This window comes from Anopheles bellator, chromosome 1 (genome assembly GCF_943735745.2).
Source record: "Anopheles bellator chromosome 1, idAnoBellAS_SP24_06.2, whole genome shotgun sequence".
Classification (NCBI taxonomy): Eukaryota; Metazoa; Arthropoda; class Insecta; order Diptera; family Culicidae; genus Anopheles; species Anopheles bellator.
In genome coordinates this window covers 52,634,861-52,774,646 of record NC_071285.1, presented here as the reverse complement: position 1 = coordinate 52,774,646, position 139,786 = coordinate 52,634,861, and the positions used below count along the sequence as shown (strand labels likewise).

The 139,786-nt window shown below is 50.4% G+C and overlaps 11 protein-coding genes across 16 annotated transcripts; 1 reads left to right on the top strand and 10 right to left on the bottom strand.

The window, feature by feature from the left end:
- Nucleotides 1–21,465: 21,465 nt before the first annotated feature.
- Nucleotides 21,466–25,852, bottom strand: LOC131215830 (uncharacterized). Its single transcript, XM_058210226.1, has 9 exons — nt 25,783–25,852; nt 25,597–25,703; nt 24,461–25,533; nt 24,170–24,185; nt 24,020–24,086; nt 22,925–23,022; nt 22,025–22,834; nt 21,817–21,967; nt 21,466–21,734 (listed from the first exon to the last, which is right to left on the bottom strand). The coding sequence occupies exons 1-9, from the start codon at nt 25,829–25,831 to the stop codon at nt 21,598–21,600; spliced, it is 2,508 nt and encodes an 835-aa protein (XP_058066209.1). The 5' UTR covers nt 25,832–25,852; the 3' UTR covers nt 21,466–21,597.
- Nucleotides 25,853–26,036: 184 nt separating this feature from the next.
- LOC131216451 (serine protease inhibitor 2-like) lies at nt 26,037–30,075 on the bottom strand. The gene is made up of 7 exons (XM_058210946.1): nt 29,827–30,075; nt 28,505–28,611; nt 28,231–28,416; nt 27,924–28,140; nt 27,452–27,849; nt 27,232–27,388; nt 26,037–27,079 (listed from the first exon to the last, which is right to left on the bottom strand). Exons 1-7 carry the CDS (start codon nt 29,882–29,884, stop codon nt 26,928–26,930), a joined length of 1,275 nt encoding a protein of 424 aa, XP_058066929.1. The 5' UTR covers nt 29,885–30,075; the 3' UTR covers nt 26,037–26,927.
- Nucleotides 30,076–36,900: 6,825 nt separating this feature from the next.
- LOC131215829 (uncharacterized) lies at nt 36,901–46,709 on the top strand. The gene is made up of 8 exons (XM_058210225.1): nt 36,901–36,981; nt 38,831–38,861; nt 39,413–39,492; nt 40,516–40,660; nt 41,735–42,045; nt 42,211–42,363; nt 42,744–42,926; nt 46,440–46,709. The coding sequence occupies exons 1-8, from the start codon at nt 36,901–36,903 to the stop codon at nt 46,707–46,709; spliced, it is 1,254 nt and encodes a 417-aa protein (XP_058066208.1).
- A 7,642-nt stretch (nt 46,710–54,351) lies between these two features.
- On the bottom strand, nt 54,352–56,443 carry LOC131216245 (adenosine deaminase AGSA-like). Its single transcript, XM_058210686.1, has 3 exons — nt 55,722–56,443; nt 55,312–55,659; nt 54,352–54,871 (listed from the first exon to the last, which is right to left on the bottom strand). The coding sequence occupies exons 1-3, from the start codon at nt 56,409–56,411 to the stop codon at nt 54,434–54,436; spliced, it is 1,476 nt and encodes a 491-aa protein (XP_058066669.1). The 5' UTR covers nt 56,412–56,443; the 3' UTR covers nt 54,352–54,433.
- Nucleotides 56,444–57,416: 973 nt separating this feature from the next.
- Nucleotides 57,417–59,225, bottom strand: LOC131215828 (adenosine deaminase AGSA-like). The gene is made up of 3 exons (XM_058210223.1): nt 58,515–59,225; nt 57,913–58,263; nt 57,417–57,851 (listed from the first exon to the last, which is right to left on the bottom strand). The coding sequence occupies exons 1-3, from the start codon at nt 59,223–59,225 to the stop codon at nt 57,417–57,419; spliced, it is 1,497 nt and encodes a 498-aa protein (XP_058066206.1).
- Nucleotides 59,226–60,504: 1,279 nt separating this feature from the next.
- Nucleotides 60,505–62,887, bottom strand: LOC131209633 (adenosine deaminase 2-A-like). The gene is made up of 4 exons (XM_058202781.1): nt 62,825–62,887; nt 61,505–62,276; nt 61,068–61,418; nt 60,505–60,991 (listed from the first exon to the last, which is right to left on the bottom strand). The coding sequence occupies exons 2-4, from the start codon at nt 62,246–62,248 to the stop codon at nt 60,551–60,553; spliced, it is 1,536 nt and encodes a 511-aa protein (XP_058058764.1). The 5' UTR covers nt 62,249–62,276; nt 62,825–62,887; the 3' UTR covers nt 60,505–60,550.
- Nucleotides 62,888–63,245: 358 nt separating this feature from the next.
- LOC131206101 (adenosine deaminase AGSA-like) lies at nt 63,246–65,637 on the bottom strand. Its single transcript, XM_058198496.1, has 4 exons — nt 65,409–65,637; nt 64,232–64,991; nt 63,807–64,157; nt 63,246–63,739 (listed from the first exon to the last, which is right to left on the bottom strand). The coding sequence occupies exons 2-4, from the start codon at nt 64,979–64,981 to the stop codon at nt 63,287–63,289; spliced, it is 1,554 nt and encodes a 517-aa protein (XP_058054479.1). The 5' UTR covers nt 64,982–64,991; nt 65,409–65,637; the 3' UTR covers nt 63,246–63,286.
- A 981-nt stretch (nt 65,638–66,618) lies between these two features.
- Nucleotides 66,619–72,431, bottom strand: LOC131216701 (uncharacterized). The gene is made up of 3 exons (XM_058211256.1): nt 71,865–72,431; nt 70,537–70,643; nt 66,619–66,901 (listed from the first exon to the last, which is right to left on the bottom strand). Exons 1-3 carry the CDS (start codon nt 72,034–72,036, stop codon nt 66,731–66,733), a joined length of 450 nt encoding a protein of 149 aa, XP_058067239.1. The 5' UTR covers nt 72,037–72,431; the 3' UTR covers nt 66,619–66,730.
- Nucleotides 72,432–74,191: 1,760 nt separating this feature from the next.
- On the bottom strand, nt 74,192–94,506 carry LOC131205401 (matrix metalloproteinase-14). Of its 6 annotated transcripts, none has more exons than XR_009156742.1 (8): nt 94,313–94,506; nt 89,126–89,381; nt 78,589–79,272; nt 78,269–78,533; nt 77,830–78,206; nt 77,609–77,762; nt 77,068–77,235; nt 74,892–75,749 (listed from the first exon to the last, which is right to left on the bottom strand). XR_009156742.1 is itself a non-coding variant. In XM_058197480.1 (7 exons), exons 2-7 carry the CDS (start codon nt 89,234–89,236, stop codon nt 74,890–74,892), a joined length of 1,713 nt encoding a protein of 570 aa, XP_058053463.1. In that variant the 5' UTR covers nt 89,237–89,381; nt 94,313–94,506; the 3' UTR covers nt 74,192–74,889. The 6 variants fall into 6 exon arrangements, 3 of the variants coding, with proteins under 3 accessions (XP_058053463.1, XP_058053464.1, XP_058053465.1); XR_009156743.1 differs by having other exon boundaries at nt 77,095–77,235; XR_009156744.1 differs by having other exon boundaries at nt 74,951–75,011; nt 77,095–77,235.
- A 2,270-nt stretch (nt 94,507–96,776) lies between these two features.
- Nucleotides 96,777–98,429, bottom strand: LOC131215827 (beta-galactoside alpha-2,6-sialyltransferase 2; the record flags this gene model as incomplete). Its single annotated transcript, XM_058210222.1, has 4 exons — nt 96,777–97,256; nt 97,317–97,414; nt 97,474–97,646; nt 97,708–98,429. Coding segments are annotated over 4 exons (1,140 nt in total), but the record flags the coding sequence as incomplete, so codon positions are not given.
- Nucleotides 98,430–110,172: 11,743 nt separating this feature from the next.
- On the bottom strand, nt 110,173–136,407 carry LOC131205323 (uncharacterized). The gene is made up of 5 exons (XM_058197384.1): nt 136,117–136,407; nt 125,555–126,103; nt 112,927–113,150; nt 111,034–111,182; nt 110,173–110,780 (listed from the first exon to the last, which is right to left on the bottom strand). The coding sequence occupies exons 1-5, from the start codon at nt 136,405–136,407 to the stop codon at nt 110,173–110,175; spliced, it is 1,821 nt and encodes a 606-aa protein (XP_058053367.1).
- Nucleotides 136,408–139,786: the final 3,379 nt, after the last annotated feature.

Here is a 139,786-nt window from a genome sequence, read left to right as displayed (position 1 = left end):
TTTGTGTCGAGTGAGCCAAATATAACACGCGTCCACCGTCTGTAGCGTAACGCACAGGAGGAGTGTGTCGTTGGGTCGTTGTTTTGAATTTTTCATTCCACCTTGCGCTTTGGTGTGCACGGCCGTGCTTTGTAAATTTTTCTGACCCGATCCCGGGTGCAGGGCACACCGTCTCGACCGGCTCTGCCCGGGTGAAAGTCGTCTCCGCACGCGGCAAGGCACGTGGCCTCCGTTGTGGAAGACCGGGCGCCTCCACTATGTGCGCAACCATGCGTCTCCATTGTGTGCGGAACCCTGGAAATGGTACTCCGGGGAGAAATTGGAAGAAATTTTTCTCGACGGTTATCGATACACGGTAGATTTATTGTGTGGCAACATAATCCCACCCCTCCGCACCGGTTGTCAATATCAGCCACCGACCATTCCGCCGGCACGCCCGGACGGGGATATACAATTAATCCTTTACAACGGCGGGCAACTGGATGGCGCGCAGCGTGACGTTTGTTTGTCGTTTATGTCGCTCCTTTCTGTCCTAGGAGCCCTTTTCCGCTTCTTCTGCCCGTACGTGACGGCTACACGGATGTGCTGTGGCCACGTAAAGAAAAGGAACAATGAACGGCCGGCAAAGAGATGGTGGTGGGCTTTTTTTGTTGTTCAGATTGACAAACGATTATACAGGAAAAGTCAACCCATTTCGATATATTATAATTTCGACGAGCAAGCAAACGAGGGTAAGCAGAAAATGCCACAAAAAGACCTAAAGGAGTAAGACCGGCTTGATGGCGGCGGGACGGGCCTTGTTGGAGTATGACTGTTTGAGTTTGAGATTGAACGACGCAACTTGCGCAGTTTTTAATATCGAAAGGATTTTGCTTGTGCACTTCTGGATGTGGGGTCCCCATTCCTTGCCGGACTGGCTGGCTCGTGCCCGGAGCTGGAACACGTGTACGAACAATTTTTAAACACTCACGTAACCGCACAGATAATTGAATAACAATACACGTCCATTGAGCAAACACATTCACCCGCCGCCCAAGTGCGTGCCGGGTGATTAGGTCGGCCCAAAAGTGTCTGCAGCGAGGCGAGGCGGTCGAAGTTATGTCTTTATTTGACTGCTGGCCCCCCCCGGCAGGCAGGTCCAGTGTTCTTCGGGGGGGCATCGATGTGTGAGGCACTCAAACGTGTGTTGCAAAAATCATTTTCGTGTGAATGCTAAACGCACGGCCACGCGTGTGGTGTGCCTTCAACGTCGTCACCGTCACCGCAGCGAGGCTGAGCTGCGTCGCGTAAGTGATTTGGGGTTTATTTTTAGTTAATTTACGAGACCGGAGCGCCGGAGGTACTTTATGGGCCTCCGTCAGGCCAGGCCGAATGTTTACCGAAGTAAGTTATTTGGTACCGTACCGCCGCACCGCCGCATCGGCTGGTCCGTCCCGTCCAGCCGATTGGCGCTTGAGTGAGTGAATGAGGATGAATGTATGGCCGGAAACGGCAGCAAAGAACAATAAAAGAGCCCGACACCGGCCCGGCGGAGTGCGCTCGTAGCTGACTTCCGTTCGACGTAGCAGCGGCACCGAACCTCTGCGGTTTGTCCGGAATAGGCACAAAAAGCTGAAATATGAACATACCGGACTGCGAGCCGGGTCGGGCCAAGGTGGCGTTGTTACAGTTGGCAATGAATGGGTAAGCAGGTTTGGTAAATTTTCATGAGAAAACGGTCACCGTGTGCTCATGTGGAGACGTTTTTAGCTAAAATTCATTCCCCTTGTTGGGCGGAACTCGGAGTTGGGCGGTGCACTCGGTGCGGAGGTGCATTGGGTTCGGGAGCACATTTAAATAACAGAATTTAATTAGCATTTTTTAGCAGAGAACAACAGACGCAGCGGCGAAGAAGGATGCACTCGAAGATAAGGTACCATTCTAGCGGTAAGTTTGTAATAATTTATGAAGCCTGTGATTTCATTCGGATCGGACCGAGTCGTGTGGCGTCATTCTTGTTATTCTTCCGTGGCTTGCTTTAACTGAATGCTTTAAGCGTGTGGCTCTTGAACACCTACTTTACGTCTCTCAGGCGCCTTTGAGTTTCAATCGAGCATAAACAACGTTTACATAAAGTACCCGTTCTGATCGTTACGTTTGGTTTGATCCTTCAATCCTTCTCCTCACAAATCTATCGATATCTTGTTGGCTTAAGTTGGCTCAACAGTCGTTCGAGCATAAGCACCAATCAAACAACAGTTTAAAGTTCAGAGAAGCTACGGGCTCTTCACCGTCCAGCGCTCGGAAGCATCCCTTGACTACAACCCTGGGTGTTCATCGGTACCCCATGCGTTGCTAAGATGAACGCGTGAACACGAACGAGAGAGTGAGAGACCGATTCGGGGCGAAAGGGACAGCGAGTGAGCTTTCCCGAAGCAGGCCTCGTCGTCGTCGTCGTCGTCGTCGGCGGTTAAAAACGAACACTACCACCCGAAAGCCCTTCAGTCACCAGCTGGCAGTGGTTCGTGTTGGTTCGCCGACCCCCGTGACACGAGCGCCGTGTTACTTCGTGTGTTTTCCTTTTTCTCGTCCATTTACCCGCCCGGTTGCCGGTTGCCAATCGGTGTGCGGGCTCAGGAAACGGACTGTTTGCCATTGTCCGACAGGTAATAGTGGTGTGCAGTCGGCCAGCGTCGTCGTCTTCGTGTCAAGGGCCTGTGACTTTGTGACTCGGGGTGAGAGGCACCCGATCGCTGTAGTGTCCCGTAGTGTCAGGTGGTTCACTTGCGGAGATCACCGGCTTCCGGTGATGCACTCCGAGTGCGTTGGCGGCCAACGTTGTGACGTTTGCCCACAGAAAGGATGCGAGCGAATCGTACAAGGAATAGTAATTAGATTGTGAGCCGAGTGTGTGTTGTGTGATTACAATGTATCGCCGGTTCTAGTGGTCCTTCAAGGGAAGGGAACACACTTGAGCGGCGAGCGACTGCGCAAAAAAAAAGAAAACAACCGCCACAATGCAAATGGAGGCGCCTGGTGCTCGGTGCGCGGTCTGCACTAGTGCCGCAGTGCCAGTTAGTGCAAAGTGGCACATAATTGGGTGGAGGTCGTATGCTAATTTTCCGGTGACGCGACGGCAGCGGTGAACATTGGTGGCGTCGCAACCGAGGAATGCTAATTAGGAGTCGGCCGCGTCGGGCTCGACGATAGCCTCGACGACATGTCGCGCTACGCCGGTGTTTTGGGAGCCACAAAAAATGGTAGTGCGGCCTCCCCGAGCAACAAATGGAACACTAAATAAATTTACAAATTAACGTGGCTCTTCGTGGGGCACTTTTCGATGCCAACCAACAACGGACCGCTGTGTACGGTGCCGGCCCGGAAAGGTTTATCAAGATGCTCGTCTTAATGCTGCCTCGCTCCGGCCTTGCAGCACGGCTGCCGTCATTAATCCACATAAATTTTGATTACGTTACCATCGCGCAGCTGGGCCAACATAAGCACCGTGCGGCCGGGTCTACGGAGCGTTAGCCGTGTACCAACGGGAAAAAAGCGCCGCGCATAGAGTATGAGCCCCGAGACTTAATGTGGCCCGTGGTCGGTGCCTCCTCGTGTTTGTGAATCGCGTGCTGGTCTAACGATCCGCACTCGCCCGGTTTTTGATTGGATCTCTCATCTTGGCCACGAGTGCCCGGCGAGCGGGGGACGAACGAATAACGCAAAAATAACGGAAGCCTCGAACATGTTGGGCCAACGGCGAGAACACGGATACGGAAACAATAACCGCTCGATGGTCGCTCCGTCTGTCCGAAAACTGCGCGCGAAAGAAGACGCTGTAATCTCATAAAATTGTAGTAGCAGGAAAATGAAATTTACACGCGCTCCCACGCCCGATAACGGCCCCACAACGGACCTGCCCCTGGCCTCTTTGCACCTCCGCGCGGCAGGATGTTCCCGGGGGCAAACGGAACAGCACGGTCAACAGTGAAGCATCGCCCGTTAACGTCCATCCTGTCGCGCCCCCCGTGCCCGGTGTGATTCATGTGGAATGTGAACCGACGGCAGGAGTCGCAATCGTAAGGATTAACCCCTCGAGGGCACGGACACCGGGGCGGGGGGCACCGAGAGAGCAGATGATTAATGCCCTCACATCCATCGCCGTTACATTCCTCATTCAATTGCGCTCTTCGCGCTCCTAATGTTTATTTATTTTTTTTCTCCCGTGTGACCCGTGTGTCTGTTTCTATTGTTACGCCAGACCGCCCGGTGAACCGTTCCCCTGTGAGTGTATGTGTGTACAGTGGGTGGATGCTGGAGCATTTGCATGCGAATGTGAATGGAGTGTGATTTTTTAAACCCGGCCCCTGCGGGTTGGATGATGCTCTCGTGGGCCCACCTTGTCCTCGGCCTGGCACGTGCATAAAGCGGTGCGGCGGTACACAGGATACTCCCAGGGCCGGTTCCACCGGGTATGTGCCGTTCCGTTTGAGTGTTTTTGAGTGTATTGCGTGAGCGTGCGCGCGCGCGCGCCAGACCGCCGTGTTGTGGTATGGTGTGAAAAGGAGAGTGTCCGGAAGCACTATTATCGCGACGAAGACACCGGAAGTGCTACCTACGGTTCCAACCCGACTGCTTCTTCAACCCGCGAACCCAACCCGTTGGCCCCGGAACGGTCAACCTTCTCCAAGTAAGTGGCACAAAATTTGAAACAAAAACGGAAACCACCGGGAGTTTCCGATGATGAGACCAACGGGAATGATTCGAGGGCTCGGGTGGTGGTGTGGTCCAAACATTTGTACCCAACAGTGTCGTCGGTTCCGGTGTATCCTTTTGTGTGTGCTTGTGCCGAGCCTGGCAAAGATAAATGGGACCCGATTTACCTTTTCCTTCTTATCGTCGACGGCGTATCAAAAACAAGCAACGACAGCATCCATTCATTCTGGCACCCGGAGGCCACGGATAGGCGCACCGGAAATCATCCACCGAACGCCAGAAAGCGTTAGCATAAACAATGGGCGCACGGTAAAAACAACGTCAACCACATTGGAAAATATTCAAACTTTTCCACTGGCCTCCGGAAAGGGTGGATTTTATGACAGTTTCGTGCAGTTTCGGCTCCGGTGGAACTCTCTATCCGCCTGTTCGCCGATTGTAAAGGATTGGCTTCCGGAGCCAACCGTTCGAGGCGTATCTTACGGCCGTTCTATGCTGGCATTCTGTAGCCTCCTAGCGGAAGCAAAAGTTTCTCGCACGCCGACCAACGTGCCACGCTGACAGGTTACAGGAATTATCTTTACGTCCTTGGCCAGTGTCCTGCGGCTCCGCGGCCACGATTATGATCCGAGCATTAAAGCTTGTTCTCGGTACCACGCCAACGTTGTCGTCGTCGGCGGCTCTTTAAACATTTCGGGCACACACTTTGGTGCACTCTTTATGACCCTCTCGCCGTGCTGTTGGGTTGGACTTTTAATGACTTCAAAGGGTTAACCCTACCCTCTCCAGGGGTGTGAATGGAATTTTTGTTTGAATCGTAAAAGGTGGCCCCCGGAGCATGGACCGCAAGGGGGTGCTCAAGGACGCAGGATGCGGTGCTGTAAATGTGATGAATTTCATTAAGGGTTGCTCCCTTCAAAAGGAAGGCAGGCGTAACCATTGCCGTGGCGTGTACCGTCGTGATCGTGTAATTGGCTACAAAAAATAATAATAAAAACAGGACAGCGGACAGCGCAGCAACAGCTTTGTGCTTTGCGGTGTTGGACCTGTTCCAAGGCGATCGTGCCGTTCGTGCTGCGGTGAACTGATTGGTGAAACGATAATTGTGTTACTCTCATTCGAACGAGACCCGCGTTGGGCAATCGATTTTTGAAGTAAATTTATGATTTGATCGAAAAGCGAACCACGGCGGTGTGGTGGAATGATAATTGGTCACGAAATGTTTCACCCAATCGGTGTCCAATTATCGCTGCACGATAATTTAATGTTGCCACTTTTGATGGAAACGTTGATTTTTGTTGCGTGAAATTTTGGTTTCAAGAAACGCGGAAAATATTTTTCCATCAGCAGTAGAGTTTGGGGTTAATTTGATTCGATCGTTTTATTATATTGATCGACAAACGAATTATTATGAACAAGTTAATATAGCAAACCAAAAATAAATACAAACCACGGAATCCAACAAAAATGTTTATCACAATTAACTGTGTTTTAAAACAAAGTTAATCTTGTGTTTGCCTTAGACATTTGCCATTATAACTGAGACTTGTGAGCTTTGTTTAAAAATGTTGGTTTACTGCTGGTACAAAATGTTACAAGCACAAGCAATGTTAAATCAAACATTTGTTGACTGTCAGCAAAACACAAAGTTACTTTCAGCTTTAGAGTTTGTAATTTGCCCTTCGTTCGAGTGATTCAATCTGCACTTTTAATTGGCTGCCATTGTTCTGTCTAAACTTTGGTTCAATTATTTGATAAGTGACAGATCATTCATATCACGATTAATACCGATTCCGAGTCTGTCAGCTACAGTTAAAACGCGATGGAATCGGTTAAATTAATTGTACGCCCAACGGACCATCGGCTGAAACGATAGTGGAAGTCCATTGGCAGTCCCTGGCGCTGATAGACCACCGGAAGTGTGTCAACGATGACGAAGGTTTTAATCATGTTTTGTCGTTCTTTCGGAGCATAAATTAAAAACCATAAACCCTTTCCATAGAACATCGACCAGTTCGGCGTGTTTTGAAAAGCTTAAAAGGGCCCCGCATGCAAGATCAGCCAAGGGGTTTGGTTAAATAGTTCCAAGAAATTAATTATTCGCCTTCCGATCGGTGAGGCGATCCCACAGGTCAGGAAATGGAAACAGCACTTCCGTGTGAAGCCGACGCCGCTTTTTAGGGGGTGGGTTCTCATTTCTTAGCCCGGGCGCGGGAAGATTTAAGAAGCGAACCCCTATCGGCACGGATTGAATCCCGGAAGGAATGGCCGACACCACGGTTGCGGTGGGCCCACATTTCTACCATCAATAATTAATTGGGCCACGGGGCCAAGAGGTCGCCGTCTTTAAGCCACAGCTGGCGGCCTCATCCTGCGTGCGTTCACGCAGCTCTCCCAGTGTCTCCGCTCATTAAGGGGCCGGATGTTCGTCAAATATTTACAACCATCCCGAGGCGGGGCGCGTGGCGCGGACTCTCGGCGATTGAGTTAGCGATGAAATGGTACGGCTAAAACGGAAACTGGTTCCAGATTGTTTACACTCTCGGTGTGTAATCCTTGACGAAAATGATGGCCAGCAGCTGTCTGTCGTCTGCTGGGAGTTGATAGAATCTCCTGCTGCTCCTGGTACCGATGTAGACCCGTAATTGAACCAGGGCCACCCGGGCTGACCGCTGAGCGAGACGCGATCCATAAATCATGCTGGTGGTGGCTGCCAAGCCGATGAAATTGTTTCCCCGCGATGCCAATACCCAGGCGGCATAAATCTTGCTAAATCTTGTCCGAAATTGGATTGGTTTGTTTCGGGTTAGTTGTTCCAGGATTTTTCTCGCTCCTTTTCCCAAAGGCACTTCGAGCGGGACGTTTTTCTGTTGGGAAAAGTTTTCGAAGTTACACCGACCAAAAAAGCGATTTGCACAAAACCTAGGGACACGCTCTCTAGTCTATCATTAGGTGGTGGTTGTAATCGGGTCACAAACATCGTTTAGAATACGTTGACTCGATGGTCAGCAGCGCGTCAGATGTATAGACTCACCATCACGATGAGCAGAAATAGAGAAGCAGAACGTCGAAGATGCTGAAAGGACGTTTCGTACGTGACCAAAATCGGAGCACGCAACTAGCGAGCCCCGAGGGACCGGCGAATCACTCACTTGACGCTACACAAAATCTGCCCAACGCCAGCCCGGCGAACGAAAGGCCACAGGGAAACGTATAGAATAGCCTCCAATAATCCGCCGGTAAAGACCCCGGCGTATCGTTTTGCTCGGGAGGTCCTTCCTTAAAAAAAGTAGCATCCGCCATTTTAGCAGCGCAATAGCCAAACCGCAGACAAGCTTCGTCGGAAGTGAAGGTTTTGAGAGAGAGAGAGAGAGAGAGAGAGAAAATAAACGACCCAATCTACCAAGCGTCTATGGCTGGCGGTAAATTTAATGCTCTTTTGAGCTTTAAGCATCACCGACCGTTGCCGATCCGGTTCCCGGTGGAGCTACAACGATTACCGTAAAAATCATAACCGTAACGGGGCGCGCCTACCTGGCCCAATCGGAGGCGGCCGAAACAATGTTGAAAACGAAATATGGTCCTCTGAGAGAGACTCGGGCGAGGACATCCGGCTCTATCGACCACTTCCAGGCGAGCGAGTTTCGTCCATCTTTGGCATCATCATCGGCGTCGTGTCTTGGGCCGGCCGCGAACGTCCCCCAGAGTCCCAGGGAGCGCTTTATATCGCCTTCTGACACCGTGCCACAATTGGGTGGCTTTTAAGTGGCGTTCCGTACGCCCGCTGCCCACTGGTATTTATTATTCACTGCATAAAGCTTCTCATGACCTGTAGGAGTAAAAAACTCGAACCTCGGCCCAATTAGATTCGCCCATTTGTTTAACGGTTATTAATGCACTTTGTCGAAAACTTTGGAGCCGTCGGAGCCGAGTTTTTTTCAGTTTCAGATAACGGATGCAGAGTACGCTGTCTGTTGGGCTTGATGGATGCCTCGGCGCAATGGTCCATTAGAGCTGGAAAATTGGAATTATTCTTATTACACGTATTGTTGTGTAAGCTGCTTAACGGTCGCTTGTGATTTATCTGACACATCACGATCATTGATAGCCAAGAAAAGATATTTGATTAACAAATCGAATTAAACTACCCACTTTCTTCGACATTATAAATTACACAAAATCCATTTTCTACTTAACTTATTACTTTAAACAAACACGTATTAAAGCCCCATCTTAATGACACCTCGTTTAGGATTTTCTGTATACATTTAATAATATTATCAATTCAGCCAACTGACGTTGAGTGGAGAAAGTAAAATTGGACCTTCCCACACTGAACTGAAGCCAAGCAAAAGCAGGCGAACCGTCTTGATAACATCACCGATAAGAGGTTATCGACGAAAAGGGTCGTGTTTTTATGTTTGCTGCCTAAGCCCCGGATCCAATTCATTTTGCGCTACGCAACGCCAAGCCAGGTAATGACATGAAGGACCCGGCACGGTTCCGTGCGTTGTTTCCCATTTCCGGCGAAAAAAGCAAACATTAACGAACCACATTCTGGCTATGTGTGTGCGTGCGTGAGCCTCCGAAATCAACCGACAAACCCGGCTCCGGCCTCCGAGATCCGAGTTTGCCAATAATTCCGAACGATTGCAAAGCCCGATCACCGATCGCACGATGGAGACGATTCTGTAACGAGGACCTTTTTGCCCGGCACACGACTTTCACCTCTCGCAGGCTGCGCGTACGAAGCAGGAATCGGAATCGAATCGAGTCGGAGGAAATTATGAAATTGAATTTTCTTTGTTCGTGATTATCTGTAGAGAGATGAGGGTTACGTCGTTACGCTCAGCGTCGTTTCCTGTTGTCATCTTCCACGGCGTTAAGGTTTCCTTGTTTTATCGATGGCTCGGATGGACCGGACGCCGGCGTGCTATCCGAGGCGAGGACAGACACTGTTTACTCGACTACCACGGCTACGAGTTTGTCGTAACCTGCCGTTAGAATTGTAACTACAGTCAAATAAAATAAACTGCTTCACCGCTACACGGCACAATAACAGCAATGGTGCGGCTTGAGGCTACAAGAGGTCCCAGTTCCAGTGGTTCTGTGTTTTCTGGACCCATTCTTGGGTTCTTTGTTGACTTGCCATTCGTTGGTGCTGCCTGGCTCTTTATTCTCGACTGCCGACTGGAGCTAAAGTTAACACCATCACCGAGGCTTTCGGTGCTCCGGAGACCAATTTAATCTCACCAGCGCGAGCATCGTGTTCGCTGGCGGTGAAGTGCAGTGTAATTAAGGGATTTTTTTTGATGCTGAATTTATAAATCAGAACCACCGTAACGTGACGACATGACAAAGAGCGTCCCGGAACTGGAGTGCAAAATGAACAGAGCAAGAAACGCCAGAGCCGTGCCAAGTTTTTCGCTTTGAAAATGGAAGCCTAGAGGGCGGTGTTAAAAGATTTCCGGAGCGATTGGAGCGCGTAGCGAGAACAAAGCGAACCGTTTCATGCTGCACCGCTGTAACGCTGACCTCTGTCATTGGATTCGAGCCCGCTTCGGCACTTTGGGATTAATGGCGGAAAATTGGTGTTACTTGAGAATTTTCCGGCCGACTTGTGACGTTTTGAAAAGTCTTTTTTTGCCCCAAAGCTCAAGATGACAATACAACAAAAGGGAAGTAAAAACGGTGGCTGCCTTCTGGTCACCTTACGGGAAAACAGGAGCACCGCATATGTACCTTCCTTACGGGCCGGGCTTTCACCGGATTTAAAGCACGTTTTTGGATGGTGATTCAATCTGGGGTTTTTAAAGCCACCGTAAGCTTCGCATCATGATTTTCCCAGTTTTATTTGATTTTCTCCAATAACATTATACCGAACGATTTTGTTTGAGTTGGTAAGTGAGTTCCACGGAGACGGAGATGCGTCGTGTCGGGAAGAACCAACATGAAAGAGATCGCATATCGACTTACGTTTAATTTCAAGTGCACCACATGCTGGGTTCTCGGTAAAAGTTTCACTGCTTCGCAAGCATGCTGCTCGTCCATTCCTGTTTCTTTCATGTGCTCTACAAAGCGACTTTTTTGCGTTACGCTGAATTTACTGTCCGTGTCTTTCCAAAAGTTGGTTCGATCAAGCGGTTTGTTTGATGATTTCGCGCTCCTTGGTGTTTCACATTTTTCACAGTCTCATCGACGGTATGTTTTAGGTTTGATTAAACGTATTATGTGGGGCCGTTGTGTACATAATACGAGATAACAAACCAAATTATGCTCGCGTTACGGTCGTACGCTGGGGCTCGGCATCGCTCGCTTGATGATGAACAACCTGGACATCGATTTGGTGTATGTATCCTTTAAAATTTGATGGAATGGTGTCATCAATTTCCGGCGTCAAGAAGCGTCACCCTGTTTCGGTGTTGCTGACAGAGCGTAAGTAAATACGGTGGAGGCGCATGGTTGTTCACGGTAGAAAAATGAAGGATATAAATCCGTTTCCAAAAGTTATGCTTGTTTTAAGATTGTTTTCATATTACGATGTACACAATTTTACGGTATATTTCATTGTAACGTTGTATCACAGTTCAGCGAATAGTTAATCAAAGGAAAAGGAAGAGAAAGGTGATTATTATAGTTATGTTTCTAGATTAAAAAAAATGAATGGCTACAGTAAACGTATTATTGTGTAAATTACAATAAATCAAAACTTGATCACCATTATCGGCCAGCTAAGTGAGTGTTTTGCCACGAGGATTAATTCGAAAAAGGACGCGTGACGGAATTCACAGATAATGGCGGAACACAACAAACCACCTATATCCCAAATTGCATTCACAGTTGCATTCCCCGTTCACCAATTGTAATCCAATTTCGATTACGATTCATAATCAGTCTCGGAGAGCCTACCGCCTGCGGGCTTACCGACGGTGATTAAAATGCAGATGAGCGAAAAGCAACGGAAGGCACAAAAAAGCTCACTCGTCATTAGCATACCGATCACAAACAAGCGACAGCTCGGCACGTTTATCGGGACCAACCCGGGGCAGGCTTGTGTCGTCGGATTTTTTCTGGGCAGAGTGACAGTGAAGAAAACAACAGTCCCATCGAATGGGAGGTTGACAAAAAAGGACTCTATTCCATTCCGGGGCCGGTCGGGGATCGATAAATAATTTAAAATGCAAAAACAATCATTCATCCGTCCCTGTTGCCGTATCGATTGCGGAGCTTGTTTCTACTGTTGGTCTAGAAGGACCAAACAAACACGCAAAAGAGGGCAAGGATTGAGCAGGCCTCCGCCATGGCTTTACAACGTTTTGTTTGCCTTCCGTCCGGGAGAAAGAAAATGGGAACCCACGGATTGTTGCATGAAATGATTAAATGTAGCTTAACGTTAGCTTGCCTCGTTGTGAAGTGAAGAAATCTCCAAGAGGGTTGAATGGAAAATTGATTCCCGTGCCGAACACGGTGCGTTGTTTTTTAGCTTCGACCGATCCCGCTGTCAGGGTGTTTTAACAAAATCTTCCATCAGACTCAGACTCATTTGCAAAGTTCGGTTCATGTGCTTATGTTTCGCTCTTGGCTCGAAAACCGCCGCCAGCTTCGCATAATTTGTCTGCACACGCTGGAGTATGTGGAGTAATTGAGTTAAATTCGGTTATGTATCTTTCGGTGCTGGGTAGAGAGCTGAAAATCGAAAAAAGATTGTGGTTTTCGTAGAAACACCACAAAGCCACACACCGACCCGACAGCGAACTGTTTTGATAAACGACCAACAATCTTTTACAAAGTTGTTCGGCGGTTTCACATAATTTATGCATACACTTTTATGTGTTCGGTTGTTCCAAGAAGGTGGAGACTTTTGAGCTTTCTCCAGAGTTTAGAAGGCATCACCACTCCACGGTAAACTGCAGCACCCAGCCAACCGATTGATCAACTTGCGAACGGCAAAAACTGCGGAATAACAGTTTCCTCGGTGAGGTTCGCGGCGAGTCAAACATGAAAGTCGCCAAATGGCACCACTGCGTCGGAAATGGTGAAGTCAGACTCCTCGTTGGCGCAACGATGCCCAACGATAGTTGTGCTGCTGCGAACCGGGCATTCTAGGGGTTGCTTTCCACCGAACCCACATGTGAGGGTTATGTTTTAAAATGTAGCCTTCGAAGTGGGGCCAAAGCAGCACTGAAAGCATAACGACAACGGAGCACATAATCTTACTGCCAGTCCGTGAGCGTTTTGGGTTTCCTGCAACAAAAAATAAAGGCGCAGGCGGGTTTGAAATTCGACTGTGTGAAGTGAAAAGTTCATTATGCAAATATAAACATCAACAGCGAGTGCCGCGAAACCGGGGTTTGAAACAAATGTTTCCTTTTCCCTTTCTTGGACCGCCAAACTTTGCACCGCGCGATGCTGTTACACTCTTCGCACTCACCGATGGCAGCAGATCGGCGCCTGTCAGAACGCTTATCGCGTCCGTGCTAAAGCGCTGACGATATGTGTACCGACACTCCGGCCCGAAGCACGGTGCCGCTCAGGACTCGGCACCTTCTTCGTGGCCATAAGTAGTTTCGGTAAGCACCCTTTACCTGCACCTGAAGTACTGGATGATGAGATGATTTTGTGATGCGCTCGACGCTGCACCACGGCACACGTTTGGTGACGGCCCGACCCAAGATGAAGTGCCGTATGTTGTCGTCAGCGTCAGCGATACACTCGAGCACAGCATTATGCATTAAAATTTCGTTCCTTCAATTTCGTTGCCCAGCCACTCTGGTTGACTTACATTTTTCATCAAAGCCACGGGCTTCATACGCCGAACCAAGCGGCGGACGAGATTCCGTACATTTTCCCACGCCAAAGTGGATTTGTGCATTACCCTCTCGAGCAGAGCATGTGCTACAGTACCGGCAACAGTACCGAAAGTAGCAAAACGGTTAGATTTTCAAGAGAGATTTGAATACGGCGAAAATGTGACATGCATCGGGCGAGTGAGAGTTAAATAGCTTGCCAATCCATCAAAAATTAGGTGGCTAGCATTGGAGTATTAGAAGACACTCAGAAGATGCTAAGTTTATTTAGAGCCAATAATGGGTATTTTTGACAAACCAGTTTTGCCACGGATTTGATGAATGCCTCCAACGATAGTTTGTGAATGGGCTGATAATAATAAGGAGAGTCTAGGAAACTTTAATAGATCAATTTTGGTCCCAGCAACGTAAAGGACAACGTACTGTACCGGGACAGTCAGAAACGTATTTCCATTCGCGGGGAGAATAAAGAATCGGGAAATTTATGGGAAACCCGTGCAAATTTCCACTTGAAAGCCTGCGAGTGTAATAGTTTCCGCAAGAAACTGCTCAGCATAATGTCTCAGCGGCGCGCCAAACTTTCAATCCTATTTCTTCGTTACTTCCGGCCCGTTACACACCACCGTCGCCATCGCCGCCGCCGGAACCTCGGCTCCAGATGGCGGGCGCAACGCATTAGCATCGGCAGAGCGACAGCCCTCGGCACCTAATCGAGCCACTGATTTATTCCATTTGCTCCTCCTCGGGTTTCAATCTTGGCGCGAAAATATTTTCCACCTGCACGCTCCATTTAACTCCGTGAAGAGATCACGAATTCGTCTTAACGCAGAGTGTCGAGAGCGCGGCAGAATAAATACATTACTTGTACCGTGACGACCGCTCCAACAGGATCTGGAGCTGGTGCATCGCAGCTGGCAAAAGCTTTTGCACGCGATGCAACGACGACGCTGATGACGCTGCGAAGAGCACTCGCCACCAGAGCCGTCAGGATTTGCGTCAAGAACTCTCGACCGAGAACATCTTCCCCGCCCCGAAGGGGGTTGATCAGCCCCGGCCCGGGGAAAGTGTGTATCATCGCTTCTCAATCTAAGCTCGCTCCAAAAACCTTGTGACATATCAGGGGCCGTCGACGTCACCCGGAGCCGAATGTGCCCGGGGAGCCTTGCACCCTCAAAAAAGCTATCAAATGCAGTGACATAATCGCCCGCCGGGCTGCCTGCCGGGCCGGCGGATGATGCTGATGACGATGATGATGCACTCGCTGGGTGATGTTGCTGCCTGGATGGCCAAAACATTATTCGCGGTCGGTGGGGCGGGTCGGTCGGCTTCAATTTATTTCCAACTAGTGCCATCTTGGACGCCGTGGTTCGCGCGAGTGGGGACAATATTTCGATAACAGTGAAAATGTTGCCCCACTTTATCATGTAAATTGAGAAGATTAACATTTTCACGGCACCCACTTCGCGGGCACGGGGACCTGGTTATCGTTTCCGGTTGGGCGCATTTTCGCCGTCGCCAAGATGGATGTTGCTGGTTTTGTGCCGTTCTCGGAGTTTCCACGATACTCGGCGGTCTCGGGATGAGGTGGTAGTTTCAATTTTGATGAATGTGCTGTAAAAGTCAAGCCCGATCTAAGCCATGGACTCGCACCGGAAACGGCCGTGACTCTGGTGGTGCCACCTCCCTTTGGTGCTTCATGTTTTCGGCGAAACAGACATCGTCGTTAGACAGTCCATTGAAGTCGTTGTTTCGAGCGGATGAATTAATGTCTGACAGAGACGCCGGCGCCATCGGCCGTGTTCGGTGATGGTAAAGTGATTTATCTTCGCCATCTTCACCGATTGATTGGTGATAATTCTATCCTTTCATTCATGACGGTTAGCGAACACACCCAAACACTGAGCCTCCGTCATGGTTCATCCCTTTCCGGTATGCTTAATTATGAGACGCTGCAGGGCGAAGCGTATCGATTGCCGCCACCGGCGTCGGGTTTTGAATGGCTTTAATGCTTTCGACTGTTGATTAATCAATTCGCATTCAATCATGTCCCCCGGTAGCGCAAATTCCGCCGGGCGCCGGCGGATTGTGCCGACTTTATGGTGAAGATAAAATCGGCCGAACGCTTGCCGGGTTGGGATTCGCGGAATTACCATCTCTCGTTTACACCGTGACAGTAATTTCCGGTTCATCATCCGGGCCCTTTGATGAATGCTGCTAACGCTCGGAGTTGTCCGTTTATGTTGCGCTTCATTTGCGCCAGAGCAATTCGAAGCAAATTCCGATTTGGATACATCAGTCGGCGGAATGTTTCCAGTCGGGATGACAAATTATCCGCTTCAGTTGCTCCGACCCCGGTATGGAGGTTCTGCTCAATGTTGGGAATGCAAAGAGTTTGAAATCAAAATACCGTTAAAGAGGGTTCTCACTCCCATTCTGGAAGGTTGATCAACACACAGTTTAGTTAAACAAATAAGCTATGGTCATATGAACGCAGTCCCGGCTGATTGACCTGTTGATGGAGGTTATTGTTGAATATTGTTGTGCAAACAAACTTTACTGTGGGGACGATGGGAGAGTAAAGTCGACTGGACTATACGTGGACATGGCCAACGATCGTAAATAACCAGTCACGTATTAATGTTTCTGCTTTATTTATTTGATTGTCACATGAAGGAGCCTGATTTATGCCTCTCGGCAAGTCTCTCGTTTAATGTATTGTAACAGTACAAAATAATCTCATTTGTCTAGGAGCTTGAAAACCAAAATTGGGCCCGATATCTCGACGACTGAGTCCAGGCATGACGACCGGGCATATGCTTGATGCGTGGCCACTCTGGCTGACTGTAATTAACACTGGATTTCCATAGAGACGAATGGTTCTATTTTTGAAGTGGAAATCATTTTGAAAGGTTGCTTATTGCGAATCCGGGTGGTTCTCGATATTTCCATGCACACAATTGCATCGTGCGATTGACCGGAATCGTGCGATGAAAGTAGGTCAAAATGTTTTCGCTTTCCATTGAAAGTTGATGAGCACACCAAACAAACGAATTGCTGAAACGTATCATTCCCGCAGGAATGGATACCGCTCGTATAGCCGGTACCGAAACTGCAACCGAATTTGGTGGTTTAAAAAATACTGCGTCGGTAACTCACAATTCATGGCGCCCGTTTGGGATCCTCCACATTTGCGGAAAGTCTCCAAAAATCACCCGGAAACAGGAAACTGTGCCAAACGCGCAGACCAACTCCGAGCTGCACGAGCTGCATTAAATATTAATTTTCTCGTTCTGTTTGCATCAACTCACGGGACCGCAAGTAGCTGCGGAGTTCGTTTCATTTCATTGGAAAAAAATGTTACCGAAACGTTTACCATTTAGCGACGGAACTAGTATGTTGTAAATATGTCAGGCCCCGTGCCAAGTGTGTCGTGTGCATAATTGTGCCATGAAATACTCTCACTCGCGCAAGGGACTTGCTGTCAGGGAGCCGTGGACTTTTGCGCGATCGCAACCGCAGCGACACTCAAGAGCTGAATGGTTTTGCTACCGAAAAACACGTGAAAAATATCAAAAAAGGGAAGGAAATTTAAAATATTTCTTCAGCCGTTTATTCGTACGATGGAAACGGAAAACTTATCAGTGGCTGGGAAGCTTTTGTTTAACGCAACAGCAAAACAAGGGAATCCTTGTACGGTGGTTGAGAAAATGGCCTTAATAGTCAAGTACCTGCTGATGGTGCCTATGAATCGTAATTATCAAAACTGGTAATTGCAAAGCTCGCACCTTGAAGAGCTTTTCTGAGATAGTTGAAACTAATTGGCGTCAAGTCAGCCACTTGTATTCCATTGTTGGTACGAGAGAAGATGGCGTTAAATGGCAGGGAACAGCGCTGGGAAGAAGCAACTCAAGCTTGATTTTAGTCCATTATGCAATGCGAAGAAAGCTATCGATTCAACTTTTAAAAGACGATTACGTAAATAATAATGCATGCAAAGCATTGACTGCATTATTTATTACCAGAATAATAATAAAACTTACTAAATGCATATTTAGCTAAACTTCAAATTTTAGCTAACCCAATAGAAAAAAGGATTTCATGAAACTTAAATAACTTTCATCGACGTGAGTTCTTCATTTCCTACGTAATTTTTTATGCTGTTGACTTGCTTGAAAAATCGAAGGGAATGCTAAGATCTTTATCATTTTTGAGTTACGCTCTTGACCATGGCCAGTGAAAAATATGTTATTTTGCCAAATTATTGATATTACAATATGTAGAAACACTATGCCCATGTGAAGAAACATTGAAAAGCAAGACATTTGGGCAAACCCGTTGTCTGTTGGCTCACAAATTATTCCAATTCACCGAATGAAACCACAAAATTGAATACAGCACTCTAAACGACGGGAACCCCCAACAGCAACCATTCGAAACTTCCCGATCTTCGCGCCGCTGCGGCGTTCTTTTGCCAGCCCTCGTTCAGTTCACGCCGTTCAACTGGCGGTGATGTCACTCTGTTTGCCGCGGCCAACATTCCAACCGGCGTATCGGTGACCACGGTTTGACGATTCCGTGTGCGCGAAATTAAATATGCAAAAGATCCCTCGCTTCGGCTTTTGTGGCGAACTTTATTTTTATGCCACCACAGGCGGACCGGGCAGCGCGGAGCATAGAAAAATAGGGTTTGATGACGAACGCGGTAAAAACGATCCACCCAGTGGTTCACGGGTTGTCCTTTGGCCGCCGGTGACCGAATGGTGACCGTTTTGAGGTTTAAACAAATGTCTCCCCTGTGGTCGGGGTCGGGACTAGCGTGTTCGGGCGATGTAAAGGAACACACGGTGGCCCGTGCCAGGACCTCCTGGCCTTCAGGGACCTTCGTGCCACCCCGAAACCACCACGGGGAAAGCCACAGCTTAATGCATCCCTACCATCGTCGGCGTAGTTTGCCTTTGTCCCTTCCGGCTAAAAGGATTTCCCGCTTTCGCCCAATGACCTTTTCCCTTTGTGGAGTCGCATGACTAATGAGCGGCAAGCGGGACAGGTAGCACCCGGAGGATTGTGGAGGGGGGGAGGGCCAGCAAATACGGGACCGACCCCGTGAACCAAACGTGACGTAAACTGGTGTGGTTTCCGTGAGCGAAAGAGTGATGGCAAGCGCCACCGTCCGAAGTAGGCCAATCCACGGAGGCGGCATGCCCCTTTCGCACCTTGCCCCCGGGCTAACCTATGGCCCAGTGGTCGGTTTTAGTGGCCCCGTGTATGTGAGGTAACCGACGGTGAGATTATTAGTTTTATTGATTTTCGTAAGCCTCGCCGCTTTGTGTGGTGTGGCCCCTGGCGGTACTCGACACCGGCTTTGGGGCAATCCAATAAACCAATCAAACCCGATCCGGCCGGGCGAAGGCGCAACTCCCTGTTCCGCAAATAGTGTCGGCCCGGCGGTGCAGGCTCGGAGTGCCAATCGTGGTTCGAAATATGCTTCCGGTAAAATCTAATAAAAATGGGAGTTCCGAATCCATCGGTCCGAAATAACTGTTGGACTTCCGCTTCCGCGGTTGAACCGATTGAAAGAGAACGTTAAACTTTGGCACTGTTCCCTGGAAACTCTATCCCTGGAAAAGAGGATAATATTAGGGCTAGAGCCCCGATTAGAAAGCTTTGCCATCGAAATGAATGCAAGAAGCATCCGTTTTCGTAGCAGTAGCACGTTATTTGCACAGCGTGTCAGACCGCGGCCACGACCACGGGCGATCGGGTTTCTGTTTTAACGAGGGTCCAGCGCAGCGTAACCTCATCTCTGTAAATTAGATCAAGGATTGACCTCGGTTTGACACGGGTGAAATGCGGTACCCATGCCGCCAGCACCGAAAACGTGATCCCGAACCGTCGGTAATCCTAATGAAGCGAGCCGTCGAATGTTAATCGTACCCGTGATGGGCCCCGGGCACAACATGGCCGAGGGCTCTGCTCTGTGAACTAGTGGCTTTCGATGAAATTGGACTCTACCGGCGGCTTTCGATGGGATTACCCGTGCAAAGGCAAAAGTAGAAAAAGTTTCAGGTCAATGTTACAAAAAATAAAAAATAAAATAAAGCAGATTGAGCCGAGTTTAATCGGCCAGCGGGAGCTTACCGGCGTGAGCTTCCCGGCCGTGGCCGAAGGAATCGATAAAACTGCAACCATCGACGGAGCGTGCCGAAGGCGGCAACGGCGGCTAATGGGGTGGCTTTCGAACCAGGGTCGGTTCGAAACCTGGGGGCAGCCGGAAATTGTGTGTCCCTTCCGTACCCGGGTGCAGCCTGACCCCTGCGGGCAGTGCTGCGAACACGGAAACAACATCGAAAAATGGGCGGGGGGAAATGGCCGGAAAAAGGTTGACTGGCAAGAAATTGATGGTGATTTATTTTATTTTCAGTAAAATCCGAATCCGACCGTGCCGCGGTGCGCGGAGATTGGCAGTTGATTACGTCGGAAAGTGTCGACGATGTTCGCTTCGCCGGCTGCAATTTTCCCCCCACGGCTGTGAAGGCTCCGTCTTGGAACTTTCTTAGCGGTCGGTCTATCGATCGAATGGCGCTGCCGGGAACGGCGCAGGTGTTGAAATGAGCGACACATTATCGTCGATTTAGAATTGAAAGACGATAGAGATTGGGTTGGGTAGATAGCAAACTTTGCCGGTTTAACGACATCCGGAAGAAAGCTGCTGTATAAAGTTAAGCAACACGAAGATGGGATATAAGGTTTTTGTGTGCCGTTCCGTTCGCGAAAAGACTTTCGCAAAGTTTGTTCACTTTTTAAACTCGTGTTCGAGTTCAATTGAGCTTTATTTGTGACCGTGAAGTGGCCTACGTCTAAGCTTTTAGGGATGGAAATCTAAATTCTTCACAAAATTGTCTATCAACCTTGGCTTCGGTTGCCTGTTGAAAAGTCCGATAGTGTTTGATACGATTTGTTTGAACACTCAAAACATTAACAAATTCAAAAACATTAAAACCCGATTTACGCCTGAAGGTATGCAATTCCATGAGTTATTTTTTATTATGTGCCAACTTGTAGTCCTTTTCCCGGCTTTTTTGCAGCTACCAGTTCAGATTGGCCAATAATTGCTCAGACGAGCCTGAAAATGGAGCAGAATGAATGATTGAATAACAGTGTCCGATAGGCTAAGTGATGTTCTTTAGAAACGTGTCCATAGGGTATAAATCCACCGAAACACCGAACGCCCAGAATAGCTCCACGGACCCTACGCGGACGTGGATTTTGTTTATTTTCACGCGCTACAAAAAGAATTATGGCCACGTTCCCTACGTTACACTCACGCGCTCCCGTTATCGATTGTCAGCGAAAATTAAACATGCCGCCCAGTAATGGCCGTTCGATGAATCAGCGTTTATTTATGGGCACGCAACGGGGCTAGGGGCTTATCGTGTGCTCTCCTTTCCCACGGCTGCACCGGTGGAGGGTCTACTATTTTTTTCCCCACCAGGTGAAACATAAAGCAACCAGCTGGTTGCTGTGGACAATATGGCCCCGGGGATGGAAACCCACTGTGTCAGCACTTTCGATAGCGCTTGGTTTGGCTCCGATGCAATGGCATCTTCGGAGGGGCTGCAAAATGGCATCAGTGTGCACCTGCAGTATGTGCTGGCTCAGCAGAGATACCATGTTTTTTTGCTGCTGTCCGAGTTTGCGGTGGCACGACCATCGGCCAGGAGACCAAGGCGATAAGTGCATCTTAATGGACTTTATTTATAGTCAACCGATCGCCAGAGCAATTGTTCGCATGATTGATGTTTTGTGTAGTGAAACCGTTGCGAAACGGGCGAGCTTTCAAGGGGACACATACAGTGGGTCAGTACCTTGGCAATGGAGCTCCCAAGGTTGGGAAGAAATCTCGACGTGCACGTCGTGTGATGTGCGGTCATCCGTAAGTTTACACTTCAGTGGGCAAGCGAATCGATCTTGTTGTTTTGTGTGCATTTTATCCTAAACGCCGAAGCGCACGAGTCTTTATTGTTGAACCAACGTTCGAAAAGAGGCTGCAAAGGGGCTGGTGCGTTGGTCCGATTGGCGACTAAGCAGGAGCCTTGGCTTAAACCTGTGGGTCCTCAATCTTGCCGGCGAACAACATTGTGCCCTGAGTTTCGTCCTCGATGAAGAAAATGAACGGTCGGTTGGCGGTGAAAACGTGAACCCCATCGCCACCGAACTTGTTGACCAGCTGGATTTCTGTGGGTAGACAAAACAATGGTAAAACGCCGGTACTTAGAGGGATCGCTTCTGGTATTAGGGTCGCTATTGGCGTGTTTACCTGTTGCTGCGTAGGCTTCGCTGCCCAGTTCGTTGATGGTGATGCCAGCCTTTTGGAAGATCCTCGACACGCGCACCTCATTCCGAGCTCCAACGCCTCGGGCAAGCAGAGGCAGCGATGCGCGTTGGGAGAAAATTTCACGAATGCCCATCTAGAGATTGCAGGAAAATTAGATCGATCCATTTGCGATGGTTCTGGCGTCACTTACATGCTGGAGGGGTTCGTTCAGTTGTTCGCTGAAATCGATCTTGAACTTTGGAATGGTCACGTTGACCTCGCGCTCTTCCATGTACCAGAGGGCAACGTGCAGAGCCTCGTTGGTCATGCGCTCCAGAACCTCTGTCACCGAGGTGTCCTGGTCCGGGAGGATGAAGAACATGGCCAGCTTATCACCACGGTACGGTAGCCGCAGAAGCTGCGCCTTGAGCGCGTCCGAATGATCGTAGTAGAACTGGCCGTTCTGCTCCATGTACTGCGCAGTCGAGGGCTTTCCTTGGCTCCGGTGGAATGGCTGAACGTTGTTGGGAATCTCCGGGAACGGGTACGACCACAGGCCTTTGAAGTAGATCACGTTGATGAGCGTGATGACGGCCCCCTCGAGCGCGTCTGGCGAGACGATCTCCGTTAGCCGCCCGTGAGTCGACTTCGACACCCAGTTGTTGATGGTACCGGCCGCCTCAGAGGGGTTCGCGTACGACACCTTCTCGACCGAGGCATCGTAATGCTCCTTCGCGATCTGCACGTACTTGTTGATCACCTCGATGAAGTCGTCCACGAAGAAGTTGGTGGCGATGTTCAGATCGAAGTCTTTGTTCTGTCGCTGAGCCGATGCAAGCAGCTCCTTGTAGAAGGAGCGCGTTTGAGGGATGTCGTTGCGAATGACCACTCCCAGCTCGCGCCTCGTGGCCGAAGACGAGTTACCGAAGTTCGTGTCGGACGCCTCGTAGATGAGGGTGAGCAGGATTTTCACCGAAAACGGCGACACGATGACGTTCGTTGTTTGAGGTCGGAATATTTCCTACACGACGATTGTAGAGGGAATAAAACGGTCCTGGGTGCGTGAATAATGGATCACCACAAACGACCGACTTCTCTGGGCTTTATGTACCTTCAGAAACTGCAAATCGAACTCCACATCTCGTTTGCTCTGGTATGGCCCACGTGGGTATTGTTGAGCGTTTGTGTCAAGAAGTAAAAGTGCCGAATCTAAAACAAATGGAAAAGTAGACATTTTTACACACTTCCGGTGGAATATGTAATGCGGGAATAAGGAAAACTGGATAGAAATGTTGCTTCTAGCAGGGTCACGGTTGTGACCTCCAATGTTCCTAGCTTTTTCGTAAGCGAAAGATTCCACTATCGATCCACTCGGCCGTAATAAAGCAATTCCAGTTAAACTCGTTTCTAGCCGCCGCAGCGATTTGACTTCTGCTTCTGCAGCTTGAACTCTAGGCCAATCGAATCATTTGCACCGGTCGTTCCATGTTGAGCAAAGCGTTGTTTGGCTATACGAACTCTAGGGAAGGAACCGGGAAATACCGGTATTATCAGTATCGGTTAACGGGAATCCCAGGCTGGCCGCGCTCACGTACACCATCAACCATGTGGGTTGAATTGTTAGTTTTGCGTATATTTTTTTGGTCCGCCTGACCGCTACATGACATCGATCGTCGTTAATGTTCTTCATGGCACTGTTGAGAATTTGATCTGCCGATCATTGCAAAACGAGATTGACCACCTTTTGCGGTTCGTTTTCCATCGCTTGTGGCCACTGCCAAATGATGTCACTTCGTAATGGACGAACACCGGGCAAATGCAGCACTGCACAGGAATTCGACACAGTTGTATCTTCGGGCAACGAGTTCTGGTAGAGAAGCAAAAGACTTTGCGCGTATTTGTATTAACCAACGCGTTGGAAGCGCTGCCCAGCACGAATCTTTGGTGTGGTGGTTTGATTTGATGAACAGTTTTACCAGCGATCATCGCGACCTTCGCCAGCGAGGGTCACGCAAATAGGGAATTCTCACACCACAAGTAGGTGCTCTGGTTGGGTGGCTGATGTTCTTATCTGTAAGTTATCGCTACCAGCTCCTGGGAATGGCTGGCTGCATGGAATGCTTTAAATCCGGCGATCGATTAATTAAAAGTATGTTCTCGGTGTTACAAACGAATCTCTGGGTGTTCTCTGAGCATGATCACTTACAGCACAGTATCGCGAAGCTTAACTTAAGCATGGCTGAGCAAACCCGCACGGGAAAACACTGAACGAACTGCACAACGTGACGGCCGAGTCGAATCTGGTTGCGCGATCGCGCAGATCATCTGCTTGGGGTCGCGATCGTTCCGATTCTACAGTGTATTGGTTGCCACTTTGTGACCGAATACCGGTTAAGTGAGCGACCAAACGTTGTGGATGCGCTGTTTCCTCCGTTTGATGACAAACCGGTTTCAAGATCAACGATGGCTTCCCTGAGAGACGACGATCACGTCTCAAGCGGAGTGAAGCGTGAACTAAGGAGTGTTCATCCGGTATAATAAACGTCTCGCGACAAACAAATCGGGTTTTCACAAACAGACAAAAGAGAAGCAAATATTTGGCTAGTTTTGACACGTTTTTATTTGCCGCACCATTTGGTCACTTTACGAAGCCGGATCTTCGACTTTCCCGGCGAACAGCCAATTGCCGTTGCTTTCGTCGTAGATCGTGAACAGGAACGGACGGTTCGCGATAAACTTGGTCGGTTCGTTGAGGATTGTGAACACGAGGGATCCTTCGGTGGCTGCTGTGGCTTCCGTTCCCTGCTCGTCCACCAGGATGCAGCTTTTCTGCAGTATCGTGCTGACCTTTAGGGGAGTAGCATTGCCGCGTGAAATTAGCGTGAGTTCGGCCTGATCGGTAAACACTCGACCGAGTCCGACATTTTGCAGGCATTCCCGAAGCGAGCTTGCGTAGCGGATGGTAAACTTAGGCAGTTCAACTTCGATCTCTTCCTCTTCCAGCCGGGCCAGTTCCTGGTGGACGGATGCTGCCGTTAGTCGCTGCAGCAGCTGGCCAAGCGTCACCTGTTCGTCCGGAAGTATGACGATCATCGACAGGTGGTTCGCGTGGTACGGCAATCGGAGAAACTGAGCCCCCAGCTGTTCCGAACGCCGATAATGGAAGACGTGATCGCGCTGTTTCATGAAGGTGGCCTTTCCGGTGCCTTGCCGACCGGGAGTGTGGAATGGTCGCTCAGCGGTAGCATTCAGTTGAAACGGTACCGACCAGCTTCCCTTAAAGTAGATCGTATTGATCAACAGCAACAGTGTGTCACGTAGCGCATCCGATCGCACCACGTCCTCGATCAGTCCGCCAGTATTCTGCGCGATCCATCGATTGATCTGTGATGCGGCACTGATAGCGTCACCGAAATCGACAGCCTCCGTTGTCGCATTGTAATGAGCGCCAATGATGCTGAGGAACTTTTGCTTCACCTCAATCGAGCTGTCGTGGTAGACGCGATCGGCTATCAGCAGACCACTGCCTTGCTGACTCTTGTACCGTAGCAGATCGTCACTCAGTTTGCCAATGGCCTGCGGGTTCTCACCGCTCAGTGTTCGATAGAGATCGCGCTGTGTTTCGGAAAGTGTACCACTGCCTTCATACAGCAACGCCAGCATCGCCTTGATCGAGATCGGCGACAGCAGCGCGTTTCCCGGAGACTTTTGTAGGACTTCCTGTTTGCGAGATCACGATACTCGGATTTAGAAGAAAAATCACGTCAGAATGACTGAACGTACCTTTATCAAGTCCCAGTCGAACTGATCGTTCCATGTTCCGGCGAATGGTTCGTAGGCGGAGGCGAATCGATTCTTGATAAATTTCCTCTGTGCTGCTGCGCTGGCCACTGAAACGAACGATGTGAAAGATGACACGGAACATCGGGCTAGGACACATTGGGTGTCAAACAAATCCATTAAACGTACGCGTTAATAGCAGGCAACAAACCAACCCCCGTCCGCGAAGAGAAGCCATATCCGACCGAATGCTTTGATTTGCAAATGACTACTGATACGGAACAATCGGGCTTCCTGATACAGTTATTCACTGGGTGAGTTCCCGCTGGGGATGAACTACCCCGGGGTGAGAAATAGAGAGTCGTGACACCGTGCCGTGATCTCAGAGAGCAAGCATCGTGATGCGGGAACCAATATGATCACATCAGGCGTAAGACAAGTGCTGTTGATAATCAAGAGTCGAACCGCCGTCCAAAACGAACCAAAACATGGCCGGTAACGACAATTGCCTTTATTTGAACGGTTAAGTCTGAGCAATGACACTCTATGGCCGATAAGTAACTGCATAAACATCGTCCTTAACGTGGCACAGCTGGCGCAACAAGTTTGTCTCAGTTTCTGTATAGTTTGGCATCTGAATAGAATTGATCAGAGTTGTCAGACCAATAGCGAAATAATCTTTTGGTCCGGTTTTGGAATGTCAGTCATGTAAAATCTACTCCTATGAACGACCATACTGTTCACTGGATGCAAACTATTTTTTAAAAATAACATTTACACGCCCTGATCCTGTTCACTCCTAGAAACTTCGCAGTGGTAGTCGTCAATACCTTATCGTACTGATTGATAAGCTGACAGAAAAACTGAAAATCCCCAGCTCACTTCCTACGAAACTGGTTGGAAAGTCCATGAGTACTTTGCAACAAAGATGCTTTCGTTTATTTTGTTCCCTATTAAACTTAGTCACTAAAGGAACGCAACGATTGTCGATTACTAACTCGCGAGTGGCATAATTCCGGGCGCTGTCCCAATTCGTGTCAGTCGTTTGTTCCTCGGCAATGCGAGCTGGCTGCTAATGGTTTTAACAACCCAACTCTAAGCGTCAACCCTGACGCATGCTGACTTGATTGTTGCTAAGTGGTTGGTTGGGACGCAGTGTTCCCGGTCGATGACTTACAGATATTATTCCAAGGTAAATGCTAACCTCAGCTTGCTAAATTTCACCCAAACTGCCTTTCTTATGAGCATTGCGAGGCCGTGGAATGGATTGGTTATCTTAAAGCTAGTACAGGCAAGACTCTCCTCCGCGCCGCATACTCCTCCGCGAACCCTCGCTATGTGGTCGTTCTTTGAGACGGATCCAGCACCTGTCCCACGAACAGGATTGTGCTGGTTTCCTCGTCGAGAATGTAGAACACGAACGGTCGGTTCGCTTCGAAGATGAACGGATCGCCATCGTAGCCGAATTTATTGACCAGTTGAATTTCTGTGAAGCGGAAAAGGAACGACGCATTAGTTTTCTAGCATGTCAATAAACATGGCTCGAGGTTAAAACGTTATCAATAGCTCAGCTTTCCAGGCTACAAGGGTGATAGTGGACGGTGGCCTGTTCTGAACAGCATCAATTCAGCACCGTACCTGTGGCGGCGAAGGCAAGCGTTCCCTTTTCGTTGATTTCAATGCCTACTTTCTGCAAAATCTTCGATACCTCCAGATCGCCAGTTTTCGAGGAGTTACTGAACGAAGAAAGCATCGGCAGCGAAGCGTTGCGTGAGAAAATTTCGCGAATTCCGAGCTGTAATCGGGAACATATTTGAGTAAGTGATTTAGTAAGCTGCCCATCGGCAGTCCAACTTACGCTTTGCATCGCCTCGTTCATGAGTGTGCCAAAGTTGAACTTGAATTTTGGTATAATTACAGTCACCTCTTCCCGCACGAATCGCTTGGCGACAGAGTCGAGCATTTTGGATGACAGGCTGGCGGCAACGGTTGCCAAGGTAACGTTCGGGTGGGGCAGCACCATATTCATGCTAAACTGACGGCCCTTGTACGGGAGCCGCAGCACTTGCGCACCCAATTCCGTGTGGTCGGTATAGTCGTACAGGTCTGTCTGGTGCATAAACTGTACCGCGACACTGGCGTTGGGCCCGATGTGGAACTCCCGGTCGTGCGTATGCTCGTCAAGGAACGAGTTCTTCCAGGATGCCTTCAAAAACAGTACGTTCGCCAAGATAAGCATTGACCCGTGGATGGTATCTGCGAGTGGAGATGCACGGGAATGGTGATCGAATTTAGGCGATCCGAACAGTGTTACTGGAGCACATTTTTACCTTCTTTTACCAGGTCACGGATGTGTCCCTGTGTCACCTTCTCGCACCACTGATTAATCCGATCGGCCGCCGCCCGTGTCTCGTTGAACGACAGCCACTCGAGCGAGGTACGGTACGTACGCTCGAGCCGCTCCCTGTACTGTGGGTTAAGCTTTCCGTGTGATTTGTCCAGAAACACCCGGGTGCCGATATCGAAATCGTAATCCCCGTTCGTTTTCTACCGTTCGGTGGTGGAGGACATGAAAAAGATTCACGATAGATGAGTGGCCCGCGGGTCGCGATTGAGGGTTGTGCCTTCGCCGATTACCGTGGATGCTTCCAGAAATTGGCCGTAGAAGTCACGCGTTTGGTTTAGATTCCGCTCACCCAGAACGGCCTCGAGCTCGTGGCGTGTTTGCGAGCCCACTTCGCTGGCTTCGTACAGCAGCGTCATCAGCAGTTTGAGTGAAAACGGTGAAAACACCACATTGGAGTCCTCGTGTCGGAACACTTCCTATTGCGAGAGGGCGACGGGTTCGAGATAAGCCGAGTACGGTGGGCTAGTTGGAGGCTGACACTATCAACCGTGCAAATATACCAACCCGAACCAGCTTCCAGTCGAAGTCATGCAGAGTGGCATCTCTTGGAGGGGGCCCTTGCTTTGTGGCACCGGCCGTGCACATTGACGCCGCCAGTATTAGCAATGCATCTGTAATGAAACCAACCGCGTCTCATATCAGTACAGTTCATCAGTACATAATGTTTGTCCCCGGGAACCGTGTGCACAAAGGTAAATGTTCCCGTCCTGTGGTACCCTTCCGGTTGTAAGGGTGTAATTTCCGTCGAAAAGGGGATTCTCTTAAAGTCCCGTTGGCGTACTAGATCTAGACCGTGCTGTGACCCGGTTCTGGGTCGAATTGCTGGACTGCAGCTCCATGTATTTTGATTTACTCGTCAGGCGCCCGTTTTGTTGCGCGGCCAATCGCAAGGCAAGCGACCCAATCGCGTGGTGTTTGGCGTAGTTGTAAACAAACAAAACTTCCCCAGCCGAGCTGCTACGGTGGTTTACCCGGACGCAGCGCTGAATAGGTTTTAAGAATGGACCTCCATTCGGCAAGGCATCTCGATTTGAGGGTGAACGTAAGCGGCGCTTCAATCTCCTAGCTGTACTAGTGAGGGCCACTTATCAGTGCGTTACGAAAGATGTTTTTGACATCTTCGGTTTGTTGAGCAACCGGTTCATCATCTCTTTCGAATCCCGCCACGCCAGACCATCGTAAATGGCCGAATCGTCTACGCTCATGCCGGAGCCCGGTTCCCCGAATAGTTGGTCCCTCCGGACGGTGCCGTTGACATCGGATAACCTGTTTAAGAAAACCTGTTACGGTTCGCGGTACACAGGGCGACTTTGAAGCCGGCAGCCCCGCCGACATTCGGCGTGTTCGTTTGTCATGCGATTTTTTGGGGCTTCCCCAGGGCCGTTTTGGGCACGCTTGACGGGAGAGGTCGCGCAACGCGCAAAAACCGTATCGGCCATGAAATCCGAGCCGCAGGTTCTGCGAGACTGGTGTCGCACCGTCACACGTCTTGACATTAGGCACGAGGAACTCATTAGTCACGACGCCTGGCTTCCGATCCGATACATAAACACTGCACTTGTCGGCGAAAGGGGGGAATTCGAGCCGGAAGGTACTTGCTGACGCTCTGACGTAGCACCGTGGGAGAGGCACAGATGGGAGCCGGGTACACGATTCGCGATTCGCTCACGATCGAGAAGGAATGCGAATGCTGGGCACGTAATTGAGTTCGTGGGCCACTGTGGGATGTGGGCTCGGCTAACGGTGATCTGTTTTGTGAGTAACTGCGTCGATTCTGGACGATCGTGGACAGCTTAGGTGTTTCGGAATTTCCGGCTAACACTTACACATTAGGCAGGTTGGGTGTAGCGAACGCAGCGGGACTACCATCCCGGGCCGGGCCATTGCTGTGGCCGAGCACTGTTTTTATTTACGTCTGCGCGCGAACTGCGATCACATCCGTACTGTTTCGTGTCCGCGCCAAACGCACACACCGTAACGGAGAGCCGCACACCTGGGGACCAGCTTGACCTTGCCGGCGAGATACGGCGATCGTGAAGGTGCGACTGAGCGAGGGGCAAAACCGAGCCATACGATCCTCTACGGCGCGCAAAACTCTACTGTCGGCCTGTTTTGCAGAACGAGCACCGCACAGGGTTAGTCGATCGTTCCGGCGATCGTTGAGCGAGCATCACGCGTGCGGATGAACCTCTGAGAGGAGCGCTGGGACACTCACGCAGCATTCTCACGTCGGAAGCAATCGGTGTGAATTGGTTATTCCACTATCGGTCATGCTGAGCGCAGATTTGAGACATGATCTCGCCGCTTGTTTGCTTCACTAATCAAACTGTGTCGTGGCCGTCTACGGAAAGATTACCAACCAGTCTGCCAGTGGAAGCGGTTGGGTCGTAATCGGCTTGACAGAATCCAATCACGGCTCCGTTGATGTCCTCTTCCGGATTACATCACCGGCTGGCAATGTTAATCCGGGCGGCCGGTCATAAATCTATCTTGGTAAAATACTCTTCAGGTACCTGCAGTTTAAAGCTCCACGGCACAGCCGAAGCCGGTGACGGTGCCCAGAACATGGCGCCAAGCGCCTGACGTCAAGAAGCAGCGGGGAGAGGGAATTCCCGGCAAACTGAACAAATATTGGCCAAACAACCCACAACCCTGAAAGTGGAGCGCCGCACCATTAGCAGCCTAATTTAAACTCCATTGTCCCATTAACCGACGCCATATGTAATCCGTTTCGATAGCGCAGCTGTCCACCGGGCGGGCCCGGTGCGGAGATTCCCAAAATCTGGCCCAAAGCCACACGGGTTTGTTGACGGACCCCAACCGCGCCCCTCCCCCAGGAAGATGTGTAGAATCTTGATGCCTGAGAGGTGTTACATCCGTCCGCCGGCAACACGGAACGGCCACTTCTTGTTTGACGCTGCAGTGCCGGAGGGGTAATAGTCGTGTTTTTATGGCTCCCGCCGGGAAGGTGCCAGCAGCACCGCAAGCCACCACGATTGTCGGTACGTGCTGAAGTAAAGTTCTGAGCCTGGAGTGTCCGTGTTCTAACATTTACTGTCCCAAGTAGTCACCAACCCGAACCTGGAGTCACAACGGAGAACATGCACTTCTCACAACTCTGACGGTTGACGTGCGTGTCGGAGTTGCTACCGTGCAGCTATGAAGTGGCTGAGCCCTCCTCGGACCACTGGGCAAAGTTTTGTGCTCACTTCGTGGGCAAAACTTCAAATTAACTCCACGGGGTGCGGGACCGGGATGCGGTCCGAATACTTCTGTCCTAATTTATCGACCACAGCATCCAGTGTCAGAAAACTAGCGTCTTCGCCAAGTGTTTCGAAATGCGATTTCCGGAAACCCGCAGCCACCGAGACCGAGACGAAATTGCGAAATTGCTTGCCATTTTTGTGCCATTCTTGGTGTGTGCTCCAAAACTATCTCCGAGAGACCGAGAACTACCGACGAAGGTAGTAAAGCAATATTTTATTTCGCCCAGCCACCCAACGGATCGACATCGCCGGCCCGTGAACAAAGTCTTCCTTTGGGTCCGTTTATGTGCTTTAATTAAAGCTGTGGCCAAAGGCGACCACACTGGACCGGGGACCGGAGATTCACCGTCCATAGAGCTGTCGCCGTCAAGAGCGTTCGTGCAGCGTTGGTTGTTGTTCTCGCTGCTTGGGTCCAGTGCTAGAGGTCCTGCAAGTTCTCGAGCCTGTAAGTGTGAAGTAAACGTGCCCAAAGTCTTGAAGTGCGCTCGAGCCGCGCCCCTCACTCGACCTTCTCTTTCTCCTCCAGATCAGTCGTCTGCAGCGGCCGGTAGCGTGAGCTACTACTTTTTTCACCACTCCCTGCCACTTGACGCGGTTCCCCTAGCGGGGCGGGTTTTTTCCCCACAGAACTACGCCTCCAGCACGGTGTGGAGAAGGATGTGTTCTTGCGCCACTTGCGAGGCTGGGCCATGTTCGCGGGAAATGGAATAGTCACACACAATTATGTGCGAGCAAGTTCTTCGCCCCGGTAAATACATCAGTCGGAAAGTTTTGTTCCGGAACTGTTCGGGCGGCGGCGTTCCGTTACCTGCCACGGGCTTTCCGTTCCCTTGCGGAGGGCTTCTGATGTGGCATGTGGAAAAATTGGAAAGCCAAAAAGATGCCGATGCCGAACGGAGCGCGAAAGGAGCGCTTCCATTCTACGTTGGCCAGCCAGCGTGGCACAATCTGAGCAATCGTAAGAATGCCGACAGCACCCAGCAGGACTCAGCCGGTGCCGGGCCACAAGAAGAATGTGTAATTGAGCCATTTTGTTGAGCAAACGATTGTTCGCCTCAAATTACATAGTTCATTGTTAAAGAACCAGGATGCGGTCGGAGGCGCACACTCCGGCTCTGACTCTCTGTCCGAACACTCGGCACGGCACGGCACGGCACTTGCGGTATTGGTCCTGGACTCCCGGTCCAGCCGTGGCGCGGGCTGGTCGGAAGTTTTATGTGCAATCGGTGAAAATGGATTGGAATTATACGTGCGGGAATTACGGGGCTGAGATTAAAAACGGGACGTCTTAGAATGTGGGCACTTTACGTTTAAGTAAACTTTTAGAAGCGAATCTACTACCGGATCCGGGTTGGAGGGCGTACAGAGTACAGCCGTGACGTACGTGGGCAAGCCGGAGTTCCGGATTCGAGCACCGGTACACGGAGCAACTTTTGACCTTCGCGTCGGGTGTGCAGGAATGTGCAGCGCTTTTTGGAAAAAGCGGACCACAGCTGTGCCGTGGCTGTTGGGGCTGGTTGTGGTTTTAAGAATAATTTCTTGCCCGGCAGTGGTTACGCCCCGTGCCGAGCTCCAGTCCTGCGACCGGTGGGTCCTGCTTGTAAATGTTATCATTCCGTTCCCATAAGCGTTTGGGTGTGTGCATTCGGAACGTGTCTGGAATGTTGTGAGGGGCTTCGGTGCGAAAGTTTCGACCGTGATCAACAGTATCTTGGCAAAGGAAAAGCTACGCCGCTCAAGGAGCACCATCATACGGGAGAAGTGTTTTATCGCATCGCTACATGCCCTTTCACGTAGCTTATTGGGAGACGGCCCGGAAAGGTTCAAAGTATCGTGGAGCTGAACGATTGCTCACATGTTTAAGCCCCACCGGGGGCTGAGTTTATTTGTAGCCAAGGAGGGTTTCGTTTCTGGCACGTACATTTCGTTTAAGACGTTTCAATAAAAAGGGTAAAATATTAGCATGTATATTTATCAGAAACATGGAGAGCGATTGAATGATTATTTGATAAATTAGCGAACGGGTGGGCTCGTGCATATTGGAATTTACACTACCAATAACTACCCTTAGAAACCAACCATTGCACTCAAGTTGATATCCACTGTCAGCACTCGATCAACACCCAAAGAGAGATCATCCTCGCAACTAAAACGCAGTTCAAACACAGGTTTTAGAAAGAGGTCTTTGAGCCTTTTTCAGACAATTAAAACTATTTGGTAATGTTTTACACTAAGCTAATAATAATGAGCAACATTGGTAAACATTCAAAACACTGTTTGTACTTCCAATACAAATAGCCTAGAATCGTCCTCCAAAAATCCTCCCAAATGTTAGTTTTTTTCCGTAGAACTTTCCGTTCCTTGCACGACCCGAAGGTGGTTAACGCACCGCACAACTTCATTTGCAAATGAGTTTCAATTAGTTTCGGAATGGCGTTTCGCCATATTCATGCGTGCGACCAGGAGTTGCCCGGCGTCGACGGCAAACCCGCCTTGCCTAATCAGCAGACAAATATTATCATTTCGGATTAGGTAATTTCCATACCGAACCACACGACACGACACTCCCAGTGGAGGGTTTCGGACGTGGCCTTGGCCACTGCAAAAGTCAACGTCTATCAGAACGCACCGCCGCGTTGTGCGGCAAAAATTCTCCATCGCATCCTTCGGCAAATTAGATAATTCCTAGCTAACAATCTTTCACCGGTGAGCAGGTCCCAGCGGTCGCTGTCACTGAATAATGCATACATTATGCGGCGCATGTGATGATGGGGATCGTGTCACCCACCGGTCGTGCATGAATATTCGACACCACTAGCTCCGGATGTGACTGATGCCGCCTGCCGGGAAGCACGCAACCGAAGGTTGCGAGCAAGTTCTCGGCCACCACCTTGTCGGCCACCTTGGCCGCTAGACAAGACCCTCGGCCGAGCCGGCGGGCCGAATTATCTCCACAATCAGCAGCAATTTATGGATCGGCGGGAAAATAAAACACAATTTATAGGCAATAAATATAAATTCGATTACTTAGCGCCCCTCGAACGGCTCCGCGATGGTTGCCGCCACGGTGGTCTGTGGCAGTCAAAAAGGTTGACTCCGGAGCGACTCTGTTATTTCATTCACCCTCTTCGCAGTGGGCCCATTTGCGATGGTATTTTTCCTCATTTTTCTTTAAAATCCTTTGCTAAGCAGTGACTGAGGCCGACTATGAAGCAAAACGGACCCAAACTGCAACGATTGAGACCGTCGGGAGTTTGGGCCAACCAACTCTTCCGAATCGATGTTTGTGCTCGGCGATCACCGGTCCGGCCAATCCCGGCCACTTTGTGACATTCTGTGCTTCGGTTTTTGAATCTGTTGCTGTTTTTCGGACCCACCAGAAACCACCATACGCACACACTCGTGGTTATCGGGGGGGGGGGCAAATGGTGTGACAAGCTGTGAGAGTGGCGCAGGCCACGTTTCCACGTCCTCGCGTGGCGTAAAGGCTTTCTGCGTGAGCCGACTGGCAATTTGTGTCGGCCCAATGTTTTGCATAGAATCAGCATATTCTATTTCGTTATTTTTTCTATTGTTTTTATGGCTGGCCAGCATCATCTGCAAAACAAACTGACGGCATGATTTGTGCGACAAAGTGGATTGATATGAATTTTGTTCGCCGGACGTTTCAATGTTCGAAGTGTTTTTTGGAGCTTTTTTCTCGATCGCATTTGATGAAAAAGAGTACTCGTTAGTAAGCAAAGCTTTTATACGTGGTTCAGTTGTTTTAGGTTTTTATTTCAAACAATAATTCTTCAAAAAATCTTTGCAAAATGCTCCAAAAAGTTTAACATTTTTACTTGCCCTTTTTTTAAAAAATTTTGCTATGCCATTTAAGTGATGTTAAAAATTCCAGGCATTTCATTTACTTCAACTTCATCTTAAAGCCTTAAGCTTGGCCTCAAGCAGACAAATCCTTAGGCACATTTATTTTTGGCTTATTCAGTTGAATTTGTCATATTTAATTTAACACTATAACGTAATTATAATATGGCATGAAATTCACCTTTGGGAATGGCCTGAAAATTCCCAACTTATCGGCATTAAAAAATAACAACGTCTCCGAAAATAGATTACTGTGGGTCCGTTCCAGCTCTCCGCCGGACGACCGACATAAAACTGGCGTAAAATAAAGCCCGGCGCTCATAAAAAGACTCGCCCGTTTAAGTAATAATAGCTCATTTCTGGTGCCTGCTCCTGCAACACTGCCAACACTGAAGACCAACTTTCGCCCGAGCCACCGTTTATACTTCGAACAAACACCGGCTTCGCCTTAAAGATGGCACACGAAGAAAAGGTGTCCTTTTCGAACACAAACATCGCCCAAAAAAGCGGTTGGGCTTTAAGTGGCACCGAGTTCACCGGTTCGTTACCTTTTCTTTCGCGATTCGACAAATCGAATCGCACCTCTTCGCACCGCTGAGCTGTGCTCAAACTTTTTCCTCGCAGCGACGGTGGTGGCCGACAAGCTAATGCCACCCGAAAGGGCAAATCTTGAATCTGGACCAATCCACCGTAGGAACTCGCGGATCGAACCAACAACGGGCGCTGGGCGTTGGGCGGGCATCGAATGAAAAAGTTTCCTCTGGTCCTCCGAAATCGATCGGGTGAAGAAAGCAACTGGAGCCTGTCGCGAAGAAGCCCGCCCGAACGCTTCGCTACCTTCGCCCACGAACCGCCGGGTTTGAATATCAATGAAAGGTGGAAGGCGTCCTTGCGACGATCTTTCCCCGCGGCCAAGTTGTTGAATATTTTACGCACCTAAAGGAAGAGATGGAACGAATCTCAATCTACCGCCCGGGCGAGTGGCGAGTTTTGCTTGCATTTTATGGATAAGCGAATCTGCGAGAAAAAAAAGAGCTGAACCCGGAGTCGACGATCGCGCCCTCGGCCGCGGCCAAAGTTTTTGTCATCGATACCGGCTTGGGGCACGTCGTGGAAAATCACTTCACACGTAATCATAAAACAGCACAACAAACTTTCCACCCAACAGGGCGGGCGGGTGGAACAGGGCCAACATTTTCACTTCAGTGTTTGAAGCACCCCGTCGGTTAATTGTTAAAACTTGTTTGCAAAAATCGTGTTACTCCAAAAGTTGCTCTCCGTAGCGGCCCGAGCCGCTGAGGTAAGCAAGCCAAAGAGGGATGATTTTCCGTTCACTACCGAAGCCCCGATTGCCGAAGTTTTTTCTCCCCGAAACGGATTGCAAATTTGGTGCCGCTTTGGAGTGGAAATAGGAAAACGGGACAGAGATAGGCAAAAAAAGGCACGCACAACGCGCGTAATCCAACGTTATCGAATTTTCTTACTGTTTTTTAGCAAACAAATATTTTTTTGGTGGAAAATGGTGGCCCGCGGAAAAAAGGAGTCGATCTTCGTGGAAAAGTTTAGCGGCCAAGAAGTATAAAAATAGGAAACAAAGTGTTACTGAAAAAGAAGTTGCAGATTGGGCGCAAAAAGAGCCTATTTACGGTTCACGGAAGTTGGCTTTGTTGGCGTTCGATTGGCTTCCGGCGGGCCTAGTAAAGCTTTGGAGCTGGGAATGTTTTGCAAATAACATGATTTTTTGTTTCTCATTTTTTTCCTTACAGGACCATGTGGGTGTACGCTTTGCTCGGATGCGTACTGAGTGGGCTCCTCGACATCACAGCGTTTTCCATCAACACGGATAATCAGGTAAGACCCCAACTTGGGGCACAGCGGAGCGATGTTATTCCGTTTAACGGTTGGTTCGCCATCCTGTGGGCTGCCATATCCACTGTTGGTAGAGCGTGTTTATCGGAAAAAAATAACTCAACACTGAGGTTAGAGTGCGCCATTAGAAACAATCTTTAAATCTTAGGTCGAACGTATAAACATTATTTAAAAGAAAAGAGCCGCTGGCAGGCGTGCATCAGAAGCAAATGAACAGCAGAGAACATGGGCGCAACATTAGCAAGAGAACATGGGCGAGCATAAAACATACACCGAGCTTCGGTAAACAGAAGAGCCAAAAGTGAAAACTCCGAAACAGACAAGTCAACAATCGGTGGGATGTTTTTTTCTTCTTTCGTTCCTTTCAGTTTACGGTGGTTCATCAAAATCTGTTCGGTAAAAAAACGGAGTCCGTTGAAAGGCCACCACAGACAGAGACCCAAGACAGCCAATGTGGCCTGATGTGGCTACAAAGTTGTGGCAGCAGAAAAGTTTGCAGCAAAATTAATGGCTCACTTTTATTGTCTTTGGCTAGTGAAGTGGAAATCGCTCCGGCTTCTCTAAATGTTGTTTAATTAAAAGTTGCGCTACTAAATGTCGCACAGATTTATGCGAATGTCTCTTTTTATACGGCTGCCGATTGGACTGTGCTATCGTCAGTGAAGCTGAGAGTGGGCAAAATTATCGGTCATTCTCCTCAGCACATCGATTCCCCGGGGGCCGCATAATGGCCGCAAGACTTTATGGCACCGATTCAATGGCTCGCCTCGCAGTGAGTTGTGTCCTTCGATCTTTCGGCTCTGCACCGCTTACCTGCTCGCCTAGAGCTAATCGAACCAGGATATATGGTAGCGCGCACTGGCCACCTTAAATTGTGCTCCGTTTATCTTGAAGATCCCGGTTCCACAGTTCGCGTCACTCGACTTGGACTTTCAGCGCGCAAAGTTGCTTCATTCGGTTCGGTCGCAGAAGCCTTGTTAGGGGCCGCGCAAACTATTGTCGTATTTTTTCATCTCCAGAAACCATTCAAAAGACAAGCAGGAAACCAACCCCCGGTCCTGGGTGGATGGGAAGCCCGTGAGTTTTTCGGAACACACTCATACACACCGTAAATATGTTTGCCGCCACCATTCGTACCGAACTCGTTAAGCCCCGGAGCGTTCGGCGAACTTTGAAAGTGAAGTGAAAGTTATTGAGATGGTCAGGAAGTAAATTTAAAATTTTATGAGCTTCCGAGCCCTGGCTTCCCGGTATGGTTCCGGACCGACCTCTTCAACAATCTGGCCACCCCCGACCCGTCCCTTTTTTGGCAACCAACTCAGGGCTTGTATCGTTTGCGGTCGGCCTTCTCGCTGGTGGACTTGCTCCCAACAAATCCTGTACCCTTTTCGGGGCAGGACACTTTCTTCGCAAGTTTACTCGTGCCGGTGCAACCCGAGGACAGCAGCCCGACTCCGAGCGTCCCGCTCGCCAGCTGCATCCGCCCCAATATAGATTATTGAATATTTACCGCCCTTCAGGGGGCCAGATTATGGTACCGATGGTCGATTCAGTGCCACCGGCATCCGATGGCATCGTTTACTGTGATTGGATTATTGGAGTCGGGTCGCCACTCGGGTCGCCATTCGGCATGGTACGGAATCGAAAATACTATTATGTTTGCACATTTGTGACGTGCGTTGTCGGGTGAAAGGGCCAATGCATGCCGGCTGTTTATTCGAAAGTCCTTTCAGTCTGTGAGCTTCGCTTTGTCGGGCAAATAAAATGGCACCACTGGCAACCCAATCTGTGGTGCTCTAGTTTTAATGAAGTCTTCCGTTTTCCGTTCCAGGTCTACGATCCACAGATAGCGCTAAATTATGGTAAGTGTACTGGGCAGGATTGCACGTGAAACAATGGGACTGATATCACTGCGACTTGAATTAAACAAATTAATCAACAATCGGATCAGGCGTTATGAGGTCCAGGTACTGTAGTTATATCGAATGTGAGTGCTCGATGCGGTGAACGGTTCTCGAAAAATAGGAAACCCTTGTTTGGCACATAATCTTTTTCTTCCGTGCGAGCTCCACTTCAATCAACTCGGTGCTCGGTGCGTGACTCAGAAATTGTCAAGCACATCCTACGAAGATTGACTTTTGTCCTACCGTTAGGGCCATCCTAAACGTATCACAAGCGTCTCTGTGGGCTCCCGATGCGGTACGGTCGGAATATTGATTTGGTAGAAAATAGGGCTCCCAGCGCTGATGAAGGATGCCATCGATCTCACACAACGGAAAGGCGGCCATTTTCACGCATCACTTCAAGGTGGCTCGGCCCCTCAAGGAGCTGCGTGCGTGATACGAGCTCAGCCACAATGCGCCATTCGGTGCGGTTAGTCCTATTGCTTATTTTCTATCACCTATCTTTGCAGATGGCTGTACCGTGGGGAACGCGACATACTTCCACGGCGAAACGTTCAAACTCGATTGCCGAACGCAGTGCGTTTGTCAGGTAAGTGAACCAAGCGCGACAATATCCTTTGTATGCTTCCGCGGTGCCGGCCCCCACTCTACCAGTCCGCCCGGTAACGCAATCAATTCGGAAACTTTGCCGGCAAAGTGAGTGGGCTCATTGTGTTTCGATCGAACGCTGTGGGTGAGGTGCTTCCTAAAAAGGATCAGGATTTTTTCAAAGCGACGACGCAATATGATCCGGTCGTTAAGCGGTGATCCCGCCCCTGCCGGCACCGGTCCTGTAATTAACTACCGGCCATCAAACGGGACTGATAATTACATTTTACAGCCCGGATTACGGACACTCCAAAGGACTGCGACGTCCATCTGACTTTACAATGGGCGAAAAAAAAGGAAGGTGCGAAATTCGTGGGCCGCATTTCGATTTGTCGTCGGCAGTTTGTTGATTTTTCTCATTTTCGTCCGGTTCTTTTCCTTCTCCGGGTTATCAACATCGGCCACAAAACATCCCACTCGCGGCAGGTATCATCATTGCCTGTTGGTTTTTTTTTCTCTCACCTGCAGTGCCCATTCCGAAGATCGTTTCGGTAATTTTACTCCAAATTCAATCAGGGCATCTGTTGGAAGGTGCCCAAGCTGAACAACCTGAACTTTGCTGTCCGATCAAACAAAGTTCTGCCGAACGCGGACACCCATTTCCGCTTGTACTGGCCCACCGGTACTGGGTGGGCGATACGCAGCAAAGCGAAACCGGAAATGGTTTGGGGAAATTTGAATTTTGATCAGTGGCGAAACCGGGCCGGATATCGATACCCCCTTTCTATCCGCGGACCAGGAAAACCAATTACAAGATAGTCAATATTTGATTTGGTCCTTCCGAAGGAGCGACTGATCCTTCTGTTAGCGTCCCGCTGCTGGACCAACTTGTCGGGGAATCTTGGGAAACTCGATGGGAATTAAAAAACGTAGGTTGGTGGTGGCCGATTCTCCAACTCTAACTCTTAAATGGCTGCCAATGGAAAAAGGATATTTTAAGCGTGACTACTTTTATCTCCCACAGAATGGACGACACGCGTGCTCGACGCTGTGTCCACACGAGAACCTGCCTCCGCCCGTCGACACGTCGATCTGCGTTGCCCCGAAGCTCGTCGAACTTCCGGACCACTGCTGCCGGGTGTGGCTCTGCGAGCAGCCAGCCACTGATGGTGAGTACCTCAAAGTGCCCCCAAGGACGCCCGGATTAAAACGAACTATTTGTTTAAATATAAAACTGGAGTGTCCAAAGGGTACAATTAATGCATTCTTCGAAGGTAGTGTTTTAGTTTCAACTGTAAACGAATAGATCAAGCTCTGCAATTAATTAGTCTATCAAACAAACACCATAAAAAACCCAGCTCTAAGCCGTTAAATTAAATTTAGTGAACACATAAACTGAATCGTCGCCCCTTTTAATGGACCGTTTTCGGTGACCCAGCACTCGGCGTATTAAACTTTACTTGCAATGGCCGTTTCAAGCGCTTGCGTTCCGGACTTCTGTGCCGAAATCAGCACCCCTTTCCGGGGTGTCCGGGCAGCTTGTTTGGGGGACCGGTTTGTTTTTTTGTCTTTCGCAGCTTTATTTGGCTACAACATGACACTTGAGATTACAGACATTGAGTTCCGGCAGCACTCGAAAGTCAAACCCCGTGTCCGGTGTCGTATCGTGGCCCGTGCCCTGACGGTCATCGCCGAGTCGACGGCGAGTGATTTACGGACAGCGCACCGAACATAGATTTTTATGTACACGGATTTTCTAGCACCCACCCTACCCCCCCGGGAGGACCGTTTTTCATTCCATCTCTTTCGCTCTCTCTCTCCCTCTCTCACAGAGAGACATTTTTGGTGTTCTTTGTCCCCAGTTCCGTTTTCGCGCACGCCCATACATCAGCTGCGGTGGGCTGTCATATCTTGGGGCATCATTAATTTCGGTCACTTTCCGTATTGTGTCGTCGTCGTCGTCCGGTCGGTAGGACTACGTAGTTCATAGTCCTCCGCCCTCTGTGTGTGATATGATGTGGCCGCCCGTTTTTTTTTTTCGTAAGTTATGGATTTCTCGAGTACCTCTATGTCCAACAGTTTTTGCCTCTCTGTGCGGTTCATACAGTGGGGTCTGGCATCCTGCCTGGGACACTATCTATCTCTGCGTTTTCCGTGAGTTCTCCCTGGTTCGCATAAAACATAGGTAGCACTGCAGGTGTAATCTCATTCGTCCCCGCCTTCGGGTTTTCCACCACCAACAGTGAACGCCACCTGTTACAACTCGTCCACCAGCGTGTGGTCGGCGTGTTCGCAGAGCTGCGGCATCGGCACGTCGACCAGGAACATCACCACCACGCCCGGCTGCCAGCGGCTGAGCACGATACGGCTGTGCGAGAACCATCGGTGTGCGCGGTCGGACCATAATTACTACGTCGGCGGCGGCGGAGAGTACGTCGCCCAGCCCGGCGGCCACAGTGCTGCCCCGAGCCGAAAGCACCGACCGTACGAGGGCAGCACCAGCTACGCCGCGAACGGCGTTGCGCTGCTCGCCGAGAGCGAACACCGGCGACGGGTAAGGTCACCGTCCTGGACATCGCGCACTCATTGGCGCTAGATTATCTCCCAATGGCTCATTAGAGATAGCCGCCGTCCGCCGAGCGTTTCGAAGTAATTATCTAATGATTTGCGATCCGCGTGGTTCCGCTTCTGCTTCTTCTCTTTCTCCTGCGCTTAACAGAAGGGCCACGAGTGTCGAAGCATCCAACGGACGGCCGCGTCCCGGTTGCGGCTCGGGCCGTGCGTTTCGCGGAAGCTCTACCGACCAAAGTCCTGCAGCCTGTGCCGGGACGCCAACATGTGCTGTGTGCCTTCAATAACCACCACGATTAAGGTAGGTAACTCGCCCCCCCCGGCGTAATCGTTATGATTGCGGACTCGGTAACGATCGGCAACCGCCATTCAAAATGGACCTACCGTGGTTTGCGTCGGTCGGTATTAGTGTAAGGAATTAAAATTATAATCACTCGACACCAGCCAAATCGCAGCGGGTGACACCACCCAAAGCGAACCGGAAACGAGCCTAATTGAATCTGCCGCCAGGGGGCTGACAGTAAATAAAAAAAATGGCGTTAGATTTACCGAAACCGAGTTCATTTAGCTGCGGTTAGCTGCTCGCCTTAACGAACCGCTCGCCGAATAACATTCGTCGCCGTGAACTGCGATCAGACCAGAAACCATCTACCAGCACCTTTTCCTCTTCCCCACCACCAGGTGGAGCTACTGTGCCCTTTGAACTCGGGCGATCCGTTCGATTTCATCGAGCACGGGTACGACCTGTGGGACAGTGCGTCGATTGATCCGCTCGACCAGGAGATGCTGCAGTCACGCCAGATACATATCGAGAACCAGTTCGTGGACGTGCAGTGGGTGCTGAAGTGTGAATGCGGTCCAAAGGTAAGTGTCCCGCCAGAGGATGCTGCGGTCATCAGGACACCCGTGTGGCTTGTCGACCGTACCGACCTCATTAGTGTCGCTGGCCTGCTGCCGACAACGATCTTCAACACGTCACAAGGGGGACACACGGAAAGTATTCCGACCGGTCCGTGCCGGTCGTTTGGCCACCTTTGATCCGGGCTTCCGGGGCGCTTCACTCTCCTTCGTTAGGCTGTGTGTATTAAAATAAATTAGTTCATTTCCGGGACGAAGTACGCCATCGGTTGCCCGCAGCAGCGTCGCAGTGGTGGCCCAGCGGTGGAATGCGACGCCACTGCCCGGTGGAATAAATTACCCCCGATTGGCCTCTCCCGGGGCCACCTGGACCACTTACCACCAGCTCGAGGATGCACCGTGTCCGTGGGTTTACCAGGAGGTACATTTTTTATTTATCTCTCGGCCACAGGACCACAGTAATGCACACCGAGCCGTGGTATCTTGATGGTCCCGATGACTTCGCATTCGTACAGGGATTCCCCCCAGGGACGACTTACTTGCACGTGTGCGTGCATGTGTGATTGCGAAGTAAATCGCTGCAGGGACACAAAGTTCAAAAGGCCACTCTTTCGAGTCGAGTCTCGGCAGCTCGGGTACCGGCATTCCTGACGACGTTACGCAGGACCATTGAACACAAGAATGAAACGGATCATTAAGGAGGTCGGTGGCAGGTGACTGTGGTGACCCCCACGGGCGTAACGGGGCTCCGTGAGGAGTCTGGCTACTTCCTAGCGACATCTGGTGCTTCGCTCTGCGCCATAGATATGTTGACAAGCGCTCCGACCCCAGGAACCGAGTGTGGTTTCCCCGGTGAGCATATTTACATGTTTGCATCTGTTTGTTCGCCAAACCCTCCGTGGCCTCAACGGACCCGGTTGCTCGCCCACACTGCCAAGGAAGCGGCACGCGGCGTGCCCCGTGCTCCATTTGTGCAATCAAAACAATTTCCACAACGCCGTTCCGATCGCCGCCGGAATCGGTTTCCCCGACGGCGCTTGTTCGGCGTTCGGCGTCGATAAGGATGTCATTAGACCGGGGGGCTGGGCCGGCCTCCGAGCATTTTTCCGGATGCCGGGGTGCCGTAATATAAATAAAATCGAACGGTTAACGGTTATGGGCCGTAGCCGTATCCGGTCGAAGTTCTTGTGATGTGGTTGGCACCCTCACGTTCATCACCACCATCACCATCATCATCATCATAATCATCGCCATCGTCGTGACAACTTCAGTAGGCAGCCGCAGGCGACCGCAGCCGGGTTTGTGGTGTTACGTGAGCACCGGCAACACGGCCGGAACACGGCCTCGTGTTGGGCCCCGAGGTGAAAAATTGTGGAAAATTTTCTTGAAACTCTACGCTCGGCTCCGGTGCGCTCCGGGCTCAACCCGTTTCGCGCGTGATGAGGGTATCGTTCCAGGCGCGGCACGCGACCCCCTCGGCCCTTACCGTCGGAAGTTGGTTTTATTTTCCGGAGTGTTCCGGATGTTCCACCGCCAAGCGCTTACTGTCAGGATCGGGCTCGTGTAATGAAGCAAAAAGACTCGGAGGCCACAGAATCCGTTGAACGATAGGTGTACGTCACGGGAACTTCATCGTGTGTGTCCCCCCCCTAGGGCGGCGGCCGGAACGTGATCCTTGGAAATGGGCGCTGCAAAAGTAGACAGATGCCGACTGACTGGCTGTGGGTCGCTCCGCCGTTGCCGGCGAAAAGTGTCACAACGATTACATGCGGGTCGCTTTGTTATCAATCATTGTGAGTGACAAGCAAGAATCTCTTCGCCCAGGCAGCCAGGCAGGCGAGAAATTTGGGCCCAGCACGTGTGCTTGTGTGCTTGCCGGGGGCCACTGTGTGAGTAAGTTGATAAAAACCTCAGGTCTGAGGCTAGGGCCGGCAAAGTAGCGAGCTTACAGGGCCCCCGGCATTACCGGCACCAACGGGGTCGGTTTCCGGTCTTGGAGGGTGCCGTGCCGTGAGTTACGTTTATGGAAAACCCGTGTTACTTACACCGCCGGTGACTAATGACACCTAAACTGAGGACGGCCCGGCCAAGACACCGGTGCTCTCGGTGTCACAATGTGCAGGAATTTTAACGACATACTGTTGAGCGCGCCGAGCCACTGCAAATAGAGTGAAAAACGGAAGCCCTCGCTGGCGTCCGAAAGCCCGAAGAAGATGTTCCGTTTTTATGTATTTCGTGCAAAGTTTCCAACGAACAATGGGCGGCTGATGAATTTGTATAATATTCTGTCTGCGAGACGAAGACACGTTAAGACTCGACTCTCGGGAAGATCCTTCAAGTCTGAGGTCCGCAGTGGGTCAATCCACAAGGCGTGCCGTAATGGTGCTATGGAAAGCGAACGGAATGTTCTGAAAGTTCATTTTCACTATTTTTTGTGGTTAATGTATTTAAAGCATGCAAAACATTTCGGTAGCTTAACCTAAGTTTTCTACGTAGGATAAACGGAATGAATATTCTAAGATGGTTGGTTTATATAAATACGGGCGATAGCTGTATTTTTGACCGACGCTTTTTTGGGTCGCCAAGCGTTTCAGTTAAATTTTAAGAGATATTTTTTACTCTTTTTGCGCAAATAGAATAATTTATTCCTTAGTTATAGCTACCAGTCATGAGGCCTAGTTGACACTTACAGCTAAACAATAGAAATATTAAAGAAAGAGAGATAATATAAAGAGAAAGAGAAGTTAGATATAAAAAAAAAGACAGACATCAGAAACCTTGAACATGAAAGTGGCCGAGATACTACAAGCTGGCAAATGTTAAGAAAAAATGTGACGTTCAAGATTGCGACTCCTAGGAATCGCCTCTGAAAAGCCTCAGCCTCAAAGGCAAACCCTAACATTCTAAGTGATCGACTATTTACGTATAATATTGACCTGGGTTGTGGGGACGTTTTTGTACCTATTACAAAATACATAGAGATAGATTACTTTTACAGAAACATTGCTGCAACTTGCCCGAGCGAAAGAAGCCAAGGACAGGGACGCGAAAACGGCACTACTTTCGGTTCGACCTAATCGACCGTAAACAACGGACGAGGATCGCTCGCTGTTCATTTTCGATTATGTTTTAATGTTGCATCTTCCACTGGGCTGCTGTTGTTGTGCACGTTCCGACGCCGAACGTCGCGTTCGAGTGTTGCTTTCGATCCCATTTTCAGGACCCCGCTCAGTGTCCGTCCCATCGCCCGACTCAAATGGATTAAAAAATAACATCAATTTAATGGATTTTTTTAATGCCAGACGGTTTCTGGCCCGTCGTCGCTCTCTAATGCAAGTGAAATTAATTTCCCCCCTCGCCGGTTCCGTCCGCCCGGCGAGGGGATGCGATGCAAATGTGTTCGAGTTTTCCATCGCTTCGCTTCGTGCCACGTGTTTGTTTGCCGTTGTCCAGCTTCCACCGGATCACAACACAAACTGTAGACCGCTTTTCCTTTTCCCTTTTCCGTCTATTTTGCAGAGCAAAAATTGTCACCCGCGCACTGTGCCACCCGCGCAAAGTGCATCCTCCAGCGAACCAATCGAGGACACAGGGCACCGATTGGTACAATTGCCGGTCGATCCAGCCGGAAGTGCTCACCAAGCGACCGGCGACAACAATGGTCAACTGGCGCCACCGACGGCACCGTCCCATCGTCGTCAGCATCGGGCGAAGGTGCACCGGCAGCATCGGCACCGGGAGCAGGATGCCGGACCCGAGGAGCTACTGAAGCGAGTTCATCGAACATAATAAACTGCGCCCCACATCCCGGTCAAGTAGCGCCGAGCCGAGGGCCACCATAAGCGAAAGGGTGATAGGATCAGGCGCGCAAGTGGCAGTTCGAGTGACGTTTGTCATACTGTACATCGGTTTGTACAAATATTGGTACGCAGGTACGACACAAAACACCGGTTTTATTTTCCCGATTGCCCTTGCAGAACGCCCTGCAGCACACCTGAGATCGAGGGTACCAATAGATGGAACGGTGTGGTGTGTCGCAAGTCCTTTTTTGTCCCTTCGACCCGGGAGCTCCGACTACGGACAATGGGACACGCTGATTTGAGCCGCGGCGTGGCTGTACATAGTTTTTAATGATGACAAGGACACCAGCACCGGCATCTGAGGGTAGTATTTACACGGTCGACGATAGGAGTGTCGCAGATCTAGAGGCTTCATTTTCCCCCTTTAGCCATTAATTAGCATTAAGCCGCGAGTGGTGTACTCTGTGCGCTGCTTCTAGTAACTCTCACTCACTGGCCGCGGAATCGAACCAAAGGGACACCTAGAGGTCCTTGATAATAGCGAACGCTATCGGCACACGGCTTTTAAATTATGAACGTGTGATAAAATACGGAGTGCGGAGCCATCACTCAAAACCAAACTCTGACGACGACACTCAATCGGCTCGCGACCAGACCAGGCCCCAGGACAGTGAAAGGGGTAAAAAAGCCTGCATCCAAGAAAAACCTTACCCGCAACCACCATATCCTATTGAACCTCAAGTATAACGCTAGCGTCGCTACATCCTCAGCGTCGTCTTCATCGGAGACATCGTAGTCGGCCCTGCACGTCGGGGCACGTGAATGGTTTCAAATCTCTCACCACTGGTAGGTCTTGTACGTATCCGGCGACCGGGGGTCCAGCATTGCCCGGGCGGTTCCCGGGCGACGGAATCCCAATGAATACATCAGCCGCAGGTTTTGTGTTTCGTTTTTGTATTTGGCGAAGCTTTTCTACGAGTGCATCATCTTCGTTCGGTGACAGGACAGCGATTGGATTGCCGTGTCGTTTCTGGGTTTCGGAACACCCGGAACACGGACCGTATGAGACTCCGCTGCAAATGCATTCCGCGAGTGACGAGATTCTGGGGAATTGTGCTGTGGAGTGAAATTGGGAAAAAAGAGACGCAGCCACCGGAACGTTCGGCCAGTGAACGGAGGTGGCATTTGGTTACCCCGGGGCACTGCAAGTTGGGTGAAGTGGTAAGCAAATAAGGAAGCGCCGACGACACGTCGGACGGCCATTCGCGCGGTGCTAAATATCGGATCTGAGCTAGCGATAGGTCCGATAGTGTCCAAGGACACACATTCGCCGAACAATCTGCCGAAATGTGCCCTGAAATTTCATTTTGGTCTTACTTTGCTTTTGGAAAGCCCGCGCCAGGCACGTGGAGGGAGATGTCTTAACACAGCTGTCTACGATGTGTCGCCATGCCGACCGAACGAATTTGTAATGTGTCCAAGCGCAGACAACAAGAACGTTCGATAGAATCTCTCGCCATAGCCTCCTATTTTAGGTCTAGACACGGCTTAAGAAGAATCATCAACGCCGAAACAATAGAAACAGCAAATTAAATATGCTTTTTTGAATTTTTGTGTTGCCAGCTTTAGGTTTGTAGATCGAGCGTTTGTTTGGATTCGAGCAAATCTCCAACATCGTTCATCGTTTTCTTATCACATTGTACGGCGACGACTGTAGAGCTCATGTTTTGCTTCGTTCCTTGTACAGTATCTTGGGAACGGATGCTGCAATGCGGCACGAAATACTGGAGCGCGATGATGGAATTGTCAATACAGCACTAAACTAAACTAGAAAGAAGAATAATAAGCTACAGTAAAAACCTATACGAATTTCCTTTACACGACCTGCGGAGAAACGATGAGCTAGGACGGAGGAACACGAAACCCTAAATAAAATAGTACACCCTTAGAGATATTCTCACCGCTTATGGCAGGAGCAGGAGCAGGAACGGTCTCCTTCCTTTCTATACACTTTGAACACGTGATACACAGAAACTTATCGATTGCATAAAGAAGACCCAGCACACGGCAAACCGTAACGCAAGCTGTGGACTTCACCGCGTCGAAGGCTCTGGGAAAGACTTACTTGTGAAGGTTCCCATTCGGTGCACTGATTTCTGTACATAAAACAAGGGGCTCTAGCGATATGACGGAAGAAAGTTGAATGACGCCACATTTGTTTTCGGCCACACCACAGAGAATGGCCGCCGCTGAGGGACAAAACAGGAACTAAAACACATAAAAGGTTACATTTCACGCAACACTCCCCCCGTAGGGTCGTACAGAACAAACAGCGAGCTCTTAGAACACAACTTGACCTGCAGAAAAGTGCATGTAAACAGATCACTGCACTCCCCCCTCACACGCTCTCGAAATGTCCTTCGAACAAATGGAAACCTAATAAAGAGATTGAAATGGAAATCATTCTGTAATACAGTGTGTCTGTGTGGATTTCATTTGGTTGCCACTATTCAATTGAATTGTCAAGAGAGCTTATTTTCATTCTCGTCTATTCATACGGGCTTAAACCATGGGTATTTATTTTTTAGGTAATTCGGTTGAAATAAAGCGATCTGTATTGATACACCGGAAGCCACGTGGCGTGACACACGAGAATAATTATTGTGCGTGCGGCAGGCAGGAGCATTATCGATGCAAACGATTAATCCCACTCTATTAGTGCGTATCACAGGCACTGGATACCGTTGGAAAGAAAAACCGATTCCTTTACCAGTGTCCTCCAAATTGACCGGCCACCCAATTAAGCTCGCGGACCCATCGGACGGATTGTGACGATCAACACATTGGCCGTCAGCGGTCAACATCATCATCACCGCACTGCCACGGATGGGTAGCATGTATTGTTACATAATTCCGGGTGCGGTTTGCTTGAATTGGAACCGGTAACCGACACTGCCCGGAACGGTGGCAACAACCAGCAGGAGGTCGATGAGTTTAATGTTTCCACGTGCTGACAGATTCCCGGGCATCACTGATTGATGAAGCACGTGTAACTTTAAGGTAAATTAATTTCATGAACGAGCAACGCAAAATCAGTTTGGTGTTTGAGCATTTTCTGCGCGCCATTTCATTTATTGTATCAATTTTTGCAGGAACCAACCGTACCGGGAGTGTCCTCTTCGAAACAGTTAAATATTTGTTTTGGTTTCCTTTTACTATGCCCACACGGAATATCCAAAAATATGAGTTTGAGCTCGTTACAGTGCTCTATTTTACTATCGTCGAATCAGCATGTTTCACTTTACAATCAAACCAATTTCTGCTCGTTGGTGGTTTACCATGTGCTGCGAATGAGCCAATTAATCTGGCTTAAAATGGTGAAATCTGTAACAAGTTTGCTGGGTTGAAGCGCACTTCTCACCAACAAAGAGTCAGAAATGTGCAACTCAGCGAGTGGAGCATTTCTCCCGAATTGAGTTGAAGTTCTCAAGAACGGAGCACGGATTTCAAAATCCATAATAACATACGCCAACGGAGGAGTACCTTAAGCATTCATTACGTTACGATTCCAAAGCGGGTTGCTCCCAAACGCTGGATGGCCCAAACGAACGAACGACGGCCGAACGCGTCCAAGTGCGATAATTAAAAATGTGAAGTGCAAATTGACTTCCAATCAGCCACGGTGTGCTGATTGGACTGGCGCGAATAAATTTCCAATAAATTTCTCACCAACCATGGCGCGTTTGTTTAAAGCTCATTATAGGACGCCCCATCTCCGGGTTCCGGTCGGTCGGTGGGAATGGACTCCGCGATGAACACCAGAAAAGGAAATGATGAATGGGCGCCAGCCAGATATTCCATCGCGCTGCAAATGATAGCGTAAATCAGTGCGAAAGCGAAGAGAAAGCGTGGCATCGTCCGTTATCGTCCTTTTTGCAGCAGCGCCCGATAAGCTAATGGGTCCTCCGGAGTTCTGCCGCAGAAACGGCGATTGTTGGACAAATTGAATTAGAGTCGGCTCGGGCATTTTTTCTTCTGCTGGTGCTCCCAGAGTTCGGTTTCTTGTTGGCTAACAAATTCGATGTCCAGATTTATGCTGCACCATCCATTTTCATTTGACTGTTGGCCGCGATGCCGTCTGCCGGCTACAAACACTTGCCCGTTCCGATCGGATTCCGGTGAAGCTATGCAACACACCACGGGAGATTGGATTCCTTTTTCGCAGCACTCGAGACGTAGTGGAAGATGGAACCGGCAGCGCAGCAGAAGCGAAAGACATGTGACATTGTTTATTGGCTTGTTATCTTCTAATGAATCTATCGGAACGAGAATCAGATTCCAACAGCTCGGCTGCTCGAACGGTGGCTGAAATTGATGGTTAAACCCACGGCTCGTAGCATCGTGTTCGCTCAACCGGGGGTTTCTGTTTTCTATTCCATTCGCAGAGGGACAAAAAAAATGCACGAAAGGGGAACACAATTAAAAAATTAGAGTTTGAATACCTACAAATTGACACTGTCAGGAGCTTATATGCAATGTCCTGTGGAGTTGGAAAAGTATAAAGAAAACATAACACTCTACAGACTGAACACGTTACAACCAAACGGAATGAGCACTGCTTAAGTTACGGAATGTTTTTCTAAATATAAGAAAACACCATACATCTTTCTATAGAAAAAGCGTATTAATAGTGGCAGTAGGCCACGGCAAAGCTATCGCGGCTTACCTGAAACAAAACGAGACATAAATTGGCGAGCATCGAGTAGCCGCCGTCAGAGCCGCCTTCAATTGGCGGGGATCGCAATACAACACCTTCCGAAAATGGCAGCAAACCTTTAGCGCATTATTCGATCATAGCCACCCTGGATGCTTGCTAATCATTCGTCTCGCAGCATTGGCATTCGAACAGCAAACGGAAAAATAAATTTCATGCCATGCTACCCGATACCCAGTGGAACTATCGCTTGGGGCCACCTTTGATCCGGCACCGCAGCTAAATTTCCATTCCACCCATGGGTCCGTAAATTGAGATGCCCGCACGGCCGCCCGGCTGGGGGCTGACTTTTGGAGCGGTTGATTCACGCCCCGCATAAAAAGCCAAGCTGCTGGCGGGTCGAAGCCACGGCCAATCAATCGACCCGAGGCAAGGGTCGCGGGCTCGACCCACTCTAATATTGATGCAGCGAGAGCCTTGGCGTGTCGGTCCCGACTGCGGAACGTTGGCTTCCCGCGTGCTACGTGCTGCGGCTTATTATCCTTTCACCAGCCGGGATGGGGCTATAGGAAACTAGTTCCCCGGCCCCGGAAGGCAACGGCTTCTTTTGCAAACTTTTCGCGATCATTGCGAATTGGTTGAAGCATTCGAGTGTGGGGCCTTGCATAGGTGGCGCGCAATTGGTAGGCAATCAATTCGGTGTGAGGCAGTGTGGCGCGCAATGCAGTCCTTTGAGCCACGGAGTGGTACGAGCGGAATTTCTACACGTTCTCCGGAAGAGTCTGTTAAAAAGTTTACGTATACGAACGCGTGTTCCATTGAACGAGTTGCCACTTGCCGATAGCGGATATCTGTCTGATATCTCATTAACGACTTTGCGAAAAGGCAATTTGACAATTTATTGAACTTTTGCAGCACACGAAAATGATGTTGAAAAAGATGAGTACCGATAACGACTTCCAGATTACCAGCCTCCCAGCTTTCACTGTGATAACCTGAATCCGCCCGAATGGTACCTTCAATCCTTTGTTCGCAAATGAGCCTTCATCTCATGGGGTCTGCATGAAACGTGTTGACTGCCTTCGAATGGGATACGAGTTCGCCCTCGTGTGGCCCACATTTGCACGTGCCAGAGATTACATGAGGCCACGTGTAAACATTACGCTCCGCCAGCCCTGTTTTGAGAGGACGGAAACGGACGCGCAAAAGGTTGTATTTTCGTTATCCCTAAACGGGAACGGGTGAGACAATAATATAATTTACTAACCGTTGTATCATTTGTGGTTTGTTTGGCGATGGGCAGAATACAGAATCTTGTTTCGGGTTGGTTTAGATTTGGATGCGGAAATCACGGCCCTTCCCGGAAAAACCCCTTAGGAGGGTGAATCGTTTTTGGGCGGATTATCATTCGATTATCACGGGGGCTGGCTTCACTAACCGGAGTGAAACGGACTAATTCACCTGATTCCGGAAAATGGTTGACACAATAAACTATGGCTATCAAGCCATCGAATGGATGATGCCCGGTTTTAGAATTTGGCCGTATCGGTGATTGATTTAATTGCCTTTTCTGAATCGATCCACTGGTATCCGATCCATCGGCTTGCTAATTAGGTGCCGTAGTAAATTAAATTCATGCGACTATGCGGTGGCGGAGATGACATTTCGCCGGAAGGGACCGAATTGATCCGGAATAGTATCCGGAGTGGAGTTATGCTCGCACAATTACATTTATGTTCACCACTAATAACATGAATTATAGGTCGTTTATCGTAGTTCCAGCCGCAGAACTGCCGGAATAGCGGAAAACGTCAGCAATCTATTTTCTAGGTTTTTTCATTTTAAAATAAAAATTATTGACTCTCTTCTGGAACCTATTTAATGTTACTATCCTTTGCAACGCCAATAAATTAGCATCCAACTAAATGACAAGAAAACGACCGACAATCATTAAAAATCTTACCCATAATTCCCACCAACCACGTGGATCGCTGGCTCGAGTGTTCGGGGATCGAGTGACAAACACAGGCAATTAGTCAATAAATAACGCTACCAATCACCCCGGGTAAGTCTGGTAGGTGTGAATCTGGAGATTTATCGTCGGGAAGGAAAAATGTATGTGAAATGTCGTCACGTTTAGTTCGGACGATATTTCTCTCGTGATACGCGGCCGGCGGCCGAGTTTTGCTGTCCGACCGACGGCGAACGTCTTCTGGCTGACTGGGGGTGAGGGTCTGCCAAGGATTTCCTTCGCCCAGCCCCGGGCGCCGTACCGCAGCCGGTGATATATGATGGAGCCCATCGTGCCCATCGTCCTTTTTTGCCCCGTCCTGTCGTGCTGTCGGCGAGCCTGCAGCGTCCTTTCCGGTGGTCAGGGTAAACGAACCCACAACGACAAAATGACTCGGCCCGCCTGCTTGGCCAGTCCGGACACGTCCGGCTCATTCCGCAGTCGTTGCTCGCTTCATAATGTAACGATATTTTCATTTTCTCCGAAGCAACTCCTCCAGAACTCCGGCGAAGGCGAACGTCTTCACTGCAGACGCAGACTGAGGCTTTTGGGCCCGATTGCGGTGACCCAGGCGGTCGGGAGAGGCAATTTGTTGATGCCATCCGACACCGGGCGTTGGTCAACCGTGTGCAGGACCCACGTAACGGAGACATTTGGGGTGGGCGAAAGTGGTGCCAACGTGTGCACCATTCGGCGTGCTAAACATAGAATTTTACGATCACCATATTCTCGTTGGGACAATAATTGAAGCCGGCTACAAAAGCCTTACTTTTCACATCCTCCAAATTGAGTGTCGGAATTGAGGGGGATTGAAATTGGTTGGATCATACACTGTGCGTGCGTTAATAAAGTGTTTCCCGAGTGCCATTAATAGTTAAATGCTTTATTGAAAATATCGTTCCGTAAGGCAAGCAGTGAATCAATAATACGATCACAAAACGTGATCATCACGAAATACTGGTTTTATAATTCGACAAAGGCCGGCCGGTCAGTACTGCGATGGAATGGTCTGTAGCGCTTCCCGGACGAAAGCATTCCAGGCGATGGTCCATCGCTCGAAGGCGGACACCTTTTCCCCGGCACTCATCGAACTGTACTCGATCGAGTTGAGGGCCAGCTTTTTCAGCAAGCGCAGGTCGGCCTGGGCCGAGGCCAGACCCATGAAGGCGACGTAGAAATCGTGACTCAGTGGGGCCGCACTCCAGAACGAGGGATCGTCGGACGACACCACCACCGGGTAGTTGTCGGAGAAGTAGAACGCTCCCGGATGGTTCCGGAAGTCCTGCACCAGCTTCAGCACCTGATTGGAGATTGGGTTCACCTCGAGGCAGATGCCACGCTTCTTGATCTCCTCCAGCACGCACGGGTGCTTGAGGGCCGCGAAACCGTGCCCGATGCGCTTCGTCCCGAGCAGGATAGCGTCGACCTTGAAGGACACAAAAGAAAACGGATATAATTAAAATAACTACAACAATCACTGAGTTTGATTGAGGACTTTGAGGCTTCCCAGCACTCGCGTCTGCCGATAACGGCGAGGCTTAGCAACATATCTAGTCCACTCCAAGTGCACACCGGCCACGGTCTGATAAGAAACCGTCCGATGCTCCTGCCTGCCCGCTACTGATAGGGGTGACAAATTTCAATTTATTGCGCTACTAATAGCGCACATGTCCAGGGCCATGTCAAGCGCCAATTAACCGAGCGAGATAGCCCCCACCCGGCCGCGGCTTATCGTTGGCCCGTTGCTCCATCCGAAATTATCTTCACATTAGATCGGTCGCCCAATCAAGACACGAGGGGGTTTCGGCCAGAAACAATGTGCGCCAAATCCGCGCCACGAAACGTATCTTATCGGGGTGCGCTCACCAAGTTCTCGTCCGCCCGGCCGGTCCAGTTGGTTTCGCCCGCGTGGAAGAAGAAATTTATTTCCGGTGGCAGCCGCAACAGGCGCTCGTTGAAGTCGGTTTGCGGTCGGCCGAGGTCCTCCTGGCCGACGAGATCGAACCCGGCGATGAAATCGGGAAAGCGAGCCTTCAGCCGTTGTACCAGCTCCAGGTACCCGTCGAAGGTCCGGTCGTCACAGAACCGTAGCGGCGCGTAGATGAACTTGACGCCCAGGAACTGCGGGTGAGCCCGCAGGAACTTCTCCGACAGATCGACGTAGATCTGCACGATCTCTTCCGGGGTGTACCGACGTCCGTCGAGATCGTAAACCTACGGCGGGAAGAGCGAATCAGAATCATTTCCTTTCGCTTACACTCATCAGCGGTGCCTACCGGTGGTAGCAGCCCGCGGAACTCCAGATAGGTCACATTGTCGGCCAGCAGCTCCTCGAGCGACCCATAGAAGTACTCCTCCCAGACGGGCCGGTACGTCACCATCGGTTCGAAGGCGATGAACAGTGCCATAAACTTGCGCCAGACGTCGTTAATGTCGCGATACGCGTTCAGCGGATCAGTGGTGAACAGCGTAAACATCTTGCGAATTGCTTGATCGTACGCCACGTCACCTCGTTGCTTTCGCACGTCCGCCACCGAATGCCACTCACCCGTCGGCTTGGTACTGGCGAACTTGAACGATGGCAACGGATCGCTGTCGGTGCGATCCACGACGTTGCCACACTGCCAGAGGTGCTCCCGGTAGGTGGCCCGCACGATCAGCTCCGTACTGCCGATGGCCGTGTCATGTGCGTGCAGGATACCACCCTTCGGAAGCTTCCGAATCAACTTGAACAGGTCCGATGCCGTGATCCGGTCCAGCATCTCGAAGAAGTGCCGCCCGGACACCAGCTCGTACGGGTTGTCCACACCCTTCGCGAGCTCCTCACGCTTCAGGTGCATCACGTACCGGTTCAGCGTTTGCTCGTCCGCACTGAGCACGAGATCTGCGCCAAGGCCACGACCTTGCTCACGCGACAGGAATTCCCGGCGCTGGCGCGTGAACTCTTCGTACGCCGTACGTTCCATCGATTCGAAGTAGCTGCCAAGGAACGCTCTAGGTGAACGATCCGGTACCGAAAGTTTCACAACATCGACTGAGCCTCGACCGGTTGGGTTGTGGTGAAGTACTGCCGCGCGCACTACTACCAGCGCCCGACCCGAGTAGATGGCGTCACAGATGCTCACTATCAGCGCCCGTCGTCATAAAAAGCGTTGGAGACACGCGCGTATGTGTCGGTGTGACGGTCGGCGGTATGCGGCTGACGAGATATTACGAATGGGTTTAACAATAAACACAGCATAAATACATCATTAAATCACCGTGCGGCGGGGGGGCAGCCTGAAGCGAGAGTTTGCCGTCAGAAAACCCGGTGGTTGATAGAATTCATAGCAAAACAACGGTTGAGGTGTTACCTGATGCTGTTTTCTGCTGGTTTTGTATTTATTTATCATCTCCCCGTGGGCGCCGGGTGCATCAGCTGCTTCGCGTGTTGCGCGGTTAAAAATAGAAGACCCATTTCGGGGGTGATAATGTTTTCGCTGTCGCCATTGTTTTTACACTTTTCCGTGGATTCGCAAGGTGTGGAACGCGACAGATGAGGTCATCCGAATCGTTGATAAAAAACAAAACTCGAAATCGGTTCCCACTGCCCGTCATGCGAAACGTTTTCCGAGAGTAAATGTTGGATCGTTTCAATTAGATCTTCTGTCGCTTTATCATTTGTCGATGTTTTTTCAACATTTACAGAAAGAAAGGGTAGCACATTCGCTCTTTGTTATTACACCCGTAAAGTATTCCATCTCTTCTAATTCGAAATTTTAGAACCTATCGAAAGGGTCCAAATCAGTCCAACGATTTGGGAGTATTCGGACAGACAGTTATTGAGGTTCTTGTTTGAAAATTGTCCAATCTACCCGAAATCTGACCTTCCCAACACAATCCAACGTCCAATCTACCGAACAAATTGCTGACGAAGATTAACCGGTTCGGCGAACCGATTCGTTGGCGTGAAGATCCCCGCCGGTTATCGATTATTGGGCCAATAGCTGTTGGACGGTACGATCGATAAAGTTTTGCCACGACGATTCGAACCGTACCATGGCAGTCTGCTTCTCTTGGTCGTCCATCAGTGAGTAGTGCAGCGAGTTAAGGGCGAGCTTCTTCAGCAGCCGCAAGTCCTGGTGCGCGGAAGCCATTCCCAGAAAGGCGATGTAAAAGTCGTGGCTCAGTGGTGTGGCCCCCCAGTACGCTGGATCGTCGGAGGATAGTACCAGCGGGAAGTCGGTAGAAAAGAGCACACTGGCCGGATGGTTCCGGAAGTCGGTGACCAGACGGAGCACTTGATTGGAAATGGGATTGATTTCGACGCAGATCCCGCGCCGTTTAACTTCCTCCAGTAACAGCGGGTGCTTCAGGAGTGCATAGCCGTGTCCGATTCGCTTCGAACCGAGCAGAATTGCATCAATCTGTCGGGACAACCGGACATTGAAAGGTCAAGCAAGTTTCACATCGCACCGATTAACGTACCAAATTTTCATCCGTTTCCATGCCGTTCCAGTTTGTTTCTCCTGCGTGGAACACGAAGTGGACGGACGGGGACAGGGTGAGCAGTTTATCGGCCATTTCGAGCAGTGGTCGACCTGGTTCCTCCTGACCGGTTAGATCGAACCCCACCACATAGTTGCTGTACTGGTGATTCACCCGTTCGACGGTATCTATTCGTTCTTCCAACGTTTCATCGTCGACTGAGCGACGGGGACCATAGATGAGCTTGGTACCGGCAAAGCTGCGATGTGTCGCTTTGAATTCCTCCGTAATGTTGATGTAGATTTCGGCTACCTCTTCTGGTGAGTAGGTTTTTCCTTCCAGATCATAGAGCTGCGTATGGTGTTTAAAGGGGAATTGTGTTTAAATAAAGCAAAGTGGTATCTCTTGGAATGGTCAATTAAGAAGGTAGGAGAAATCATTTTCTTCATAGGCTCAGGACGAGAAACAGGTGCTTCGCTACATTACTCTAGATAATGATACAAAAAACTGATCGTTGGCAATAAGTGATTGAGTGGAACATAAATGACGATGAGATGAAGGTTGACCACAAATTGATAACCCATTGTAGGGTAGAATCTCACCGCCGGTAATCCAGATCGCATCTCTAGGTACATCACGTTATCATGATGAAGCTCCTGCAACACCTCACGGAAGTAGCTTTCCCAGAACGGTTTAAAATTAACCATCGATTTGAATGCGTGAAAGATGCCGTAGAACCTAGACCAAACGTCGTCACTGGTTTTGTAATAATTCAGCGGGTCTTTATCGTACAGCGAAAATTTCTGCCGAACGGCATCATCGTACTGAGCGTCACCAACTCGTTTTCGAATATCCTGTACCAGTTCCCAGCCTTCCCCGTCGGGGACTGTACGGGAGAAGCGAAAATCAAGCCCCCTTTCGGGAGTAAATTCACCACGTTGCCAGAGGTGCTCCTGATAGGTGGCCCGTACAATCACCTCCGTGTTGGCCAGCGATGTAGCGTGTGCATGCAGCAAGCCTCCTTTGGGCATCTGGCGGATCAGCTTGAACAAGGGCGAATTCTCGATCATATCGAGCACCTCGAAAATGTGGCGAGCCGGAGCGAACTTGAAGGGATTTTCGAAGCCGTCGGCAAGTTCGGCATGCTTCAGGGACATGAGGTGATCGTTGACGATCCTTTCTTTATCGCTGAGAACGATATCGGCCCCGAAAGCGAGGCTGGCCTCTTCCTGCACTAACTCTTGACGCTGTTGATGGTATTCTTCTGGTGAGATCCAAGGGTATCGATCGATGATGATTTTGGCCTCACCCATGCTCAGGCAGATGAGCAAAAGGCCGCTGCAGATAAGCATTTGGATGACACTGCAATAAAAAAATTGTACGCAATGAATCAGCCACAGTGGCATAGTTCGAAGTGTTGTGTCACTACGAATCTAACTTCCATGGGTTTGTCAAAAACACGTAGACGACACTCCGAAGTTACTAGATTTTTTACCGTATGAAATACATCTTCCGTCCTTGAAATTTATGCAGTGATTAGTCCTAGGAGCGCTAATGAACTGTCACTCGGAGGTGCTAGCAACGAACTGGCAGACTGCACCTTTATCATCCGGAGCTTATCAATCTCCAAAATGAGACAAACAGCGAAAAGAATCGAATGGCCACAGCTGATTGCATTGTTTCGGGCACCTAAATGTAGTGAGCACATACATTTATATTTCAGATATTTGACCTACTATGCAACGACATTTATTGGTTTGTTTCAATTTTTCAGCTGATATTTGCGTAACGGAAAGCGAGTTTGTCTTCGCCGTCGATCAGCGCCTGTCAATATTTGAAGTACTCCTATTTGAAGTTGGGCGAGAATTGCCATCACGTGCTAAGCCAGTAAAACTAGATACCCGAAATGCATGTAAGGGTTGGTACTGCCAACAGAGGAAGAAAGAATGGATTTAGCATTTTCTACTCAACTCCTTCTGCCCATCGTAAACTAATCGAATCAGGTTAAGAATCGAACCAGTTCTCACTCAAATATATTTTGTTTATCACAGACAGAATGCAATCTTTTAAACAGTATTACTTTACGGTAGCGATGGATGTGTTGCATTTAAAGGGCCGAGAAAACCTTTTCCGACCCAGAATCAATACGACAGACACTGGCTATTCAAAACATGCTGTTGGGGTGTGCAGTGATCAGCACTTTTATGCACAGTAACTCCAATGGATAGAAGATAGAAAAAATATTGATTAATCAACATTTCATCGTACCGTACCGATAAACAATGGTTGTGTGACCATGTTGTTACTTCGAGAGTGAAAATCAAACATTAGTCTGGTCCGAAGCCAGCCCGAGAAGTGGACACACAGAATAAGTTCACTAGAAGTTTCATTCGTTATGTAGCACACGATGACTGTTCTATTTAATATGTTTCCATCGATTATCGATTACCGTTGCGGCGATTGAAATGCTTCATAGGATAGGAATGGAATAGGAAGGAATATGAACAGAATATATTTTGATTTGATTTTGATAGTTATGCTACTCTAGTCCACTATGGTTTTCATTCTTCCCTCTACTCTAGTGAAAGAGTGTAGTAATAATTAAAAATGATCCCCTATAATATTATTTCGAATACATTCAATTTTTTTTAGCCTGAATCTCTGCGACGGTATTGTCGATAAAGTAATTCCACGACGATTCGAACTGTTTCATGGCAGCGCCTTTCTCTTGATCGCTCATGAGCGAGTAGTGTAGTGAGTTGAGGGCCAGCTTCTTCAACAAACGCAGGTCCTGCTGAGCGGAAGCTACTCCCAGAAAAGCGATGTAGAAATCGTGACTCAGTGGGGTGGCTCTCCAGAAAGATGGATCGTCCGACGATATGACCAGCGGGAAGTCGGTGGAAAACATTTCGTTGGCCGGGTGGTTCCGGTAATCGTTGACCAGTTTGAGGACTTGATTCGACACCAGGTTGATTTCGACGCAGATTTTACGCTTTTTGACCTCCTCCAGTAACAGGGGGTGCTTCAGCAACGCATAACCGTGCCCGATTCTCTTGGTGCCAAGCAGAACTGCATCAATCTAGGAAAAAGTCGGACAAAAAGAGAGGTGTGATTTACCGGTCAAGCAGATTTTGATCTCCGCTTGTTAAGCTTACCAAATTTTCATCCGTCGACATTCCGTGCCAGTTCGTTTCGCCTGCGTGGAACACGAGGTTAATGGACGGCGGCAGGGCGAGCAACTTGTGGACAAAGTCTAGCAGCGGTCGGCCGAGGTCCTCCTGACCGACCAGATCGAATCCCACCACATAACTGCCATGTTTTTCGTAGAGGTCTTTGGCTATGCTGAGATACTTGTCTATCGTTTGATTGTCCGCCAGTCGATGAGGTGCGTAGATAAACTTGGTACCGGCGAATCGAGAATGTGTTTTCTTGAACTCTTCGGTTACCTTAATATAGATTTCTACCACTTCCTCGGGTTCGTAGGTTTTGCCATCTAAATCATACAGCTGCCCATTTGAGAAGATGAGAAAACGTCTTTCAATACTCAACACTGTCCGCATGCTCAATTAATGGCACTACTTCCTACACCTACCTTGGGTAATATTCCTCGAAATTCTAGATACATCACATTATCATCGTAGAACTCTTCCAAAGCCTGTCGGAAGTACCGCTCCCAGACGGGCTTAAACGTGACTAATGGTTCCAGCGCCATAAACAAAGCAGCGAACCGCGACCAAACGTCGTTGATGCTCTTGTAAGCTTTGGTCGGATTCTCATCGTACAGCGTAAACTGCTGCTTAACGGCTTCGTCATACTGGATGTTGCCTACCCTTTTGCGTACGTCGGCCACCGGCTCCCAACCATCACCCGCAGGAACAGTGCGAGAAAAGTGAAATTCGGGCCCTTTTTGCCGAGAGAATTCACCACGCTGCCAGAGGTACTCCTGATAGGTGGCATTCAAGATCGCCGCTGTGCTCGCCAGGGCAGTGTCGTGTGCGTGCAATACACCTCCCTTAGGCATCTTACAGATCAGTTTAAACAGGGGCGAAGTGTTGATCTTATCGAGCACCTCGAAGATGTGACGGGCCGGTGCGAACTTCAAAGGGTTCTCGAATCCTTCGGCCAGCTCGGCTCGCTTCAGGGACATGAGGTGTTCATTGACGATCTTTTCATTCTCGTTCAGCACAATGTCTGACCCGAGTGCAGCGTTAGCCTCTTTCTGTACCAGTTCCCGACGCTCCTGGTAATATTGGTCAGGCTTTATCCGAGGGTTTGGACTTGATTGCCCTTCACACAGACTGGAACTAATTAGCACAAGCAGACTCCAGAGAAGCATTGTTTCAACCGTGCAGACTACAAAAGAACTATAACGTTATGGTTAGTTTTAGATTTAATAATTTGATGGATGGAGCTTTAAGTTGTTTTAAGCTAAATTTAGAAGATGTTCCTAAACATTCGTTCCACCAAGTTGACAGAATGGGTGGTTTCAAGCCCCAAATCATGGCCTATGTTGATTGACGTGCGCAACAACCCATCGCTGGCTCCAATCATAACCGACGAGCAATTGTGAAATGACAGCGAGAACGGAAAGCGCTTCCGTTGCCAAAATCCGTCAATCAAAGGCACTCGACACCATGCGCAACTCGCACGACATTTCACTTTTGTGTTGTGGATTTTTTTTTAACTATTGACACGGAAATAAAATCAAATAAAATCTAATGTTTATGCTTTTCATTTTTATCGCGATGTTTTAAAATACGTTTGTGTACTTAAAACCATTAAATTCGGGCTAATGATTTGACTTGATGTTTTGATATGAAAAACAAGATACTTTGTTTTTCCGAATCGACTCAGTAGCCTTCTTTTCACTTCTATGCTGTTCTGTGTCACTGTGACGAAGCTGCTACCGTACACGAGAGTTTGCTGGAACACGGACGCCGACACGAGGAATAAGACGAACTATCACCGGCTGCTGAAAACCAACTAACAACCCTGTCGACTGTGCAGCGCTTTTATGGATCACCCGTTCGTAGACGAAGGTGGTAAATAAAAACAATATTTATCTACAAACATTTCCTCACAAGAGCAATACTTACGGTGACCGTTTCATAACTCATTGAGCAAAAGCTAAACAACACCAAAGCCAATTGTGATCTAATGATGTGAAAAAGCGGGCAGCATGATGATGAACCCTTCGCGCAAAGGGTGTTGGGAATTGTTCAAACTCTTCGAACTCTAGTGGTTTTACTCAATGGTAAGTTGTAAGCATTCAACATCAAATAGTAAAAGAGAAGAATTTTTCTTAGTGCAAACATTTATTGAGTACATGTTGATCTCGGTATAACGGCTGTTTCGAAGACAACCGGTTAGTCGGTCAGTTGTCGGTTATAGTTTGTTTCTCCATCATCTGTTCCACGGTTAGGTTGATGAAGCTGTTCCACGCCATCTCGAACTGTACCAGGGCAGACTGTTTCTCAATGCCATTCATCAGTGAGTAGTGGAGCGAGTTAAGGGCCAGCTTCTTCAGTAACCGTAGGTCTTGGTGTGCGGACGCTATTCCCAGAAAGGCGATGTAAAAATCGTGGCTCAGGGGTTTCGCCCGCCAGAACGAGGGATCGTCGGAGGATATCACCAGCGGGAAGTCGGTGGCAAAAAAGGCACTCGCCGGGTGGTTCCGGTAATCGGCGACCAGTTTTAGCACTTGATTGGAGACAGGGTTAACTTCGACACAGATCTGGCGACGCTTCACCTCTTCCAACAGTAGCGGGTGCTTCAGGAGCGCATATCCGTGCCCGATTCGCTTCGTTCCGAGCAGAACGGCATCGATCTGAGAAGGAAAACCGAGCCATGAGGGTGTTCAGATGCTTTCTGCAAATTCCCTTGCGTAAGCTTACCATGTTTTCGTCCGTCCGCATTCCGTGCCAGTTCGTTTCGCCTGCGTGGAACACGAGGTTAATGGACGGTGGCAGGCTGAGCAGCATATCGGCAAAGTCTAACAGCGGTCGGCCGAGGTCCTCCTGGCCGACCAGATCGAACCCGACTACGTAGTGTCCGTACCGAAGGTGCAGCCTTTCGGCGATACCAAGGTACTGTTCGACCGTTTCGTTATCGGCGAGTCGCAGCGGCGCATAGATAAACTTGGTACCGGCGAACCGAGGATGTGTCGCTTTGAACTGCTCCGTTATGTTGATGTAGATTTGAACCACCTCCTCCGGGGTGTATGTTGTATTATGCAAATCATACAGCTGCAATTGTGCAAAGAATAAAAATGTCTCCCATGCAGGATATTGATCATCCCATATTGATCGTAAGCTCTTACCGATGGCAGTACTCCGCGGAACTCCAGGTACATCACATTATCGTCATAGAACTCTTCCAGTGCCTGCCGGAAGTACATCTCCCAGACGGGCTTAAACGTTACGATGGGTTCCAGCGAAAAGAACATGGCTGCGAACCGCGACCAAACCTCGTTGATGCTTTTGTAAGCGTTGATCGGATCCTTATCGTACAGCGTAAAGTGTTGCCGAACCGCCTCATCGTACTGACTGTCGCCCACCCTTTTCCGAATATCGCCCACTAGCTCCCAACCGTCGCCTGCAGGGACAGTGGTAGAAAAGCGGAAATCAGGTCCATTCTCGCGAGAGAATTCACCACGCTGCCAAAGGTGCTCCTGGTAAGTGGCGTTCACGATCACCTCTGTGCTTGCCAGAGCGGTATCGTGAGCATGCAGTACACCTCCCTTAGGCATCTTGCGGATCAGCTGAAACAGGGGCGAAGCCTCGATCTTATCGAGCACTTCGAAGATATGGCGAGCCGGTGCGAACTGGTAGGGGTTTTCGAATCCTTCCGCCAGCTCGGCTCGCTTCAGCGCCATTAGGTGATCGTTGACGATGGTCTCATTCGCGCTGAGGACAATGTCAGCCCCGAGAGCATGCTCAGCCTCTTGCTGCACCAGTGCCTCACGTTGCCGGTGGTATTCGTCGGGCGTTGGCCGAACGGGTCGGTCGACGATCATTTTCGCTTCACACGTGGTGAAACTGATTAGCAGCAGCGCGCTCCAGATAAGCATGGTGTTGACGCTAAAAGAACGAACATGAATTACAATCTCCTACGGTTATGTCACAACTCGTGGTGTGTGGTGATAGAGACGAATCGTACAATGTTTATTTAGTGCCAAATTTTTAATAGTATTGTAACCAAAATCATATCTTATCTGCCGCTCGCCGGAGCACCAGGCAGCACGTGACTACGGGAAGCTCATTAACGCCGACCAACTTGATCGCAATTTGCTTCGACACCAGCGGACCACAAAGTTGTGGAACGCTGTCGAGAAAAAGAAACGCGGTCACCCAGAAGTCGTCAATCAGCGGCAGTCTGCACACTGGAAATTCCACTCGTTTTTTATGGTCCGATTGTTTCACAAAGTCTCCTGCCGTTCGCACGGGTTAGAACTAAATCAACGGAAACCGTGTTTTGTTGTGTCCACTTCGTTTTACCTGTAGCCGTGCTGACGGCGGACGCTGCTATTCCAGTGACTTTTCACCTGCACCGGACAGCGTTTTCCTGCCTCGCACTGAATGACGGATAGTGCGCCGTGTCCGTGTCGCACTTTGATCTCCAAAAACGGCAGGTCGCGCTAAATCGCGTGTCGACGGGTCGTGTCCAAAAAGTCAACTACTCTTCGGAGCCGTCGGTCCGCGTGTTTTGAACAGTAGCGTCACTCCAATTGCCCGGCTGCCGGCTATGTACTGTTGGGCCGGGCCGGGCCGAGATTGAGCTGCACCTCATTGATCTCGGACTTTCCGACGGCCTTATCAAGTGTGGGGACTTGTCAGTCGAAAGCGGGATCGTTTGTAGTGACCTTTCTTCTGTCTCGCTCTCGAACACAGTCTTTCTGTAGAGCGGAGATGATTGGGTTTCGGCTACTGCTGCTAGCCCGAGAACCCCCTTTAGCCGGTAGCCGGTTGCTCGTGTGAGTCCCAGAATTGATGTTGGTCGGTGGAAATGATTGATTCCGTTCCCAATCAGTGGGGACTCGTGACTACGCGGGGCACACGCCGGAGGCACGAGATTCAGTGCTCCGCTTTGTTTTTCGAGTACGTGCATTCGAAATCTTCAATTTCCGGTCCATTATTCACTGATTCAAACGTCAACATGAGCGGCGACTGTCACTTGCGTATTGACTGCGACACATCCATTATTTTGATTTTCTTAACTAACATGTGGTCCATTTGTGGACTTTCCGGTTGCCCCAATCCTAACTCCCAAGGATACATTTAGTTTACAATGAATTACTTATGAAACCACCAAAAAGTGCCTCCCATGTGAGTGACCAAAACCGAAACCCTATCGTCGGCAGTGTGCCATTAGATCCGCCCGGAAAGAGTGATGGCCGCAATCGAACGATAAATAATTAATCCATTGATTATCACTTGCTTATTTGCACTGCGCGTCCATGTTGTGGCAATGTTTTTGCTCAACTCGATTGCCCAGACCCAATCCTGTTTCGGATCCAATCCTGATCCGGAACGCGGTACCGAAATGCGATTTCGACGCCGCAGATCCACCGAAGGGCCAACAAAAACCTAAAATTGACACAACATTCATGTAAAATCACCACCATCGAACCTAGCCGCTCCGGTGTCGGTGCGGGACCGAGTGAAAGCGACCAACACCTTAATTGATTTAGCAATTTGCTTTCGCTTTATTGATGACCAGTTTGCCCACCGCTCCCGGAAGACCATCGAGGTTGACGTTTCCAGTGGGCCTCATATGCGTTTAGCCTTTGGGACGGGGGTTTTCGGCAAACGCCCGGCTTCTAAAACGGGCAGCAGATGTTGCCGATGTCGTCCGGATTGAAACACCAGCCGGACGGGAAGCAGATGACGTTCCGGGTCACGAACTGGATCACGTCGGTCTCGGTCAGACCGAAGGTGCCCATAAAGTGGCCCAACAGGTTGACGGAAAAATCCTCCGGTTCCATTGCGTCCTGCAGAGAAAGAGAGAGAGCGAGAGAGTGAGTGAAGCCGAGAAGCCCGAGTGCAAGCGTAATATGGTTGATGGTGCGACAGTCCTTGGCTTGGCAGGACCTACCCGGTGCAGGAACCCGGTAGGAAGATGTGGAATGGGGTTTGGCATAAGCGCTGCCCTCCGATGAAATGATGATGGACCTTATGACGTATGACGGATGGAATGGGGTCGCCAGTTCTTGGTTTGCATTTTTCCCGGACCCCGTCGTCCGCGTACTCCGCCCGTGACTCAGAATGGACAGCAGATGTAACCGATGTCGGCGGTGTCGATGCATCCGGAGCTGTAGCAAACGAGCGAATATCGAAGGAAGGTTGCAGTGGCGGCCGCAGTGTCGTGGGACAGTACCGTGCGGTTCGCCACCGGATGCAGCAATGGCACAGGTTGATCGGGTCCTGCCGGAACTCGTGCCTTAAGAGTCGGCACGGTAGCTGCAGCTTTGGTCTGCGGATGAGATATTTTAATGAAACCCTGCTCCTGCTGCTGCTTCTTCACTTCAGAGTGCCTGCCGGACCGGGTTGATTGCTTTTCTTCGATCGAACTCCCGGCCCCTAAATTATTCCGTCCCTGTGCCGGTATGTTAAATGAAAAATCTTTATTAATCAACATTCCATCATGTCGCCGGTCCGACAACGATTCGTTGGCAAACCAAACACGCCAACCATCGTCTGACGCCATGGCTAACGTCATGAAGTTGGCCAGGAAAAGTCCGTAAGAACACGTGTCGTTTTCGAATGCAATAAACGATTCGATCGATTGGCTGGGTCCGTTTGGTAGGAATTTTCGTCGTTTACCCTTCGACGGGGCAGTGGAAATCTGGTGCGTTAGGTGGCCTGTGCAACCTGTTGATTTAAAGTGCGGCAGGTTAAGTGCGGATTTTACCGAACGGGTATGCAATATGGCTTAGGGTGAGTCTTCTACATCTTCAAGCAGCCCCACTCATGTCTCTGCTCGGGAACCTTTGTTCTCTGGCCGTAAATGGAGCACAGATATGAATTACTTTGAGCATATTTTGCTCCTACGGGCGAGAGAAAATTGGCATCAAAACCACACCAATTCGACTAAATGTCTGCCGGAGCCCGATGGAGCTCCGGCGAAATTGGCTGGCCAAGACACAAGTTGGTGTTGCCAGACCACGATAGAACTTCTGGTCACACAACCTACACATGGATCCCGGCCTTCCCGCCGGAGGCACGATTAAGTGGAAGGATAAAATTTCCGTACGCTTCTCAAGACCTACCCAGAGTCTCGGGCTCCACGAAAAGGGCACCCATTAAAAGACCCGACTCTTGGTCTCCGGGGCCCCGGTGATAGTTGCAGGCCAAGTCGGCAACCACCTTTCGCTGCCTTCAGGATCTTATGGATTGAGGCGAAATTAATTTATATTTAAATTTTCATCTCACAACCACCACCGGTGTGGTGCGGCCAGATCGCTGCATCGGGCGCTTTGTGCTAAGGCTCGGCAGCATGGTGACTTACGGTGTTCCGAAGGCTCGAACGGGTTTGGGTGCGCAGCTTCTTTTACGTCACCATTTTTGAGGTTCCGTTGCCGGGGACCGTCTGGTCGCCATTTTCTTCCTGGCGGCCATCGACTTGTGCGCCCCCCACTGGGGGGGTTCCGGCGTCGTTCCGGTTTTATGACCCACTTCTTCGGGGGTTTCGAGGCTGCTTTATCAGAACGGCAAACCCATCCCCGTTTCGGGGCCGCGCACCGAACCTTAATGAACTGTGCAAATTGATTTGCGTCGAAGCGGGTGCCACTCGATCGAAGCACAAACTTCGTTTCTCTCCACCAGAGCCACAGCCAGAGCCGGGAGAGCCGGGAGCCGTCAAACGTCAGTTCAGGACGAATTCGGGACGGCGGACGAAGATAAGGAAATTTATCGAAAACTTTCATCCCGCCACGCTCACTGTTGGCTGCTGGTGCGGTCAAATGGCAGGATTAATGGGAGGCCACTTGGGTTGCCTTGGAGGAGCTATTGGTTTTATCAGTTAGCAAACTTTGGTCGTCCCGCAACACCCGGCCCGAGAACCCGAGCAGGAGTGTCTGCGACTGTCACCGTCGTGCTTTGGTTTTACTTGAGTTAACCTATTTCTTCTTCGGGCACTTTAGGTTCTGCTGCTTCAGACATCAGTTTGATTGCAATCTTTGCATAAAAGCATATTTTTGACTAAAGCCACTAAAGAACTCTGTTGGACTTAAGCAGGGCTTTACAAATGAAATTAATCGCTTCCGGAGAACTTATCGTTCCTACCTAGAATGACAAGTCTGTTTGTTGATCGTGAGTCAACTGTTGAGAGATGTGTCCTTTGAGTAGGGATGCATAAACAACGTGTAAGCCATTTATTAAATTGGACATAAATCATAGATTAACAGAATAATCATCAAATGAACGAAGGCCATTTGGAACTCTTGTGGATGTGGATGTGTTTGTATGCCTATTCGTAGTAAGAATAACATGTTTTCAACCCCATTAAATTTGAAAAATTCCTCTTTGATTCAACAAAAACAGTTGATACTCTATATTGATGTTTGTTTGTTTCTGCTTTCAGAAAGTTCAGAAATTGCAAAGGCACGATTTGAGACCTTCCAGAGAGTGGTCGCTTCACTAAGACCAACCCCAACAACAGACACGAGTTGCTAATAAATGTTACAGAAGCTTAAGCAACAAAACCGTAAAATTATAGAGGAAAATGATTATTTTACGTCACGCTTGTCGCTACCAGATTTAATATTCATACTCACTGTTAAGCTGAGCGGCATAGTGAAGCTGGCTTGATTTTTCATTCCTATCCTCCACGATGAGAAGACCTCCGAAGTCGACCGATCCGTTGACTTCGGGCGATTTGATTTGCATAAAGGTTTACTTTGAAAGTTTGCGAAAGTGTAACGTGCGAAAAGGGGTTGGTACGACTGTCATTAATTAAAACTGACACCGGCCCGACCGGGGTGGTAGTTCCGTGTAAGATTTCCACCGGGTCCGGGAAGCCATTTTCTTGGTCCGGTGTAATTGGCACCACCCAGGAACCTCCGCCCCGTCGACCGGGATATCGACAAGCTCGTTAGCACATTAGTGTCTCTTTGTGGGACCGTAATTGAGTGGCAAAATGCATTTTCCTGTGCAAACTTCCTAATTGATGATGAACGATGACGGGCCCGGGTTTACGGGTGCTTCGTTCCGGGCGACACGAAAGCCGACACCACCATCTGGTCGTCCGTCTGTCGCAGACGACGGACAGTGTTCTCTGGTGCCACGTGAAAAAGTCACGGCCCCAAACCACTTCCAACCCGGGTGCGTCGTAATCCTGTGGCTGTAACTGATCGACATCGAATCTTGACCTTTCGCACCACCCGCTCCGAACCCGGAAACCGGAGCTAAATGTGCAGCCGACAGCCCGACAGTAGCCTCCGAGGATCCGGGTTCCGGGTTCGTAGGAAAATATTATCCAAAGAATTGGCTACGGGATGATATTACGGTGCGGGGATGATGTGCTGGTCACCGTCACCAGAATGGAACCCGTTCGAGAAACGATTAGATGGGATCGAAGCCGAAGCTTGGCCAATTTGAAGCGAACGTCACCGGGCAGGCCACTCACCTGATAGGTGCTGCTGAACTCAAAGTCCTTTCCTGTGCCGGGCGTGTAGTACGGTAGGCGCTCTCCCAGGGCCTTGTCCAGATGGAACTTGATGAAATTTTCTCGATCTGTGGAAAATAGGGGAATGGTGTGTTGGGTTAGCAATCGGATCGAATCCTTATAATGATTGATGGGCCCCTTTTCATCCCCATCGGACGGCCAGAGCCGGCCCACACGGTGCCACTAATTAATCTTAGTCCGAGAGTAATTTTCTCGATGTTGATGTTATTTCATTTTTTTTCTGATAAGTTTCAAAGAACTTTTGCGTCACGCGTTTGCAGAGATTGGGTTCAGCCAGCAGCGCTAATGATTTGGCGTGATGAATCAGTGTTCCTTTGGTGACGGACGGACTCTCTACTCCGCTTTCCGATTGATGGAAGGGAGCAATTTGACGCTGGTGCAGTGTTTGAAGTACAAGTAATGAAAGAAAAGCATTGAAAGGGGAACCAATCGCAATTAATGACGCGAATGAAACCATGCTTGACTTCAGCTCGTGCCCAATGGCCCAACGAGGTCTTGAATTAGATCTATAACTAACATCGATAATTAATTCGTCTACCTTGAAGTTAAGTAAACCAAGTAAGTAATTTTTTTGAGATAATAAAATCAAGGCCTGAGTCCCTTCCAAAGCCGTCGTTTAGGTACTGCGACTTTCGAATATCTTTCGCCATCCACAACGAATCGATGAGTCACAGAAGCACGTGAAACTGCAGTGGGCGATAATGGGCGAAGCGGTGGATTAGCAATTCAAGATTAAGCGGCCAGCACTTCCCTGGCGAGGGGGCCCAACCCACCGTCTAGTCGGTGGGAAAAATGGGGCGCCCCATCATAAACTAATTATGATAATAATTTGCAGAGCGTGCGTTGAACAACAAATCATGGACGGTGGCATTTCCACGACCTGTATTGATGGCACCCAGACCGACGGATTGTAAATACCACGAAACAAGCACTCCAGACACAAAGGCGAAAGCGGCCGGAGCTACTTTATTGGCCCCTTTTAGGAACCCCGTGAAGCACTTACGGCTGCGGTTTTGATTGGTTGATTTCTAATTAGACTGTAGCTGCATCCTTGCAGGATGCAATCGCTGCCGAAGGCGGGAGCATAAGAAAACTAACCCCTGTCCCGGCTGATGATGAGCTCACATATACGGCCGGGGCCCTATTGAAACATTTCAAGAGCGCTGCACTGAGCGCTGGTACTTAAAACTAATTAAAACGATTCCAACTTTTTGGTGCTGCCGGTCTTACTGCTTCGAATGAGCAGTATCTTGCCGTGGCTTCCTTACCTTCCGGTGCAACGGCGTCGAAGTAGGTCTGGGCGGGCGACGACAATAATTGGTCTCGGGAACCGGTGGATGCTGCACCCGTGGCAGAAACTTTTCCCAACAAACCGACGGCGAGCAGAAGAATTGTTCCGAACTGACTCGGCTCCGTGTGCGCACGTGCCTTCTTCCACATCCTGTTTATGCTGTCTCGTGTATCAAAACACGCTCTCTAGTGCGAGGGCCAACACTCGAAACACTTTTTGTCGCTCGGTTCGTCGATTAACGGATGCCGATAATCGTTAGCCTTTTTTCGCCGAAAGATAATGAAGGCTAGCGAACCGTTTCTTTCGTGTGGCAAAGCCGAGAACCGAGAAAAACCGAGCCTTTTCACTTCCACGATGATCGGTTCGTGTTAATTGCACACGGGTTCCACTTGGAGTCGGCTCGGGAAATGGCCACCGATAATTGGCTCCTTCGCGAACGGGTGGGGTGAGCAACAACAACAACACCACTAATTGGCTTTTAGTACACGGCAACCCGAAAGCCCTCCGAGAAGGCTCCAACGTTGAAGAAAGAAGCGCAACTACTTATGTTCGGCCACGAAGCAACAGGAGCACACACAGGTTGTTGACGGTACGCCGCAAAGCGTGCAATTGAGGCTCATCGACATGCCAACCTGTTAATACACCAGGCCACGAACCACACACCCAGACAGACAGACGCAAACCCCGATAACCGGCGGCCCCACACGGGAGGTAGCATTGATATGAGATTTTATGAGCCCTCTACGACGATATCGTATTGATTCGCACCCACCCTTTGTTTATTGGAGGTGCCATAAAGTCATTAATTACCATCGGCGATGGCGGCCATCCGGGGGGGAGTCCTGGCAATGGTGTGGTGCCAATTAATGGTAGCATACCCTTCCGTAACAAAAGAAAGTTCGGTCAAACAATACTCGGTACGTGGTGTTAAACCGGAAGCGGCTCCGTATCGCTCTGTCTTGTCTCAGCCTTGGCGCGGAGGTAATCGGATCGGAGATCCGCCTTTGGGTTCAACCGGGCATAGGGTCGCCGTCGCTGGTGATTGGTGTCTGATTTATGGTCACCTTCTCACCGATTCAACCTTCGGCCGATAAAGTATGTGTGTGTCGCGTTTTAATTGGTATTTCATCAGCCAGGTTTTGCGGCCCAAGGGACGAGCCCTCCCCGTGGGCTGCTACTTAAAGTTAATGGCGGGTAAAAACCGTTACGGCGCGCTCGAAATTAAAGATGGGCTTTAAAGCGATTTGGAGCAGTTAGTTTCAATTAGGTGAGAATTGCCAATTGCAATCATGCATAAATTAGAGCTGTAATTGTTTCCTAATGCACTGCTTTCTAAGCTGTTGCATCACTGTTCATCCACAGAATGCTTCCTAATGGATGGCTAATTAGTGCCCCAACGCTAGTATACTTGATATAAGCTGCAATTACTACCACAAGTAATTGACAATAATTGTTTCATTAATATTATTGTAACAATCAGTGAAACGACGAACATCAGAAACAAACGAATAATTCAAATGCACAAATAGTCGACATTGTCGACATAGCCATCTTGCGACCAATGAGATTGCATACTATAACCCAAGTGGCGAACAAGTCGATTGTACAATGAACAGCATATTGCATGCAAGAGGTTCGAAAATCAACGACCATTTCTTTCCCTTTGCAGACATTGAAAAGCGTTCTGAAATTTCGACCCTCAACTCTTTTTGGCCTTTCCAATTTTGTGGGGCCAGCAGAAATTAATTTGATCGTTGTTCCAGAACCGTTATTGGGACGGTCTGTGGACTGCTCACGTTTGCCTAGCACTGAAGCCTAAAATAGAACGATTCATCCCAACTCTTTAATTTGCCAGATGGCTTCGGCTATCAGTGGATTGAGTTTGAAGAGCGTGATCGAAGTGATTATTGAAGAGATGGTTCTGCTCCAGCCAGCACGAGTTCTTTCTCGGTTAATAAATATGGAAAATTCTTTTTCGTCTCTCAACTCTCTAACACTCTTTTTTGAATGACTGCCACGTGGATGAGAAGTGCACTTACCGCCGTATCAGTGAAGGGAAACAATGGCAGGCGCCCGTCTGCCAGATTTACTATCGGGCCCAATCGTTCAGCCGAGCCGCCAATTTGCCATTGACCAGTAGCAGTAGCTGACCTTCCGGCGCTAGGCGACCTGATTTTTATGCAAATCATCGGCCCGGTCCGGTAATTGCAGTGCAAAACGTCACCGTGGGAGGCACACACGATCGACCGTTGAAAACGAGCGTTTCTTTCCACAACCCAAAACCGGAGACCGCCTTGGTTAGGTTAAAACCGTCCGTTCCGTTTATTTCCTGTTCTCACCGCGGGGCGCGGCCGCGTTCGTTTAAAATACTCTGCTCTAGAACGATAAAATTATAAATATATACAAATTCGGTAAAGGTAAGGCAGTTCAAACCAAACCGTAATGTGACTCTGCCCCTACTGAGCCTCTGACGTGGGGGGAAGGTTGGTTTAAAAGACGGAAAGGATGTTGATCGTTTGTTTCGCTGACGTAATCACACCATAACTGCTAATTGTTACACACTGTAAAGTTGTCGCTTTGCCGAGCGCTCCTGGATCGTCTGGCCTATTCTATCACATCCTCGGACCAGCTCAGCAATATGTACAGATTGATTGGGCGGGGCGGTGCGGGGTTAGCTTAGCTCGTCCTGTTCCTAGCACTTCATTAATAAGGCACCTGGTCGCTGGTTGTACTACTTCTCTGTCGCCCGCGTCCTTCCAATTTGCTAGCCAATGTTCTCAGGACTCTCGATCTTAGACTAATTCGATCCCGTTCTCTCGTATGAAATCTGCCCTTTGGTCACGATCCCGCTTCGGTTCGGACTGTCACTCGCACATGAGATCAATTTCCGATGATGTCGAAGGGCGTCACCAAAACGGGGAGGGTTTTCCTGCTTTCCTACCAAGCTGAGCCGCATCCGCCGATGCTGGAGTTCTGGATCATCTCTGGGCTCGATCTGATGGCTAGTGGCGTTCCACCACAACCCGGGCTGCCAGTGCGGCCAACAAGAGGGTAATACTGAGACTGATGCTGGTCGCTCCGCCACCGCTGTAGTCGTCCGGTGCTGGCCGCTCGTCGGTTCCGGCTGCGGAGGTTCCGGAGATGGAGACAAAATGGAAACACACGCGCACACACACAAAAACACACACAGGAGAAAGGCGAAAGAGAAGGAAAAAACAATGGTTAGCGCTGGGTGTTGGCTTTCCGGCGCGTACTTGTGTTCTTGGGGCGCGACTACTGGCTTGGCTTGGGCCGGCTGGGTACAGCCTTCGGCGCAGGGCCGTCTCAGCGCACACACTACGCTAGGGACAGTGCGTCGGCGAGAGTGTGCGTGTGCTTGTGGTTGGAACTGGGTGGAAAACAACGAAACAATCTAAGCGCGGCAAAGCATCGTGGTCCGAAAAAAACCCGGGGGCCGGAGGACAATTCGTTCCGCCGATTGTTCCGCCCGCGGCTGCAATCCGGGTGGTGTCTGGCCCCGGGGACGCTAATGGCTAATATGGCTCCGCAGTAGTAGTAGTAGTAGTAGTGGTCGTGGTGGTGGTCGTGGTGGTGGTTCTGGTAGTAGTCACGGCAAGGCCACTTTCCCCTGGGCACTTCCGGCCGGCCCGATTAGCACACTCTGACAGCTAGCTAGGGTAGTTGTTCTAAACGGTAGTTGGCGGAGCACGTTCGCTTCTTAATTATAGTCCAGCCGGCTACCAAGGTCACACAGGCAGCCGCCCCCTTGATCCCCCCGACTGACCTCCCGGTCGGGGTGGGTGGCTGTGGGATGCTTCATGCTACTGGCGGGCGGATAGGAAATCAAGAACTCGGCATTACCCTATCGGGTGAGGGAATTTTTTTGTTTGGCGCAACATAAAAGGCCGCAATTAAAATAATAGCGGAAAAACGAGACACCGAGAGCGATCGGTCGGATTCGGATTCGGGGATAGAAGAAAAGAAGAGAATAAAATGAAAAGAAAAAGAAAACACGAAATCAATTGGCAGAAGTAACGAAAGAGGTGTGCGCCAAAGGTGCTGACTGTGGCTGCTACTTCTGTGACATACACAAAACCCGTGCGGAAACAGACGTGCAAAATCCCAGTACTCCGTGTCTATGCTGCTACCCCCGCTACTAATGGCCACCAAGCCAACGTGCATGCTGATGGTGCCTTCGCGGACCGGTCAGCCTAATGGTGCGTGCCTTGCCTTCTGTCCCGGACGGAAGCAATTAGCTGATGGTTCTACGGGGGCTCTGCCGTCGTCTGCCGTCGGTGGCTGGATTTCGTGCCGTGCCGATTAGGATCAACGGGTTTGGGGGGTAAGACCCGAGTTAGTACACTAGCCCCGCTTACGACATGCAGCTGTGGGGCGGGTTAGTGGCTTATGCAACCCCAGACCCCTGTTATTCACCTTGTCCCCAGCATAACGCAACGGTCTACGGTTAGTCCCAATTTCACCAATTACTACTACTACTGGTGGAGCCAAATCTTGGTTTGAGGTTAGGTCCGGGGCCCACTACCCGCTATGCTACGCAAAGTGCAACGTGTCTCTCGCCCTCTCTCTCTCTCTCTCTCTCTGGCTAGGTGCGCGTGCAGTGTCCCGTAACCGTCTACCGATTCTGCGGCCACGGCAAGCGAGCAGATCGATTCGCGACATCAAAAACCGAAGCGTGCTGGTGCTGCTACGGCTGCAGGCTGTGGCTGGTGCTGGGCACTACTCTCTACGTGCGTATCGCTACGTGCTACAGCTATCACCGCGATCTGGCACGGGCTCCGATAATGTTTCGGTTTCGATGTTGTACCAATCACGGCGCACGGGTTTGGTGAAACCGACCTGTTTGCTGTAACACTTTGCGGCGGAGTATCGAATCGAGAGAGCGCACGAGGTGGGGACGGATGAAAATGCCAGGACGACGCGTGTTAGAGCTTCCGGCTGATGACAGGCTCCACGGTGAGATTGAGACAGGAGTGTTAGACACCAGACAACACGAACGAAACCCAGCACAGCACAGGACACGGGACCGAGACAGCACTAGTAAGGATGGTGGTTGGTGGGCCTATCAGCTAATGCAATCTCCCGCGCAGGCGACATTCGGGTGCAGCATTCGGGGTAGTAGTATGGTAGACATGTAACGGGCAGTGACGGGAACAACAAACCTTGCACGGCTATGCAGTTTCACTCACAGGAAAGTTAGAGACACAGTAAGATAGAGCGAGCGAGAGCGATAGAGCAGAGTGGCAGAGATACGGAAGCCAAGTCGTCCTCGTCATCGTCGTCGGCCCATTACAGCCGGTTGCGATTGTACGGTTGAAGCATATCGGTGGCTATAAGATAGACGACAATAGACAGTGGTAGGTGAGCGAGAGTTGCGTCCAGTTCGGTGAGGCTGTGAGTTCGCGCACTGGGAAACTGTCTGGAAACTGTCACTGACCAACGGAGACCGACTCTCACAGACACACACACAAGCTTCGGTGCGAAGGCTGCCGAGGAATGACCATGGCGAGCTTCCCACCTCGGTGCCCTGCTTAACATTCCGTTCACACCACGCGGACGGACCAATTACAAATGCCGAAGAAGAACACAGAGACACACGGCACACGGCCACTACCTCGGCGGGGGATCTTGGAGTACGCGACGCGCGGGCGATCGAGGCCCAGGAAGTCGAGAACGCGAAACAGGCAGGTCGGTTTCACTTACCGGCATCCGCGTTCAGATCGGCCCAATCGCCCGGATGCTCGTTGGAGTGCTCCAACCGTACGTTACCTAGTGTGTTGAAGGTCGAGGGAGTGTTCTTGCAGCCGAACCACCAGTGGGCCGTCGGTCGCGGGAACGCCGGATCGGACTGATCGACCTGCGAACGATCGGAAGAGCCTCATTGAGCCATCGCCGACGGGCATCATCCTGCAGGAGTTACATACCGTGAACGTTCTATCGTTAAACCGATAGTACTTGTCGTCCTTGAAGAAATAGGTGTACCCGTTCGTGTACTGCAGGGCGGCGTCCAGGTTGTTCGGGACGCCCTCCCAGTTGGAGATCGGTTTCGGGTAGGTCGACTTGACCGGTGGCCGCTTCAGTGGGTCGAATCGCCAGAATTTGCTGCCCTTGTAGAAATAGATCTTGCCGTTACCACCCCACACCATCGCCGCGTCCAGGTGATCCGGGACACCGGTGAACCCTTCGCTGATCTCCTTCGGATACTCGCCGTCGATCTGGCGCCCCTGATACCGCCAGTACTTGGTCCCCTGGAAGAAGTAGGTCTTGCCGTTCTTGTACGTGAACGCCGCGTCGATGTTTCCTGTAAGCGGGGGATTTGGGATTAGGATTCCAGAACCTTCGGGCCGCTTCAACCACACAAACCTGGCAGTCCGGGCCACCCGTCGCTGATCTTCTTGGGGTAGCCGTCGGCAATGGCGTTCTCGGTCAGCTTGTAGTACTGGTTGCCCTTGAAGGCGTACGTGCTCCCGTCGGCAGTGTTGAAGATGGCGTCAATGTTCGCCGAGCTACACAGCTCCGAGTCCACCTCCTTCGGCGTGTCCTTCGGTTTCGGTGTGCGCGTCGGTGTCACGGAGCCACCACCACCACCACCGTTGCGTGTCTTCGGCCCGTACAGCGTTTGAATTCCCTGTGGAGAAGATTCATGAGTTCCGTGGAAAACACTCACCGATGGGACCACTCACCTGGATGTCGTCGGAGTCGAGCCGGAACACGGGATCGTATCCACGGTAGAACGGAGCCATCAGTGCCGACCGAACGTCCGAATGGCTCAAGCCTAGCGAGTGACCAAACTCGTGGGCTGCCACCTGGAACAGGTTCGTACCGCGCGGTTTGTCGATCGTCCACTGTTCCGCATCGTCAAAATGGGCATCACCACCGTACACCGGGAAGTAGGCATGAGCCAGAGTTCCACCCGGCCCATCGAACGGATCCCCATCACCGTGCTCGTTCTCCTCGAACCGGATATCGATGTGGACGGCACCCGACTTCTTCGGCGTAAACTTCAGATCCGTGTGCTCGGTCCACACACTGAACGCCTTCGCGATCTCCTTGTCGACGGCGGCTCGCTCCAGCCGCTTCGGGTACTTCGATATCCGATACGAGAGATCCTTCACCTTCCAGCGGCTGCCCTGCAGCGCGTACCGCTTCGAGCGCGTGTCCGACCCGAACCCGACCTTATCCTTGACGCCGCACCGTGGCAACGACATCAGCTGCATCGTCTCACCGTCCAGCTCCCCGGTGACGTTGAGCCCGGCGAAGCTCTGGAACTCCATGATGGCCTTCTCCCAGGTCTCGTGGTCCAGCAGGTTCCCGCTCGTCGGGTTGCGGTACCTCGGGCTCAGGTATCCGAACTGTGACAGGTAGAGCTAGTGCGGGGACGAAAGCAGACATTCTGTTAGCAAAAAAAAAGGAAGCCAAGCGCAAAGTAACCCGAAGCTACCGACAGGGGACGCCTGCGACCAGCTCAAGAACACGACCATCCAGGGAATCCTCATCTCGGCGACTGATAAGCCGAGAACTCAGCACACCGCTCACGTTGCAATCCGTCCGACCGAGTCCGCATTATTCTGCCCACGGCGCCAGATTAGCGATTCACGGCAACGGCAACGTTTAAGAAGTTCGCGTGCCAACGCCAAAGCCTCACGAGCCTCGTGCCCACAATCAGATTGTTTGTCAATAAATATTTATACGACGCATACAACATTCTGACTGGGCCCCCCCCAAAAATGCAAATCCTCACGGTGCAAGGGCGAAAGGTTCCGATGGGTTGGTAATTTGTCACCCGTCAGCAGTGTCAGATGCCGGGGCCAGGTAAGTTGTGCTAATGGGACATCTCAGGCGCCGAAGCGTGACTCCCCCCGGGCCCCGGGAGTTGTAATTGGAGATGCGCTAATTGCCCTTTCGGTCCCGCAATGGGCCGCAATTGACACTACGTTCTACGTCCGTTTCTATTTGTCCGGCACTCTTCGGGTTTACTCGGGAAGCTCGTGGCCCCAAAAATACTCGGCCGGAGTCTGAGTAGAGATAGCTTCGAAGATTTATAACCCAAAACGGACGTCAGACCGAAACACCCTACAACGGTCGGTAACAGCTCGCCGTTGGCACGGGAATTTCGGTCTGCAATGTAACATGTTGTTGTTTAATTGCTGGAAACTACGCGCAAGGAAACGAACGGGCTCGTTCGACCTTTTGAACCCGGCGACAACCTTCGGGTGGCCAGAACCAGGAGTTCTGTTCGGCAAGTTGTTTCCCGTTTTCCAATGCTCAGAACATCACGGAAAGGGTGACCTTTCCCAGTTCATTGACTGCAGGGCTCAAAGGGCACAAACCACAGCCCATGATGCGCTGCTAAGGCCGGTGCAGATAAGAGCGTCCCGGAGGCGAACGGATTACGAGGAGGCCACGGGGCTAAAAATATCACCCGGTGAAGGTGTTGCACATCAGGCCGGCCGGCTGGCCGACTGGTTGCATAAATCAACGGGAGCAGCGCAATTGAATCAAGCGTTAATTGTAAGGCCCCGACGCCGGCAGCATGCCTTTGGGGGGGATGGAGCGGCGGTCCAAACCGTGATGTAAGGCACGATGTTATCCGGCCGATTAGAAACCATCCGCGGTGGTGGCACGTGCCCGGGCAAGGCCACTCGCTCTCCCGAACAGGACCGTAGCCTAGCAATTTGAAAGCGCCGGGCGAGGAAGTCATAAATCGCCGCCGCCGGAGGATCCCTCCGGTCAGTCGGTCGCCCTGCAGGCCAAAGTCACGATCACGGGCGCCACTGTGAGGGACGATCCAGGCCAGGTTCAATATTGGTGTCCCCGTTTCCCGAGACGTTACGCCAATTTTGCACTTCCAGTGCCGGTGGCTATCGAGTGGCATTCCATTCTCGATTGAAGGACCACACGCCAAACAGGGGCATCTCAATGGGAAGAAAGATGCTGCATCTTCCTTTATGTCACGAATCGGTTCCCGTTTTGGGACGCCACGGGTTGGATACGGTCCGATAGCGTCTCCGTGACATTGCAAACAGTGCGCTTCGAGCGATCGTCCCGGCCATGGGTGATGAGATATTTTAAGCAAATTATGGCCACCTGGGAGTCTCAATTAGACTCCTGTCAACCAACCTGGCGAATTTAATTCGTTCGTTCGTTCTGATGTATTATAGAGAATTTGAGCTGCCATAGCGTTACATTCGTTCTTTTCAACTTTCTTAATTAATTCTATCTTAACTCAATTTTAATTCTAATTTTAATTCTATTATTTAGTCGAATGCCAGTTGTCTTTAGGAATTCCTGAGCGTTTTTTACATTTAGTATCGACGCGAGTGATTGTTTTAATTTTTTATTATTTGAAGGTTTAAAAGCAAATGAAATTTATGAACGACTATTGAAAATATATAAGGACTTTTCGCATTCAATAAGGGTGTTTGCAGGGGCATTTCGTATAGAAAAATCGTCGAATCACTGTAAGAGGTACAGAGTACAAGGCCTAGCCATCTCATTGAGCAGTATAACCCATTTTTTGATTGAAGTATTGAGTTTCAGAAAGCTGTTTGTAAAACGGCCACATTCGCTAAAAATGGAACAATGCACCATGCACCACAAGAGCATTTTGAAAATCCCTGAATTAAACATCGAATTGTTGAAGTATCCATCGTATTCACTAGATTTGGGCCCTAAATACTTCCATCCATTTTCAGACCCAATGAATGTTATTATTTTATTTTTTCAAACGATTCGAGCTGTGTTGTGAATAACGGACAAGTCACAGCTCAATTTGTCATTCTTTATTAGTTTAAAATCTCTCTTAGTTGTCATTCTTAGCTGTAAATGTTGTACTTCTCATTATCAATTTTTGGGCGGAATCCTCCAAAACGCCTATTTTTAAAATAGATATTATACGGTTTGGAAGATCCAGATACCGTCAGATTGGGAGATTGTTCCATTTTCATCGGCTTCCGGTGGCCACTTTGAGGAACAAGTTCCGTGCCAATTGGAAAGAGAAAAGTAAAAACCGGAAAATGAGCCAAATGCAGTGGCTGTCAGTGAATCATTGAAAAACTCGTTGACGGATGTTGTGCTTAAAGATTGAAATGATTTCCTTTTATTAATCACTTCAATTACTCGGTACAGTATTGGCACGAGCCAGACCAGCGACTCGGTTGGGTTCTGATCTGCAACAATGATACTCCCCAGACGGGGCGCGTGTAACTCCCATTCTAGGCCGGGCGTGTGTGTCTTCAAAACAATCGGCAGATTCCTAAGCCCTTTCTGCCCGCGTGCACCCCCCCGGATGACAAAGGGCGCTAGAACAAAAGAAGAAGTAACCGGAGAAGCAACAAAGTAATGCCATCCCCGGTTGACTGTTCCGTCACAGTGCACCCCCTTCTTGACACGCTTTTCAATAATTGTCTCAAAAAGCGCGCCTGGCCCCCCGGGGAACACATGCAAACCCCACCGGCCCAAGGTCATCCGAAAAGATGATCCCCGTCCGGCCGATGTGGCGAATAATTGTCGCCGGTTGCAGCGTGACGGCTTCATTTGTAATCAATAAACACATCAACGCGGAAGGTTAATCGCATCTCAGGCGTGTCCGATCGCCGCACTTCCTACTCGCGGCCCGGCTCCAGTCCGGAACCAGCCGACCCATCCGGACCCGTCTCCACCACCACCACCGCAGCAGCAGCAGCAGCAGCAGCAGCAGCAGCAGCAGCAGCAGCACCCAAACATAACAATCGCGCGGCGCGAGTTTGGCGGCGGCGCTGCGTTGCATGAATTGTAAATCAAAGCTCATCGGTTGCCCCCGCGATCCGTAGGCCTCTGTGTGCGTGTTCGAGCGGGTTGGCAATGAAAAATCATAAACCCACCCGGGGTACATAATGAACCACGCGGCGGCGGCGGCCAATGCCAACGCCGCGTGCCCGATGCGAACCGGAATGGGTCGAGCCGAGTTTTGCGACACTTTTGGGACCGCGTCCGACACCACCGAGGTCACCTGTAAGGGGGTGGGGAGGGTGGCCTGGGAACCACCACCCACCGCTGGGTTTATTGGAACGAGAGAGAGAGAGGAAAAAAAATGTGGGGACCTAAAACAAAGACCCGGCACCGGCTCGGAGCCCCGACACTCGAGCGGGGTGGCGGTCAATCTGGGTGACGCCAAAGTTCGTTCAACTCGCGGCCGTCTTCCCTATCGATCGATCGCGACCGCGGGGTGACTATGTTGGTGGCGAGCGAACCGAGTCAGTCAATCGAAACAAAGCCACAGCCAGGGCGTAATGCAGCATGCAGTTGGATCGTCACATGCCACTCATTAGGTTAATGGTGTACGGCGTGCGAGCATGTGTTTGTGAGGCTGGCCATGGGCGAACGTGTGTGCCGTGGGGAGGGCTGTGAATGAAATGCACGGCTGTGTTTGATAAGATAATTAAGGGGGTCGCCCAGCACAGAGATGCTATAAAATGCCATAAAATGGAGCTAAACGTTCAATGTAAGCCTCTAGGAAGGTGGATAATACAGAAGGAAGCATAGAACGCGAAAGGAAATCCCCAAATGTTACGTAACCAAGATTGAACCCCTAAAATAAAGGGAGCTCATTGTTCGAACGGCTCACTAAACGCTACTAAATAGCGTCAATTGTTAATCCTCAACAGCGCGACGCGTTCAAAACAACCGTCAAATGACGCATCAGCAAGGCAAGTCAATCGCCGCCCGTCGCAGCGTCTTAATCTCCGAGCCGGGCGGCCGTTTCCCCCCCGTTTCCACGGGGCTTGGCCCCCGGAGGATGATAATCACAAATGATTGCTCGCACGACCCGCGAACAGCTCGGCGGCCGCTCAGCGATTGATTATTATTTACAACCCCCGACCAACCCAGCCACGGGCGGTTTTAGTATGCGTGTAGTGGTCACGGGCCACCTTACTCGGTGTATCGGTGTGCTGAGGGACCGTAAAGAGTCGCAAAAACTGCGGTCGCGGAAGCCCTGGGAAGGGACTTCACGATCGAGAGGTTATCGGTGATGGACCAGCAGCGGCCAGTGCTGCGTGGTGCTGTATGGTAAATTGAGCACACCCGTGGTTACTGCTACAAGCCACGAAAGTAGGCCACAGTCACCGACGAACCGCGGTGAACATAATCGACCGAGTGACATACCAGACCGACCACAATAGTGATTCCATTGTCCGCTCAGGCAGGTGCTAGGGGTGTGGGCCACAACATTGAAACATGTTTCGGGCCCGATGGACCTTGGGCGATTTCGGGTGCCGTTATCAAGTGCTCCAACACCGTTTCAAAATGGCATCTTATCGTGCTAACTGCGCGCCTTCGGCCAACATACCGATGACGAAACCGGTGAAGCCTTCCCGTGCGGTGGGTATAACCTTCAGCAGCGCTGCATGCCGGGCATCCCTTATCGGGCGATCGGTAATCGGATAGTGTCAGCCCGGGGGTGACGATAGTGGGTAAAGCAATTAAATGGCAGAATGGCAAACACTCGAGCATGACATTTGTGCCCTAACCGACTCCACGCCCTGTTAGGACATGGTGTCCGGGTTCCTGTCGGTGAGTAACGGCAGCCACAGGAAATGGTTCGCTTGGTGCTAAAATCTGTCACGCGCATTAAACGCGCATCGGTTGCAACTCCGTCGAGCGCAGAATGCGGAAATGGACCCGCTGCCGGGATGCCGGTAATCAGTTGCATAACAGAGCCCCCACCGTGATGTGACCTTTTTCGCCTGCCTCCCGGGAAGATCGGTCTGGCCGCCGGTGTCGATCTGTGTTTGGCACCTGTTAATGGGCCAGCGTTACCGATCGTTCTCGATCACGTTTCCTGGGCCCGCGGTCGGGCGTAGTACATCACCCACCGCAGCGCAGGGAGGGCTAGGGGCGCTGTTGGGGTGGCTCGGCGATTCATTAAGCGTTAATTGAATGGACAAGTTAAAGATCAACTCCATTTAAACGGCGCATTGTGAACTTTACGGGTCCGGACAACAGTGTCGCCGTCGTTGCGCCTGCATCGGTGATGCGCCTCGCTTTCGACACCGTTCGACGCGCCTGTCGGGCAGGGTGTGCAGCATCAATGGAGCACACTACCGACCCGGCCCCCGGGGGTTTCAGGTGTCGACTGAGGAAGACATGTGGCGTTCCACGAACTGCTGACTGAGTCAGAGGAGGAGGAGATACGAACTAACGAGGGGCACGACGGCGAGATGACACATGCGCACAACCACAGGGCGTGTGGGATGATCGACGGAACTAGTGGCCGGGGTTCTACTCTGCAGCTTTCTTTCGTAGGGAGGGATTCGCAGAGAAGTCTCCAGGGTCAACAACAACAGGTTTCATCTGTTCAAACAAATATTAATTCGGCGTCGGTTTTTTAGTGTTCAAATTCGACAGAAAAGGATAAACGCTTTCGCATCAATGCGTTAAGTGGCGATAACAGAATCAAAGAAATGGTGATAAAACTGTCTATGTTAAGATTTTTTATTAGTTTGGCTAAAAAGAAATCCATTATTTTTTCGTTAATTTAAAAGTTTTATGGAAGCCTTGGTTGTTATTGGCTCTAGCAATCTATTTTTTAAATTTTCTCTTGATCCCAGTTTCTCATAATTCAGGAAGTTTCGCAATGCGTGAAAATGGTGATAATCGGAAGCAACTCAAAATGAATTATTCCTTTCAATTCCCACTAAATACACACTAAAACCGTTATGGTCGTTGGTTCTGGTTTGACAAATGATTGAGCTGCTTCACCACGCTTTGATCACGATCGTTTTTCCACAATATTTTCATTTTTTAACGTTTTTTATTAATTAGTTGATGTCGAGCTTCTTGGGAAACAACGAGCTTCTTTGTGAATTTAGCTCTGCACATATGGCTTAACACTTGATGGTTAATCTTCAGCTTCTGGGCGATAAGATGCCAAATCAACTTTGATTATTTCTGTGATTTTATCGACGAAACCAAAATTGCAAGTAACTAGCTTTTTGTTAACTTCCATTGTTAAAACACTGTAACGCACAGCTAAATGGAACAACCAAAAAATAGTTAAAGCTTTTTTTAAAACGTGAAATGTCCGCTTGAAAACGAACTTAAAAACTTGAAACTGTATGATCGATACTTTACGAGATATCGATAGTCATCTATCGAGATAATAATGGTCTTTTTCTCCCCAACCTTATAAATCCATCCATTATCTACTTTCGGTTTGAGTTCTGTTCAGAAATGTTGGTCGCTTTGCGGTTCAAAACATCGTCATTTGGTGGCCATTTGCCGAATTAATCACCACTCGCCATTGATCTTCGGGACAACCGGCAATCAGTAGATCACGTATACGCCATTAACTACGACCGTTTTAAGTAAAAACTGTTCCGTGTTCCGGACTTATCATCGTTTAGCTTCATTAGCTTAGAACAAGTGCGCATCGCCGGGATGGACGATTTTTTTATGCTTCCCCTTATGGTATCTATTTATATCCCGTGCCATCTGTAGAATCATGCCTCGGTTCGGTCGAATCCAGCAATGATTGGCAGATAACTTCCCGCACGAGAAAATAACTCAAAATCACGGCGCCAGTACTGGCTTCCCAATTTGCCACGATGAGTATCGCTTCACAAAACCAAAGCAGACCAAGTGACCCATCAGCTGGATTCTTCCGCATAGATTCCGCCCGGCATCCCGCCGATTGGAGCGGATCCATCGACTTCGGTTTCACTGCGCTCACGCTGACTAATACCAACTTCCAGGAAACTCGTTTACGACCGGCGATCTCAGCAGGTTCTCCGAGCCAGACCGAGCCAACCCAGAGCGAACCACTTGAATCGGTGGGCGACGATGACTCACGGCCACGCTGCCGGGACCGGGGCAGTTCGTGGTCCGCAGTGACGTCAAATTTTGGAACTGGGGGCATGACTTTTAGAATGCTGCATCCACATTTCTGTACCTTTTTACTGGGTGCTATATTCGCCCGCTGGGATACGTTTCGCAGGAATGACCTGGGACCTCCAAAAAGAAGCATAATGGAGTCTCATGGAGAATCCATTTACGCGCACGAGGACACCGGCACGGAACGGTTGTTTTGTGGTCGTTTCGGCAGTCGATACTCTCACATACACGGGTGCGCCCCAACCAGGAGGTCCTTTTTCTCTCGGACGGGAAAGAATTGTGGAAAACAACTGACCAAGTCACGCAACCTTCGTGTTCCTTCGTGGGTAACGGAACCTTCGGCGGACCGGGGAATTACTGTCCCACGGTAATGGGTTGCCTTGGGCAAAAGTAAGGTCGGTCCTGGCCGGGAACCACAACGTACCTAAGGCACCCGGCCAGAAGGTCGATAGGAATTCTTATTCGTCCACCGGCACCGAAAAACACGGCGGCGGTGAATAATATTACAGAATCTGAAGCATAATTAACAGCACCGGCGGCCTCCCACCGCCAGGCCAAGGCAACGTCACCGCGTTGACGGGAGCGTTGACCTAGGGGACGTTGAGCGGGTCTAAACATGGAACTCCCGCCCCCTCCCCCGGGTGGTGACATTCCGCGGTGAACTTTTGTGGGGCAGAAAATCGATTCCGAGCCGGGGAAGCTTCCGGATCCGAAAGTTCAAACCCGTGCAGGTGAGTTCCCGGTCCCCTCACGGGCTTGAGTCCGAACTCGTTCCAAAGTTTTACGGGTGTTAATTCGATTCGCGGAGCAACTTTGGTCGCGCGCCCGTTGCGATTTATGGTGGCAAAGCATGGATTGCCCTATTTACACTGGGGTCTAACTCGGGAAAGGTTAGGACTCCGCCGCGAATGTCAACGGGACAGTCCCGGCGGTGTATCCTGCGCGCTCACCGGTGCAATCGCTGCAAGATTGCACCGGCGACATCGCGTCCGTCCTCGGGCCGCTGTCCATAATTCAGTTCCCTTCGCAAACGGAACCGCTATTTCTGAATGCGAATATTCAAAAATAGCCTTGAGCGTGGGGCGAAAAATAGCCCTTCGGGTTTTGGAGAACTGGTGAGTAAAAATGGCTACAACCCAGGAGAAAGTGTCACGCCCAGAGAATCGCAAGCCGTGGTGGTTCCGGGGGCCTCTCCGTCGCCGAGGTCGAGCCTCTCGAAGGGCGGCTCGCGCCGAAGACCGGACTGGAAACGAATGGCACCCGCATATTAAGGCTAAGGATGCCGCTTGGATCAAAACCGGTGTCCTTTTCAATAAAACTGAGCGGGAGCCGCGATTTACGGGCCGCATGTCGTCGTCGTCGGAGAGTCCGAGGTCCCAACGAGGTACGTACGTGACATAAATTATTAGAAAAAGAAAATGAAACGACAAATTGTTGAACAATTTATGGCTCCTAACTCGGGGCGACTCCTCAATGAAGCCGTTGCCACTCTGGGCTCTCCTTGGGCGCCACCACCCCGCTGTGTTTTATGGGCTTCTCGGGCATTAACTGGCTGGGCCTAGCGTGTATTAACTATGGCCCAACCCAGCCCAGACTGGCTGCCCGTTTGCATTCTAATTGTGCATTGTGTGCGAAGCAGACCAAGAAGCACCAAGAGCTCCTGAAGTCTCACTTGTGGTCTTTTAATAAAGGTGTTGTTTGATAAATACATATACGTGCGTGGACATTATCGATATGGTCAACATGCTAACTGATCGCCCATTTCACACCCCACTCCGGTTCCGAGAGGCAAATTGGTGTCGAGTTTGGTGACTTCTGCCAGAGCGATTGCGTGCCCCGACCGATTCGAGTGGGAGACAAACGTACCCCCAAAAAATATGGGCCACCCCACCGGGATCATTAAAAGGCCATTAGGGATGTCTCGGTACGCACAGAAACACGTGGTTCGCCACATCCATTCGAGGCTGTCATCGAGATCCGATCGCGATCTCGCGATCACTTCGCTTCCGATTGGCGACCCGCTTTTACCCGGTTGATAAGAAACCGGTTCCAGCGCTGCACTTGACCATGTGGCCACACTTGGTACTTTGTAACCGGGTTCAGGCGGAGAGGTCACCCCACCGTCGGATTGAAACAAATGCCACCGACACAGAAATGGTGAGGAATTCAAATGAACTCCCGGACGACGTCGGAGTTCGCCTTCGCACGGACTTGAATTGAGTTTAATTAATTCCATCTTGGACGTTGTCGTGCGTTTTCGGGTTGGGCCCAGCAGCAGCAGCTGCGCAAACTGTCTCATCTGCCCGTTATCCGGCTGATTATCGTCTCCCATGTTCCCGGGACACTTACCTCGGCCTGTGGTGTCGTGGAGATGGGTGAGGTGTTCGAGCGGGCGGCCAAAACCGTCACCAGTAGGGCTGCGGCCAGCCAGTAGCAGTCTCTTCGTGGGTTGCGTAGCATCGTAAACTGCTGCGGTGCGGTGCGTGATGTCAGTCCAGTAGCGGGCGGTACCGCTGGCCTCCAGGAGCTTGGGGCTCGACTTCTGGCTCGACTTCTGGCTCGACTCAATCCAAGGGAGCGGGCCTCAGACCACCATCGGTAGACTCTGAAACGATAACGATACGAGCGTTACTGACCCAATCGGAACGAAATCGAATACGATGTCGTGGTGTGTACGAATTGAATCGAATCTAACCCACTGTAGGCGTGCTGGTCAAACTCGATCTGGGCGCCCGTACCGATCACAGCGATCGTTGAGCGGAAATTGTGAAGCAAAAAAATTCAGCCCCGTTCCCGAACAACTATGTAACCGGCTCCTCCGCAAGGCAAACCTCCCGTCGGTGACAACAAAATTGAAATATCGCCGCTCACACCGAAGGGCACGCCGGGTTGGGGCCGGCCGTGGGGGGACAATTTAGAAACGAGAGCACACGCAGAGCGGTCCCACTGGTAATTGCCCCTGGCTGGGGGAGACCGGGACTGGGAAAATTGACGGGGAATTTCCGCGACGCCATCATGCAGCAAAACGAACGCACATGTTTTTTTCGGTCCACTATCGGGCGGGTTCCATCGGCTCGATTTTCCGTCGCTTAATCAGCTTAATGTTAACCTCGGGCCGGTTGACGGTCGTGCCGGCCGGCTGGCTGGCCGGTGGTCAAGGTTTCGGTAGGTCAGATCCGGAAGTGGTCGGACCCGGATCGGTGATCAGATAAGACCGGGCAGCAGCTCACGTCGCGGGATTATTAGCCCTCAGCCCTGTCGTCGTTGGTCGACCACAACCGATTCGGTGATGCACCGTAATCGGCCACGAAGGTCCGGCGTAACGCGCTGTGACGGGGCGCACTATCTTATCGTCGGCCTACGCCCTGCGACGTGCGACTTGCGAAATGAGTCGGGACACAGCCTCACCCATACGATGCTGCTGATGGAGGGCCCATATCTAATCGGGGACCGTTGGGCAATGGCAGAATGCAAACATTTTCACGCTTTTCGGTAACCTCTACAACTGCGGAGTGGTTGCTCCGGACACGAGATGCGCACGACACTATGTGGGGACACTAATGGGAACGACACTACAGCAGACATCACGCCGTGAAGATAATTTGGACAATTTTTCAAGTGTCATTGGGAATGGGCAACAGTGCAGGCTGCGTGTGGCTACTAGATTGAAGCGTTACCATGGTAACACATTCAATATCGGTCCGGACTAAAGCGCTCGAAACTCATTATCCGAAAAGAGGCCGACTTACAAAATGGACTAGTAGGCTGCTGTCATTATTTACAAATGTCGTTCTCTATCAATTCATCAAGTATTTAAGATGGAGCTAATACAAATGATAGGAACTTATGTATTCTGTTGATCGATGGTGTAACTGCAATGCTCACTCAATGTACATTTATTCCGAGGGATGATGCGGTTCGTGACATGGGTTTTGTGTTGGTTTCTAGGCTTAAAGGATCAGGGGATCAGGATCAGGCCAGTAGAACACTTAGAATGTTGGGTTTTGTTTCTCGTATGCCAAAAGAGTTCACTTGGTAGAGTTTCACCTTCTGTCTTAATCGACCCTGCTGCATCCAGTTTAAAATTTCTCCGCTGTTTAGTACTGTGTGTCAACTAAGTCATATGATCCATTGACTGCCCGTCTGTAACATAAATAAATTAACAAAATATGCTAAATCAATACAGAAAAGAAATGAACCAACGTTCGAGCAAAAACTGCTCGAATCCGTTGCCCTATTGGCATCATCAGGCTAGTGATGTGCAGAGTTTAGGAGTTTTAATCCTTGCCTTTTATATGCTCAACGAAGGGTGGTCGACGAACAGACATTTGGCAAATATTCGGGTGCGATCAGCACTCCGCCAACTCGCTCCAATAAACTAACCACGCCTGTTGCGTGGTGCGCATTTATTGTCCTCCTACTCGCGACAGTCTTAAGCCACGTAACGGGCGTGAAATGAGAAACCTTCGCACGCCTCGTGATTCAGAAACCGAAAGCGCCGCAAACAAGACTTTCGCCCGGTGCGGCGGCAACAAATGCCGAAGCACTGTGACATCGATTACCGCCGGAACCGTCGGAACGGTCGGAAGTGAGTCGGCCAGCTGGATCGCGGGAGGACCGCGATCGGACATACACTACACTTCCCGGCCGGCATTTGCATAATGTTGACTTCCAGCCCCCTCGGAAAGCACAAAGGGAGTCCCCTCATCAACAATTAGCTACTCGTATGAACCACAAAGACGCATCCCGCACCGCACCGTCATGCACTCATTATTCAGCGATCGCCTTCCTGACGGAACCTGTCATCGCGCGAAAGATGATCGCGTGAGTAGCAACAAGCGCGAGAATAAAGAAAACAGGAAACCGAAGCAAACAAAACAAACCGAACACCGCACAGAGCGGACCACCGATCGGCGCATCGCAGAAGCCACGACAAACCCGCGGTGGAATAAATTACTTGCTTGCTAATTTTGAGTAAAAATTATTTTCACGTACCGCCGGCGAGCCATGGCGGTAGACCTCCGCGCCCTTCCGCAGTACGTCCCGCTGCGTGACCGCACTTGACGTTTGCGCGCGCTGACGTTTGGAGGTCGTTCGCCGGATCGGACGGTGCGATGATCGCGCAGGATCGCGCATCCTCGACGCGCATATGCAAAATCGGTGGCCCTTCCACCCGAAGGTCGGTGCGCTGTTCTTCCTCCTCCGCCCGTTTCGGATCACCGGTTCTCGGGTCTGCAAAAGGGCATGTGGCCGCACCCGCCGTGGACGTGGTGCGAATTCGATTTCCCAAATACGAGTTCACGTCCACCGCATTTTCGGTGTGGCGTCGTCACCGCGAGAACGAGTTCCTTGACACTTCTGGTTGCGTCGGTGAAGGCGAATCATGCTTGCAGGTCATGTTCGGTTTTTCGGAGCCCTCTTGATTTGGAGCACCAACGCGCGCACTAACCGGGGAGGGCCGTGACTCGAAGGACGCGGCTCTTGAATCGGTGCGAATCGGTATTCAAATCGGTGCGCGCCCCGGGATCAAGCGATCGATCGATGGGAAACGACTGGCGTACGCATCTGCCCTCCCCCCCGGGTGATGCTATCGTCGGAAGGGGATGTTGTGCGGATCGGGCTCGGAGGGCAAATGGGATTACTCATGCGAGCGGGCGAAGGGTTGCCCCGCTTGTCGTGCATCGTGTGCGCGCTGATCGGTACTGCGATCTGGCGGAAACAAGTGGCCTGCTGCTGCTGCTGCTGCTGCTGCGCCATCTCTCACACGGCCCGGCACGTTTCGTGTGATCAATCTCCCGTGGCTAGCATATCGACATGCGAACCGGCGTGTTTGTCTGGTCGGTGCATAATGATCACCGATTGAGTGAAGTCGTGCCAGAGTTTGGCAGCTCCGAGGGAAGTGTTATTGGTGGAAATGCTTGGAATCGCTTGTTTGAGCTTCGCCAAGCGATGATTAATGGTGTTGTTTAGTGTAAGCTCATCGTTTTCATTTCATTGAGACTTTTGAACGATGGGATATCAACGGGCATTGTCAAATCGAGGCCCAAAGCTTGGTGAACATTTTGGGCATTCGAAATTCGAGCCGCAAACTAAAAATAAACAAGCGCATAAAGATCTTCATGGCTAGCTATCTTCATGTATGGTAGCCCCAGCAACTGTCGATCTTTTTGTACAGTCCCGCGAGCTACTTTGAGTTACTGTTGGGCTCCTTCTGTTTATGAAATATTTCAGGCATTTAATCAATTTGACCGTTGGAACTTAATTTTGGCCAGATTTTTTGGCTATCCAAAAAGGGGGACAGTTTTTCGACGACGGACCAGATTATGACACAGTCGGCAATAGATGGAGAAGGAAAGGCCACTGAAAAATCAAAGCAAGAACAAACGAGTTGTCATTTCACTCACTGAAGCTCACGGATTTTTCGCCCGCGTGTTTTACTTCTTGATTTATCAAACCAAATTGGAACTCCATTTCACTAGGGAAAACCTGACTAGGCAAAACAAAAACCCGTTACAGATTGACGAGGCAAAATTAGCAGTCAATACCATTATAGTAAGCATCCCTACGCCCGGGAGCGGTCCAGCAACAACCCACCCATTACTGTTTTGCTCCGAGCTCTAAACCATCTCATTTCAGTTCTCGCCTCGCCGGCCAATTTGCTGGATTCTCATCGCTGGACCCAAACCCCCGACCTAATGAGAGCATTTTACCAAAACATCGCCTGTTCTAATGCGATTAACGAATGCAGTTTGTTTTCGCGCATCTTTGGCCCGGCCCGCTGCCTGTTTGTGCATTAACACTTCATCCTCGGTTCTCTCGAGGAGAGAGTGAGAGGAAGAGGGACGAAACTGCATCTTGCAGGTTGCGTTCCCACGCGCGCACTGTGGCGTGTGCCAAGTTATCAAAACAAATCATTTTTTCTGGCCCCCTCCGCCGGAGGGCTCCGTTTTGTTGTTTTCCCATTTCACTACGGGCGATACGCTGGGAAATTCGATCGGAAAGCCCCTTTGCGATTTCGCTCGTCATTGGGCGCACATTTCGGCACAACCATCCAGCCCGGTTGGGGGTTGATTGTTTGGACCTCCGCCCCCCCCACACGAAAGGGGCCAGTGTCTGGCCCGGCCGCAGACGCTCCGGGGCACGGTGTTTGGTGACTTTTCCATAGTAACGTCCTTTTCGGTGGTGTATTTTCGGTGTTTCGGCGGTGCCGAGAAAGAGTGTGAACCTCGCGCCAAGCGCCCTGTCTCGAGTCGCTATTGACAAATCGTGATAATAATGTGTTCAGGATGATTCATGTGTTTGTGTGGCCCGCTCCGAGAAACATTCCTGTGTGATCCCCTCCCGTACGGGCCAAACAATGTGCGCCATATCTTTGCCACCGACTTAAGTCCGGCTCGCGTAATTCTCGTCGTGCGATAAGAGATGTGTCAAGTGATTGCCGTGGCCAGCACACCAGTAAACGAGGTTATCACTGTATCACAAAATGAGCTACACTTTGCGCACCGGGGTTGACCGCGTGGCGCGTGCAAAACTCACCTGAACAGCGCAAGGCGATTTCGGTTTGAATTTTCTCCCTTAGGGATTGACCGTTGGCTAACACTTTCTACCACCCGAACACACCGACTCCGAAGCGACCGACCGACTGTGGATGAGATCGAAAATCTGAAAACTCTTGCCCCACTGCTGCAGTTCTTTTCGCGATCCTCGGAGCACTACTAGCTTTGGCGCAACGAAACCACGGTAATCTGAACGCACAATCGGGCAGGCCACACTCTATCGCTACAATCGCCTTCACTCGCAACGCACTTCTCCGGCCCGGGTCACTAATCGGGTCTCCAACGCACCGTTATCCTGCCGCCGTTACACCGATGGAGCAGCCGGGTGAGTCACGATTTCTGGTGATTTCGGTTGGTCACCGAGGGAGCGAGTGTCACGCGGATTGGTTGTGCGCCACACAAACACCACTACTGGAGCTCACTTTCGGGCCTGCAGCACAATCCGCGCAATCATCACAATCGAGGGCCCTCTTCTCGTCGGGTGCTGGGCAGTGGGGTTCGTGACTTGCCGTTGCGTGCGATGCTCCAGGCGAACACGCAAACACGACCTACCTTCGGGAACGCAGAACAACGACTGAACTGTGCAACAACTGTGAACAACTGTGTTATTTATGAAAAACGCCCAGCGAGAGAGAGAGAGAGAGAGCGCGCACACTAACACGGCGAGAGCGAGAACAAACGGAGAAAGAGATACGCGATTTGGGGAGACCGCGAGAGGGCGGCCTGTGTTTTTGCTCGTGAACGTGAGCAGGTTATGCTGCTGCTCACCGGATGAGAAGTCGGATGACGCATCGGTGGAGTCGTCTCGTGCTTGGTATATTCCAAATGCACCCCCTTGGGCGACGGTTGAGAAATGGAGCAATAAAGAGCATAAGGGATTTACCCCAAAAATGACTGATGCTAGGTAACAGACCACTATTCACAATCAACGACAACGGAAAACGTTTTAAAAATAGCTTTACAGACTAAAAAATCGGAGTATCGATGGTGGAGAAATTTTGCTGTTAGCATTCCAGTCGGTTTTATGGTGGCAATCCACTGGACAAAGTGCCACCGAGGCGGCTAGAAAACAATGAGAGCGACCATAAATCAACCCACCGCCCGAGACGTCCGATCGCCCGCAGGGAACTGATCCGCCCAAGACGGTGTGCATACGATTATCTTCGGTACTATTTCTTTTCTCTTCTTCGAGCACCACCCGGAAACGGGCATCATTCTTGAGGTGCAAGTCACCGGACGGCACTTCTCACTTTCAGTGCACCGTTTCGCTTTCGATTGAGATGCCGATGCCATGCCCTTGCATTGTCCGGTCGCCAGAAGTATCCTTAGAATTCTTTCCCATTCGATGAACCGAACCAACACTACAATCCGCTCACGGCATGAAGCGTGTGAATCAGCGAATTGGCGGAACGCTGTTTAGTATGCATCGCTTGACGGTGCTCGAAATTTAAGGACCCCAAATTAGGAACCGACCCGAGTCGATCAATCAAGATCGTATGGCCGGTAGGAAGTCCTTATACTCGCACGGAGCAATCCCCAGACTGTGCGCTACGCGTTACACGTTACTTTTTGCTTAAAATGTACGAAAATAATGGAGAAGTTAGTCGGCCCGGGGCGCAGTGCACCGATAAGACAACAAATTAGTCAACAGATGTGCTGTGAACAATAGGTGCACGAACAAAGAGAAGCTGCCAGTTGTAAAACTATTTTCGGCAGGGTACACCAACCTTATTACCTTTCACGGCCCGTCATTTGCATACCGTCGTTGGCCGGTTTTATTTTGAACACGTTATTTGAAATCTATGATTCAGTCACCGGTTGATGGGCGAGCTTAACGCGAGAATTAAAAGCCACCAGAAACACGGTAACCGTCGCACGCGCGCCTAATTAAGTGTGCTGCGCTGCAACCGGGCTGCAGAGCCATCGGGGGCAACCGTGACCAGCTGGGCTGACTGTGCTAGGACCTAGGACAAACCACTCGTAAAACGCATCGCCCCCCTGCCGAGTCGTAAAAGTCGAAGTGCATCCCGGACGACCGGAATCATTGGTGCTCTGCGGCACGTCCGGTAGCCGTCGCTTCCGTTGTGACCGCGATCGGCCAGGAGTGATAAAAGCGGATTTACGGCTGCGATTTGGGCGCAGCTTCGTGATGCGGTGGACCGAAAAATCTCCCAGAAGGTAACGCGCACTGTATGTTGGTCACGATAAATCGACTCCTCGACGGTGCAGTGTACGGGAAATGAATCGCGAGGGTCCAGTGTCGAGGACGTCTCGGACGGACGCCCAATCCGGTGCTCCCGATCAACGCCCGAGAAGGGCCAGCGAGCGATAAATTATCGCAAGGTTTCGCACCTGTCAGGATCCCTGTTTGGAGCGTGGCCCAACCGAGAGACGCGGAATGCAACTTCATCGATTGGTCTGTCTCGCAGCACAGGCAACTCAAGTTCTTTATTGCCAAGCACATCCTTCTCAGGCACGCATCGCCGGCCCGAGCCCTATTCTATCGCCGCCAGATCGCAGACGGAGCGCGCCTCGGGCGGAATGTCTAACGACGACGACGAGGCCGCCAGACCAGGTGACGATAGGCCACGCGTCGGCTCGACCTCAAGTGTCGATTTGAATAGCTTAATTAATTCGTTCCGTTGTTAATTGTTTTGCGCCACCATCACCGCGGATCGGAGCATTCCGCTGCTCCTTACTCATCGGCCACACATGCCGGGTGCCGAGTGACAGGTGCCGGAAGCGTGCCTTTACGTCGGAAGGGCACCCCCACTTCTCTAGCACTGGCCACCGGGTGGCTCACTGTAGATGCGTATGGTGCCCCGCTGGAAGACGGTGTAGTCGCTGGCCGCGTTCATCTGGAAGACGAGCAGCTTCTCGGCCGCCAACGGGTGCCACGCTCCGAAAGTGCAGCCAAGATTGAGCTACGGAAGATACGGATGATTTACAGACAGAAAGGGACTGGTCCGAAGTCGCAACTCTACCTCTTCGTCGTAGTAATGGCACAGGCCGTTCATGCGGGTGCTCGGGATGTACTCTACGATGTCGATGTGCCGGCAGACGGGCAGCAAAAGTCCCAGTCCTGTCGGTAAGTCGATTTGAGTGGACGTCGGATTTGGAAACATGCCGAGAGAAACTTACCGATAAAACCGGACGTCGGTGGATTCTGTCGTATCGGCGACTGGGTCAGATCCTGTAGCGCGGTCCAAGCCCTCCAGATACTGCGAGGATCGATGAGGTGAAAGTTGGACGACGGGTGCTGACTTCGGAACTTTTTAAAGTTCTCAAACAGATCAAAGTCCGGATTGGCTAACCTGGAACGGAAGCACACAATGAACCAACCGTTGGCCGCGTATGCATCCATCCGGGACGTACCACTCGGGAAGGCTTTGATCGAACTTCCCCGAATCCCAGGCAGCGATCGTGACGTTCCGGAAGAGTGGTGCAGTCAGCAGCCGGTACTCGGGCTTCGTTACGACCTGCGAATTGACCACTCGGATCGTCGTCTTGGAGCCCACATCCGCCTCGAAGCCATCGGTGGGTGCATGGTTAAACCGCATCACGATATCGTGCCCATCGATAAACGGGCCTAGCTGTGATCGCTTCAACGACCCCGCACTGGCCACAATCACGCACGTCGCGTTCGTGACCGCACCGAAGAGCGGTGTCACCGGAAGGTAGGTTCCGAGTTCGTTCCAGGCGAATGGTGGCTCCTTCCACGACAGGACTCGCACGTTCGCTCGCTTCAACCGACACTGACCCGGTCCGACGGGGACGAAGGGCCGGTTGTAACGCACCCGATACTGGTCACTCTCGGGGAACGGTTCCTTCATTCGTTTTCTCAGCTCGCCGATGACTTTCGCCCGGAACAGGGCGGTCCGATTGTGGCACTCGCTGCTGTCCGCCGGAATGGTCCCATCGCAACGGTATCGGTTGAGGTCGAACAGGAAGTGCGACGTTTTGGCCAGACTAAAGTGCGGCCGTATTCGTGGGGCATCGTGGGGTTCCTTCGACCAGAGCGTTGGCTTCTCGTCGCTCGCTTTGTACGTTTTCTCCGTCGTGTTGAGCTTGACGTAAAACACGCTGCGCTTCTCTAGCGCACAGGCCCCTAGAATGTGCGAAGGAAGCTTTAAGCACCTTTCAGGGAGAACTGTGTCTCAAATGTAGTAGGTTGGCATGGAACAGAGTTTGAGGGAGAAAGTACTTACCAGCGAAAGTCGCAGCCAACAGTGCAAACGAGCCGAGGAGCTGCGACTTCCGGAACGATGGCAGCATTATAGTTGATCCGGGCTCACGCTTCGAACGAATAAGGTGCGCCTAAAGGTATGCTTCACGCAGGGCACCATGTTAACAGTTCATCGCTCTGCTCGCGTCGCTGATTCAATGTTAAAATAACATTAAATGTTTGGATTTATTCGGTTTTTCGTGGAGGAAGTTTTATCGAATACCTTTCTAAACACCCGAGCCTGGCTTTGGTATCCGGTGTGGTGGCTTCTTCCAGTACCCGACTCGACGGTCAAACTTTTGCAAACATTGAGCACTGACACCAAGACTAAAAATCCGAAGTTTTCCGTAGCGCAAGGAAAACAATCACACTGTCAACCGATACGTCCGTCACTGGCATCCGTTCATACTCTCCCGAGACGACTTAATGAAGTGTCGCTTCGTGGAAATCGCTTCAAACATACGCCCTTCGTTGAACGACCAACACGCAGGCGCCTGTACCCGACGAAGGAACAGATGACGGATGCTGACGGATCCCTTATGCCGTTCGGAGAGTATCCTTCCTCTACCTACCTCACGCAACATAACGGTGCCCTTGCCACGGAAAGCTCACTGTGGCAAACATAATTACCCGAACGAGAGACGAGCATTACATCAGGCATTGCACACCGGGAATCAAAAGTATTCAAGCAGAGAAAATGTACACTTTTCCATTTTTTGGGAACATGCGTTTTGAATGATCCCTTGAGTTAATGGCCATTGTATGCATTCCTTTCGGACCAGAAACCCTCTTTGGTTGATGCATGTAAACAAAAAAACTATTTAAGCATTCCAAACCAAAACATCCACCACCACAGAGAACACTAAGTAAACAGTAATCCAGGAAGCCAGTTATTAGTTATTCTCATGTCGTAATTAATATATCTTTATTCTACGTTTTTACTCTACATAGGTAATTCTTCAAGTTCTAGTTAGCTGTCTTCGTACAGAGATCGTGAATTAAATTATACCTACTCGTTACGATTTACTATGTCACAATTGTACAAGTACCTTCCCCGCTCAGTAGGCTGCTCAGTGGTCTGTTCTCGAGTGTCTCTTGCTTCGGTTCCCCTTCGTTAGAATCCTTCGTGGTTTGTCGGATTGTCCGACAACTTCCGGTTCGCCCGTCTGCTGAGCCATCGAAGAGTATGAGAGTGTAGTACCGATGTCCTTCAATCGTTAAATTACCGTAGCTTCGATACTAATTACTTGATGTGGAAAACATTGTGCACGTGTTGTGTGTGTTTGGCCATTGTTTTTTGTTCTTTTGTTTGCATACTACTGCTGCTGCTCCTGCCTCGGTCGGTCACGGCCTTGGCTACCGGAACGGGAACGGGAGGATGGTTGGTCGAGTTGATCGAGCTTCAAGCACCGCCAAGCAAATCAATCGCGCACCCGGTGCGTGCGTGCGCCGGCGCCAGCTACTTTCGCGTAGGTAGTGTAAGAAATTAGTGTTATCAATTGTTGGTACAGTAACAGTAGTTCAATGTGTATCTGCGTGTGTATGTGTTCTTTTTTTTCATTTGTTTTCTTTGCAATTAGAGTTAAAGTTAGAAGAAAGTGTTCTCCGCCAGCTGGCCGAAGATAACACACCCAACGTGCCCAACGTGGCGAGCACGTCGCTTCAGCTTCGTCCACGAGCTCTTCAACAGTCCGCTTCCTCGCACGGAACCCTTGTTCCGTAACGCGCAACGCCCATTAATTTCATTTTGTTATTCTGCTATTTTATTATTAGTTTTGCTATAGTAACGTTACTTCTCACGTTTGACGAGGGACACTCTATAACATATACTCTAACATCCAAAAGAAAACCCTTTTATAACGGATAACATATGACATTACCAAAAAAGCAAACGCTGAAACATCACCACCCTCTCTATCAATACTCCGCTAATAAACACCGTTTGTTGGCTTTTGTGGTTTCCTCTTACAGTTCGCTCGCTCTCGCTCTCCCTGCGTCCCCTTTCTCGGTCTGTCTCGTCATGTTTCCGTTTCCGCTATAGGCAACTATCCATGTTAACTATTAAATACAATTCAACATACCATCTATTTACTAATATCAAATATTCCAAACGTGGTGGCGGTCAATGGTTTACGTTTCGTCATTATTGTTTATGTATAGCTTGGCTGATCAGTTTTCTTCTCCCGTCTAGCTTTAATAGTTTGGTTTTTTGATTTCTTGTCCGCGCTCAACCGCCGGATTCTGGTCGAGTGCTGGTTCCATCGCCGGTTCCGCCTGTACCCGTCTGATCCCGTACGCTCGTGGCATGGATACGCCACCCCACGGTTTCGATCCTTCTTTCGATGGTTTCATTTTCGGTATTTATTTACTTGTTTCATCGTTTTCTTTTTTTTTTTTGGTTTCCATGTCCGGCTTGTTCTCTTTATCACAACTACTTTAAAAATATAGTGTATTGCATTGTAAGGCCTAATATAGTATTTTTACTTCTTTCTGTTGCTGTGTTTTTGTTTATTTGCCGTTTTCTGACCGTGGTGGGGAACGATACGCGGGAAGGGCTGTTTGCTTTGGAGAGACTGCGAGTTGTTACTTCAATCGCATCAACTGTTTAAAACCTAGTGCCACGTGTTTGGGACCGAACCGTATTTGCACTGTCGAAAGATGTCGTGCACAAGTGCTAGAAGCGGTAGTTCGAAGCAGTTCAAAATGATTCCAACACTTCCGCACGGGGCTTTGGTGAATGGGTGAAATCAGTGAGGGTTCCACATCACCCACCAACGTTACACAATTAATCTCATCGTTTGGATGCTCATTCTCGTTTTGAGATGACGTGCGCGTTTTGATTTCCTACATTGTCCTTACATATTCCCAGCTCGTACCACGTTTAAGTAGTTTTTTATCTTCTTTCACATTGTTCAGGTTAAAACCCGTCCCGTATGATGATGGGGGGTTTTTGCCAAGTTTTTTGTCAGTTTTAGCACATTTGTCGTGCCCGGCCGCCGCCACCGGCAGACCAGCTGCCGATTTTTGCTTTCCTGGTTTTTGACGCAAAAACTCTACTACTACCTGCCGGGTGTACCATAGCTTTGGCTGGACTGCGATTCTACTGCGACGAGCGATCTAAAAGTTAGAACTATGAATTTACATCCCGCATCGCGACTGTTCGTGGTTATTTGGCAGTATGGTTACTTGTTTACTATTTTGGGAAAGTTTCGGTTAGAGTGGTCAACTCGTTTCAAGCGAACCTAGTCTATGTTTTCCTTGCAAGTGTTTACCATTTTCTTGTGCGTTTTGCTGCTGCTACATGCTGTTCATACGTTAAACTAATTATTGGAGGTTTGTTACTTTACGTTCACTTCTCACGCGCGATGATTTGTAGCGGTTTGTGTTAGTAAACTATCATTGAAGAAGCGCTAATAATTATTGAAGAAAGTTAAAAGAGACTTGCACAAGAGGCAGAAAGCAAAGATCGTAACAGACAGTCAAATCAAGTGTGTTAAAAGTACAATACTGGAAAAGTGAACCGACCCGTAGAAATAGAAGGTAGAAAAGGTGCATTGGCAACAGATTTCAGAGCTTCGGTGGCGAAAGGAGAAAGAAAACATTTTAGCGATACAAACGAACTATGAGTATTGGATGTGCTAGGTAGGGCGTGATAGAGAAGTGGCCACACATGCATGAAGGACACTCTAGGGAAACAATTCGCCACAAGCTAACACACAGAAGTAGAGGCCACGGAACAGAACAGAACGTCTCATTCCAGGTGTTTAGGTTTCGGTGTTTGAGGCAACAGATATAGAGGTAATAGAAATCAAACAAAACACACTGTTCATTTTCGGATATTAATACTTTATTCCTTTCTTTTCGGTTTTTGTTTATTTTGTTTTTTTTTCTTCTTTTCTCTTATGTATTGTTTTCGCTAGAAATAATAAACAAATTATAGGTTTTCTCTTGGCTTTCTCTGTCGCTCGGCCGTGACTTCTCCACCCATCTGAATTCGCGCCCCGTTCGTGCGTCTTCCTCTCTTTTCTTCTATAGGGTTTATGGGTTTTGGCTGCATTCGCGCGTGAATTCGTTTGTTTGTATTTATTTATGTCTTCGTTTACCTTTCTTTGCTTACTCGCCAACGCGGCTCACGGCTTAGCAACTGTGTCAGTATGTGTGGCTTCGTGTCTCTGTGTGTTTATGTTTGTGTGATCGTATCGTGTTGTATTGTATCGTGTTGTATTGTTGAGTATTTTTCTCGTAATTCTAGAACTTTTGCATAACTCGTTTGTTTGTTAATTTTTTCGCTTCGTTTCGCTCACTTTCAACACTTTCTTTTGTTTCTCTACTAACATTATCTTCTTTTATTCAATATACTTTTGGCGTCTAACGTGTATGAACAGCATGTCGAAAAGTATACGCAAGCAAACAATATGTACAAATCATCTTCAGATAGCACTGGTGCAATGAGAACGCCTTTCAATTCATTGTGTTTTGTCTTATCGTTTGATTCGCATGTTTCGCAAAATGTTTTCTCTATTTTTCCGGTAGCGGCCGCTCCAGTGTGACCAACTACCATCTACCGACCCTTTCATTACTTCCGTAAACTGTGCGAGACCAGATACCCAGATGTTTGCCTCTCGATAACAACGCAACTCTAACTCATAAAACAAGCGGCAGCAAACTAGCCCTCGAAGCTGTACACCTGTGGTGAATAGAGTATTATACTAAAATAAGCAAACGCGCGGTGCAAATGGCGAAATGGTTCGGTTCGATTGCTGTGGCCACCAAAGGTGTGCCCATCACAAACAAGCCAGCAATTTTGCTACAAGTGCGCGTGCCTTCGTAAGGCCATAACATTTGATGTTGCTGGAATTTTCTCTCGCGCACGTTTGCCGTTTTGCTCAGCGTTTTCGTTCGATTTGGTGTAATAACAGTCTAGGCCGCACGTCACTTTTACGTGCGCTTGCGATGTGTCTGTGCCCTTTGTGTAAGTTCGGTGTATGGTGTAAGTCAAAGTTTATTCCAATCATCGCAAAAACCCGGGGAATAGCTAGTTGCTATCTTGAAAAAGGTGCCCATTATCCCTTGGTACAGAAACTTCATGGAAAATAAAAGTGGCTTATCGGTGACTTTGTGGAAAGTAAAACGCGGCTAATGCTCTACTAAGACGAAGCCCTTACATCGAGTAGTAATCAAAATTTTTCCTTTTTTTCAAGATTGTAAAAATGGAAAAAAATAATACACTCGAATTATTCGGCTTTCGCAAGTTGCTGTGCAACAAGCAACAAGAAGGTGAGTCGCCCTCTAAAACTAATGTGCATTCGCAATCGTTTGATGCGTGAGGACGATTGAAACGACCATTCCAAGGGGCCGTTTTCCGGGTTGGTTGTTTGTTGATTGAATTGGATTGGTGGTATGGCTGTGTGCGGTTTGTGTTCCTGTTGACTGTTGCTGCTCTCATCTATGTTCCGTCATGCAATTCGTGCTTTCAATGTAGAATTAGATAACTTTCCTTAACAATGTTTACTGCTCAATTATATATATACTTTTTTTGCGGGTTCCGTTCTTGTTACTTTTGCCTGGCGTGCCACTAGACTACGTAGTGACGTTGCGTTTGTGTTTTATGTTTCTTTCATCTTTCCACCTTCTTCACCTGTCGGTAAACGGTTTGTCTGCCCGCTCTCGTCACCATTTCGCGTGCAATCTTCCGTGATGGCCGTATGATGGCTGTGGGTTTTTGACGTATTTTACTTACGTTTTCCTAGTTTTGGGTTTTCTTTTGTTTGGTTTTTTTGTTTGTTTTTGTTTTTTGTTGGTTTCGCTCTATAAAACACACCTAGATTTTGTATATTTTCGGCCGTCCATCGGTGCAATCCTTCTTTGAAATTATCTAATGAATTTGCTGACTGGCGCTCGGGGGCGTTCTTTCGCACCCCCGCCCCTACGCTATTTGATGTTTGGTTTCGGTTTATTTTTGTTTTGTTTGTTTTTTTGGTTGTCGGGATGTGGAGAACAGTTACCAATTGATTACTAGCGGGTGCCGCCGTGTGCACTGAGTTTTCTGGTAGCAACTGAACTGAACAGTACTGGGGGGGGGATGAGAAGAAGGTTGAGTATGAGTATCGGTTGTTCGGTTTTATGTTTGAGTTTATTTGTTCGTTTCGCCTGTTAAAGTTTGCGCAGCATCATCTATGCACTAGGACGATTACATTTCAGCTGCAGTTCCACAATTTGAACATCGCATCGATTTCCGGTCGTCAGCCGCGTCACCTAGACGGGGTTTTCTCAACATGGAGTTTCCATTATTTTGTTTTTGCTCAACGAATGCGACATATCCTAGATACCCTTTCCAGAAAGAGTGTTCAAAGGAAGGGTTCGATCGGCAATTAGGACGATAAGAAAATATCTCTTTATAAAGTGTGCAAATTAGTAGCTACGCTTCCTGATGCAACCGCTTCGAACTCGAAGCGAGTACGCTATTTATGGCTGTGCAAAGGAAAACAAAATTGTTCTCCCGTTGTTGCACACGTGCTTGCGTGGAATGTGGTTCTCCGTGTTTTTCTTTCACCAACGCTCCATTCCTATCAAACCTGTGATCGACGATCGACCGTTTAGCTAGAAAACAGTGCTCTAGGCAAAGGCAGAATTCAGCAGAACTGAACTGAAAGACTACACTCAATGATCGGGACGTTTAATAACAGGGATGTTTGGTCGTTTTTCTTATCTTTCTCTCTCTCTCTCTCTCTCTCTCTCTTTCTTTCCTTCTCCCTCTCTCTCTCTCTCTCTCTTTCTCTGTCCGTTGTTTTTTTTCTTTTCCCTGGGGGTGGTTATACATTTGCGAAAACAATTGCTACATCATCTACTGTACAAACATGTCGTGTTCCGCGCAAAAGGTTAAATTGCGGTTGATTTTTACGTTCTGTTGCATTATGTCGTTTGTTTGTTTGCTTGTGTTTTCTTTTTTCTGGCTTGTTTTCGGAATTTTTTTTTATCGCTTGTTTGAAGGTTTTGTGTTTCAGCTTTTGCTTCAGTTTTTGCGGTCACGCTTTCGATTCCGTTTGCCACATCCAACACGTGCCCACGTGTTGTGCCCAGTGCAGCGCGCACCCTTTTATTGTATGTTTTTTTGCTCTGCTTCGGCTTTGTATGACCAATTTCAAATCTGTACACTCTAGCTTATTAATGATACTGCTTGTTATATATGTATTTTTCTTCCCTTCTGTCGCTCGGCGTCCCTACTCCCCGCGTCCCTCGGCCTCCGCCCTCGGCACCGACACCCGCAACCACAACAAATTTATTACCAACAGCAAATTCTTTCGATCACTATTTTTGTAACCACGAGTTCCACGAGCCCCGATTGGTTTCGATTTTAGCTTTGTTTATCGTATTTCCTTTTTTTCTGAACTTCTAACACTGCGCTTTGTTTTGTCTTGGTTTCTCCGTTAGTCGCCCTGCCCAGTGCGTTAATCCCGTCAACCATCATCCGTCAATACTCTAAGCAGTCTACGTCAAAATACCAAACACTTTATCAACGATGCGGCAAAGATTGTGGAGAGACAGCGAGAGCGACAGTGAGGGCGAGAGTGAGTGAGTGAGAGACAGACAGACGGACACGGAGAGCGAGATTAAAGTAGTGTGTCACGTTGGATGGCAGCCGCAGCCGCTACGCGCAGCTCCTTTCGGTTATAAACTCTCAGTCCACACTCGTTCGGTCGGCGGCGTGAACGAAATCATAGACGCCCATGCACGGGAGTTGCTCGGCGCAACGCGTAAAAAAGTCGTGGATTTGTGCGATATTTCTTAGTCCATGGCGCATTCTAACAATCTGTTGGGTGGGATCTTTTTATTTGGGATGCTACGCTACGCTCTGCTACCTAAACATTGTTACACCGTTCGCCATCCTGATCGTTTACTTCCTTCTTCTCGTGTTTTGAATGGTTTCTTTTTATTTCGTGTTCTTATCGAGTCGATTTTGTGTTGAATTTTGTTTTCCATTTTTAACTATCTTCAAATTGTGCTGCTCGCGAGTGAATGTCTGCGTGTGTGCTAGGGGTGCTGGGTTAGACCTCTCACTGTTGTCGCCGCTTTTCCGTTTCACGCCGCCTCCCCCACTGTTCAACTTTGTTAAATTCAACGATTTTTAGTTCCTTCCTGAAGACGCTTGTAATTAATTCGTAGTTTAATTCAGTTTTTTTTTGGTATCTTACGAACGATTTAATGTTTTGTTTCTTGTTTCTTCTTCTTCTTCGTCCTCTTTGTTTTGCTTTGCTCCTTTTTCTACCGCTTACCACCATTCGCCTACTCTGCTAATCGCTTCATCATTAATGTTATTGTTTTGTGGCATGTTAAACGTTTGTTACCATTTCGTCAGTTAAATTGTGATAGATCCCAAAGCCCCCCCTCGGTGAACAACGCTCCTCCGCAAACGACTTTCCTGGCACGTATTTTTTGTTTGTTCTGTTTGCAAAGTGGAACGCCAGCTCGGAGGCCGTGCCGTGGTTGCTGTCTGTTGTGGGTTCTGTTTTATGCTCTACGTCTCACATTTATATTTTAACAACTATTGGTTATAATTTCTAGAGAACTGTCTCTGCCTGTTTCGGGTGTAGGTTCGGTTTTCGGATAAACACGACGCAGGCGTACCGTCGACCGTTTGCGGTTGGTAATGTCAGCTGTTAACTTTCTCTGCCTTTCCCGTGTCATCGGAGGGTTTTTTGGCGACGGTGCACGAGAAAGCCTGCCGTTGGTGCCCGTTCATCGCTAGTCGATTGCTATAATTTGTTGGGAAAAGTGCCACCCGCCTCCACCACTTCGTCGGAAACACTGCAAAACTCCTAAACTCCTCCCCGCTTCCCCCGATGCCGGTGTGTCCGAATGTGTTCGGCGGTCGGGCCCGGTACTACTGCCTCCAAACTAATTCCCATTAGTGCATCTCACTGGTCAACGATTGTTTGCTTTCTAAAACGACACGACGACGCGCCGACTCACGACGCACGTTGATCGTTGGGTTTTACTGAGAGTTACTGCCGCCGCGCTGCTGCTCCCTAGCTTCTGATTTGAATTTGTTAGAACTAGTGGTGGTAAAGAGTGCCCTTGGGTGTGGGGCGGCCGCCTAGCCATCGATCACGCGGCCTCGAACGCGAACGGAACTCCTACGGGCGGCGTCCTGCTCCGGGCCCTCGGCTTGCGTTTTATACTCATTAACTAACAACAATTGTTGTAAAAATTGACGGACTAATTATAATAGTAGTTACTTAAATATAGCTATAAAGAGTGTGTTCACGGTGTTCACTAGTCTCAGATACCGGGACCATCGATATCCGGTCCGGTTGTCTGTGTCTGTGTTTCGTGTGTGCATTTTCGGCCCAATGTTTTTGCTTTTGCTCTGACCAACTGCTCGCAAACTTGTAATGCCGTGTGCTTGTGTGGTATCGACCACTGTTTGTCTCGTCGCTCATATCCTTGGGATGGGTTTGGCGTCTTTTTCGTGATTCGTGTAATAATTATTCCGTTTCGTTTGTTTTCCCTACACTCGACGCTCAAAGTTAACCGTTAACAAGCCGTTTGGTTGGTGTGTTTGTGTTTCACGCTGATCTTATTACTGCTACTTTGTTGACTGTTTGCTCTCTTTCTTGCACCTTCCTACTTTTTGCTCTCATTGCTGAGTGTCTGCGTTGGTGTCTGTGTTTGTGTCTGTGTTGAGTTTATTTTATTTTCTTTTGTAGTAAACTTTCTCATTGCTAGTAGGTGAAAGAGATAATATACGGTGTATGAAGGTAGGTGTATTTCATGAGTGCGCCGGGAGGTGAATAGGGACAGTGCAGTCAGTGAGTGTCCGTGATCTGTGCACCTTCAGCCCCCCCCTCCCTGGCCAGCCTACAGTTTCGCGAGTGAAGTCCGCTAGTGGAAGATTGAGTGAAAACTAGAGTACATCTCACATTCCTGCGGTCAAAGTCGGCTCGCTAGGAGCGCTGCGTTCGTGTTCGTGGTTTTGGTTTCCTTTCGGCCCCAGCTTCGGGGCCGCACTCGTTATTACTATGACTACCGTTTAATATTATGTTTACTTTATTGTTGCTACCACCATGATTAACAGTCTCTCTCCCGCGGGGACTTGCTCGCGGCTTGTGAACCGATGTGCAAAAACGTTCAACACAAACAACATAACCAGTTCCACGGAAAACATCCACAGTTCCACATCACAACAAACAAAACTAACACTTGTCCTACTAATGCCGCCCACAGCGTTGCTCTTATCTAAAATCTTGTTCGCTCCCTGTCTGGCTTCTTGGCTCCGTTTCGATTCGTCCGCTCGATTACTTATTCGTCTGAATTTCACCAAACACCGACCGGCTCCGTTCCTAGAGAGTAACAATGTACACGGTTGTTTGGTTTCACCGGAACCGACTACGGCTCCTTGAGTAGCTCCTGTTAACACCTGGGTTTTCGTACCATCCTAGCAAGCCTCGGCGTTACCGACGCGCGTTACGACGCGTTACGGAACCGACTTAACGAGTTGAGAGTTTCAAAAACGGTTTTCATATTCATTGGGTTGTTTTTGTTCCTCTTCTTCTTCGTGTTGTTTTTCTAATTCTATGTTGCACCGCCTTTTCTTTCCTCTCTCGCTCTCTTTCTATCTGTCTTAGCAATAAGTCATTTTCAATATTTTCACCTAAATTGCCCATCGGTTTTCTGATTTTTGTTTGCCTACAAACGATCGGTTTCAATGGCTGCTCCCCTCCTCTCTGCCTCCGTCTCCCTTGCTGGTCAACCGGCACACTCCCGTGCGATCTAACGTTTATTGTATACGCATATGTCTTGCCAGCCTAATCCCCGATCCGGACCCGATACCCGAATCGTCGGTCAACCGCGGAACTGATACACATGCCGTTACGGGGGCGGGTCACCCAGTACCATTACACTACTGCCGTACCGCTTGGTGTGTGCCATTTCTTATTTGTTTTATATGTTTTACAGCTTGGTTCGCTACCAAACCGATCCGATACTAAGCGAACTGCCCGTTTTCTGGGATTTGGTTCGGCGTTTGTCTTTTCTACTTCCTTTCGGTTTTCCCATGTACGTTACTCTGTTTCGTTTCGGTTTTCCTGTTTTTTGCCCTCTTATTGCGCGGTTATCTGTCACCGTGACGCGTGTGACCACTTACGGTTACGGCTCCTGTGCTGGTTTCACACCCGTCTACGTTTGTAATCATTATTTTATGTTTTCTAAAATTGAACGCACGCAGGACTCGGGCCGCTCATGGACAGCCCACCTGGCACTGCCGGCGGAGCAACGCCTGTGTGTGGGGGGAGAGAAGGCTCCGCCTTGGGGTTTTCATGTTCACCGTTTCCTTCTCGGCTTGTCTACTTTCGCCCTTTCGAGTGCACCACTGCGGAAGGGGTCACAATTGCATACAGCTACTATTAACTGTTTGTAACCAACTGTTTGGTATTGTTTATTTTGTTATTTTCTGGCGATCCGGTATGATTATTTCGCACGACTCTTCAGTCAGCACGGGCTGGCCCGGGTGCTAGTTCGTTGGTGATGTGTGTTGCGAGTGGTCACTTCCCGGTGTCCCTGCCGTTTCGGAGCAGGGTCTGCTAGAGACCCAGCAGGAGACGCCGGGACGCCATGAACTATAACATGACGAACAGGTGCACCAGCTGCTTCGTACAGGTGACCAACTCGGTACCGATGGTCAGCATCGCCACGAGGACAATCCACCAGTGGGCGGAGTGCGTCCGGTAAACCGTTACCAGTGCGCACAGGGTCCTCAGCAGTGCGGCGAGCGCACGCCAGGCGGAAGTGGTCGCTGCCGATGACGACGACATCGCCCTGGCCGTGCTGCTCGCCGTCGGCATGATTGTAGTGCTGGGCGCAGGGCTCGATCTGGCGGTGGGGCTAGCGCTGGTCACGCCCTTCGGGATGATGGTGGTGCCGGTGCTGCTGCTGATGGCCGTCGCCGGAGCCACGGTCGAGCTGATGGCCGACTGCGCCAACCGGCACTGTTCGGACAGCGAGGAGCTCGGCGTCGTACTCGTTATGCTCGGGCACGCGGCCGATATCGATGGCGGTTCACTGCTGTCGGTCAGATCGGTATCGTTCGAATGCACCTCACCGTGGAGCGGATCACAGCGGGCACACAGCCCACCGGCCGGGTTCTTCCCGCAGTAGTCGTAGCAGCACCCCGTCGGACCGTTGTTCGATTTACGCAGCTGCTCTCCTGTCTCTTCGATGTTTAGATCTGGCACAGAGCAAAAATGCGGTATTAGACGCGCTGTCATTTGTTTGAACTTAAAGCACGCTACAATGGCTCATCAATATACGCTATTTTAATTTGAAGTTTGTGTTAAAAACATTTCGTGTTGAATGTGGCTTTTGATGGTTGTTGCTGACGTTCGAATGCAACTGGCAAACTCGTCTTGAAATCGAAGCCGAATCGTTGGTTTCTGGGCTCCCGGAGCTGACCTGGCGGCCGCCAATAGGAGGCTACTTACCTCGGCAAAGAAACGTCGGCTCACCGGCGTACTGCGTCGGGTAGGCTGGTGCTCGGTCCCCCGGTAGCATATACGGGCACTTCTGCTCTACGGTTTGGCATACATTTAGACACGGTCGTACTCGTACTCGTTGCGTTTTTCGGCGTGCGCTGAAAGGCAACAATCATAAAGTGAGAGCGTGAAGCATGATGCCGGAGAACGTCTGAATTGGACCACTGGAAATTCCACCAACACACTCCGCTCGTGAGCTGTCCCTAACAAAAACCCGCTCAACTTCCAGCCCTTCTGTCAGATGTTTGCCGTTTTTTGAACCTTTGCAAAGTTTCCGAAAGTTGACATTTTTTTTTTCGCGTGTCACTCATGTCTCAGCGTTCACTGCGCTCACTTGCTGCTTCCTGTCCTTATTTTTCCCTCCTCGGTCTTCGGTAGGTTATTTTTATTGCAAAACTTATCCGCGTCCGCGACGGGTGTAGAGTTCTGTTGTCGGCCGCTGCCCCACGGCACTCTATCCAATCCAGCCTTAGTATGTGTGCCCTAAGTTTGTTGGTGTTTGTGTTTCGCTCCGTCGGGAGTTTTTATTTTCTACCCCAAACCCCCGATGGAGACGCCTGGTGGCGCTCTTTCGGCCCCGGCCCGGATTCGAAGATTCGTGGGACAAAAAAACCCGCACCGCTAGGTCCCGGTGCGGGGTATAGAAAAGAAGAGCTAATCTTCTCGAGACTGATGCTCAAGCCCCGATCAATCGTTCGCTCCCGATTACGACGACGACGACGACGTGCTAAAGGATGTGGCCCTTCACGCCGTGTTAATTCGTCTTGCTCGAGCGAAAATAGGAACGTTGGTTGGTCCGGGAAGAAGAAGTTTGAGCGATTATTAATCTGTCCCCATATATTATGCACCGACGTCGGCCCCGGCCAACGGTGAAGGGGGTGTAACTTTCGCCGATTTGCCCTGATGTGCATCCATTTAGCTAATCAATTAGCCTGTCTGCCCAGCGATCCATCAGGGTTTCGCTTTACTGGGTGCACCGGTTCACGCAACGCCCTGTCGGGTGAGGAGTGGTTGGACGGAGAACCGCGGGGTAGCTCAGGTGGCTTGGAGTGTTCCGTCTTCCTACTCATTCTTTTGCTGGTTGCCGGGAAAAATCTTCACCACAAAACTCTGGCGGCTCACTTTCCTTTGATTGACTCGGACTCGGATGAAGCGCGTTGAAGATTTTTCCATTCCACCGAACGCTCTCGACAGCCAAAGTGGCTCTGGTCTTGTGTTCCCCCTTGCTTTCGGTCGCACTCTCTCTCTCTCTTTCTCTGTCTATATCATTCGTGTGGCTAGCTCTTTCCCTGCCAGCTAGCGGTTTGTGGCCAGCCGACCGAACGACTTTCGAAACTCCCGAATGAAATGGTTCCGAATTATTTATTCACAACGTTCCGCCGACAGTTTTCCGGCGACCGGTGCTCGTGCCGCTCCAGGAGCCTTCGTCAAGCAGATTATGCTGACGGCCAAACGAGCAACGAACGCTCGTGTTAAAAGCGTTTCCGATGTGACTCGAGAGACCCAGACCCAGGGTTCAGGTGAGAGAATTAGGAAGGCAGTGAAAATAGTGGCCCGTAGCTAAGCCCCCCTCCTTTCTAGCAATTTGTCCTTCATTTCATGGGAAACGATCCGTTCGGAGCGGACCATTCGGAGCGTTCGATTTCGACTGTCGACAGCTGTCGTTGGTAAAAAGCGCAGCCCGATGCGACCCATTTGGTTGATTGATTGATTTTTGCATCCTCTTAACTGATTCATCTTACGGAAGGTGCACCGATTCACGCGCTTCAATGGCACACTACAGTCAATTCCCCTGCAAACAGTTTATCGATGCCGCGGGCTACCTCAGCCGCTTGCGCTTACCTTTTTATAGTGATTGATATATTTTTTACTAGCTGCTGTTTGTTCGCATCATTCAAATTCGGTTCAGTCTGCTTGTTCGCGGCATCCACGTGGTTGGCGTTCGATTTACCCTGGGTTGCTCGGTCACTGTCTCGATTACCGGTTTTATTGTTAACACTTTCGATGTCGTCCCCCGACGCGAAGTACGGTATAAAAACGCTGCAGCCCCACCTTCGATATGCCTCCTGTAAGAAAGTGAGCAGAAACAAACCAACGAGCTGAGTTAACGAAACTATTTTTGTGTTGAAACATATTTTTATATCCTTCGTAATATCGTAGTTGACATATTGCAAGCTAGCTATTTAAGAAGAAAGACCGACTGCCAAACGAATAAATCAATGTGTAGAAGAATGCACATTTTTCAATCTTGTCGTTCTATCGTTTCAAAATCGTCTAAAAATGTGTGCGCCTAAAGGTATGCAATAGTAGTTACAGTGCAATTTTTGCTTCGGTTGCTAAGAAACGATGGATGGCGATAGATGTTTTGCCACTAAATGCATTATTTAAAGCCCGTTTGAGGGTCATTTCCATTTTCCGGCTGTTCTCGCAAAAGCTTTCTTATGTAACCTTTGTGAACCGTTGTTCCAACTCAACCGACACGAGCCGTGTCCAACAAACCGTACGAATTTAAAGTAGTACTCAAGTAGCGGTGCTTCGCCGTCGCCGCCTCCGCAGCACAACAAGAGGGGCACCGTTTAAGCCACAGGTTCGCGTCGGACAGTGCAAACAGCGCACGGCAAATCCTTTGGCTCGTTCGTTCAACATAATATCAGCGGCACTGCACCGCACTGAAACTTCCTAAGCCCCTTCGTGACCGTTAGCCCTTTGGCATGCACACCCGCCAGCGGAAGGTTAAAGTACGAAACAAAAATAAAAGGCCGTGCCCGTGTTCGCGCTGGTTCTGGTTGGCCCATAAGTTTCGGTCATTAAAGTTTCCGGAAACGCCACTTCACACAGTGTAATAGGTCGGTCGGTGCAGGAGGCCAAACCAGTCATAAAGCTGCCGAGCAGGACTTAAAAACGAAACCCCTGGTAGCGGAAGCAAAGAACACACTTTAAGAGGCCGGTGTCTTCGTCAGTAGTCGGTTTCTTAGTCGGTTCTTTTTATGGCGCTGCCGTATTTAGTTCCCAGCGAAAGAAAAGGCGCAAAGGCGAACCTGGAGGGTGACGAAAAGTCGCAACGGATTGTGAGCTGGAACGACCGAGTGGCTTTCTTGCTTTCCCCTTAACCAACCGTTTCCCCGGTACGGTCGGTACGTAATCAACTAAACTTACGAAACGCATAATGAAGAAGCCCCTTTGCTTGCCAACCAGCCAAACGTGGCTTAATGTGTGCCGTGCGAGAAAGGGAGCCGACTGTCTCCAATAGCCACTACGACTGCTGAGGGCCCTTTGGACAGCACATGGGGATCATTGCAATGGTTGCGATTGGTTTATGCTCTCCGAAGTATCTGGCTCCCAGGATACTGTTACGACAAAGCTAATGAGTAATAAATGTCGGTAATGCGCACTCCTGAGGAGTCGCGAAGCCAACGATGGGAGAAACCCCTCGGTGACTTTTAGTAGACAGTTTCCTCGAATTGCTTATCAATTACGTATCGCCTATTAGTTAGTATGACAAAACGCTTTCTGTCAACTCATTATTAAATAAAGAATAAATAAAGTTCATCCGCATTTCACGGCGAGTTTTGAAACATTCTCGGACCAGCTCCTTTTGGCGTTCCGTTTACCCCAACGGCATGACATAACTAGCACACCTAATGTGCCTTCGACCATCCCGCCAGCTTGCACCGTTGAGAGGATGTAGCAACGCGTCTATGTAACGGTTTCTCTGCGCCAACCATCTCATCGACAGCGCTCGAAGTTACGTAACAGTAACTAAGTTTCGCAACAGCTTGCATCTGTCACTCGGCGGCAGCGCGTGTGTGGGTGGGGGGCTCCGAGCTCAGCCTCGAGCTGGGTCCCGCTCCGGTCCCGACCACATCATTTCCGCACCCGGAAATGTGTGACTGCAAACTGGAGCCACGGAATGCACGGGCGTTCCAGAGGTTGGTTACGGGCGAAAGCTTCGATAAACTATTGTCGAGCCAGGCTCGAAATGCTGCTCGAATTTCAACAAACACAACTTTTCATACCCAGCCGAGACCACCTGGGCCATGGGCAGCATTCGGTGCGGGTCACCAGCAAGGCTCGGAGCTGGGTCTGCCGTGCACTCATTCATCCCCAAAGTGGCACGATGGCTCCTGCTCTATCCCTCTGGCGCGCGCTCTTTCACTCGCCCAACTCGGAGGCCCAGCGAAGGTGGCGGCCCGTCGGAAGCACACTGTCCCAGGCGCACGCACACCACCACACACACACTAATGCTCCCGTGCTTTTAAATTAACCCCATAAATACTCTTCATTTCGGTGAACCCCTGCTGTGTGGCAATGTATTTACAAATCGTCGCCTTCGACTCGGTAGACTCCCCGAGTGGAAGTCCTGTCAAAATCCTTCCCACACATGCACACGTGTCGTGTCGAGCAAATTTGGATGAAAAATTGCTTCACTCCGGAACTGCACCTTCTAATGGCCTAGAGAGACAGAGAGAGAGAGAGAGAAGCAGTCAGAGTGAGAGAGATAACGCGAGAGAGAGAGAGCGAAGCAGAAGACCGAGAGCGAATGAGTGAGCGCTTGCCAAGGCCGCGACAGCGAGTCCTTGCGCGTGTGTGTCCCTGTTCTGTCACCAGCCAGGACAAGCCAACCTGCGAACGTGGGTGTGTTGGGGAGATGAGAGCCCCACGCTAGTGTTGGTACGTAATTTGTTGGTTCTGGTCGCTATTAGGCTCCACGGTTTGCTCCCAGTCGGAATGCGGTGGTGAACACACGGGAAAACCGTCGCTCGTGAGCGCCCCGTGACCGTGCCCGTTGCCAGCAGCGATCCCCGAAACATGATACATCTTTGGCCAACTTTCGGACCTGTCGCCAACAGGGTTCGCTTTCCTGGGACCTGGGTTATCTGATCCCCGAGACGGGTTTTCCCAAAACCAAACCCTTATCGACGGCAATTATCGGAAAAGGGAACCGATTCATGTATCGACTGCTGATGGGAACATTCAATTCAAATACAAACAATGGTGTCGATCATTGATTGCACTCTGGGAACTGTTTAGAAATACTGGAACACACCATTTTCTTCAAAAACGTGTTCACAGTTTTGGGGCTGAAAACTCCCCAAACATCCGAGCTCACGCCGAGGCCAATAAAAACATCAATGAATCAGCGCTAGCGCTACGGTGCTGCTGATGATGATGGTGATGGTGATGATGATGTGTGCACATCAGCCACATCGGCTTGGTTACCGTCGCCGCCGAACTCTATTGCGCATAGTTCCGCACAGGCACCAATACACTCGCGGCGGCCACAGGCCGTTGACAGACAATCGGAACGCCGTCGGGTGTCCCGCCGTGTGCGGGTCTGTTATATCATTTCGAGAGCGAGAGTGAGAGAGAGAGAGAGAGAGCGAGAGCAAACGACGACGGATCTTCCTTTGCACCACCCGTAACACTGACTAATCCGGTTCTAGTTCTTTCGGTTTCGGTTTCAGGATGAGCGAATTACAATGAAAATTCCGTCAATATTACCGGGAGTCACTGGCGACACTGGTTCCTCGCCATTCTGTTTACGATTCCCGGCAGGTGGTGTGAATGATTGTGTTCCCTTTTTTAAGGCGTTTTGTTACTAATTGCTGCGGCGTCCTGTTTGAGCAAAGCAAAGGCCATAAAATACGGTGCGATTGGCATGGCGGCGGATGGCATAAATTTGCCAGTTTTTATTTTTTGCCCATCTTCCAGCACAGATTGATCCCATTTTACGGATCCATTTTTCATCGGGCCGTGTCAAGCCGTTTCGTGGTTGCCGGTCGCCGGTGCTGGAGGACACCATTACACAGCGGGCGGGCCGTGAGTCGATTGATGGTGGTCCTTCAAGGAAGTCCGCCCTGGCCGTATGCGACCGTCTGAAATGCGTGTGTACCTGCCGCCCTTCAAACACCAAAAGCGGCCACCGTAAAGGGTCGCACCGTTTGACGGCTTGTGCATGGGAAAACAGCTCGAGAACCATTTGGATGTTTTTTTCTTCTTTCCGCATGACACCAACATGACAATACCCGGCAGACAGGAACCGGAAAAGCTCCAGGTATCCGGGGCGGATCACCCAAATGGACCATCATCATTATTTGCTCGCTCCTTCTGGGCACCCCGCCAGAACGAGAGAGAGAGATCCGAACGGATACCAGGCGGTGCGATTTATGGTGCGTTCCCTGCTTCGACTCGGCCAAGACTCAAACGGATGCGCAGGGGTTCTTTGTCGCACCGGAACGCACCCAGCCGCACGAAGATGGTTGCCCGGGCCGTGGCGGAAACTTTCTAGACAATTAAACCACGGAACGGGGACCGCACTTATAACTGCCGGCCAACGGGCCAATATCTATCGGACTCCGGGTGCACCGTGAGCGCAAACCATACAAAGTCGTGTTCCAGTGGATCCAGGGACCGTTCGTTCTAAAGTTGTTTGCGAATTAAGTAGAGCAAAGTTTACGACGGCTTGGTCCGGTTTGAACGCTTGAACGGATTCCTGTCGGCGTCGCCGTGACCGTCGCAGTGCAGATTTGTGCCATTTTGTCACGTCATCGATGCACAATCGGCGACCGCGACGACGATGTCGTGAGCGGAGCGAGCGTTAAGCTAATTATATGGGAGGCCAGGGCCAAGGTTCGTGCAACAACGCACCGTGCCGCGCGCCGGTTGTTATTGGTAAAACGGTTGATGATTTATGGCCCATTTGTGGGGCGAGCGAGCCAAAACAACACAAACTCAATCTCCTCACCAAATGCGCACAACAATGTTGTGCGGGATGGAATGGCCCCCCCGCGATTAGTTTGGCCCATCTACGATGTTAGTTTCGAATGCGAGACACGATCGCTAATGGACCCGATGGGATTCCCGTTTTTCAACCGGCTATGAACCGGTTCACGAGCCCAAAGCTATGATCGGGCTTCGAACCGGTACAACTGCTCGAATCGGATCACAAAGCAAAAGCAGGAGCAAAGCAAATTAGAAAATGGGAAAACCACCTCACAAACAATTAAACAATCGATTAAACATTTTAAAACCCATCCAATCGTAGCATCTTGCAACCGAAACATCCCACCAACCTGCTCCTGTTCGCTTCCTGGCTCGTGTTTTCGCAATGTTTTTAATACATTGTTCATCCGTCTCGAAATCCAACACCGGGTTTCTTAGTCTGCCCAGGCCCATTGTTAGGCGCTCCACGGGACCACTCCAGACCGGGACCGGGGAAACCCATTTCGGGTTTTTTTTTTTTTTTTACATTTTCGTGAGGGATTTGATTTATCCTCGGTTGTCACAAACAATTCAAACGGCACCGCCGGAGCAGCACGAAAGGATGTGTGGTGGCGCTTTGCACCTTTTTCATTTGGACATTTTGTTACGTTTCTGCCGCTTTTCCGTCCTTCTGGCCTGCCACCCACGAGACGTCGTGCCGTGCGGCCATCCTTCCGGCCGCGGGTCGAAACAGGGGTTTTCTTCGACTGTGGCCCGGCAACTATGTCTTTCGCGTAAGAGCACTCTGCTCGCTTCTTTCTTTCAGTTCTTTTTTTTCGCCTGACCCAGATACAACAATAACCGGGACGACTCGGAACAACGACGACGAAGACGACTCTCTCTCGCTCCCTCTCTCTCTCTCTCTCTCCCTCTCTCTCGCTCACTCTTTCTCTCTCCAGCATCGGGCGCCTCCTGCTTGAAATGCTTCAGATGGATGGTCCCTACGTGATCGCCCGACACGTCGTCCTGTTTGGCTCGACCCGACCGCACCAAGGGTGTCGTGTGTGGGTGGGAGAAGCAACTCTCCTCACCGACACGGTCGCCCGTTATCACCCACACACACGTCCGCGCGAACACACTTGGAAACAAAAACTATCGGCACCGGAAGCGAGAAAGGATAAAGAGCGGAACAACGCGCAGTGGCGGGGCGCGGCGCGTGAGCAGCGGACGCAGCGGACGAATCCGAGTGCTGCTCATCCTTTATTCAGCCACCAGCCACCCCCGCCGAAAACTGAATTACACCGCCTGCCCGCCCTTCCGCAGGGGCCGCCCGGCTCGAGTGCTGTGACCTAGATGTGGAGCCTGGCAGTGCCTGGCGTATCGAGGGCTCGTGAGGTGAAGTAGTCGCCGCGCTACACTTGCACGCTTCCGCAGCTTCCCTCGCCGCAGCAGCAGCACCGTCGAGAACCGAAGAAATTATTATCGAAAATATTTATTCTATGCAGCCAACCAACCGCCAGACCAACCTCGGTAGCCCCATTTAACGGCCGAGAGGCGAGGCGAGAGTGCACCGGATCTGCACCGCGGGCGGACGCGAATGCAAGGTGTCCAACACTCGGACACACTCTCCGGAATTGTGTTTGAGTGTAGCTCACTTCGCTCGAAAATGGATTTTGCTTTTGCGCTATTTTGTGGCCCTTTTTCGACGATGCTGTCTGCTGGTTGTGTTCCGAGATGGGCCCGAAGAAAACTGTCTTTTCCCTCTGGTCGTCTGGTCGCGGTCGGGTGGTAAAAATAACACCCCCCGCCAACCCGGGTGAGGTGGCAAAAATTGTGTCAATCAAACATTTTTGGCAACGTACACGGCCGAAGGGGCGTCCGGGGATTTGGGTGAATGCGAAAGGCCACCATTCGATGCCAGTTTCGGTTGGGTGGACGGATGATGAATCTCTTTCCGGCTTCAGCACGATGCTTCACCGGTGATGGCGACCATTGGACGGCATAGAGTTTCCCTGCAAAAGCAGCTGATTCTAACCATCCGATTTAGCACAAAATTCAATCGCACTGAAGTGAAATTCAAGTCCAAGTATTTGTGTTGCGATTTTTTTTCGATTCTTTTCTTATTTTTTCTATCTTATAGAAATTAGCAACTCAGAAAGCAGAATTTTGGTGGAATATAAGCAAAACTAGCTGCACTCAGTTGCAGGATGCATCAAACAAATAGAGTGAGTTTCAATAGAAACTTAATTTGCAGTGAATTTTAATTGCGATTTCCATTGCAGCAGGTTCAGAAGGATCTTAGTTTCTGTGATTTATTTCCGCTAGAAGGAATATGATTCGATCAAGTACAAAACAAAATTGAATGCTGTGCCTCCATCAGTAAGCATTCACCATTCATTTTTACAATGAAATCTCTTGTTTTATTGTTTTAGCCCCTCGTAAGTGAACTATGAGACAGACAAAGCCAGTGGGTGTGCAAATTCCTTCCAGGATAATTGAGCGTGGCCATTGGTAAATTAAACACGTACTCTTCGTGTCTTTCTATCTACATTCAACTTCGGTGGGGACGACGAATTTCCACCACCATAAACGAATCACGGGGACGTGACACGAGTGGAGTTGGAAGCTGTCACTCACGGTGTGCAACTATCGGCCCATTTGGCACCGAAATAGCATTCATCATCGGCCGATTTTGCGCGGATATGCAAATGCGCATCGACCCCCAATCGGCGGCACCCACCCCACGGCCCCACCGCGACCATCCGATCGCGAGCGTGATTCACTTGCTGGTGGTGGCCGGTCGGAATGTTTCCATGTTGATTGATGCGGATCCTTCACCGTCGAAGGTCAACCACCAGCCTACGTCGGGGCTCGAGGGGGTCTGTGGGTTGGATTGATGATTTTTGGCTCGGAAAATCTTCACCGAGCCGTGGGACGTTGCACGTCGGCCACGTCGCGGTGTGTGTCTCCATTCCGCTCGTTCGACGGCGTGGATAATAATTATTAGCCAGGAGGCCACGAGATACTAGCCTGCGCTGCACTACTGTGCTAGACGGACCCGGGGCCGTTTCGGCCCATTTTTGCTAATTGCCACCCAATTACCCGGGTGCCGCCGGGACGCGGGTCATCGGGTTTTCGCCGTAGCCAAACGGTGAAGCGGTGGATGGAAAGTTCGTCCCTTTCCTATGGAAACTGTTTTCCGAGTCCGTTTTGCGTTTCATTTGACCTTTCCGAAAATTTGTTCCATTCTATATGTTTCCGAAGTATACTGGGGTTATTGTTGAAATAAGTGCCAATGAATTTGACAGTAAACTGAGTCGTGACGTGTCGTGGCCATCATCAATTGGCCACTTCAATGAGTCGTTTTGTACAGGATAATTAAAAATGCTGGTGGTCAGCAGCGTCTTCAACTACTCTGCAAATGTTTGAAGCCGAAATTCCGGTACGACTCTCTCGCGGCAATCGGAACAACTCAACTCTAATCACCGAATTCGGTACCATAAACATTCGTTTTGATGGCTGGTGATGCGAAGCGTTATTTACATCAAACAGCAAAACAACGATGTGTTTTCATTGTTTTAGACCATTAGAATGGTTGGATTGAAATAATGGTGAAATCATGGAAATAATGGTGGCTTAAGCAGAACCGTGCACCGTTCCCGTAGGATACTTTGAACCACATCTTCACCCTTAATCCAGTCCTCCCTTCGGAGGGCGTTGCCGTCGCATTCCCCCCGACCTACGGGAAATTCCACTGTTTTATGACCCATTGCTGGTGGATTCAATAACGGGGCCATGGGACACAGAAAATGAGAAAAAAAATCACACCCCAAATCAACAGTCGTAAAATTGATTGTAAACACCGGGCGAGGCTCCCTTCCCCCTGGAGCATTGTTAACACTTCGTCCCGGCCCTTTAATTAGTGACATATGGCGCATGGTGCACGGTGGACGGGATGACACAGTTTACCATGTTGTCGCCGCCGCCCGGCCATGCTTGACGTTCCCGGTTCACCCGGGGTTGCTCTATTTCGCCTCCCTATCGCCACCCCTAGGGAGGGGCGCCGGATTCCCGGTTGGTGACACCGGTGACCATCGAGATTGGCAGGTTTATGGGCTAGGAGAGGGTCGTAACAAGATTTATGTGAAATCAATGCCACTCGAAAGCGGAAAACGAAGCGAGGTTGTGGCCCCGTTTTGGAGGTCTCCTGTTCTCCACGGTGCACTGCCGTCAGTTTGGTGTAGGTTTTGCAATTGCTTGCCGAATGGCAGGATGGCCCATGGCTGTGATCCCAATCGATCCAATTTGTTGCGTTATTGTTGCCACAACGGCCGCAACCCCTGGGGAGCACGTTGCTGGGAGCGTGAGGCCGGGAAAATCCGTTTAAGCGTTCTGTTTCGCATACGCCACTTCGCTTCGGCGGCTTTAAGGCGATGGATCGTTAATGCTCCACGAAATCCGCTTTAAACTGAAGCATGATGCATGCCACCAGCAGCGGCCCGATTGTCAACCGGAAAAAACGTGAGCCAGCTGTGGAGCAATGCGAAAAAAGATGCCACAAGCATCAGTTTCCGGGCAGCGCACAACGTTCCGGTGTTCGGTCGGAAGGATCGGTGTTTGTTTAGGTGGCCCACAAAAGGTTGCCAACAAACCGGGTGATAGTCCCGGTATGTTAATTTTCATCGTTATGAAATGGAAACATAGCCACGATATTTTCGTGTCAATTACGTCGGTGCTGCCGGCGCTCTGCTTACTCCGTCCAAGCGACGTCCTACGCTCGAATTGCTTTCGAGGTTAACCTTTTGAGGTTAAGAATCACCAAACGCCTTCTCGTACGCCCTGGCACAGGTCACAACCTCTTGATGGCTGGTTTCACTGCAGTGCACTGAATGGTGTTTGGGTAACTTCAAACCCGGACCGGAATGCGGAAAGATCGTAGGCGAGCCCGCCGGATCCGAGGAATGTGATATTTACGGCGCATAGCAAATAATGTTGCTTTGTATTGCCTTGTCGTATACCACCAGTATGCTCGTAGTTCTTTACCATTTACACTTCCTCCGCGCTATCTTGAGATGCCAAGCCATTCAACTTATTTTCTGTTCGAAAAGCACCAGGCGCCTCCATTAGCGGCGAACGAAACACCAGGCGCCTCCATCAGTTCCACACGGGGGCAAAACTGCCAAAATAGGGGAAAGTAGGCAACTCCTAAAAATAGACAAACTCCCTCGGGGTACCGGTGCCACTGCGGCGAGCGTCAACCGCACGATAATTCCTTATTAATGCACGATTCGCTAATAGATCGGCGCTAATTGAAAGCTGCTGGGCTGCGGGATTTCGTTCAGTGTTCAGCGGGGGTTTCGTGTTGCAACAGGGCGCCTCCACCATTTGGGGCAACAGTGTTGCTGTTCGGTTGTGGCCTTGTGGAGTAATTGAATCAGCTGACCCGCCCCAGATACTGAAGCTCCCACCGGGTCCACGCTAGCCGATTCGGCTGGAGCCACGTGCATCCTTGCGGGCCGGCCAACCCCCATGATGGGCTGCTCTCTGATGGAGTGGCATCGTTGTCAAATCTATTATTAAAATCAATTTCCTGTCAATCCTCCCGCAGGTTTCCCTGTCCCGGTTGAGTTGCATCCGTCGCGGTGTTGGGCGAAAACAAGTGAAACATTTCTTTGTCCTTAGAAGGACCGCGCACGGATCAGACAATGTATTGTCACGGGTAAAAGTATCACGTTCCGTTGGTAGCAGTAGTCGTCGGTACGGTGTGGCAGCGTGATTTTGGGTTGATTGAAGTAGAGACTGTCCAAAACGGAAAACGCCCATCTTCTGTTCACCGAAAGTTCTTTCGAGTTTCGAGCACCAGCCAAAGTGCTTCAAACTTGTTTTACCCAGCAATTGGTGCAGCAGCGGAGGGGCCCTGAACCGGTGCACTGAAGATGCACTTTTGAGTTTTGAGAACACAAAGGCAAAGCGGAATCATTGCAGGAAGCACCGAACTCGGCAGACAGATGTCCAGCTCAATGAGGACGACGACGACGAAGAATGTGCAGATTACACAACCGCATTCGTTTCCTATTGCGATTCACCACAATGCCCATTATCATCAGCCCCTCGGGATCATCATCGTCATCGTTTTGGCGGGACCCGCACGGGTGCCCTAACGTCGTTGCCAAACAACGCCAAAGGACAGGCGTGGTTGGGCTAATAGTTTTAATTGTTTCTACTTCAAACATTTTTGTCCTCAAGCAGAGAAAATGAGAGGGAGAGACATGATGTTGCGAAAGTTCCGGCGTAGCCTCACTTGAACTTGAGGCTCTTCAAAACGCCCTCCAGCATAACACAAACGACGCAGCGCCAACGGGAGCGGGCGAGCGGTGCACAAGTAGTCATTGAAACATTAGCAGTAATTACGGCCCCCGGGGCGGCGAAGGGCACGGTGAAGATATGATAATTTGCCAACCATCAACCAACCGGCCCGTGGTGGAGGATAACCTCAAGCTGCACGCTGGCCCAACGTCGGTTTGTCGCAACCGCCGGCGACCGATTAAGGATCATTTTTCATTTCATCTGCATTGCGCTAATATTTGCACCCATACCCACCCACACAGCGGCCGGTCCGGTATGTGTTGGCCCAGTTTCGACAAACGGGCCGTGTACCGTAGCGGTTATCTTCAGCCCGGCCGAATTCCTCCGAGACAATGTCCGAGCGGTCGCTCCGTTTCCATTCCGAGCCCGAGCGACTTCCGGTTTGCTCATTTCCGGTCCGCCCAGCCCCGGGGGTGGCGGAATCAAGGCGAACGAATCGTAAAACTTGGCGAAGCTCGAACCGATTCTCGAGGCGAAGGAAAATGTGTGCGTTTTGTGCCGCCATCATCGCCACCATGGTCACCGTGTGACCTCGACCAGCACCATCTGCTCCATCATAACGCGGTTTGGCCCTCATTACCGGCCCGTGATGATCGTGATGATTTCGAGAGCCTTTCGAGAGTTGCAAACAGGCGACACGGGCGAGGCCAACATTGTAGCATACCGGGTGCCCCAAAACCGTTTATGCTCTGTTTCTCCGGCGGGGTGGCACCGCGAACAACAAGCGGCTGTGGTCAGCACCCCACAATACCATCCTTTTCCACCGAGGACACCGTCATCGTGATAATGATTGGTAGCGGAACCAGAGTATGTTTCGTGCGTTACGTTTATAGGGGAAATTATCGAACGTCGATTCGACGAACAAAATTTTCAACGGAATGTATCCTGTTTGACTAATGAACAAACCGCACCGCCCGTTGGTTTTGGGTTGAATGGTTTTGCAGCTTAAAAACATTCTTGTTGCTCCTTATTTGAAAAGGTAATATCGAAAATTATTGGATTAGTCCTCAGAGTACCATAGCAACCAGATATCAATCATTTGTGCATGGCCGTCCCAGAGCAACGGCTGAATTAAGGAGAACATCATCCTCAGTAGGCGATAAATAATTGCCTCAGAGGAATGAGAGCATCGTCGATCGGTATGGTATTAGGAGCCGCTCTTTAATATTCGTATATTAATATTAATAAACATAATGGATGATATCAATGATTGCAAATGATGAACTGACTGGCCCAATGTTTGACCTACATAAATTAATTTACTAGGACTCAACGAGTTGAGGCAATGTCTTAAACTTGAAATGAACTTAATTAAATTGTGCGGTTATGTTAAACACTTCAAACGGTTCTTGTTTTACACTGCTCCAAGGGACATTCTGAAGAAGAAGCACCGGGCACTTACCTTACAATCCTCACAGTGGTGGATGATGGAGTACGGTTGTCCGCAGTCGTACCGTATCAGCACCTCGGTAAATTCGCATGTGATCCGTGCCGCCAGCGCGTCCGTCTCCAGGAGCTCGAGCAACCGGGCGGCGCACGGCGCCCCACCGCCCAGCACCTCGGCGTGGGCCGCGTTGTGTAAAGCACTGCCAACGGTACGCTCACAACAATGTCTTAAACGTAGGGTTTTCAGCTTGGTCTCAATACTTTGTGACGATTTTTTACAAATTTGTGCTGGACTTAACTCGTCATTATCGCCCAAATAGTCAAGGCACTGTCGTTTATCATTTAACCGGTTCTCCATGTTATAGTTAGTATTATCAATATTGTATGGCTTACCGCTAGCTTTATTATTAATATTATTATTATTATTATTCATATTGTTATTTTTATTATTATTATTATTAGATTTAGCATGTGTATGAAAATGTTCACACGGCGGTGGACACCGCGGTGGTCCAGGACCTTCGTCTATCCAGGCCACGGGCAGTGTACTGGCTGAACATTGACCCTGCGAAAATGGAAGAGATAGCGATACGTTAGGATCAATTCAATTGCCCGAGCACACAGGTTGGGTGGGTGGGAATGGGAAGGAACAAAACGGGAAAAATTTGCCGGGGAACTTTAGCGCGTTCAAAAAAGCACAAACATTGCCAATTAGAACCTTTGATTAGAAATTTGTAAACAAAAAGGGATTTACTCTTTCTTCAGCTGCATGTTACTCTTGGTCAACTCTTTGATCGCGTGTCCAGGGCTCGCCGTCGTAAGCGTGGCTCCATTATGCCCATCAAAATCACCGAAAGGAATTTATCTCCCGTAGAAAAGGTGGAAAAGAAAGCCCGAACCAGAACCATGAAGCTAACGACCGGCGTGTCATGTGCCGGCGCCGGAACTTCAATGAAGTTTTAATTTATTTGTTCTTATCTGACCGGACCCGATCTTCGGCCGGATGTTGGCGTTAGAGTGTTTGATGGTAGCCGCCCACCATCGGCCTCGCTCGGACATTACCGAACACTTCCTGATCGATTACGATCGTCGAAAACAAACTTGAAGTAAAGCGAACGAGAGAAAAATCCACCAGCCTTCGGAAAATCGATCCGCCTTCACGATCACCAGGCAGGGTGAAGGTGGGCGGCCAAGGGAGGGGAGTTTCCATAACCATAATTCATCTATCCGGACTGTCTGATGTTTTCATTAGCCAGCACTCCACACACACGCAGACTGAGAGACAAACAATTGCATGGGAACTGTTTCGGGGCCGCACCAGGGAGCGCTCCTTCGACGGGATGGGCCCGGGGTCCCGTGGAAAACTCGGGCCGCTCTGCTCACCCCCAAAGGCGTTGGCCTCACGGGCGGGAGCGTTTTCATTTCCATCGCTCACCAATAAACTTTTGCCTCACGCGGGAGCGTCTTGGATAAATAAACAGCTCGGCTCACGGCTTCACTCGCGTGTTTTCCCAAGCGGCCACGGTGCTGCCACCTCCCCGCCGCTTTCACACCCCACTTGGAAGTGGTGGCCGCCTGGGAAGGCGAGTCCGTTGATTTGGCTTGAAAAAAACTGTGAGAACACTTCGCATTTCGCTTTTCGCGGCCCCGGAAACGAAGCCAACGGTTTCTCTCATCACACGAATTCCATTGTCATGCTGAATAATGGTGCGGAGCGTCCCGCCCCAGAACTGGCCTGATCCGCAAACGGTGATCCGACCATCACCGGGGTGATCCACCCCGATGATGTGGCCCGTGCCGTTGGGTCTGTGGAAACATTTTAATGGCCACTTTCAGCATCCCGGACGTTTTAAAATGAAGAAAACGAAGCATCTTCCTTTTCGTCCATTTACATCCGGAAAATCCGGAGGCCAAAGCGCGGTTACCGAAGTGGGCAGTCTCGCATGCGCAGCATAATGCAAATCGAATCGGATCGACGAAGACGATGACGAATCGGTTATCGAATCTTATCGGCCAGCGGCCAGGCGGGACCGGCCGGCTTGGGGGTTGGTGAAACATTATTGCGGGTAGTCTATTTTTATCGCCCATCGACGGTCGTGTCGATTTATTGGCCACTCACGCGCGCACGACAAAAATACGGTGCGGTGGACCTTGCCGGGCCGGCCCGGGTCAGCATAACATTCCAAGCGTCCCCCCGTAGGGCCGGGTCGGAAAGGGCAAAGGGAATAGTTCCGAGCGATCCTCAACGCTGCGGGTTTCGAGCACCGATCCGACGAGCTGTATCAATGTCGTTCGCTTTGAAAAGCATCGGAAAGCCTTTGGGAGGATGAACATAATTAAGCCAAAACAAATTGGATGAATGCCCAAAGAGATTACTACAGATTAGGCTAAATCCGATCGATCGATCCGATTCTGCCCTGTACCGCTTCTGATTGCAATAGTTCACCGTTTTTACTTCAAGCATTATGGGCTCAAGTTAACTGTTTTAACTACTTTCTATAACGTTCTGTGTTTTTACGGCGATGGTGTTTTTTTCGAGATGATCGCAAGCTCTTCTATGATCGTTATGAGCATAAAATAATATACAACATATGATCAATATGATGTCATTGATTATGTATTTATGTACTGAATATGTACTGAATGTTGGCGTTCCTGTGGCTGTAAGCCGATGCTTTAGTTTAGTTAACGAACGAAGTGAACTCGATAATCGATGGAACCGATTCGTCCAGCGACTTTCATGGCTCCAATTTGTCAGCGAGCCGATAAACCCAACCCGCCACCGGCAGAGCATCACATTATTCGCAATTCCTGGAAGCGAGTCTACAACACATCGGAAAACATTGTGGCCATCGGGTGTGGGCAGATTGTGGCGCTTGCTCCAGCAGAGGAAACTCAATAAATTTTCCAGCTCCATAAAATCGAAGGTCAATTACTGCCGTGACTGGGTGTATGTCGGTGTGGATGGCGGTTCCTTGCTCGGGGCCCTCTGTGGTTGTCTCATTGCCCCCGAGAGCCACTTGAGCGGGTTTTCTTTTTTCCCACTCCTTCAAATCTTCGCTCCCTTCCAGGACGACCTACGTGGGCCTGGTGGTGGCAGTTGACGTTCGCAATCTACTGCGCTCCTCCGGTGGGCGCTCCAAGGATGGACGTTCTTCTTTTGCCTCGGGCGAGTCAAGTGCAGTGCTTCCGAGCTGGAGGATGTTACAAGGGCAACCGTGGGCGGACCGTGACAGGCGAAATGTTTTAAAGAGTTACACGACGACGAAGACAACAACAGGGTGCATCGACAAATTCGACTGCCTTTGCTCCAGTGCTGTCCAGTGCAGGGACAACTTTCCTTCTACAGGTCGGGTCACAAGTTTTGAAGAGGAGTTTTACTATTCCACTGCGGACAAGGCGCATGCATGCTCTTCCGCAAGTCTTGCACTTAAGAAATTTTTCCAATATCTTTTAGAAATCTGCACAACGCTAAGTGCAACAGCAAACTTTTGAGATTGAAATAAAATAATAGCATTATGGATCTCTTCTTCAAAAATTGCAGCACAGTTGGAACATCACAGGCTGGTGCTCAATTTGGTTGAAGAATAATTTGTCCCAATTCGTTCCATAGCTGACCCCGAGAGTACACCGAGATTACGGTGAGCCCCTAAGGGGGAACACGAGAAGGTCTATTTTCGAAATTCGATACTATCAACGACACATGCGTGCCGGCGTGCAGAACCGAAAGACCTGCAGGCCCTTCATGCAGATCCTATAAATATTCAGGCCGAACAATTTCTCTCTGCAGTACTCTGTGGTCGAACCGATCTCGAATCCGGAGTTGGAGCGGCCGTACTTAAAGCAGTGGAAGCACGCAAAGGAGGGCACGCCAACATCTGATACACCTCTTTACGGTCCAGTCACGGGCCAATCGGAGCAGATCTGAGAATTGGGCTGTCAAACGGAACCGGAATGCGTGATGGCCGGGTAGGATATCTGGTTGATTTTCCATACTAGCGGGGCCACCGGGCAAAAGTGGGCCTCGAGAGAACGGCATGGAGGCAAACTTCTTGAAATCAATGCACGTCTCAGTTAGTTCAAATGCCACTTGATTATGACTAATTAATTCTTCAGGAAGTAGCGGTGTAGGATACGAGTTTGGCCTTCACTTAATTCTCACATTAAACCTTAAGCAGTTTTGATAAAAAATTTACATAAAGTAACTGACTGAAGGCGACATTAGTTGTTCCTTTCTTTGTATCAAAGGACATGAAGTTTTTTTTCACCATTACTTTCTTTTAATAAAACAAAATGAATATTTTATTAAATCCTTATTTGGACCTGCTTAGTTTACAGATCTGATCAAGCAAATGAAAAGTTGGAGGACACATAGGACGTATGAGATCTTCCCAGCAACACAGTTTCATACGGACTAACCAGAACGTTACATAAGTGGTTCCATATTTTGGAACACTACCCGTTCCCCAGTTTTGCATGATCATGCCTTAGCGCCACCTCATCATAACATCCCCACAGGCACTACCAAAAATAACCATCAGCCCCCAAATTCTTTGTCACAGAAACCACCTGCTTGGCACGAGAAAGGAAGGAACCTCTACGACACACCTTGATTAAAATATGAATTACTTGGTCCACAGCAGTCTCGGTATCCCGACCGGCCCGGGGGAGGGTTCCCTTATTATTATTGGGGTCCTAATTTTAGACCACGGTCGATATTTATTCTAAATTTTTCTGCCTCTCATAGGCAACAGCACAGGCACCCCCGGAAGCCCCCGGAAAATGGGAGGCCTGTAGGGCCCCGCTCTTGATACGATATTAATTTAATTGGCTGTCAGACGGAGAGTGAAATTTCCATGTTTACCCACCACCGCAGACACGACACGGTTTCGCGGGAACCGTGGCCCTATCCCCTCGCTATCGCCGGCCGTACCATCCCGAGGCACCTCGTTTTCGGTGCTTCTTTCGACGAATCCTTCGCAGTGCCGTGGGTTCGGAGAAAGGAACGACCACAACCGAACGAGGGTCTGCCGAAAAGGGACCACAATGAGGCGGACGGAAGCGGGAAGGGAAGCGGCTAATGCGAACGGGCGGCCGATCCGTATCTCCACCGGACCATCGGCGAAACGGATACCATCAGCGGCTGGGTAACGCTCTCGCTGGACTTGTCATTTCTCGTCGCCGACCATACTTAGCAGGGAGGTGATGGGGCAAATATTTGCCACATCGACACAAAAACCCGCATCTCGGGCCGGGCCTGGGGCCTTCTAGCGGACAGCAACACACCATCGTCGATCTGTCAATGCAATCCTTAGCCACCTCGGTCCGTGTTTATGATGAGTGTTTGAAAAATTGAGGCCACGAGAAAGAGAGAGAGAGCGCGAGATGGAGACGAAAGAGAGAGAGGGGCCCGGGAACCAATCGAACCCGGGCGTATGGTCGAATCAGGGGAATCAATCATCGCCGACGCCCCAACGAAGCGCCCATCACAAAGAGCATTGCAACACATTAACGAACGAAGGGCTGATCCCTTCTAGCTCCGGCTTCTATCAAGAGCTCCCGAATCACCGTGTTCACCCGGCCTGCGATGGGACGCCCGGAACGATAGCGGAACCGGAGTGCTCCGCTACCGGTCTAGCTCCGGCATTTAGATGGCGACCCGAAACGGACACGATTACCAACCCCGAGGAAGTCGGCAGAGAGAGAGGGAGGGAGAGAGAGAATGGGCGAGAGAGCGAGAGAGAAGGTGAAATGGGAAACGAACGCCCGGTCGCCCACTCCAACTACGGCTCCGGAATCGGATCGGAATCGATCCGATCAATTAATAAAAGTCAGAAACAGAGAGAGGGACAATCGGGCCGTGCGGCCGGAACCGGACGCCCGGAGGACGCCCGGGCGCTCCAAAGACCGGGGACGGGGACGGCCGGAGAAGATGCTCCGATGTCCGGGGCACGACACGGGAACCATCCAGTTTCTTCGTTTCTCGATTCCTCGGCGGTGCTCGGGAAAATGTTTTCCACTTCAGGTTCGGTGAGCGGATGACCGAGAGCGGTGGTGGCGACGGGTGATAAGTGTGTAGGGAATCTTCGTGATCGAGCGCAATGAAACGGAAAAGGCTAGAAATAATGGGAAGGAAAAGGCCGGGGCCGGGGCCGGGACCGGGACCGGAGCTGCGCCGGTAAACACTGGAAAGTTTTCCCTTCACCAGTGGCCCTCAGTTTTTGTCCGTCTGTTGCCGTGCCGCACCGCGGATCGATGGGCTGTGCGTTTCGTAACACCAACCTCGACTGCGCGCCCGATGGTCGTGAGTTCGAACCACCAAAAACCATTGTGTGGGAAAAGCCAGAGCAAAGCTACGGGCGAGACGAACTAGAACGAGAAGATGTTATTATGTGTCTTCCCGCTGAAACTTTCGGACTGACCAAAGTTGCACGATCATTGCACGCGCCCGACGGAACTGTGCGAAGTTTTCAGTGTTCGCCAGCAGCAGAAAAATACTCCGAACCAGTGGTTGATGGTTGTGGATCAACGCTATGCAATCACCGTGACTCGTTACGCAGCGTTTGATATAATGCGTTGGATTCATAACTATAGCTCTTCACATTTAGTTCAGTGGATATGACTTAATCGTTATACAAAGGATTCTGTTCAGCTTGAACTTCGTCAGCTCGTTCGTGTTGAAAAGAATTAAAAGTTGAACATTTTAGCATTTATGATACGCGCTCAAAGGCTCTTTTTCAGGCGTAAACAAAGATCCGTTCTATATACGAATAAATCTTGGGGTGCAAGAAATAAATAGTACAAACACTTTGTATCGCTTAAATATATTCAAATAACTCATTATTGAAGTATCATTGTCTGTATCTATTTGTCATTATCAATTCTGACCTACGAACACTTTCCATTTTCGGAGTACTCTCCAATTGGCAAACTATAAATGATGTAAGTTTAGATTTCCGTTACCCCTTATAATAACTAACAATAGGTTAAGTTTTGTACTAAAGTTGTGTCGATGAACGCAGTAGGCTTCTCTAATGGCTACTATCGAAAAGAGTTGCTGCTTATACCGGAAAGACGATGTTTGATTGAAAACTTATTCCCTTCAAGGTTGATTCACAAAGCAACCTACGGCGCAGTGGATGCCACAAAGAAATGAAACATAATCCACAGTGCTGTGCAATTGCAACGCAATTGATTAATTCCATAATGCCAGTCGTGAGTTCGAATTCAATATCATTCGAGTTAATTTTTAACGATCTCTTACAGCCCTCGCCATTCAAAATATTGGTTCCGAAAACGAGAAACTAAATGTTCATTGAACTGGATTTATGTAAGAGCCAACTATTGGTGGGTCCTTTATCGCAGCAACTTCGCGGGAAGCGCTTCGAACTGATGCTTCCAAATTGATTCAATTGGTTGATTATTAGTTTATCCTCCCGAAGCATGGCAGCATCGGCGAATCCTCAACCCCAGTCCCAGAAGGACCTTCAGGTTATTAGCTGCCGAAACCAGGCCGCCAATTAAATCGTTGCTCGAACATTTCTCCAATAGAATGTATTACATGTGCTCAAATAAAGCCATTTACTTCAAATAACGTACGGAGTGGTCAATTAAAATCAATACGGCTGACGGGACGGAAGATGGGCGAGACAACAGCACTGCAACACAAGATAAAACCTCCATGGCCCCAAGGTCTGACAACTACCTCGCAAGTGGGTCCCCGGAAAAGTTGGTCCGTGCGATCTTCGCGCCCTCGGCTGAATGGCTGCTTCCGTGGGGTTCGAGGTATTAGCGCCTTCTTGCATCCTGGTCCGTTCCAAGCCGAGAAGGGATAGTTTGTGAATGGGCTCGGATTAGGACACGCAGGCAGCGTCGGCCGCCGTCGGTCGGGTCGGTATAAGTGTGTCAAGGCAGCGCAGTATCCTGCTTCTCTCTCTCAGAGAGTGAGCCTTGGAAGGACTTCGCTCGCGCTCTCGCGCGGAATGCGCTACGCTGGTGTTGGTGACAAGACCGGATGGCCTCAGCTGAGCTCGGGAACCCTGTGGCTACGCGTGTGCGTGTTGATTGAGACCAGATTTAGTGGGCCCCCCCTCCCGGGTTGGCACGGGTCGTGCGTGCCAATCGTGACACGACCGACCCCAAATGAAGCCCACGAGATGTGGGTTGTGTAACGGAACGCCAACATTTTTCCCGCATCGAATCGCTGCTGGGACACAATGCCAGGCGAGAATCACTCAGCTCGGGCGTGAGGATCTGAACTCACGGCCACTGCTGTATGTTAATGATCCGTGGTCACGGTGGGGCAACCACCTTTGGAAGGGCGAAAGCTGGACCAACAACAAGAACGCGCGCGCCCAAAAAAGGCCCTCCAACGGGTGGGCCAGCGCAAAAAGTGATACCAGCGACGAGTCTTATCGATTCGGAGGGTACGTCGAAGAGAGCCGCGCGACCCACCGCCCCTCGCATCGAACGGGAGGGGATGAATTGAGCAATAAAATCGTCCTATGCTAATGCCGTCTCTTCAGAAGACTGATGAGGCCTAGAACTTTGTGGACCAAACGGCCGGGGGATTGGCCCCTCGAACGGGGGTTTTTCTTTCATTATCTTCCCTCTCTCTCTCTCTCTTTCTCTCTCTCGCACTCGCGGTGTGGGGCTCTCAAAATGGCTGGCCGATGTGTGGCTGTGGTGTGGTTGGGATTTCTTTTTTCACACCCTCCACACTGTTGTAATGGCGCGCGCGGGTTAAAGGATGGGTAATGCTGGTGGTGAAGGCCCGCATCGTCCTAGAGGCTGCCGGAGCCAGGCACCAATCGCGAAGATTGGAACGTCCTCCACGGAGTTTCCACACGGGCAGCACGGGCCAATATCGGGGCCGCCGCTTATCTCACGTACCGGTGATCATGCGGTCGATGGTTGATGAAGATGGCATCAATCCATCCATCTCCCGCGAGGCCCCCGTCCTCCGGCACATCCCCGGTGACGTAGGCCGGAGTCATTTTTATCACGTTTGCCAGAAGGGCACACGGCACGACGAGGTGGGGCCTCGGCTCGGGGTTTGATGGGATAAGCCCATCGATGGGGAGAGCTGGTTCTTGAGCGCAAATTCCGATATACGCGCGGCTGCCGTCGGAGCGCCTTCTCCACGGCGTGCGTGCCTCTTATCGATTGGCTTACTTCATTAGAAACGGGTGTGCAGCGCGATTTCGCGGTAATCCATCGGTGTTACCAGCCGGGAGAAGGACTCTGAGCTGGGTGTTGTGTAAGACACATAAATGATAACCGCACCGGTTGTCTATAACAGCCAGTTCGTGGAAGATAACCCCAGGTTCGAGCCCTGACAGTATGGCAATGTAACAATGTAACATCAGATAACATCAGATCTGATCAGATTGCAGCAACAATGTAGCGAGATCACGTTCTCTAGCTATCAGCGTCAGCGTCATGAATCAATGAGCTTCCAGAACCTTCAAATTCTAGTTCTAGTACGCGATCCCATGCCGACAGTTGGCCATTCCAAGCGTCGCCCTCAGAACGCTATCCCAAACCCGGCCCGAAAGTGTCCGAATCGGGATATCCTTTTGCCTCGCCCGAATGTTTGACCGAACGAATCAATGAAAGCAATCAACGTGGCCCCGACAGTGGTCCAAAAACATGTACCCACGGAAAACTCCAAGTCGGAATTCCATTCCAACAACTCATATCCGCTCCTCGAGAGGATGTCTGGCCGTTGGTCCCCACCGAATCACCACTCGCAGCCCGCTCTCTCACTCACAGGGAGCACATTAGCATAATTTGTTGTAGAAAGTGCGGAATCGGAATCACCCCCTCTGTGGCTCGCCCCTTCTGCCCACGTTTGTCGGTGGTGGTCTCCTTCAGGACACCCACACAGAGAGAGAGAGAGAGAGAGGGTCGCCATACCGCCATCGCAGCGGCACACGCTCGAGCGGGCAGTCAATGGTGTTTTTCTTTCGATTTTCGCCCGTTTTTTTGCTTCCTTCACCACCGGAGCACCTCCTTATCGAGCAGAGATTACAGTCCACCAGGCCACCGAGAGGGCCATGGGAGAGAGCCTGGCCGGCCCGAGAGAGCGAGACACGGCCCGCCAGCCAGCTCTTGGGTAACTCCTGTGGGGTCCTGTGCCCCGTTCGATGGTGTTGGTGGGAGGTTTCCGTGGTCCAGGTTTTGTTTGGCATCGAACTCCCACGAATCTCTCTCTCGCTCTCTTTCCGTGTCCACTTCTCTCTCTCTCGCTCTCGCTCTGTTTCTCCATCTCTCTCTTCCTCTCTGTGACACGCTCTTCGAGCAGGATGCTGGTCTCGGTTGAATTTTATTATTATATAATTGATGAATGGGATGTGCCGTGCTCGAAAGGCACTGGTTCCCCAGGCGGACTTGACAGGACACTAAACGAAAGTCATCCCACAACACACACGCAAACACAGTCACTTAATCACTTCGTACAAACGGTCCTCTGGCAACGCGCAGACCATGATGTCACCGGTGGCCAGGATCCTGGCTTCCCGTTATTAGGATAGGGAGAAGGTTTGGACCAAAGCGGGGGGGGATCGATTACGCTACCTGGAGATCCGGTGCCGAGTTGGGCTCCAGATCGCACGCCGAAAGCCACGGATTTATCCGCGATAGTGCTCCCCGTCCGCCGCCTCCTCCACCACCTCCTCCACCTCCAGCTGCTCCTGCTGCCGTATTGTCTTCTCCAAATTTGCCCAACTTGCCACTCTCGATGGCACTGCTGCTGCTGCTGCTGCTGCTGGCGCTGCTGGCGCTGGTGCTGCTCTGTAGACCGGTGCCTCGCCGAGCCCCTGAAATAAACGCAAGCGCCATCACGACCAGCCCGGGTCCTGGCCGCATATTGACCTCGGGTTCGGCGGCGCTAGCATGGTGCAGGCCCGCTTGAGACGCACTTGCGACTCGTGACGACCTCGGGGCTCGGGCTCATGGCCCCATCATCTTCCTCCACCGTCCGTGCGCGAGCGTCCGTCCCGTTGCCGCTGTTGCTACTGCTGCTCCTGCCGTTGCGGCTGATGCTGCTGCCACTTCCTGTGGCCCGGGGGACGGGTCGCTTGGACGGTCGCTCTACTGCCGCGCCGCACACGGGACTGAGGGCCCGCACTGACGGCCCGCACTCACGCGGGCGACACACGCGCTACTGACACTGCACGGCACTACTGGAGACGACGGCTGCTGCGGGCGCTGCGCCGCTGGCTGCGGACATTGGTGCTGCTGCTGTGACTGCTGCTGCTGTTGCTGTTGCTGTTGTTGTTGGAACACTTTCACCATTGGCACTAGTAGCGATTGCGACACGAACGATTCTAGTGACTTGCTCTTCACCACCATCATCATCATCATCATCATCATCGCCAGCGACACGATCGGCACCATCGACTGCTGCGGTAACATCATCACATCACGGATCACGGGCACGGCCGGGAGCATCTTCGGGCCGGGAGGCACCCTACCCCCCCACCGTCTGACCACTTCCACTTCAGCACCGGGGACAGCAGCAGGCACTAGCAACCGGAGCGTGGCCCGCCTGCGGCCATCTTGCCATCAGCCGCGCTGCCAACAGTACGCCTCGCCGACATACGCACACACCGAACCCCACAACAGCACTATCCCGCCCACCGACGGGCCCCGTCCCCGCACGCCAGCCCAGGCCAGGCCAGGTAGGCTCACTTTCCGACCGACCCTGGAAACGCTGGACACGAAACACGGACACCGGACCGGATTTGGACACTCGCACTGACGCACACAGACAGGCACACAGACACACACACACACACTAGTAGGTGGCGGGGGAAGATCTGGGTAGAGGTGGGTGATACGCGAAGAACCGAACCGTGGGCCCACAATCACCGTGTCAGCACAGAGGAATCAGGAATCACCCGGGACCGGGACCGGGCCGGGGCTCGGAGAGACCGAGGATCCGAGGACCACCGAGAGTCCGAGTCGGGACAGGGTGCCAGGGTTTTTTCTTAGCCCCGCTCCCCGCCTGTTAACAGCACCCGTGCCGTGTCGCGGCTAGCTGCCTCCCCCGACCGCAACGGCAACGGCTGGTCGGACGGGCCGGACAATCGGCATTCGAGAACGCACCACTCTACTGGCACCACCACGGTAGTAGCAGCGAACGCAGCAGCATTTTTACGGAACGTGTTTCTGATTCTTCGGCTGCGACTAGTGCTGCTGCTGCTGCTGCTGCTTGCGCTGCTGCTGTTGCTGCTGCTGCTGCTGCGAGATGGCGCGACGAGCAAAGGGTTTGCGTGCGCAATCAATCGATAACATCACTCATGCGTACTGCGAGGTCACTGGATTGGTACGGAGAGCACGGCACAGCACACCGAAAAGGAGGAAAAGGAAAAAAAGGAACACAAAACATGGAGCGCTCGCTCTCGCTCTCTCTCTCTCTCTCTCTCTTCGCTACGCTCACGGCCACTCGGAAGTAGTACCCGAGCGCCACTAGTAGGCCGTAGTGGTAAAGGGATCGAACGGGCACTCGTGAGTGTCCCCCCCTCTAGGTTCGCCTTCGATTCGCTCGCCTACCCTGACCCACACAGACACGTGGGCTCAAGCTTTTCGCAGCCGTTTCGTCCCCGACTGAGCAACAAACTCACCGCGGAGCAGCTACTACTAGTCACTGCTGCTCCGGTATGGGTAGCATGTGTCTCTCCAATGTCCCGCAGTCGCTGCGATTGATTTCCAACTCTCTCACGCACACCGTCTCACGAAATCATATGTGAGGCTGCCTGAATGAACTTAGACGGCACTTAGTCATCCGTTCCTGTTTTTGCCTACCCTCCTCTGCGAAGGGGACTGCGGGCGAGTGTAAGGATCAGATTGGATGGCCACAATGAGGTCTTTGAGGTCTGCCCGCTATGCACGACCGGTGAACCGGGTGGGAAGTCGGTATCGGAGGTAGCCCCAGGCGCATAGCACGCTGTCAACGCTCTGTCACCGTGTATCCTGGTCCGGTGCGTGCTGTTTGTCTGCGTCTGAATGTCTGTGTGTTGGGGTCGTGTGCTCATATGTACGCTGAGTGTGTTGAGTGGGTGAGCCTGGGCCGTGCCAGCCAGCCAGGGGAACTCCTGGAAACGGTCCGCCCGACTGTATTGGTGGCCGCGTCTGGGAGTGTGCCCTAGTTGCGGTGATAGTGGTTGGCGAGGATGTGCGATTGAGATGATAAAGCGTGCGGCGATAACGATGATGGTGGCGATGATGATGATGATGATGGCAGGTGCAGAAGTTCGTCCACTATAGCCTCACTCTGCCCTAGTCCCGACCCCTGGCCCCTGGCCTCTCCCTAGGAGACTTCCGGGACGCAGCAAAATTTGGCATTAACGACTCGCTACCATTCACACGCCAACGAACCGGAAACCTATATCCTCGAGAGGTCGAGAGGTCTCTCCACCTCGCTGTACTCCGTCAAACGGCCCGAGTGCCAATTAGTATGCGAATGTGCTCACGGACACTAGAGTTTCGGGGCCGATGGGTCTTGGGGTGGCAAAACCATTCACTGGCTGGTTACTTAACAGCGAGAAGCGGAAAAAAAACCCAGCAAACTATGGGAGTCCTTCGGTGCGGGCACTAGTTCCCGTCCGAGTTCCGGACTCTGGAAAGCGACTTTCCCCGGAACTAGTGCGAATCGTGCGATTCCCGCACACGGCACACGTACACCCAACACCTACACAGTCACGCACACACCCACACACCTTGTCCTCCTCACAGCGACGGCTGTGGGTAGCGCTCGCGAAAACTTCTCGGAGGACCTAGCACGCGGAGGAAAACGCACTGCTGCTACCTGCTGACCTCGACGCTCACTCACTGGCCCAACTGTGGCGAACTGTGGCTTCGGTGGGCAACGATTTTTCCGAGTTCGCCCGTTCGTTCGCTTGTGTGGGTAGCGCACCGACTCTCGGAACGCTCTCCGCTCTCTGGTCGATCACCGATTGTGATTTGCTGTCAGTGGCCGAGCGCGAGCGAGAGTATCGCTCACTGGTGCTGGAAGTGCACAAGGTTGCCACTTTTCACGACCGCTCTCCCGACGAATGAGAGACCAGCACCACCACCGCGACACCGCACAGTTTCACGCTCATTCCGGTCACAACAGAGGCACTGCACCGAAAGTGGGACGAAAAAGCTTCGCCCACCCCGCGGCCTCCGTTCCGGCATGTCGGGCACTCCGGCACTCACTCGGTGGCCTTTTTCCGGTGTCCCTTACGCCACCGAATGGCAG

Coding starts and splice junctions, on each gene's coding strand:
- LOC131206101 (XM_058198496.1), bottom strand. CDS start 64,981: ATGCTTATCTGGAGCGCGCTGCTGCTAATCAGTTTCACCACGTGTGAA. Junction 64,158..64,231: donor TCCGCGGAGTACTGCCATCG/GTAAGAGCTTAC, acceptor GCACAATTGCAG/CTGTATGATTTGCATAATAC. Junction 63,740..63,806: donor TGCGGACGGACGAAAACATG/GTAAGCTTACGC, acceptor TTTCCTTCTCAG/ATCGATGCCGTTCTGCTCGG.
- LOC131216451 (XM_058210946.1), bottom strand. CDS start 29,884: ATGGCCCGGCCCGGGATGGTAGTCCCGCTGCGTTCGCTACACCCAACC. Junction 28,612..29,826: donor ACACCCAACCTGCCTAATGT/GTAAGTGTTAGC, acceptor GTTTCATTACAG/ATGCATTGCTAATACTGGCG. Junction 28,141..28,230: donor AATTTCTGGAAGCATCCACG/GTAATCGGCGAA, acceptor ACCGAACGGTAG/AAAACGAACGGGGATTACGA.
- LOC131209633 (XM_058202781.1), bottom strand. CDS start 62,248: ATGCTTCTCTGGAGTCTGCTTGTGCTAATTAGTTCCAGTCTGTGTGAA. Junction 61,419..61,504: donor TTCGAGGAATATTACCCAAG/GTAGGTGTAGGA, acceptor TCAAATGGGCAG/CTGTATGATTTAGATGGCAA. Junction 60,992..61,067: donor TGTCGACGGATGAAAATTTG/GTAAGCTTAACA, acceptor ACTTTTTCCTAG/ATTGATGCAGTTCTGCTTGG.
- LOC131215830 (XM_058210226.1), bottom strand. CDS start 25,831: ATGGCTTCTCTTCGCGGACGGGGGTTGGTTTGTTGCCTGCTATTAACG. Junction 22,835..22,924: donor TCGATTTGCAGTTTCTGAAG/GTACATAAAGCC, acceptor ATCGTCGTGTAG/GAAATATTCCGACCTCAAAC. Junction 21,968..22,024: donor TGAACGAACCCCTCCAGCAT/GTAAGTGACGCC, acceptor TGCAATCTCTAG/ATGGGCATTCGTGAAATTTT.
- LOC131215829 (XM_058210225.1), top strand. CDS start 36,901: ATGTGGGTGTACGCTTTGCTCGGATGCGTACTGAGTGGGCTCCTCGAC. Junction 36,982..38,830: donor CCATCAACACGGATAATCAG/GTAAGACCCCAA, acceptor TTTCCGTTCCAG/GTCTACGATCCACAGATAGC. Junction 38,862..39,412: donor ACAGATAGCGCTAAATTATG/GTAAGTGTACTG, acceptor CTATCTTTGCAG/ATGGCTGTACCGTGGGGAAC.
- LOC131205401 (XM_058197480.1), bottom strand. CDS start 89,236: ATGCTACGCAACCCACGAAGAGACTGCTACTGGCTGGCCGCAGCCCTA. Junction 78,534..78,588: donor TCGACTCCGACGACATCCAG/GTGAGTGGTCCC, acceptor TCTTCTCCACAG/GGAATTCAAACGCTGTACGG. Junction 78,207..78,268: donor CGGGTGGCCCGGACTGCCAG/GTTTGTGTGGTT, acceptor CCCCGCTTACAG/GAAACATCGACGCGGCGTTC.
- LOC131216701 (XM_058211256.1), bottom strand. CDS start 72,036: ATGTGGAAGAAGGCACGTGCGCACACGGAGCCGAGTCAGTTCGGAACA. Junction 70,644..71,864: donor CGACGCCGTTGCACCGGAAG/GTAAGGAAGCCA, acceptor TATTTTCCACAG/ATCGAGAAAATTTCATCAAG. Junction 66,902..70,536: donor AGTTCAGCAGCACCTATCAG/GTGAGTGGCCTG, acceptor CTTTCTCTGCAG/GACGCAATGGAACCGGAGGA.
- LOC131216245 (XM_058210686.1), bottom strand. CDS start 56,411: ATGGAACGTACGGCGTACGAAGAGTTCACGCGCCAGCGCCGGGAATTC. Junction 55,660..55,721: donor TCCGCGGGCTGCTACCACCG/GTAGGCACCGCT, acceptor TTCCCGCCGTAG/GTTTACGATCTCGACGGACG. Junction 54,872..55,311: donor GCCGGGCGGACGAGAACTTG/GTGAGCGCACCC, acceptor GTGTCCTTCAAG/GTCGACGCTATCCTGCTCGG.
- LOC131215828 (XM_058210223.1), bottom strand. CDS start 59,225: ATGGGTGAGGCCAAAATCATCATCGATCGATACCCTTGGATCTCACCA. Junction 58,264..58,514: donor TGCGATCTGGATTACCGGCG/GTGAGATTCTAC, acceptor CACCATACGCAG/CTCTATGATCTGGAAGGAAA. Junction 57,852..57,912: donor TGGAAACGGATGAAAATTTG/GTACGTTAATCG, acceptor TTGTCCCGACAG/ATTGATGCAATTCTGCTCGG.
- LOC131205323 (XM_058197384.1), bottom strand. CDS start 136,407: ATGCGGCCAGGACCCGGGCTGGTCGTGATGGCGCTTGCGTTTATTTCA. Junction 126,104..136,116: donor ACTCGGCACCGGATCTCCAG/GTAGCGTAATCG, acceptor CCATTTTCGCAG/GGTCAATGTTCAGCCAGTAC. Junction 110,781..111,033: donor GCCGACGTTTCTTTGCCGAG/GTAAGTAGCCTC, acceptor GCTCTGTGCCAG/ATCTAAACATCGAAGAGACA.